General features: G+C 34.3%; 1 long non-coding RNA gene across 2 annotated transcripts; it reads left to right on the top strand.

Annotated features, from left to right (window-relative positions):
• Positions 1 to 36,088: 36,088 nt before the first annotated feature.
• On the top strand, positions 36,089 to 111,898 carry LOC149542978 (uncharacterized). Of its 2 annotated transcripts, XR_016355203.1 has the most exons (3): positions 36,089 to 36,148; positions 36,429 to 36,522; positions 111,496 to 111,898. It is a non-coding gene; the product is annotated as an uncharacterized LOC149542978 (long non-coding RNA). The 2 variants fall into 2 exon arrangements; XR_016355202.1 differs by lacking the exon at positions 36,089 to 36,148 and having other exon boundaries at positions 36,166 to 36,522.
• The last annotated feature ends 32,281 nt before the right edge of the window (positions 111,899 to 144,179 follow it).

Here is a 144,179-nt window from a genome sequence, read left to right as displayed (position 1 = left end):
ACCTAGTAATTTTCCTTGATTCTCCTATAAATCTTTTCCTCAAGAACAAAGGCAGGCTCCTCTTTTTCTCTGAAAAATTTATAGTTCCTTTCCTTCCATATTCCCCAGCAAAAATGAGGCAAAATCCAAATACCAAATTCCTGCAAAAAAAAAATTTTGAATAAACTTTTCCACTCACTAAAGAAATCCAAAAGATTTTTTGGCATGCATTAGCAAATCCCTAATTCCTTAGTTAAGAAATCCCAAACCTCCCTTGAAAAAGGACAGTGGATGAACAGGTGATTACCTATTTCCATCTGGATTTTACATAAAATACATCTATTGCACATAATATGGCCTCTCTTTTTTAAGTTATCCTAGGTTAGAATTCTATTTTGAAGAGCCAACTAATAAAAGATATTAATCTTTGGAATAAGACCAAGAATCTAGGTAGTCACCCATGGGGGTTTCTCCTTTAAACTCTAAAGAGAATTATAGCCCAAAGCAATAGAATAACAGCCATTAGGATTATCCCCCCAAATAACCTCATATTTTTTGTTGCTTAAAACCATAGAATTTAACATTGTCATAATTAGTTTAAGATCCTTAGAAATGAGAGAAAGATCTCTCCATTCCTAACCAATTCTATAATTAATAACTTTTAACCCAAATTGCCTTATACAAACATTTGCCTAGTTTTCAAAAATAGGATTATTAATAAAGGGACCTTGGATTAGCAAGTTATCAGACCAGAATTGGATATCCTCCTCATTGCCCAATTTCTAGATAACACTGGCCTTAGCCAAATCCCTAGCCTTATGAATACCATTCCATATGACTGATCCCTTTAGAATATCCTCATTATTAAGTAAAAATTGAGAAAAGGTCTTTTGATGTATTTATTAACCAAGATATCTCTCCATTCTCTAGTACTATTAAAAATGTGTCAGATCTGCTTTGCCAGGAGGGCCTTATTAAGATGGGTTAATTTCCTGATGCCCAAGCCACCATAACACTTTGGAAGACAAACATTATCCCAAGCCACTAGAGGATACCTTTTTCTCCCTTCAATACAAGTCCATAAAAAGTCCCTCTAAATTTTTTCCATTTTCTCAACAAATTTAATTGGTATCCCAAAAAGACTCAAAGCATACATAGGCAAATTTTGAAGAGTGGATTTAACCAGTTGGCATTTTCTAGCTTGGCTAAGCAAAGCTCCTTTCCATCCCACTAGCTTTTTGTTGAATCTATCAATGATCCCATTTTAGAAAGAGTTAGGAGGCTTAGTGCCCAAAGGGAGCCCAAGATAAGTGGAAGGAAGCTTTCCCACTCCATAACCAAGGATCCTCACATTTTTTCTCTATCTGACTATAGGAGTATTAACAAAGAAGATCAAGCTCTTATCCTAGTTTTAATAAGCTGTCTTGAACCTCTAGTATACAAATCAAGGATCTCCTTCATTACCTTTGCCTCTTTAATAGAGACCTCCCCTCTCATAATTGTATCATCCATGAATTGTTTATGGGAAAAGGGAGCACACCAGGAGGAAGGTTTTAACCCTTTTAGCCTTCCTTCATGCTTATTTTTATCAATTAACCTTCCAATACATTTGACCATAATAATGAAAAGAATTGGCGAGAGGGGATCTCCCTGTCTAAGGCCTCTCGAGGGTTTAAAAAATTTGAAGGAGCACCATTGACCAAAATAGCAAGAGAAGAAGTAGAAACAAGCTGGGGAATAATCTTACAAACTTTCTGATCAAAACCAAAAGCTTGGAGCACCAAATCAAGAAAAGACCAGTCAACCTAATCATAAGCTTTTGAGAGATCTAGTTTTAGTAGCATACCTTCTCTTTTACCAACTTCAATTGAATGTATTACTTCATGCACCATCATGATCGAGTCTAATATTTTTCTACCATGAACAAAGCCAATTTACTACTAAGAGATAATCAATGGGAGAATTTTAGCATCCTAGAAGTAAGCACCTTTGAAATAATATTATAAAAGGAATTGCATAGACTAATAGGTTTGATTTTATCCAAAGAATTAGCCCTAGGAGATTTAGGAATGAGGACCAAAAAAGTGGAATTTATCTCCTTCAAAATACTCCTAGCTCCAAAGAATTCCTGAATAGCCTTCACCACATCATCCATTACCACTTGCCAATAAAATTGGAAAAAGAAGATAGGAAACCCATCTGGGCCTAGGGATTTATCAGCAAGTAACGACAACAGAGCCTCCCTAACTTCTTGAGCATTAGGGATAGCCTGAAGCATTTTTTTGTGATGGGGTTAGATAATCTTAGGAATACAAGACATACTATCATTCTGATCCATCTTAGATAACAAGGGATCCCAAGACAAAAGAGAGGAGAAAAAGGAAACTGCCTCAACAATGATATCTTTCTCTTGAGTCAGCAATTCATGCCCTTTCTTAATCCCTAAAATTTTGTTATTTGCTCTATGTTTGAGAGTGGATAAGTGGAAAAATTTTGTATTCTAATCCCCTTCCATTAGCTAATTAATTCTTGATCTTTGCCTCCAGAATTTCTCTTCCTTACTAATGATATTGTGCAAATCAGATAATATAGATAGCTCAGACTCCCTATTTAAATCATTATAAGCTTCCTACTGAATATTATCTTGAATAGAGGAAAGTTTAACAGAAAGATCCTCATTCTCATGAAAAATATGACCAAAATCTATTTTATTCTATACTTTTATCATTCTCTTCATATTACTCAACTTTCTAGCAAGTCTAAACATAGCAGTACCTTCCACATCTATCCCCCACAAGAATTTCACTTTGTCTAATAAGTTAGTGTGAGGGGTCCACATCTTTTCAAACCTAAAAGGAAAATTCCTTCTTGGTTCAATAGGAGCAACCAAAAGGGAAATAGGTGAGTGATCAGATCCAACTCTTAGGAGAAGAGATAACTTACAAGAGAAGGATTGCAACCAGTCAGGGGAGATTAAATCTCTATCCAATCTAACTTGAATAAATTCCTAGCCTATTCTTTTATTTGACCAAGTAAAAGTTCCTCCTGAAAGATCTAGATCCAAAAAAGCCAAACTATTTATAAAACTAGAGAGATCTTGTTTACTTTCCCAATCAAGCACCAACCCACCCATCTTCTCCTCATCCACTAATAGAGTATTAAAGTCCCCCATGATAATACCTTTCTTTAAGTTACTATTCTACACCAACTCCCTAACTTTAAACCAGTAATTCTTCCTTTCTCTCTTATTGTTGGGAGCATATACATTCAACAAAAACCAACTTTCATTTGAATACATATGAAACACCCTACAGAAAATGATATTACCATCATTATATATAGTATTGAGTTTAAACTATTTGATGTTGTACAAGGTTAACAAACCTACAGATGCACCCTTTAAATTTGAGGCTTCCCCACTCATGGTATTACTAAATTTGATTTTCCCCAAAATCTCTTTCTTCATCTTAGTTTCTTGAACCAACATAATATCATGTCTCTAATCTCTAATCATGTTCCTAATAATTTCTTGCTTATTCCATTTTTCCAAAGTCCATTCTATTCCATTTTTTAATCTTCAATTTGATGAATCTAAGTTTCTTGGCTACCTTATACATGGAAATTCCTTCAAACTCTATCCCCCACCACTCCTTAATTTTGTCAAACAAGCTAGGGTGCACAAACCACATCTTCTCAAATCTAAAGGGGAAAACCTTCTTTCTATTTACAATATCTAGTGTAAGAGAGATTGGGGAATGATCTGATCTAAGATGGACCATAGATGAGAGCTTACATTGAAGATAATTCATCCAATCCAAAGTTATGAGGGTCCTATCCAATCTCACTTGGATGCATTCTATGCCAATTCTCTTGTTGGACCAAGTAAATTTACCTCCCTTGAGATCAACATCCAAAAGGGCTAGGTCTCTTATCATGTCAGCCAAATGTTTCCTACTACCCAAATCAAGAAGGAGCCCTCTTAACTTCTCTAAGGCCAAAAGAGGGGTATTGAAATCACCCATAACAATGCCCTTTGGTTCACCCATCTGGGCCACCAAATCATAATTTTTTTTCCAAAAAAACATTCTATTATTCTTAGTATTAGGGGCATAGATGTTCATCAGAAAGTAGCTAACCTAAGCCTTAGGATTAAATATGTGCATGAGAAAAATATTACCTTCATCAAAGAAGATGTTAGCTTCAAAGGTATCCTTCTAGATTATTAACATACCACTAGAAGCCCCATCAGAGTTTGTAGTTGTGCTCTTCATTCCTTTACTGAAAAAAATCTTTTCAACTTTCTCCTTCTTCATTTTTGTTTCTTGTATAAAAAATAAATCTGGCCTATGATCCCTAATCATATTCCTAAGAATTTCCTATTTGTGGATTCCATTGAGTTCATGAATGTTCTAGGAGATAATCTTCATGCTTTATATTGGCTACATCTTTCTTAGATGGTTCTTTGGGTCCCATCCATAATATTCATCCTTGTTTTTTCCTTTCTAATTTGGTTCATGTTCTTCATGCCTGGAGTACTATATTTTCTTCTAGTATTATCTTTTACTCTATTCCTCATTGTTGCAGGTGAGACCGGTGAGGGGTCCTTGCTATTTTTCTTTTTCTTATTCTTTATTGATGTCCATGGTCCTTCATTAGCTTCCATGTAACTATCAAAGAGAGCCTCCATCTGGGAAAGGTGGCCAGGAGTAGTGGTCGAAACCCTCTCGAGGAATCAATTGACCAATGAAGGGGAAACCCCTTTGCTTGTGCTAGAGTTGGATTCCTATGAAAAGGGTTGTCTTAGCACCTCCACAAGAGGCCCATCTTGAAATTTAGGAACACTTGATGGTTCATTAGTTTCCCCCATTGTGGTCTCTTCATTGGTATGCTTCCCTATGATCATTACACCCTCTACATTACCAACCACTTTATCCGCTCCTCCCACCTAAGTGATGAATTTGGGACTAGTCTCAACATCTATCAAGAGCCTATTGTGATTTGAAACCTTAAGCTATGACTCATCCTCATATTCTTTGTTTCCTTGTGAAGTGTTAAGTTCTAGTGGGGACTCTGTCATGTCTCTTTCTCCAAGAACTCCCCCTTGGTATCTTTCCCTCTATTGCTTTCTCCTTCCACACCTTTCTAAGAGTTTATGCTTGGTTTAGGGATTTGTGTTGGTTATCCTTTCTCTTTGCTTTTTTATTTTGAGATTTTTAGACCTTTTCCTTCTCTTTGAAAATAAGGCTAGCCTTTGCTTTATGTCTTGCCATTTTTCAATGGAAACATGAAAAAGGAACATTCTCATAATCAATCTTCTACACACACTTCCTAGATGTGATTGGAACTCAATCACTTGATGCATATCCTGGCCCTCAACCATACCAATGTATATTCTAGCATACGTGAGTCTTTTCTTGGTTGTAGTGATAGGATCAATAGAGAGAAGTTCCCTAAAAGAGTTGGCGATGTCATTGAAAATATCTTCATGCCAATATCCTGAGGGAAGCTTTGATAGTCTAATCTTGACTAGGGCTTGTGTTAGGAAATCATTGTTGAGGTCAAGGTTAGATGTCCACTTTTGTAGTATTAGAGTAGACTTCCCCATCAACTAATTACCCATACAAAGTATCCTAGAGTAGTCTTCAGGGAAAGAGAACTCAAAAGACATAAATCCTTTTGCCATAGTTGTTACTTCAACCTAACCTTTCAACTCCCACTTGTTTCTTGCAAAGATTCACACCATATCAATATTTGGTCAAGGATTGATGAACTTACCCACCCGAGTAGTAGCCATACCTAGAATATTATGATCTATAATCTTTGTGGGAACTTCTAACATGAAAATCCCCTTTTCCTTATCATATTTATCAATGATATTAGGGAAGGAGGATTTACCTGATGGATTGACTCCAAACAGATTGGTCCATTGCCCCCAAGCTCCTTGGGCCCTCCTCTTGGTGTCCTTGGTTTACGAGTAGAGATAATATTTTCTCCTAGGTGTGGTTTTAGGGCACATGGGTCCCCATAATTTTTTTCATCCCCCTTACCCTCATCCTTGTCTTTCTTGAGGCATGTAGACTAGTTGCCCTGCCCCAACTTTGCAACATTCTCGCTCAAAAACCCATTCAAAAAATTCCCTCCCCACTCTACTCCATCTGCTCCATCCAACAACTCACAAATATCAATGATCTTAACTAATAACCATGAAAAGTATGTTGAAGTGGTTCCCAACCTTCAAACACTCTTATTAGCAATGGCAAAGCAAATGCAGATGCAATACATGACAAATTCTAGGGTGATTAGATGTTATATCCAAGGTGATCATGAAAAATCCTAATATCTTAATATCTTAAATGCAATAAATTAGAGGGTAATAATCTTGTGAGTAGTTTTTTTTCTTTAAAGATACTGTGCACACAAACTTTTAAAGGAGAAACCAGATAAAGAATGTACATAAAAACTAGCAAAATGTTTCAAATGAACAAATCTGACCATATGTCTCTTTGACTATAGAAAAACTTCATGAGCTAGCTAAGGGAAGGTAGGGAATATTGAAATAAAATAATATGGAAAAATTAAACTATAGACTTGAGACCAAGCTTACACATGTATTTTTCTTTTGTCATGCATGTGTCTTTACAGTCCTATTTTCTCAAAAAAATTGTAGATGATAGGACATTGTGGCAACTTATGTAGCTATGTGCATTGATATTTTTGTAATATTTTAAAATGGTGGATAGATGAGATGCTCCTCTAACTTATCTTTATTAACCTATTGAACTAAAGCCATAGCTATTACATAATAAAATACAAATACCAATATTTATGCCATTCAGATGAGAAAGCTACAGAAAAATCATGGTTAGAATTTATATAAAATGAAAAAAGTCTTACAAGGTGCTAATGGAATATCATCACAAACATAGATTGTCCCTACATGATCAAGCCCAAGCCAAATCTAGGAAAGAGCATTATTTGACTACAAATAATTAGACAATGAATATAAGCTCAAAAATTTATAGAGAGTATGTTGACAATTAGTATGAATGAAAGTAGTGGTCAACAATAGAAAAACTAAAATAGTTGAGTTACTATAGCCTCCAATTTATTACATTTAAGATATTAGGATATTCTAGTTTAAGAAAATGCAAATGCTATTGCCAAGGTGACCATGGTCCATAACAAGAAAGAATGTAATTCCTGCTATAGATTGGTTGAACAAAGATGAAGTTTTGACACCATAATGAGTCATGTTTAAAACCATTCACTCACTCATGGATAAACCAATAGATGGCTAAGTTGAAGGAAAAAAGAATTCCATTTAAATATGAATTAATGAGGAATCATGTGAACAAATCCCTGAATGTTCAATAAAACAAGAAATCCAAAACAAGAAGAAGAATGGAGGCAGTGAGAAGGAATTACAAATAAGAGGAATGAAGAGGAAGGGGATAGAGGACAAGGGGCCACCTCAAAAGAAGAAAAGTTCATCCTTATGTCCAAGTAAGAAAGAGATGGATACCCCCTCTAATGAAAGTAAAGAAAAACATATAGAGAGACATATTGTTGTCGATATTGAGGCCCTTTCAAATGATGATCAAATAGGGCCCTAAGGTGCAAATGTTTTGGACATTAATTTGAGCACCCGTGATCATGATTAAGGACTCAAAAGTCATTAGGATGAACTAGGTGATATCACCTCCCTAACATGGCTATCAAAGTGAATGTGATGGGGAAAAATAATATTAGCCTAGTCCATTAGGAGTTAGCAAGGTAGATCTAATATTTAATTTTGGATTTGGTTTTCTTTATGCAATATTGACCACAACACTTTCCTAGATTCTATCCAGGCTCCTATAATATCCTTATGTTGTGTATCTATTATTTGTGTCATGTAATCTCTTTTTGAAGTTGCACCTTCTCCTTCTAGTATATTGCCACATAATCTCTCTTGTGCCTTAAATTTTGATCAAAATTCTAAATATCTGCCTCTACCATATCTAAAATTAACTTCACATTGTCTTGTAACTCTGGCATAGGTGTTTGATCCTTCATAGATTTCATTTCAACATTCAAGTTTTCAAGATCGATCAATACCCTAATTTGTAGACCTCTTATGTCAAGAACTTTATATACTATTTCAACGCCATGTTCTTTCTTCTAAGCTAATAGTTCTTCAGGTGCATTTTCTTGTAAAAAAAAAAATTGTTGAACAATTGTAAACTCTTAGAAAATGTATTCTTGTTTTCTATTACCATTGATGGGATTCCCTTGAACAAAATCAAAACAAAGAGGCATAAATACACCAAATATTTCTTTCAAAGCCATATGTGAATGTTGGAATTCTTTAGAATAATTGAGAGAGATTGGGGTTTGCATGGCATGGAATTATTTATCCAAGGTCTAGATGTACAAATAAAACTTTTCAATGCTTAGTAGACTCATATCCATAAAACCTTATTGTGCATGCATCCATTAGATCATACAATACTTAAACTTTGTAGGTTAGTGTCCTAGGTCAAAACAACTTTACACAAATGTAAACATGAAACATAACAAATTCAATAACACATTTGATAGAGGATTTTATGTGGAAATACAATTTGGGAAAAACCACTAGTAACATGCTACTAATTCTCACTCTTCTAAACTGATGCCCTATGAAAGGAAAACCCTAATAAAGGTTACAATACATTGTTAATTGTGACTTCGTTAAAAGGTTTCAATCACCCTATTAGGAGTGAGCCTTGTTAGAGGACTTTAGACCATTCTATTAGAATGTCACCTAGTTAACGGACTTACAAATGACTATTAGGTTAGCCTTAATCCAAAGGATTTACCCTTGATACAATGATCAGAAAGTAATAGTAAGGTTTGATTTGATAACAAATTACAACTCACTTGCAAATTATAGATCTCTTTTCCAATCCTCCATTCTACTTGGCTTTCACACACTTCAGCTTTGATAGCTTGTTCACCCTTTAAGCATTCATTCTCTAATGCCTTCATGCTTTGCATACCAATTGCAATCTCTTTTGTTCATTTACTGAATGAAGCAATACCCTAGACTCCTTGTCTTCCTTAGGTTCTCACACATGACAACCTTTTCTTCTAATCAATTCTCTCTATAAATAGAGAATTAAGATCTTTTTCCACTTAACCATAATCATCCATTTTAGGGTTAGGTAGGATTAGGTAGGATACAATGTTTAGCTACCCACTTTTCCATTCAGTTCCTCTAGAAACTTCTTCTATAATATTCCTTGACTATGCCTCAAAATGGTTTACCTTGAATTTTGTGCCACTAGCTTATCATAGTTATCTTCCACACACTTCACACAATTCAAGAAAAAAATAGTCGGCTCAAATTTATCAAATCTTTGATTTAACATTAATACTAGCACTTGGCATCAATATGCTATTACTTTGCTTCTACACCATTCTTCCACTCGGCCAATGCTAGTTTACTTGGTGAACACTAAAGTTTACTAATTCTTGACATCAACTAAACTTCACTCAACATATATTGACAATCACTTAGTTGTACTATTTTTCTTCTTTTCTCTTTTGCATTCACATATTCCATCCTTAGTGGAAATCCTTAGCTAATGTTTTTGTGAAGATAATAGTTATCTTCTCTTTTGTATTCACATATTCCATCCTCACTTCTTTTTCTTGTACTAACTCTCTTAAGTAATGATACTTGATTGCAATGTGATTAGTCTTTGTGTGCATCACATAATTCTTTGACATATTTATAACACTTATACTATCACAATAAAGGACCATAGGTTCAGTGATTTCCTCTTTCATACCTTTTAGTAGTTGTTTGATCCATACAATGTTTGTATGATTTACTGCAACAACCACATATTCAAATTTAGCAATAGATTGAGATATTCAATTTTGTTTCTTGTTCATCAAAGTGACCACTCTCTTCCCTAAGAAAAATGCTCCACCACTTGTGCTCTTTCTATCATCAATGTTTCCAGCCCAATCAACATCAGTGTAGGCTCTCAACTCAAATTTTTCATTTTTCTTATAGTATAGACCATAGTATTTTGTTCCTTTCAGATATCTCATAATTCTCTTAGAAGCCATCAAATGATTCTCCTTAGGATTAGTAGAGAATCTTGCAACAATCCCAATAGATAATGCAATGTTAGGTTTTGTCATGCCCAAAACTTGAAGGCAAAAACACACACACACAATTTTTTTATTTATTAATAATTAAACATGCCCTAGGTTTGAAATGATTGATAATAGTTTTAGTACAGGTTCTTTACTTTACGTCTTAAGGTTATAAACATGAGGGCGATTACATCATTAAGATTTTGAAACTTTTGTTATTAGATTGATATCGATCTTAAGTTATGTTATTTAAGAATTAAACATATCAAAAGATATTAACAATGTAAGTTACACTTAACTTTTGGCTAAATGATAAAGGAAACAAACCAACATTTTCTATTTTCTTAACATATGCTAACGTAATGGAACAAGATAATAGTTTCATAATGAGTTTGCTAAAACCTTAAATGTTTTAAAAAAATTATACTAAATATATTAAAACAGATAACCTAAAACCAACTCACAATTAAACAACATAGTTATCAACTAACTTAATAATTAAAAGATTTTAAATTAATTTCAACATAATACTAACTTAAAACTTTATTAAATTAAACTAAGTACACTTTAACAAATTAGAATATCATTATAAAACTAACAATTTAAAATTATTAATAAATAACAATATATAAAAAGAAACTATCTAAACTAACATGCTAAAATAAAATAACTTAAAAATTTAAACTAATTAACTAATTATATTCTAAAAATTATCAACTAAAAAAAACAATTTTAATAGACTTAAATTAATATAAAATCTAATTAACATTTATTAAATAACTAAAATTAACTAAATACTAAACTAGCTAATCTAATACCTACTAACTAAAACAAACTTATAAATTAATACCATTTACAAAACAAAACAACCTAACTACACCTACACTAACTCTACTTCCCCCTAAGCCCTATTACTAACATCCTATGCTAACCTAAGCTAGCCTAAGCTAGCTCCTACTCCCCTAACTCCCCACTAACCTAGCCCCCCCCACGGACCCCCATGCATCCTCAACACTACCCAAGGCAGTTCGCGGGGAATGAGGGCCTGCGAATTCGCAGCCCTAGGATGACCTGGCCCAAGTACGTGGGTTAGCAGGCCAGCCAATAGAGACCTCCCCTCCATTGTGATTGGAGAAAAAGACATGAGGGAGGCAACAACCAAATTTATAAATTGAGGCAAGGTTAAATGCTGCCATCCCATCCCACTTGGGACGTACGCACCCATGCAGAAGGAAATGGTGGTGGGTGACATCACCCCACAACAAGGCATTGACCCATCAATTTTTTTTTGTTTTTTTAAATAAAACCCATCAAGTCCCTGCCTTGAAGTCTGACGCCCAACAAGAGGAGGATGATAAGGCATTAATGGGATAAATTTTTATGGGTGAAATAAAAGATATTAGGTTATATTTAAGAACCATACTAAGTTAATTTAGTTAGTCCTAATTTCTTTATTGATTATTCATTAAATTAGAATGAGAGAATCAGGATGGTATATTCTCTGTTTAACAAGAGAATAAGGTATTCCTCCATACATTTTCCAGCATCCTGTAGGTGGATGTTTTGAAATTTTTATTTTTATTTTTATCTCTTTTAAGGATGGTGTGAGAAGTAGATTTAATCTTTTTTTTTTTATCAGAATTTGAAAGGTTAACATATTGCTAACGCTATCCCAAGTATTAATTCTTAATGTTTCTTATGGCTTGCAAAATTAATAGTGCTTCTTTAAATCTATTCGATGATAAGATAGGATTCAATGCAATTTCTATCACTTCTAAAATGGATTGATTCAAGGGTTAAATATGTTATTAATTTCCTTTATAGACAAATCTATAATGACTTGGTACATCTAGAATCTATCAAGAGTTGAATTATTCATTCCATTCAATAATGCAATGCTTTATCATGAGGATCTAACAATCATAAAAGAAAAATGAAACTGGATGCATGATCATAGTCTTCGTTCCATCATATATGAAAGCTTGGAAAATTTGCCAAATTTAACATCATTGGTTTCTTCCTATTTGGTTTCCTACTCCAGTAGTCTAAGTTCCTCATGATAAGATATTACAATTGATAATGTGAGTTATTCATTGGACTAAGTTAAGTTTAGGGTGATAATTCATATAACAATCAACATAAAACTTAATGCAGCTGAAAACAATCCATAGCAAGGTTATAGAGAACTAACAGATTTATGCTTTAACATTTAAGGAGATACATAATCTCTTAGTCCAATTGATTCGTTCAAAAGGAAATTTAACAAGGAAGAGATAATTTGAATTCTCCATGTAGGAATCCTGATACATCTAATACTTATACATCAACTTGGAATCCATTCAATCAAATTGTTCTTCTATAACAATTTAAAAACTTGAAATATCATAATTCATAACATTATCCGTTGTTCTTAATTATTTATTTTAAATGTGCAACCATATTAAATTTAATACACAATTTAAATCACATGATAACCAAATATGCTCAACACCAATTTTATTGGTAAACCTGATTCAAAGGCTCAACCGGGAAAGAATCAGGAAAAAAACCCAGCTTCGTTGCCATTTACAATAAGATTTAAAAATACAATTTTCCATAGGATCTCAATCCCAATTACAACAATTTTATCCAATTTTCTTCATGATCATAAACAAGAATTTTGTAATGTTTTCTGAACCTCATTTCAAGAGCCATGGAGGAAACCAATAACTGATCGGGTGACAACCAAGCAGAACCAAAGGAACATCAAGCATGCATAATCATACATGGTTTACACAATAGGATTCACAATGAATCAAGACTAGGGAGAGGTGGATTCTTCCAACTGGAGAAGTCAAGCACAACACCAAATTCAAATGCCCAATCGGGGCCAATAACCAAGAACTTCCATTCTTCCATTGAACTTTCCATACTCATACCAGGTTTGTGCTGACGGGTAGGGGCCCATAACACCCTACCCTTTATCCCTCTTCTCATCTTGAGAAGAGACTCTACACAGGTTGGAGTCCAACTAAACAGACCTCTCCCAAAATTGGTCACTTCTGCCCTCTTCTAGGGTGAGTAATACCAAAACACCCATGCAACAAAAACTCAAAATTTCAAACATAAAAAGAAAGGAAAAAAACCAAAATAACATGGTTTACAAATCTTCCCAACATACCCACAACCATAAAAAAGTGAAACAACAACAAAGTAACAAGGACATGAAACAAAACATAAAAACTGAATAAGGGAGATGGGAGTTTCCTACCTTCACAAAAAGGTAATGGCAATGAACCAGTTTGAGTAGAGTATCCCTCCTTCCTTCAAGCTTCAAGAAATCTTCTCTAATTGTAGAGATTGGGCAACCCCCCCAACTAGTCCAAGGAAGGCCTCTAAATAAGCCTCCAACTCAACCACCCAAAAGGAGCAATAACTATTTTCACCCACTAGCCACCCTAGAACTCCCAACTCAACCTACACTATGGTTAAACCCTAAAAGGAGGTGGGGTAAGACAACACATGACAACCACTTGCAATTTTCGCACAAAGGCAAAAAGGGACTTTTTGAGTGCCCTCAAAAGTCAAAGCTAGGGGCTTAGGGGTTGGAAAAGACCCCTAACCCATACCCATACCCTTTGGTTAGAATAAAAACATGTTAAAAGCCTTAGGAAAGAGGTTTAGAGATAAAATAAAATCTAGGAATAAAATAGGTCCATCTAACAACTCTAACTAGCAAATTAAGCACATAAACATTTTACGAGTGTCAAGCGACACTGAAAGAACATAATTACGAACAATAGGGTTTCCAAATTTTAGCATATGGATATCAGTTTTGTTCCTCCGTAGGGTTTCTCGGCTAAATATCTGCACACTCATTGCACCCATCAGTAGTCCCATAAAATCACATGTATATAAACATATATGTATCAGAAATTTTCATAATTTAAAAAATACATCAATAAATTTTCTTCTCCCTTCATAATTCTTAACCATTTGAAATATCTTAAATCAAATCTCAATCCTACATCTAATGATTTCGTCAACATACATATACATGATCATTAAATGATAATCATCAAATATATCTGGAAATAACATCACACAACATGTAATAATAAAATATGTTCTAAGCATCAGATAATGTCTCGACATCTCGAGTCGCGGATAACAAAAATAAGAGTAATGTATCACTATGCTACGAAGGGTCGAGGCGAGGCCTCACAGGTTTGCTATGCACTACATATTACAACTTGCCAATCATAGACCTCTACAATGTTTGATTCATATCAGTTGAATCATCATTCTTTGACAACTTGTGTCCTATCACCATAGGTGTGCTAATTGGTTTGGAATCTTCTAATTCACAAGTTTTGAATATTTCCTTCACATACATAGACTGAGTGATGTTTATACCATATTTCATCTGATATACTTGCAAATCAACAAATAACTCGATCTCTCCAAACATAGACATCTTTAATTCTTTCTTCATTACATTTGTAAATGCCTTACATAATCCATCTTGACCTCCAAATGTGATATCATCAAAAAAAATTCAGCCAGTAAAATACCTTTACCTCCTTCTATCTTCAAGTATAGATTGCTATTATCACCAGTCCTCTTAAATCTAATCTTCACAAGATAATTTTGAAACCTTTCATACCATGCTCTTGGGGCTTACTTTAAACCATATAAAGCTTTGTGTAGTCTACATACCATGTTCTTGTTGTTACCATCAAAAAATCCTTCTGGTTGTTCTATGTAAACCTCTACTTCTAATATGTCATTCAAAAATTTTGACTTCACAATCATTTGATAAACTTTGAAACCTTTGTATGTAGAGCAAGAAAGAAGAGTTCTTACTCCTTCCAATCTTGCAATAGGGGAAAATGTTTCTCCATACTCTATTCCTTCTTCTCCTGCATACCTGTTCTAGAATAATTTTTTGTTATTCATTGTGACTTCACCATTTTCATCTAACTCATTTCTATATACCCACTTGGTTCCAATTACATTCTTGTCCTTTGTTCTGGGAATTAGAGTCAATTAGGAAATATGAGAGGAGTAATTTAGAGGAGAGGGGTGAATTAGTTACCACTAAAATAAATCCTAGATCCCTTAAATGTCAGTACATAACATAAACTGCACTAAAAATATTGATGCTTGGTAAATACACAGGCACTCAGTTTACACTAGTAAATGTTATAACTCTACAAATGTAAATATTAAGATATTATCAATGATTAACCTTATTTAACTTAGTTTCATACACATAAAAGAAATAGCATAAACACAAGTGACACCATGACTCAACATGGAAACCCAATTTGAGAAAAAACACCAATTCTAACTAGTTACTGATTTTCACTCTTCTGAAGTGAGCCCTATTAGGAGCCAACCCTAATAAAGGTTACAAAACACAATGTTAGGTGTGACCCTATTAGATAATTTAATCACCCTAGTAGGAGTGGCCTTGTTAAAGGTCTTTGGACACTTCAATCTAGAAATTCCACCTTGTTAGAGGATTTACAAATAGCTGTTATGCCAACTCTGTTAAGAGATTTAGATCACTATAATAATGGTTAAAGAGTAACAATGAGATGACTTGATTTTGGATGCAATTAAATTTTTTATTATAGATCTCAATTCTGGCTTGTATACTTGATCCTTTATGATCGAATGTATCTGTGCTTCCTCTAAGCATCTTCAAATCTTCTATTACTTACACACAGTTAATCCTCAACTTGACCTTATATTTATATCATACACATTGTCAAGTTGGATTGAATAAAACTTAGAATACTTAATATTCATCTCCTCATTTATTAGACATGGGAAATGATGAAAGTGGTTGCAAGAGATCAAAAAGATAGGATCTACCATCAAAGAGTTGCTTCCTCTATCATTAGTATGCCAAATCAGCCATGTCATTGGTCAACTAGAATCAAACCTTAGGCATTTCCACATGGAGAAATCATCTTTTATCATTCCACCACTCTATGAACTCTTTCTACTTTTACCATTTCTTACAATCATGACTTCACCACCTTTTCTCTAGACTAACACCAAATTCTTGCTACTGAGCAAACAAACTATTATCGTCGTTGTGTGGTTTGCCCTTGATATTTCTTGTTGATTGTTGTGACTTGAAAATAACCTAAAATTGGAATTTTACATCACCTCCACTTGATATCCAATCTAACATTAGATTTCCATGACCAAGAGAACAACCATTACCATTTCTTCATAGCCTACCCTAAACATTTCTCATTGACTGTTGCGACCCTGCAAAGACTAGGATCCTAAATTGCATTCACGTAGTCATCGCCTTAACCCAAGGTCCACCTCTTAGCCTTGTGACCAAGTGAAACAAAGTAAATTTCTAGATCACAACTCTAACTACAATTCTAGCCTAACTCCTTGCGATTGTGCACACATCGTAGATCCTAGGAGATTTAATAGTGTAGAAAGCATCTCTGAAGCACTTTAAGATTTTTCTTTTATTGCACTGATGCAATTTAAACCATGGTCTACCAATTTAACCTTATTACCACATGAAATAATGTAGTCGCCCTATCGAGACCTTGACCTTGGTTATAACAATTAACTTTGTGATGATGCAAACGTAGTGTAATTGCACCCTTGCCACTTGAACTCCGGTTAGCACTTGACCCACTACTACTATGTAACCAAGGGGTGATCACATGATTTCAACTTAAAATTTGAAGGCAAAAAAAATTGAAATAAGGGCCACGAGACCTAGGATAAAAGAATATAGAAAAACCTAAATTATTTCATGAAACCTTTTAATATTTGAAATTGAAAACCCTAGGTGATCGTTGAGTGGTCTATCATTTGAATTTGATTTTTTGGCATGAGAACATTTTTGGCTAACATTTTTGGTGACTCGGAAGGGATGAAAGATTTCTTGGAATATGACCAATGAACATTAAAAAATCCATTGGGCTATGGAGTCTCTAAACTATAAAAACCTATTCATTTCATCACTTTTGTTGCATTTTGAACCACAAAAAATGCCCTTCTACCTCTACAACCTCTGCAAAACTCCTCAAAATTTTCATTCTAGAGGAACAACACAATGTGCACCCTTCACTTCTTGGAAAATAGGAAAGAACTAAAACAAAACAACTCTAACTATATACATGAAAAAAATCTTTCAGAAGCAAGCCTTAAGATATATTTCATTGACTGGAATAGGCAAGATTTCACCATCAAGCCTGCTTAACTGGAAAGAATTGGCCTACTTACAACTGATAATCACATAGGGACCACTCTATAGTGCATCAAATTTTGAGTGCCTCCCTATTTTTTCTCTATCTTCATCCCATTTTAACATAATATCACCTTCTCTAATAATTTTGAACTTGGCCTTCTTATCAAAGCTCCTTTTCATCTGCTATTGATGTGTGTCTAGGGTATGCATAGCCTACTTTCTCTTCTCTTTCAACTCCATCAACTCTACTATTCTCATTATCATAGCATCATCTTCACTCAACTCCAACTAATGAGCCAATTCAAGAGTAGGAAACTCCAATAAAATAGGAAGCGTTACTTCCCTGCCATATACTAGCACAAATGGAGAATTTTCTATGGTTCTCTTAGGTGTTATCTTGTCAACCCATAGAGCTATTTTCAATTTATGATGCCAACACCTCTGATTGTCATCAATAGTTATTTTCATTATCCTAATCATATTCTTGTTGGATAATTCAACCAATCCATTACCCTGAGGATAGTAGTTGGAAGATGTGTTGAGGTAAATGTCATGATCTACAGCTAATGAACATATCTGAGCTCCTACAGATGACTTTGCATTATCTAAAATGATGGTGGATGGAGTGCCAAACCTAGTGATAATACCATCTAAGAACCAACAACCAAACTCTCAATAACATCTTTTAATGTAATTGTTTCAATCAACCTAGTAAAATAATATGTAGTAGCTAGAATCCATTTATGACCGGAGCTAGAAGGAGGATTAATAGGAACAATAAAATCTAAACCCAATTGGGAAAAAGATTGATCAAATTGAATAAGATGAAGGGGAAGAGCTAGAAGCCTTTTCTTACCTAAAAAGAAAGCACATTTTTCACATTTTTTGACATACCTATGGTAATCATTGAACAAGGATGGCCGATAATATCCTACCCTCATTATCTTCATGGTAGTGGTTCTTTCTAAAAAGTGGCCACCATCAGAACCATCATGAAACTCTTTAACCATCCTTTTATCTTGATTTGCATCTATACATCTTATAAATGCACCATTGAAGTCCCTTCTAAAGAGAATACCATCAACTATGACATATGGGATTGACTGCAATGTGAACTGTCTTCTTTTAGCCTTATCTAATCCTTAAAGCTATCCATTTCCTATGATGAAGGTCTTAATGTCATCTATCCATCTTTTTGGTTTTCATCCCTTGCTTCATGCTGCTCTACCAATACTAAGGCCATTTCTTCATTAGATTCATGAGATAAGACCATCTACTTGCACAATCATTTCCCTCTTACCAACTTAGTGATCTAGATGTCCACATCATACTCCATCAGCTTAGTGATCCAACTGGCTCTTTTCTCATTGATGTCTTTTTTGAAAAGGAATTCCTTGACACTTTCATGAGGTACCAATAAGTGGACCTTATTGTGAGACAAGAGATGTTTGAATTTCGTTAAATCTCTTATGACTACAAGGGCTTGCTTCTTCACATAGCTATATTTGTCTCCATACTCTTTAAATCCTTCACTAGAGAAGGCTATAAATTGTTCTTCATCCTTATCATTTAACTGAGTCAAAACAAAAAAAATACTTGACTCACCACCTAAGGTGTAAAGAATGAAGTCTTTCTCAAAGTTTGGATTAATGAGAGTTGGGGTTGAGGCTATGGCTTCCTTGATCTCTTCAAAACTTACTTTCCCTTCCTTGGTCCATGAAAAGACCATGTTCTTCTTGATCATAGCTATAAGAGGTTTCACCATGGTAGCTAACTTAGGAATGAATCTCCTCACAAAATTTATCCTACCAAGAAAACTTTGCAACCTTTTCTTATGGCTAGGAAGGGAGAGAGCAAGAATGTCCTTAGTTCTTTTAGGATCAATAGTCAAATCATCCTTAGATACAATGTTTTTAAACAATTTTCCTTGATTAGTAGCAAAGACACATTTTCTTGGGTTTAGGGATACTTCATACTCTCTACATCTTAGGATCACTTGTCTGAGATTGCCAAAGTGATCTATAATATTATTAGAATATACTATAATGTCATTAAGATAGACCAATACAAAATTTTCTATCATATTCTTAAAGGCCATCTCCATTGCCTTTTGAAATGTAGCACCTGCATTTGTTAGCCCAAAAGGCATCTTACTATAAGTATAGGTGCCCCACTTAATGGTGAAAGTAGTCTTACATCTATAAACCTCCTTGACTAACACTTGGTTATAACCTAAGAATCCATCCAAGAAAGAGAATCTCTCTTAATCACTATCCTTAGACAATATCTATTCCATGGAAGGGAGAGGGTGATGATCCTTAAGGGAGCTTGGTTAAGGTCCCTAAATTCTACATGTGATCTTATTTCTCCACTCTTCTTCCTAGCAGGGATGAGGTTTTCTACCCAAGGGGAATGCTTGATAAGGAAAATGATATTAGCCTCAATCAATTTGGATAGCTCCTTTCTCATTAATGGCTTAATCTTGGGATTCACTAGCCTTTTCTTTTGCCTAAAAAGTTTAAGATTATCAACTAAATCTATGGTATGTTGATACAAACTTGGGTCAAATCCCTTTAAATCATCATATGTCCAAGAAAATACATCATTAAATTCTTGACATATATGAACAAAAATTTCATGCTTAGTTTCAAAACATGCCTTCCACATGTTTAGAGTCCACCCATGAACAAATATAATTGGTATGTGATCATCTTTTTTCACAGAAAGGTTCATGCCTCTATCTCGTTCTCGATCATTAGGAGTGAAAGAAATTTTCTAAGGTAATCAAACCCTTAGACAACTTATTGGAACTAAGATTAGTGATCTGATCCCCATATTGGTCATACAACCTTGACTGGTTTCTTTTTGAAAACTTTGCTTCATTCTGCAAGAAACTCACAATTTATGCATAAGATTCAAACACTTGCCAATTAACATTGTTATCAGGGATATTAGGCCTAACCACCACTCTAACATGTTGCTTTTCTTCATCCTCAAGACTCTTTGGCACATTATAAGATGTACTCACTATTGCATTTTATCAACATGTCTATTCTCTTTCCTAGGGATGCTTTGAATATTAAATGCATTGAAACTTTTAAGAAAATCCCATACTCTATGTTTACAAGACTTGAGAACACCATTTTTAGTGACATTTTGACTTCTAACCTAATGAACAATCAACTCACTATCCCCATATACACTGAAAGATTTGATTCCTCTTTTTGAGCAAGAGACCTTGAATTAACACCTCATACTCTACTATATTATTAGTACAACTAAATTGAAGCCTAAATGAGAAGTAGTACCTTTCTAGTGTAGGAGAAACTGGCATCACACTAACCCCTAATCCATTCTTCTTCCTCAAATCATCAAAGTACATACTCCATATCCCATTTGTATCATCTTTTCTCTTCACAAGGTTAGGGACAAGAGCATCCTTCTCTAATATACAATAAGTACCAAGGCCTATCTCAAGGGTTTCTGATATCGGATCAAAATAGTATGCATTATCCCATTCATCTAAGAGGAAATTAGGTATCTCTACTAGGGAAGTGGTAGGTTCTTGTACTATATCATTTTCATCTATATCTAGGATAGCACAATTCATATTGATGAGATTAGGAGTGTAGGGCTCAATATGATTGAGGGTTAAGGGTTCTACTCTAATTAAAGTGTTGGTTCCATATCTTGTTCTAAAAAATGTTTAAGACCAATCAAAAGATATGTAACCACCTATTTGGGTAGTGAAATCTCTTGAGAGAAAAATGGTAAAGTGTGACTTGACTTTAACAATTAATATATCTTGGATTATAGTATGACTAGGGCATGCATGTAGGGCCATTTCAACATTCCTAAGGACTCCTATAGTCTTGATAGTACTACCATCCAACTACAATACATCCCTAACAATGGACTCATATTTTATTTCTAAAACATTAGCTACACACTTAGGCATCACTGAACTACTAGCCCCTAAATCAATCATGCAATTGTGGACTATCTTATCCCCTATGATTAGAGAAACATAAAATAGAGGAGGTATAACCTTTTTACTTGTGTCTACCTCCTTTAATAGTTGTACAAAACTTATGGCCCTCTCCATGCTAGGTGGTTGATCCTTTGGTTCAATGCTCTCTAATTCCTATTGCAACAACTTCTTTTGCATAGGTATAGTAGCAACAACATCCCACATAGAGATGTTCACATTTTTTTTCTTCGTTTGTTCTACCACATTGAATGATGCTTTAGGTTCTTTTGTGGGAACCTTGGGGTGGCATGTGTAGAAGGTTGAGATGGAATAACTTGGGAACCATTCATATCTCTCTTGCTATTATTTTTCCTTTATTACTAAGGAGCATTTGATTGATCATTTATTGCTTGTACACGAGGTATTGCATTTGATGTTGAAGCCTGATTTGCTAAAGGAGATGTAACATCTTCAATGACCCTTCTTTTGTTCCTAGTATTGTGAGCACATGAATCCTATTCTACATTACAATGCTCTTCCACTTGATGATTAATGAAAGAACTACCTCACTGAGAAGCATCAACAAGTTGATTGGCATTGTGTTGCTAGTCAACTACTTGTTCTTGTACAATTAATGCCAAGTAAGATTTTTCCTTCTAACACATGCAATATCCATAGGAGTAGTTACAAGAAGGGCATAAATCTTGATCTTGAGCAAGATTTTTTTGAGGGACTAAATCCCTATTTAGGTTGGTGTTTGTAGTTTGGGTTTGTCGATAGACCTATTCTGATTGTGGGGTGCATGACTCTAGTTTAGGGATCTATTATGTATGGGACCTTGACACTGAAGTTGGGGAGGCTTATTATTTTGAGCTTGTTACCTCTTAATAGTCACCAACTCATTGCTCATTTTTTGCATCACTACACTATTGTCCTCCATCTTCCTTTCTTGGTCCTACAACTTCTTATACATATTTTGCATCAGTGTCTGCATCATGACCTCAATCCTATAAACTCTATTAGAGAATGTGGAGGCTATTGGGACCACAGCAAGGGGGTAACTTGAAGAGGAAGTAGGAATAGGGGCTACAATAGGCTAATGGTTAAGCATATCAAGAAAGAAAAACATTGGAGGCCTTAGAGCTAACTTCCCTCCTTGTATCAAGGTATTTTTTGCTTTTATGGAAATCTTATAAGAATTTGGTAAAATGTCCCCTCCCATAGATTGGAGAGTGGTAGCAATATCAGTATTGAAGTCTCTAAGGTAATACAAGAATGTATTACCAGGGGAAGGCTTTACTGCAGTAGGTATTCTATCCTATGTCTTTTGAAACTTGTAGTTAAAATTAGTCATATATTCATTAGGTGCTCTCTTGATAGTTATCAACTACTCTAAAAGTGATAGGTAATCACTTTTATCCTCAAAATTCTTACAAAGCCTTGCTGCTAACCCATCCTAATCAGCAATATAGTTATAAGGCAAACCTCTACACCATTGCAATGATTTTCATTTCAAGGATGAAGCTAGAAGCCTACCAACAACATAATCCTCTATAATACCATGTATATTACAAACATTTGAAATCTCTTGTATATGTTCTATAGGGGAGATGGAAGTTTCACAAGTGAAGTTAGGTATAATTTTGAGGGCTAACACTAGAATATCGTGTCTTTGAACCAAAAGGAGCGGGCTCCCACTATTAAAGGTAGCAAATGCATGAGCTCTAGGTTGTTCCATATAAAAAAGTGGGCTATTAATATGACCAGATGGTATCCTAGGTTGAGATCTATCATTAGGAGGAGTACATATGGATTTTGTAGGTGTATGGACTTCTTTTGTACTCCTATTTAGTGATAGGGACAATCTAGTCTTCTTTCTTCTAGGATTTGAAAATGAGAACTCTAAATACTGAAAATTACCTCTAGAAGATTCCCTTGTGTGTGCTTTGGGCATGAATCACAAAAAAAATAGTCTAGAAACCATATGTGTTTGAAGCATGGAGTCACCAAGTACTTGAACAAATGAGCTTCTTGAAGGCTTGAATACTAAAGGCAATACTATCTCCTTAGCATGGACATGAAAACTTTCTTTGACACTAGTGAACTTAGAATGTTTAATATGAGAGTCACATTGGTCATGCCAAAAATTGTTGTCACAAAAGCTTGCATCTTGGTCCAAAGTTTTTACCTAAGGACAACCTTGTGAAACATGGAAACAACCTCCAAGTTGTGGGACTTGAACTATGAGGTTGAGTCTCCAGAGAAGGTTGACTTCCTTTGCTATTAGGAGGCACCTAAACTATACTTAGAGAGGAAAAGGGGAGAAAAAATGCATAAAACACTAACCTAATCTATCCTAAGGAGGTGATGCACCAAAATAGAGTGTTCAATCCTATCCCTACCCATACATGCACAATTAGCTATTATGACATAAAATATATATATAGATTCAGACTTGTTTAATCTAATAACCGCATGCAAATTAGACAACCAAATGAGTGACACAAGGAAGAAGAGATTCACTTTATATCATTCATAGGCCAAAAGAGATATAGTCATTCAAATCACATATATTCATAATACATTGAAGATATGCAAATAAAGCTTGCACAATACATCAATGGCTGAAAAATATAAGGTAGAATATCATGAATAGCTTAGAGGTAAAGAGAATTTATAATACGCATGCCAAAAGATGCCAAGGAAATAGAGAAGAATCAATCGTTCAAAAGATTACAAAATTTTCTTTTATAGCTTAAGCATAACTCAGATAGCTTCTTCCCTAAGGAAAAAACTCAACAACTACATTCAAGATTATAGAGGACAGATACTACAAATTTGGGAAAGATCTAATCAAGGTACACATCTAGATGCAAGAAAATCACTTCTTTACCAAAAAAATCCCTAGGAAGATAGGAATGATGACCATAGATTTTTTGACTGGTTAAATGGACCAACAAGCAGTGATGGAGTGTCTTTCTTCATTTATTAGACATGGGGAACAATGAAAGTGGTTGCAAGAGATTGAAAAGATCAGAGCTACCATCAAAGAGTTGCTTCCTCTATCATTAGTACACCAAAGTAGCCATGTCATTGGTCAACTAGAATCAAACCTCAGGCCTTGCCATGTGGACCAATCATCTTTTACCATTTTGCCAATCCGCAAAGTCTTCTTGCTTTGACCATTTCTTACAATCATGACATCACCACCTTTTCTCTATACTAACACCAAATACCTGCGACTAAGAAAATAAATTGTTATCATCATTGTGTGGCTTTTTCTTGATATTTCTTGCTAACTATTACGAACTAGTGATAATGTAAAATTGGCATTTCACATCGCCGCCACTTGATATCTAATCTAACATTAGATACCTGCAACTAAGTGAACAACCATTATTGTTTCTTCACATCATACCCTCAACATTTTCCACTAATCATTGCAACCTTGTAAAGACATGGATCCTTAACTGCATTCGCACAGTCACCACCTTAACCCAAGGTCCACTTCTTAACCTTGCGACCAAGAAAAATAAAGGAAATCACTAGATCGTAACTCTAAGTGTAGTTTTGGACTAACTCCTTGTGATGGTGCATATATCATAGATCTTGTGAGATCTAATGGTGCAGAATGCATCTTTGAAGCACTTGAAGATTTTTCTTTTATCGCATTGTTGTAACTTAAACCATGATTTACCAATTTGACTTTACGACTAAACAAAATAATCTAGTCACCCTATTGGGACCCTGATCTTAGTTATGCCAATTAACTCTATGATGATGCAAACATAGTGTAATCATGCCCTCACCACTTAAGCTTTGGTTAACACTTGACCTGTTGCGACTGTGCGACCAAGGGATGATCTCATGGTTGTAACTTAAACTTTGAAGGCAAAAAAATTGAAATAAGGGTCACAAGACCTAGGATAAAAGAATATAGCCAAAGCTAAATTATTTCATGAAACCTTTTAATATTTGAAACCCTAGAAGACCATTGAGAAGTTTATCATTTGAATTTGATTTTTTCATGGGAAGGAATTTTTGGCTAACATATACTCTCCTTCTTTAGAAAATTTCTATGAGATATGACAACAAAACTCTTCCTCTTTGACATCTCATGCCAAAGACAATATTTAGGGAATATGAATGTACCCAATGTACTGACTCATATGCAATCTTCCATTTTGAATATTGTATCAACTAACTAATCTTCAACATGGTTTGGTTGATGCATCGCTAAACTTCATTTTAGTGAGCTTCACATAGGGGAATAACCCCTAACTTACATCTTCGATACAAAAATGCATCCTTAGGTAATGACTTAGCGAATATGTCTATAATTTATTCTTTGGTATTCAGTTATTCCAATCTTACCTCTTTATCTTGTACCAATTCTCTTAGAATGTGATATTTTATAGCAATGTGCTTGGTTTTGGTATGCATCACGGGATTCTTTGATATATTAATTGTACTAGTGTTATCATAGAATATAACCACTAGATCCTTGATTTCTATCTTCATACCTACCAATAGTTGCTTGAACCAAACAACATTGGAACAATTAACTACTATTGCCACATATTCTACCTCTATTGTAGACTAAAAAATATAATTCTACTTATTACTTTTCCAAGGCACTAGTCTTTTACCAAGAAAGAACGCTTCACCACTGGTGCTCTTCCTGTCATCAACACTTCCTACTCAATCAACATCTGTGAATGCTTTCAAATATAAATTGCCTCCCTTTTTGTACCATAATCCATAGTCTTCAGTACCCCTCAGATACCTCATGATTCTCTTGGTTGCCATCATGTGATTTTCTTTGGGATTTACTAACAATCTTGCCACCATACCATATGTTAATGCAATATCAGGCCTCATTTGCACTACATATTGTAATTTTCTAATCATTGATCTGTATGTAGTCTAATCTACCTCTTTGGAATCATCATTTTTGGAAAGTTTATGTCCAGTAGACACATGTATTCCAATTGGTCTTGAATCTTCCATTCTAAGCTTCTTTAGTATCTCATTGAAATATTTGGATTTAGTAATATAGATACCATCTTTATTTTGTTAGATCTACAATCCAACAAAGAATTTTATCTCTCCAAACATGGACATCTCAAATTATTTACTCATCTCTTCTAAAAATTCCTTGCATAAATCATCATTTCTTATAAATAAATTGTCATCCACAAAGATTTCTACCAACACAATCTTCTTGTCTGGTCCTTCTTTGATATACAAGTTGTTGTTATCATTTGTTCTTTGAAAACAAATCTTTGTCAAGTAGTTATGAAGTCTTTCATACCAAACTCTAGGAGCTTGCTTGAGACCATACAATGCTTTGTGTAATTTACAAACCATATTCCTTTTGCTAGGATCCACAAGACCTTTAGTTTGTTCTATGTAAACTTCCTCTTCAAGAATGCAGATTTCACATCCATTTGATAAACTTTAAATCCTTTATGTGTAGCATAAGAAAGTAAAGTTCTAATACCTTCTAATCTAGCAATAGGAGAAAAAGTTTCACCATAATCAATACCTTCTTCTTGAGAATAACCTTTGCATACTGACGTTGCTTTATTTCTAAAAACTTCTCCATCTTCATTCAACTTATTTCTGAAAACCCACTTAGTGCCAATTATGTTTTTATCCTCGGGTTTAGAAAAAAGAGTCCAAGTCTTATTCCCCTCTATCTTTATATTTCTTCATTCATAGCTTCAATCAAACTTTCATTATTCAAAGTATCTTTTACTGATCTAGGTTCAAATTCAGGAAGAAAACATGTAACTTTCAATTTGTTTCTTATCATTCTTCCATCTTAGTAATCTCCAATGATCTGATTAGGTGCATGGTACCTTCTAATCTATATTGATAATATAGATACTTTGGATTTAGAATTTGTTCCACTAACCTCACCATGATCTTTTATATCAAGCTCAAGTCCCACAATCTATGACTCAAGTCCATTAGACTTAGTTTGCTCTTGCAATAGCTTGGTAGCTTTTGACTATGACTAGAGTCATTCAAACTATGACTTAGGTTGCACTGGTTGCAACTTGATAGTTTATGGAGATTTTGGGGACTTGGGAGGTAAAGTATGTTGACTTCCAATTTGATTTGGTAATGTATCAGGTGCATAGTAGACAAACTTTCTGTAATCCTCAAGTTCTTTGCTGCTCTCTTCTTCACTCTTTTTTGTACACTCATCAATTCTTACATGTACACTTTCTATGATCTTATAAGTTGATAAATTCAAACATTTATATACTTTGCTTCTGCAGGAGTATCCTAGGAATATGCCTTCATCACCTTTGACATCAAATTTACCTTTCATAGATTCCTTCAAGATATAACATTTGCACCAAATACTTTCAAGTAACTTACATTAGGTTTGTAGCCATACCATAGTTCATAAGGAGTTTGATTTGAGTCTTTCTTCAATTGTACTCTATTCAAGGTATACACTACAGTATTAATTGCTACCTTCTAGTATTTGATTACAACACTCTTCTATCATTAAATTTCTTGTACAATCTATGATAGATTTGTTCCTTCTTTCAACTATACCATCTTGCTATGGTGTACTAGGAGTTGATACCTGTCTCTTAATTCCTCTTTCAATGCAAGATTTATTGAACTTATTGGAAATGAATTCACAATCTCTACCTATTCTCAAACACGTTAGCTTCTTTCCAGTTTCTTTCTCTACTCTTGTCAGATACCACTTAAATTTTGAAATCCTTCAAACTTTTCTTTTAGATGCATTACAGTCATCATTCTAGAATAATCATCAGTGAAAATAATACAATACTTATCTCCACTATAGCTCTCTATTCCAAGAGATCCACATAATTCTGTATGAACTAGCTCTAAGACTTCTTCAGAATGATAGTCCTTGCTTTTGAAACTTATCTTTCCCATCTTACCAATTTGAAAATTTTTGCATAGGCCCATATCAGGTTCCCTCATACTAGGAATACCTCTTACTCTTTTCTTCTTGCTTATCTTGATTAGATTATCAAATTACATAACCTTTTATGCCATAACTGGCTTTCTTCTACTTGAGCAATAAAACATGAACTTTCACTAAGATCTAGGTAGAATAGGTTACCTTTTGTTTGTTTGCCAAACTGAACCAGATTTTCTTTTCCATCCAGTAGCTTGGCCTTCCCATTCATAAATTCTACCTTGAATTCAATTTTATTCAACTTTTCCACACTTAGTAGATTATGCTTTATTCCTTCAACCCAATAAGCATTATCACATCTAAGTTCATTGGTTAGTGAGATACAACCTTTTCCCTTTATGCAACATGGTTCATTATTTTCAAATCTCACACTTCCACCATCATAGTGCTCCATATGTTCAAACTTTGTTTTCTCACCTGTCATATGATGTGAGTAGCCACTATCAATAATCCATGTATCATTTTTGCTAACATGAGAGATAAGTGCCATTTTATCTCCTTCATCATCAGATTCACCTTTTACAACAATATAAACCATTTCATCATCTTCACTACTATCTAAATCCTTAGCCATAAAACAAAATTTCTTACCTTTGTCCATGTAGTCCTTGAAGTTCTTAAAATCCTTCTTGCCTGTGTACTTGATGTGCTTATTTTCATCTTTGTCTTCTCTATTTAGGCATCTTGCAGCAATGTGTCCAACTTCTTCACAAGAGAAATAAATTAAAGGGATTTTACCTGTATACTTTCCTTTGCCTTTTGAATACCTTCTTCCAAGCAATGCTTCAATGGATTCAAGATCACTATTAGAACTGTCTTTCTCTTCACTTTCAAATTTTTTTCTTTTAGACTTTTTAGCTTTCTTCTTGAGTGATACCTTGGCTTAAAATGTAGACTCAAGATTGCTAGAACTAGGAGTATAATTATCATTGTTATCTAGTTCAAATGCAGTGAATCTTCCAACTAGAGCATCCAAAGTTATCTTGTTATTTGGATCACATCCCATCTCTTGAATAGCAGACACTCTAATTGCATAGATAGGAAGAAGGGTTTTGAGTACCTTTCTTACCACTGTTACATCTTCAATTGTTCCTCCAGAGGCTTTGATAGCACTGACACTAGCTTTGATTCTCTCAACATATTTTGCAATGTTTTCATCCTCTCTCATTTTTATCTAATCAAATTGACCTCTTAAACTTCCTACCTTGGCTCTTTTTATGTTATCATCACCTCCATAGATATCCTTTAGTTTGGTCCACATGTCATGAGCAATAGCACATCCTTTTACCTCATCAAACTGAACATAGTTGAGAGTTGATGGAATGTCAATCATCATGATGTTATGATTTTTCTTTTTAGCAATCTCTTCTATAGTCAATGTTTTAGTAGGAGCCTTGTTAGCATTTTCCAAGTATTTTAAACCTTAATCATTGATGGTTGCCAAGTGCAACTTCACAAGTTCCTGCCATGCTTGGAAGTTATCTTTGTTTAACTTGGGAATCTCTCTCCTATAAGACACCTTGATCTTTAGCTTAGGTCCTTGAAACCTTTCTCTACAAGCAACAAGAAGCTCTTATACCAATTGTTGGAAATATGAGAGGAGTAACTAAAAGGGGAGGGGTGAATTAGTTACCACTAAAAAAATCCCAGATCACTTAGATGTTAGTACATAACATAAACTTCACTGAAAATATTGATGCTTGGTAAATACACAAGCACTTAGTTTATACTAGTATATGTTGTAACTTGACAAACACTAAAATATAAATAGTAACTTGGCAAATGAAAATCTTAAGATATTATTAGTGATTAACCTTATTTATCTTAGTTGCATACACATAAATGAAATAGCATGAACACAAGTGACACCAAGATTTAACCTAGAAACCAATTTGGGAAAAACCACCAATTATAACTAGTTACTAATTTTCACTCTTCTGAAGTGAGCCCTATTAGGAGCCAACCATGTTAAAGGTTACATAACACACTATTAGGTGTGGCCCAGTTAGAGTATTTAATCACCCTATTAAGAGCAACCTTGTTAAAGGTCTTTAGACACTTCAATCTAGAAATGCCACCTTGTTAGAAAATTTACAAATAGTTGTTAAGCCAACTCTGTTAAGAGATTTAGATCACCACTACAATAGTTAGAGAGTAACAATGAGATGACCTAATTTTTGATGCAACTAAATTGCTAATTATAGATCTCAATTTTGGCTTATATACTTGATCTTTTCTAATTGAATGTGTCTTTACAACTCAACAAGGATTTTTCTTATCCTTCTAATTTTCTTCCTCTAAGCATCTTCAAATCTTCTATTACTTACATACATTCAATCCTCAACTTGACCTTATATTTATATCATACACATTATCAAGTTAGCTTGAATACAACTTAGAATACTTAATATTTATTTCCTCAATCAGCTAGAACCATTAAACAAAATTATTGAATTCAATATTTCAAAACAAGAAAATCCTTTGTTAGCTAACCTTATTCGGTAGACACTAACTCAGAAATGATTTTCCCATGTTAACCAAGTGAACTTGATTAACACTGCATTTCCAAAAAGTTCCTTTGGTAACTGGATGATCTTAGTTAACATTGGTTCCACCCAACTTTTCCTTTATTGATCAAGTGAGCTCAGTTAAGACTCAACTTTTGTGATCTTCTCTTTGTCACCTGAATGAACTCTATAGACATTGTCTTTTGAACTAGGAAAACTTTGGAATGCTCGACAGACACATGAATCTATCTTCATTTCCTAAGTGAGCTTGGCATACATTGATTGGAAATGATATGAAATTTTGTGTAACATCAAAGAAAATGCATAATTAACCAATTTTTTTAACAAGTCCATGTCGTGTTCTTCTCAATCTATTTAATATCTTCTTTCATTGATTTACTCTAGTCCTCATTTTCTAAGGAGTCTTTCATTGTCTTAGGCTCATGCATGCTCAAAAAATATTTATCACTTCTTAGCATGTTTCTTTTCATCGGTCTAGCATCTTTATCACCAATAATTTTTTCAACAGGGTGATGTCTTTTGACATACTTTGACAATCTTGGTTCTACTCTCCTTTACTCATTATATTTGTCAAATTTTTAATCACTATGAACTTCTCTATCAAGTAATTCAACATCTCTTTCATGTACACTTCTCTCATAATCAGAATGAGTCCCAACTTTTGTCTACAACTCAGCTCTTGACTGTAACTCGATTCTTGAATGCAACTTGACATTCATTGTATGTGACTCGGCAGCCACTGAAACTTGATGTTGATTTGCAACTTGGTTTACACCATCTTCATCTAGAGGCATACCCTCATAAAAGTATACAAAATATTTGTACTCCTCACACTAGTAGAATTTTAGCAAATAAATGGCTACATGACTAAAACTTTTAGTCACAAGATGAAAGTTTTTAGTCACATGACTAAAAGTGATCAAATTCTAGTAATATTTCTTAATTTATAACTAAAAGTGGCTAAACAAATGACTAATTTGGTCATCATGTAAAATCACAAGGTTAGACAAAAATAAGCGACTAAATAAATGATTAAATAAATAACTTAAAAAATGGTCACTAATAATTAGTCACCCAATCAAATGACTAAATGATTGATTGATGAATCTGTTTATCATATTAATTCATTCTTTAACTATTGTTTAGAGCTTTTCTTACTAGCTAATGGAATTTTGGTCCTATCAATACATCATTATCAACTAACTTCCTTGAATATCCTCTCAATTGATATTGAACTAGAAATGAACTCAAAATCACCCTAAGGTTAAGTGATATGGTTTGATTAGGGTTAAGGTTAATTTAGGGTGTCTGTTTTTTATTTGATCATTTTTAATGTAAAAATGTTCTTTAACTACAATATACCATATGTTTGTGACCATATTCCTCAAAATAATAGAAAGCAAAACTATTTAATGTCATCTATTCAATCAATGTTCTCTTGCAAACTATACTCTCAAATACAAAAAAAATCCATACAAAATGATAATGGAAAAGAAGGGAGCTTGATTACAACAATCATTTCTCAATGAGTTGAAGGTGCAAAAATTCAAGTCCCTACAACCTCCCATTGTCGTGAATTTCTTGTCTACACAAATCAACTCCTTCCCATGAGAGAATCAAGTAGATTGAGTCAATTTCATGAATCCAACATGCATATTGATCACCAAAAATGCCTATAATTTATTGCACAATATGAAGAAATCATTTTGCTATTATTTTTTAAATGTTCAAGATAGAAAACACCAACAAATTTATTACACATGACCAAATTATCAAACTAATTTTTTATATGGCTCAACAAAATTTCTTGTAATAGACTCAAAAGACATTGTCTTGAAGAAAACAAAATACAACAAATATTTTAACATGACCAATTTATTGGATTAATGATTAATGTTTCATAATATTTTAAGTACTTTTATTGTAGTCATTTTATTTGGTTTCAATTTCCATCTATTTGTAAAAGGGTAACCTCCAAAATAAAATGTCTCCATATCATTTCAACAATATATAAGAATACAATCATTATTAACAACCAAATTATGACGTGGTTCTTAACTTGTTTGGTGGTATCTTATAAACTAGAACTTGATAATTAAACACTTAGTTTGAAAAAATTCAAATATTTAATAATTCTTTATCATTTATTACAAATATTTTCCTAAACCTTTAGAGGTATAAATTGTGAAATGCAATGTAGTTAACAATAACAATATGACAATGGAAAATATCTATATTCCACAATTCAAAACTCATTTTTATTTTCTCTCTATACCTTTACTATCTAGGATCCTCCATACCTAAACAGTCTAAAGTCCTACGTGTCGAGTTGTACTTCATGTTTCTATTCGATATTAATATATCATGAGTATTAGTTGTGGAGCCTCTTTGAAAGAAACAACATCAAAAAAATTAGTTCCTCACTTTAGAGGGCATTTAGAGTTTAAGGAAGATTAGATATATTTATGATTGATTTGAATCGCCCAAGTGACTTAGGTTTATCTCTATTGAAAAATTTGGAGATTATAGGGACACTATGGAACAAGGTTAGTGGTATATATAAATTAACCATGGTAAAATCTTATTAGTCCCTGTCTTATCTATAAGGCAAGGAACTAATGTTTTCAGTGATGGTACATAATTATTATTTTTCAATCAAAGTGGATAGTACTAATGTTCTAAAATTATTTATTTTTAAATTAATTTTCAAACACTAATTTCTTATTTTTGATTGGCTAACCCCAATTTTCTTAGGGGTAAAATTGATAAAGTGTGACAAAAAATTATCAAAAATTAAATTCTAGAAACTTTGGTCATCTGTAAGAGGAAGTAGAATGAACCCATTAGCAAAGGCATCCTCACCGTTCTTTAAAATCCCAGAATTGATTATCACTTGTAAACGCCACAACTTTAGTAATTGTCTACCACAATCATGTTTGGAAAAGGAAATCATTTCCACTGACGCACTAGAAAATTCTTAGCCAAGGACGAGAGCAGTGAGTGTGTAAGACTTAAAGCTTCATGACATTTGAGCAAGGAAGATTTGGATTCTAGCTTTAATTTATGAGCCTCCTCATGTACTTTTTCTGATGTTGCAAATCCTAGAAATGTTGGGAAAATTGAATCTCAAGATTGCATGCTTCTTTTTACTATGGCTGATGCTAATAGATTTATGTGCATGATATGTTTAGGATTAATATAAATCCGACTATTTTCATCATTGTAGGTTATAAACTATGTTTCATAAATGGAGTTTTTAATCTTCTAAATTGTATTAATAATTATAGAAATTCAATCTAAAAAATATATTTAATTTGATTGGTAGTATATTCTATTACGTTTACAATCTAAAAAATAGTTCAGACTTAATGCTTTGAAATTAATTTTATTTTTGACTAATAAAATAAAATAAATATTTTACTTATTATTTTAAAAAATATATTGTTGCATATAACATATAATAACTAGTTCTTATTTTGTAATTTAAAAAATATATATATATATATATATATATTGTTGCATGTAATATATAACAACTAGTTCTTATGTTGTAATTTTTAAAAAATATTAATTAATACATGGAAAAGTTCAAATTTATTAAAAATACATAATCTTGTTTAGAAGTATATTTTATTTAGGGAGATGAACCTTGGAAAGTTTTGATTCGTAATAATATTGAGAGGGGATATCCTAAAAATGCTAAATTTTGGAAAAATCTTCCTCTCACTGATCTCATTTGTAGTGAATTTCCTATTATAGTTCAAGGCTCGACAGTTTTTAAATCCATCTGGAAAGCCTGAAACCATGTTAGGAAATTCATCACTAACAAAGACTTCTATGATAATAAAACCCTCCATGGTGAAAGATCCATTTGGTGGAACCTTAAGCTTGGTAATAAACCCCTTGCTCTTACCCAAGGGTGCTCGACCAAGTATTTGGCTAACCTTGGAATCAAGCAATTTATTGATATCTTTGAAATGGATAGACTTATCCTTTGGGATGAATTAAAGAATAAATTTAAACTTCTTGATTCCCATAAAAAGACTTATAGTATGATTGTTAAAACTAGTAAAGACATTCCTACCTTGTGTCATGTGGACTCTAATAGTTTTTTGAAGATAAAATGGCCTGATGGTATCATCATCTCCAAACTTAAAGCTAAGAATATTTATTCTGTTTTAAATTATAATGTTGACATCATCAATCATATTAACAATATTTGGAATACTGATTTGGATATTTCTTCTTGGAAGAAGGTTTTTGATTATCTTTGGAAAAGTTCTATTGATCCTAAAATTAAATGTTTTAAATTGTTACTTATTCTCAATAAGCTACCTATTAGGAACTCTTTCTCTGATATTAACTATTGCAGCATTTGCAGAACCCCGAAAATGGGAAAGCATATTTTCTTTTACTACAGTTTTGCTAAAGAGGTTTGGTTAATGTTTGGTATTTCTATCCCTTCTAATTTCAATATTTTTGAAGTTATTACTGGTTTTATCTCTAATGCTAGAAATGATGTTAATATGTTTTGGGATATTACCTCATCTAACATTTTATGGCAAATTTGGAAGTGTAGAAATGAAGAAAGGTTTCAAAATATCTCCAAAATGCTTACTGAGTTTTTTCGAAGTCTCACATATTTTAATTTTTTTTCGCAAATTCAGATGACTATGAAAATCAACAAGGCTAAATTCAAAAGGCTACTCAAGGATGGCCATGCTACCTTTTTTGCAAATGAGGTTAAAAATGGATATTTCTAGAGGCTACACTTGGATAATAAACATGTTTTTAATCAAACCTTTAGCAGAATTAGCAAGGAGATTAAAAGAAGACCTCACAATGCTACTAGTGAGATGGTTTACACACTGAAACAAATTCAAGATCAGAAAAGCATGGTGTGGATGGATGGCTCCATGGGCTGGATGGCTTGGGTGGACAGCTGGGATGATGTGCTTTACTAGATGTCTTGCTTCATGATTTTGTTTTGTTGTTTCGTTGTATATACTTCTTTTTTGATGGTGTGAGGCTTGGCCTTTGAACTTTGATACTCTGTGATCTCTTGTATTTTTTATCTCCTTATTTCTAATATAAAATATCAAATTAATATATGAATATTTATAGCAAAAATTGTAGAATCATATATATAGAAAAATATACTAAATGATAATGAATTTTTAATTACTAATAATAAATGTCAAATTATTACAAAAAATATTATCGATCAAAGATCTTTCAAATTGAGCTTACGATTTTCCTATTTGATTATATCCATATTCTTACGTCAAAAGGCAGCCAAAAGGCAGGGACTCCAGTTCAACTAGAGCTCTTGTTCATCACGACTATGGGTAGGAGTAGTCGCTGGTCATAATAACACTAAATTAACATTGTCGTCCGTCTACATCTTCATTCATGGAGACTTTATACTATTTGGAAACATAAGAGAAACTAGAAATAGAACATATGCATATATGTCTATGACTTCCCCACCACATTTGATGAATTCATTCTCTAGCACTCGGCTGTGAAACTACAATATGAAGGCACAATGTATATGTAATCTGTATGTGGTGTGACTAGTGTGCTAGTCTAAGGAAATGACCATGCTGATTGCATTTGCATTTGCAGGAAACTCTGAGCAGTGTGACTACTATTGCGTCTTCATCATTATCAATTTCTTCCAGGAAACCAATACAGTTCTTTGATTTTGACAGCAAATAAGGTAAGGTTTAATTTTTTCTGCTTACTGCAACAAATGCTTATGTATTTCCTTTCCTATAAGAAAAGAAATTGTTACATTAATTTTGTTCATTATTACTATTTATGTGCCATTGACTACCTAAATCCTCAACATGATATCATAGAAACTAGAAACTCGTGAAACTTGCAAACTGTTTGTTATAATGAAAACTTGTCATTTATTTGACAAAAAACCTAAATACTGAAACAATTGTGTTTTGGTTTTTCCTTGCTTTTGCATCCTTAATTAGTTAATTATATGCTTCTTATATTAGTTGGCAACATTAAAAATCAACTGCTATCAAATATAAGAACTAAGAAATTCAATACAAACTTTGCATACAAACTATTTGACGAAATGTCAAAGTTTCAAAATTGAATATTTTGGGTTAAAAACTACTAAGGGATCTTACAAAGGAGAAAGAAAATAAGAAAGTGTGACCAAGCTTAACAAAGAGGACCAATCACAGTCAATTAGAACAGGAGATGGATATTCAAAGGTGAGCAATATAAGATGATTGTCTGAATTTTGCATGAGGCTGAAAGCACCTATTAAACTTATAGAAGACAAAGTGTAAAATATGTTAGAACTTAGAATTACACATGCAGAACATTCATAACATTCATTTGATTCTACTCTTGTTGCTGGAGATAGAAAATAATACATTTACATGTAAAATGTTGGAAACGATTGTTGGCTGATTTTTTAGCCATTCGTGTAGGGGTAATCTAATACTAAATATGTATTCTAAGGCATCAAAAGATGCAATTTCTATTTGCTAGGAGATGAAACTGTCTTGTTTGAGTAATAGAAATTTTAATTCAGCGAGATGACTACATGATTAACATCTCCAAGATCAGTATGCATGTTTAAATAAAATTTCAATAGCTATGCTATGAAGTATTCTTAATCACATCTATTGGTTTGATTGCATTCAGTTTGTAGGACAATAGTAAGACTATAAAAAGTTGAAAATATTTTGTGACTTTCTTTTTCTCATTGCAAATAGAATATATTTGATTGGTAGAGGATCTTTCAGGTAATCATGTGGGATCCGTGATCTCAGATCAACATGCATATGTAGGTTTTGGTCTACTTTTTGTTCACATTAATGTTGTCAAATGCACTTGCATGTATTGACATGTTGCACAGTACAATATGCACTGGTCTTGATGGTGATATTATAGAAAAAAACCAACATTCAAGCATATTTTACCTATCATGTCCATTCCATGAACTCAAGGAACAACTTGCTTGTCCTAGCAAAGCCTAAAGTAAAAAGAAGAAGCTTAATTATCTTATGTGATGACCCATGTTGCACTTTGTCTGATCATATTTTCTGCCTTATTTTTAAGTTGACCTTCCATAAACTTGCATTAGGTGTCACCAGGGTTTTTAGAGCATGAAATTCTAAGAGCTAACACATTGAGATTTAGAGACATTTTATTACCAGGGTTCATTGTTGTATTTTCTCTGTTGTCTTCTTGCTACAAAATTCTTACTAAAACTAAATCTAGCTCTACGTTTTTCATACAATCCAATTGTAGAAAGTGTGAAAGAAATCCCTGGAAGGAGGTAAAATGGTCTCAATATGAGCATGCTATGCTTGGTAGAGATCATTACAAACATGAAAGGAACATGGCTCAAGCATGAGCTTGATATGCTTAGCACAAGTCAAATAGATGCTTATCACTATTGTCTACCAAGGAAAGCATTTTAATAAGCATCAGTGCTCATAAGATCAGATCACCATTTAATATATCAGCAATCAGGATCAGCTCATAAACTATTATTTATGGAAAACAAGAGTATTCTTGTTCTTCTATGGTATGCACAAATATAGGTTTGATATGCACGCTTGATTTATGCAACAACAAAATTTAAATTGAAACATAACTGCAAACTCTACATAAAATCAATACAAACTAGCAAACTAGTCAACATTAGCACTGCACCAAATGAAACTAATATGACTGTCAACTTTTTATAATCATATTTTTCTAATTTTTTTGCAACAAATAGGACTGTCCTGACAATCATTGCAGTATCTGCAACATCTTGTACATAAATAAAAAAACAACCACCATACTATTTTAAGAATTATTGAGAATCTCTTTCTAATTTTACCCGAACCACTACCAAACTATACGCACTTGAAATATGAAAGCTATAGCTTGAAGGAATGGTTAAAACTTTTGAGTATTGATATGCCAGAAAAATAAAAACCACATAACGGGAAAAACACCTAAAAAAAATTGAAAGACAAGACTGCAAAATACACCTATGCAATATCACATCGAAACTAGCTGATCTACAGATTACAGTACTCCAATAAGTGAAAAATTTGAAGAAGAATCTTGTTGAGCCTATTCAAGAAAAGTGATATGAACTCCAAGGTTTTAATTTCTATACAATGGGCTCGAGGATTGAGGAGATCCTATTCTTTGCTGCTGGAAGATATCTTCTGATAAATTCTAAAACATTGTGTTAGCTGAGCTTATGTCCTCCATCTCCATGCAGAAAGTTGATCTTATGTCCTACATCTCCGTGCATTTCTGCTACAAATATTTCAAGATATAATCTATTAGTTACAATAACCATCCAGGGCATGGATCAATGTCAACATACTGTTGAGATTAGAAACTGACAATAATCATTGCCTTGAAACAACACTAACTAATAATGAAATTGTCATGAATCAGTTTGTACAGTGTTTATGGGGCATTCCTCTACATGAGACATTCCTTTTTGGTATATATATAGATCTACCAAGCACTTAAAACACATAGAGCTATCACAGTGTTACCACTAGTTCCAGTGATTTCCAACTTACACATTTTCATTCTATATTCAAAGAAAGCATATATATATATATATATATATAAAGAAAATAAAAATAGATCTCTATCAATGATCTAATCCTTATTCCTTAATAGTTTTTATTTTCATAATTAACAAATTTATATTTTTGAAACCAACAATTAATGGATCACTATCAACACATTGTTGAGATCAGAAAGTAATGAAACTTATGACCAGTCCCGAATTACTATCTATCTATGGGGGGTATTGGGATACCTTGGAGAAATAGGGGATGCTCTAGAGACCCCACTTAGGGGAAATTCTTCCCCAGGAGCAAGGGACCATGCATCCTTGAGATGTCCCCAAACTCTGCAATAGACAGGGGATGGGGAGGCAATTTTCCATCCATCCCCACATCTCAAAACGTCTCAGGTGCTCAGAATAATGGAAAAGCCCCAAGGAACCTTGGAGCAACAAGCTCCATAACTTTTGAACAGATAAAATATTCTTTTTTGTGCAATGAAATGGCATGGTGGCATAGGCAGAGAATGCTGATCTGATAGAAATTATGATTTTATATACTATTTTGCAATAGATATGTTCATATGTCTATGGTTGTGAAATTTAAAATCTTTGTCATTGTAAGTTACTAGGATGACAACATAGTAAAATAATGCAAGTACACTAACATACAATGGATATTGATTTAGTATGTTGTGGTGAATATAGCTTGGATCTTCAATAATATTTTCATGCATTCTTGGCAATGCTTTTATTTTAATATAAATAAAAGATCCAATCTCACATTTATATATGGTGTACAAATTTGAAGTTATAATGATCACCCAATTTTATGTACAGTTTTAATTGTTCCTTGTTAAAATTCTTTTTCTTTAGATTTTGAGATATGTTTGTAGTTTTTGGATGTGTAACTTAATCGACTGTGACATTTCTTATATTTTTGATATCAAGATGGATTTAGAGATGATTCAATGAGAATTATTAAGGACATTTAGAAATATCAAGGTGATCTTTAGGAATGGAAATTTTTTGTCTCCTTTTAGATAAGTACTAGTTATCTTCTTCTACTGGTAAAGTTGTGAGCTTGCTACCTGGTTTTCTCCAATGCCATCAAGTGACACCTAGAAGTGAATCTAATACTTTTTGCTTTATTTTGAATTTTATCTTTGCTGTGATATATGACCATGAATAATTTTGTGTTGTGCTAAATTGCTCTTCTATTTTTAATTTCTTAGAGGAATTTTAGTAATATTTATTTAAAATACTTGCTTTTCTTGAAATCAATTCTGCATAGGTGGATTTTGAAATACATAGTATAGAGACTGCAAGAAGATGGTGATCTTGTCATTTATTTAGAAGAGAAGTAAGAGAGTTCTTATCAATAGTATAATGTGTTTTACATTTTTCTCCATTTACACAATGAAGAACACATAGTCCATTTCTTAACTATTAATACTTACCATAATAGACTTCAGTATCATTAACTGAATACTCAGATTAGAATACACCATCTCTCTCTATCGTTCTCACTCTCTCTACATGTATAGGGAAACCATCATTAGAATATAATTCTATCAAAATATATTTTTGTATAAATTAAAGAGAATTAACCTTAGAGTTGCAAGTTCTTAGAGGAAGAACTGTCTGGACTCATGCATATAGTTTACATTATTTCCAAAAGGATATCTCCTTCATGTGTAAGTAGGTATCCTCTTTATCTTCCTTCTCATGTCTATTTGACATGGAAATGATAATGAGGTGGACATATTTACACCCTCCTTGTGCATATTATTTTCTTACATGAGGCAAAAAATATGGATATTGAGCATGGTTTAGACTAATTTAGCCCTAGATGCTAGGAATTTTTTCTAAGTCCGGTCAAATCTATGCATTGTTACTTCATCCTTATTTTCCACACACAAACACATATGCTAAATCTCATAATGGGTAACATAGATAAAATTGATAGATCTCATTCATGGGTAACATATCTAGATACATACATATATGCTAAATCTTATATTTGGGCTACCAATACCAATTTACTAAAGTCGCATATATTGGTAACACATTTAAATGCAAACCAACAAATCACAACAATAAAAAAGAATTCTAAAATGGTTAGAGCTCTGTTAGGCAAGAAACTAGAAGGAGGAAACTTAGCGGTAGGGATTGATCTTGGAGGGATAGGGAATTAGAAGGTGGGGGTTTCAATAGGTTTTGCAGGGTCTAATGGAATATTGGGAGAAAAAGACAAACTTATGGGTTCTTGCTCCATAAGCTATGGGGATGATAATGCTTTTTCTATTCCTTAGCCTACTTATCATGTGCTCAGAAGGGACCTAATGTAGGAAAATAATTTTTTAGAGAATATGGATGAGAATGTAAATGTTGGTAGGACAGAGGACTAGACAAAAAAGAAGTTACCAGATGATCAAAGGAAGTGATCTTCTTTGTTTGGCAGAAAACCTAGAGGAAAATCATCTTTCCCTCTAATCACATCAAAATCCTACTAGGAGAAAGGTGCGTTTCAAATCTTTATTCTGAATTCAATTATTGATTTCTCTGTCTCAACTATGGATTGTACTCTAGTTGAGAAATTTTTGGGGGCTAGGCCTGATATTGATGCTTTGAGAAACATGATCAAGAGAAAATGGGTCATCCATGGTCAAGTTGATATAGCACCTATGATGAATGGTTTCTTTTCCTTTGTTTTTAATTGTAAGAAAGATTTGAACTTGGTGCTTTGTGGTGTACCTTGGTCATTTGGTAATAGACTCTTAAAATCAAAAAATGGGAGCCAAATATGGACCTATCTGATGCCTTCTTCCTTACTACTCTAGTATGGGTAAGACTTCCTGGTTTACCATTGGAGTTTTGGGATGAAGATATTTTCAAAGGTATAACTAGCTCTTTTGGTGAACTTGTTGCTATTGACAATGTCATAGCTTCAAAATTAAAACTTCTTTGTGCTAGAATATATGTGAAATTTTCTCACTTGAAGAACCTTCTTGAGAAGGTGGAATTGATTTCAAAACTTGGTAAAAGGATGCAAGAGATAATCTTTGAAGATCTTCCAAATGCTTGTTTTGTTTGTAAAAAATAGGGTTGTTGGGTGAAAAATTGCCCTTAAAAAAGCAAGAATCAATCTAAGTTAGCCAATGTGAAGAAAAAAGAAGAAGTAAATATCCAGAAAAAGGTATAGAAACCTAAAGCAATACCTAAGAAGATGAACGAGGATAGAGATATCCTTGACAATTAGGATTCAAGTAAGAAAATAGATCTAGAAAAGATCTCTCTTGAGGAGAGTAAAGAGAATATTGTATATCCTATGAATCAGTTGGTTATCTATTAGAAAAATAAACTAGAATGGGAAGATTTAGAAGAATTAGAAGAGATGGCAGAAGGTGAAATTCTTGAGGAAAGTAGTAGATCTTTGGCATTAGAGGAAACATAGATTGCTGAACTGTAGTTTCAAGAGTTCCCCCTGTGTAAAGAGATTATCTCCTTTAAGAATGGCTTTGAATCCAAAGAAATGGATGGAAAAACTGAAAAGAAGGAACCTAAACAGAAACAGACTCAAAGAAAGAAAATAGAAAAGAAAGGTAATACCATTTCTAAAAGAGTGGAGACTCGAAGTAGTAAATTGGAGTTGTTTCCAAAATTGAAGTTGAATGTTGGTGCTCTAGAGAAACCTAGAAGGAAAACATAGAAAGTGAAAGTTTGCAAAATATTGCTGATGGGAAATAGGCAACTATTTTGGATTTTACCGCTAAAAAATTATGATGGATATTATCACCTGGAATATTAGGGGCTTGAATAATATTCATAAATTAGATATTATTCAAATTTTTGTCAAAGAGCATAAATTGGATATTTTAATGCTCCAAGAAACAAAAATGGATAAAGAGAAGGCTGAAAAGTTTAAATCTTTTAATAATTACTGCATCATGGCTAGTAGCTCAGAAGGAGGATCTAGGGGAAAAATGATTTTGTGGAAGTGATCTTTGTTCTTAGGTACCTTGTTGAATGCTAATAAACATTTTATGATGATCAAAATTGAGAATATTGCCCAAAATAATGATTGGTATATTGTCAATGTGTATGCATCTAACATCAAGAGTGCAAAAAAAAAGATGTGGGATACTCTTTCTAACATAAAGAGTAATGATTACTATGGTAGATAGATTTTTTTGGGGGATTTTAATGTTCCACTTTATGAGCATGAAAAAAAGTGGGGAAATGCCAGTTAGCTGGATGGTAGGCTAGGTTTTATGGATTTTATTAACAAGGAAGGCTTAATGGATTTACCTGTAAGAAAATGATAGGTAATGAATGTATCCAAGATTGCTTGGATAGAGTTCTTATTTCTCTAGATTGGACAAAAGATTTTGTGTGCAATCTTAAGGCAATTCAAAATATTGGTTCAGACCACTTTCCTCTGATTTTTACTGTTGAGACTATCCATAACAAAAATAATTTTCCTTTTAGATTTGAGAAAATGTAGTTGTAGCATCCATAGTTTGAAGACCAGTTGGTTGAATGGTGCAACATTGATATTGAAGGAACTGCTCTTTTTTAGGTGGCTTCCAAACTCAGAAATGTCAAAAAGAAAGTCAAATTTTGGAATAAAATATGTTTTGGTAACATTTTTGATAACAAATCGATAATCAGAGAGGATTTGCAATTAATCCAAGATAGGATTCAGAGGGAAGGGTACTCTTTGGATTTAGTGATGGAAGAAAATGAGAAGATGGTGGAGTACCATGATATTGCTACTAAACAAGAAATTTACTAGAGGCAGAGATCTAGATCCGTTTGGCTGGATGAAGGTGACAGGAACACTAAATTTTTTCACTTATCTACTTTGAAACATAGAGCTAAATTTTTTATTTCAAGTCTTAATAAAGGTAGCACAAAGTTAACTAAGGAAAAAGAAATCTTAGAGGAAATGGTCTCCTTTTTCTCTTCTTTGATGACTTCAAATCCTAATATTGACTTGACTTATCAGGTAGAGTTGTTAGATGTTATTTCTTCTTTGGTTATTGAAGAGAAAAATAGAATGTTGAGTTCTATCCCTAAGGAAGAGGAAATTTATAGGGTTGTTTCCTCTTTAGGTGGGGATAAATCCCTAGGGCCAAATGGTTTTCCTGTGTTTTTTTTTTAGAAGGAATAGAATCTGGTTGGGAAAGATGTGTGTAATGTTGTTAAAGAATTTTTTGGGGCTAAAAGGATGTTGAAGGAAATTAATTCTACTTTCCTATGACTTATTCCAAAAAAAAATGGTGATGACTCTTTTGACCTATTCATGCTTATCAGTCTGTGCAATTCTTTTTATAAAATTATTTCAAAAGTCTTGACTTTGAGGTTCTTGCTTCTATTACCTTCTCTTATTTTTGAGCAATAGAATGGGTTTGTTCTTGGTAGACAAATCCTTAATTCTATTATATCTATGTATGAGAATATCCATTCTTTATCTCTTTCTAATTATCAGAGCTTTATTATGAAATTTGATATTGCCAAAGCTTATGATAGAGTTGAATGGTCCTTTCTTCATACGATCTTATTATCTTTTGGTTTTCGTATCAATGTGGTGAAGCTAATTTTTCAAATGATCTCTACTACTATGATAGTTGTCCTAGTTAATGGATGTTCTTCAAAGTTCTTTAAACCTACTAGGGGTTTGAGACAGGGAGATCCTTTATCTCCTATCATCTTCATTATTATGGCTGATTTCTTGGGAAGATATATTTGAAAGTTGGTTTATCTAGGGGAAATCAAAGGATTGTAGCCCTCTTCTCATCCTCTTATTTGTTCCCATGATCAATTTGTGGATGATACAATTTTTTTGGAAAAAATTAAGGTTAGGGAAGCAAGGAATCTCAAAAAGGGCTTTGATCTCTATTCTTCTGCATCAGGTTAATTGATTAACTGGAATAAGATTTCCTTGCATTTTATCAATACTCTAGTCTCTAGATAGAGTAAAATTGCTAAAATTATTGGTTTCTCCATAGGATCTTTTCCTTGTATTTATCTAGGCCTCCCTCTAGGGCCTAATCCCTTGGATTATTTTTGGGATGATCTTGTTAAAAAATTCAACAAGAAATTGGCAGGATGGAAAGGTAATCTTTTGATTCCAGCTAGTAAAATTATTCTTCTCAAGGCTTGTCTCCAAAGTATTCCTATGTATGCTTTGAGTCTCTTTAGGATTCCAACTAAATATCTAGATTCTATTGACAAAATCCAAAGGAAATTCCTTTGGTCTAGTTTTGATGATAGGAAGAGAATGGCTTTAATTGCTTGGGATCAAATTTGTAAGCCTAAAATAGATGGTGGTTAGGGAATCAGATCAATTAGAAGTATGAATAAAGCACTTCTTTCTAAGCAGGGTTGGAGAGTTTATCATGACAATAAGGAATGGAGTACTATTTGGGAACATAAATACCTCTTTAATGCTCCTTTATTTTATTTTCTTTCTTATCCTAATGTTTTATCTCCTTTTGTTGTATGGGGAGTTGTGTAGGGAGCTAAAATCATTTTAATCAAAGGTTGTTTTTAGAAAGTGGGTAATGAGAAAAAGATCAAGTTCTAGGATGATGTATGGATTCTGGATTATCATCTAATTGAGGATTGTGAGGGTATAACTCTTATTGATAGATGTAAATAGACTTTTCGTAATCTTGTAGAGAATTATTGGATTAATAATAAATGGGTTAACCTTGTTGAAAGTAATAAGGCTTTTTATAGTATTTAGTTAATCTTGAATACCTTTAGCCTTTATCCTCATATTGAAGATAAAATGGTTTGGGGTTTTGAATAAAGTGGTTGTTTTAATGTCTCTATTTTTACAACTGAGGAAAAAGGTTGTAGACGTTTATGACTAAAGCTTTGATTAAAGAGCTTATTCCTAAAATAAGCATTTTTTTCTAGATCTTGCTTCAAAACAAAATTCTTACTTTGGACAATTTGCAAAAAAGAGGGGTTAATGTGGTTAACAAATGCAGCCTATGTAAAGAGGACTATGAAGACAGAAATCATCTTTTCTTAAATTACAATTATAGTCATAAAGTATGGAGTTACATCCTTAACTACTAGAATTTAGATTGGGTACAATAGAATAATATTGATCAATGCTTCCAAAGTTGGACATGTCTGTCTAAGGAGGTTAACAATAGTTTTTTGTGGAAAGTTACTCTTCCCCATCTCTGGTGGGGAATTTGGAAAGAAAGAAATAATAGAATTTTTAGAGACAAAGAAATTCCTGAGTGGGTTCTTGGTCATAATATAATTAAAGCAATCAAGGAAAACTTCAATTCTCACAAAAAATTTAGTGATGACTTCCAAATCAATAACCCTATGCAAACTAAAGGCTATAAAATCAAAATTGATGATCAAAGGCAGAATGTTAAATAGAAATCTCCTTCTATGGGTTGGACTAAAGGTAACTTTGATGGTGCTGCTAAAAGCAATCCTAGCAAAGCTAGTTGTGGAGGGTTTTTTAGGGACCATGCTAGTAGAATGTTGATGCTATTGCTATCCCTATTGGGATTTCTACTAGCCAAAAAGCTGAAGCAACGGAAACACTATATACTATGAGGCTGGCTGTGGAAAATGGTTATCAAAATCTATGGATGGAAGGAGATTTTCTCAACATTATTAATATGTTCAATAACAAGAATCCCATTACTTGGACTATTGAAGCAAGTATTAAGGAAATCAAAAACCTTATTAACAAATTTGATAATGTTATATTTTCCCATTTTTTTTAGAAGGTAATTTTGTTGTTGATTGGATTACCAACCAAGCTGTCTATTGGGAAAGCAAGTTGAGGTGACATGCTAACCTATGCAAGGACGTAGAGCTAATGGAAATTGTTAATAATGATAGGACATGTGTTAGAGAAGGAAAGATTTCCTAAGATTGAAAAATTTATGAAGAAGCATGGTGGGTTTACGAAGGACAGTTTAAGATTCCCTAGGAAGTACCTTTGCACTATTATGACTTACATTTGGCATGTAAGTAAAGTTATTAGTTCCTTGGTAATCTTCAATGCTTTATTACCTTTTCTAGTTTTCGCTACTCAAGTGTTTTACAAATATTATTAGTTTTTTGAGATGGACAGGGAACCAAGAAAGAAAGAGCTGAGAAACTGTAGGGCATGGAAGGCTAAGGCCTTTGTGTGGGAAATTTTTCAAAAAGGTAATGTGATGACCTACATTGAGAGACTCTGTGGGCATAAACCTCACATTATAGAAGCTTTATTCAAAAATTGGTTTGAAGATAGCATAACTTTGCATGGGGTCATGGTGAAATTGACTGGAGATTTTATTGTTGAGGTTATGGGGCTTCCTATGGAAGGGATCAAATTCAGTAAGGAGACTAGCATCTCCAATGTAGCTTTCAAGAAATTTCCAAACATAAAAGCTGAAGAGAAGAACTTGGAGAAGAATGGGGATTTCTACAAACTAAAACAAATTAAAGTTATTTGGAGGGATTTGTTGTCTTGTATCCATGAGTATTTTATGCTTGATAGTAGGACTAAGAGAGTCCATAAATTTCACTTTGTTTGCCTAAATCATTTTGGGCACAAAGATAGGATTTCCTTCCCATTTTTTTATAAAATACTCTTTGCTTCTTAGTGTTTACGCATATAGAAAGAAAGAGTCCCATCCTATGCTTCATGAAGGTGTAATTTTACTTATTGAAAAATACTATAAAAGTAAGGCTCTAAAGCCCTCTCCAATTCTTGTGAAAAGGAAAGGGACTAGAAGCAAGACCCACTCTAAGAAAATTATGGTGGAAGAAGGGGTCGGTGCTAGTAAGAAGGTTTTCAAATAGGAAAGGACTAAGAAACATGTTGAGGAAATTATTGAATCTGAGAATTCAAAAAATGATGAGAAAATGAAAATGGGGGATCTTAGTTCTAACTTGGATAGTTAGTCTAGGAGTAAAGGGGTGTTACTAGTAAAGATAATGTGGAGGGAAGTCAGGATAGAAATACAAACTCAAATGTGGGGTCAGAAACCCTTGGGGAGGATGATGATAAATTGAGTGGACGAGGAGAAAATGGAGGAGGAAATCGGTAAGGAGAATGAAGATAAATACCTTATGAGTAAGGATAATAGCCAGAGCAAAGGTGAAAATGAGGAAAGGATGGAGAATATGGACATTAATACTAATACCCAGATCAAGAATATGACCACTTCTGAGCCTAGGAATGTGGTCAATGGGAGGGATGATTCTTGTGATGCTAAACTCTCCTTCCTTTAATTGCTAAGCTTAAAGTGGAGACTTCTCTTTAGAGTCATTCTTGGCTATATAATGAATTAATGGTTCTCAAGAAGAAAATGGGGGTTATGCAGAAAGAATTGGATGTTGAACAAGCAAAGATAACCTAGATGGAAGTGCAAATTAGTAACATCCCTGATAAGCTTAAAGAGTATGAACAAGAGCTTCATCACCTTATAAAGGAAAGTGGTCAAAAAATGGAATAGGTCACTTCTAGTCTATGTGCTATAGTGACCAATCTGGGTAAGAAGAGTAATGAGGAGATAATGTCTCCTGGTAGTGCTAGGATGGGGAGTCTAGGTGGGCCTAGTAAGAGAACTAGGTAGAGCACAAGGAAAAGGGTTGTTGAGGCTCTTAAGGCTCATGTTCCCACTCTAGCTGACATTATCTAGAATACTACAAAAGTAGGTAAAGAGGTGGCAAACATTATCAAAGAGCTATTGTAGGTGATGGTTGTGGAGTGGGTGTGTTGCTTGCTAGTCTGGGTGGTTTTTCTAGTTTTTTTTTTTTTTGCTTTCCAACTTGTTTGAAACTCTAAGTTCCAAGTCCTTGTAAAACTAGGTTATTATTTATGGTTTTGACCTTTCCTAAATTCCTTCAAGATATAACATTTGCTACCAAATACTTTCAAGTAACTTACTTTAGGTTTGAAGCCATACCATAGTTCATAAGGAGTTTGATTTGAGTCTTTCTTCAATTGTACTCTATTTAAGGTATGCAATATAGTACCGATTGCTTCCTTCTAGTATTTGATTGCAACATTCTTTTCTATCATCAAAGTTCTTGCACAATCCATGATGGATTTGTTCCTTCTTTTAGCTATACCATTCTTTTGTGGTGTACCAGGAGCTGATACTTGTCTCTTAATTCCTCTTTCAATGCAAAATTCATTGAACTCATTGGAAATAAATTCACTACCTCTATCTAATCTCAAACACTTTATCTTCTTTCTAGTTTCTTTCTCTACTCTTGCCAGATACCACTTAAGTTTTTGAAATGCTTTAGACTTTTTTTTTAGATACATTACTATCATCATTCTAGAATAGTGATCAACAATTTTTTGTTTTTTTAACTTATCTCCATTGTAGCTCTCTATTCCAATAGTTCCACAAAGGTTTGTATGAACCAACTCCAAGACTTCTTTTGAATGATAGTTCTTTTTTTTGAAACTTGTCTTTCCCATTTTTCAAATTTGACAATTATTACATAGACCCATACAGGTTTCCTCAAACTAGGAATACCTCTTACTCTTTTCTTCTTGCTTATCTTTATTAGATTATCAAAATTCACATGACATAACCTTTTATGCCACAACCAATTGTCTTCTACTTGAGCAATAAAGCATGATCCTTCACTGAGATCTAGGTAGAAGGTTACCTTTTGTTTGTTTTCCAGACCCAACCAGATTTTCTTTTCCATCTAGTAGTTTGGCTTTCCCATTCATGAATTCTACCTTGAATCAAATATTGTACCACACTCAATAGACTATGCTTTAGTCCTTCAACCTAATAAGCATTATCACATCTAGGTTCATTGGTTAGTGAGATAATTTATGCAACAAGGTTCATTGTTTCCAAATCTCACACAAGCACCATCATAATATTTCATGTATTAAAACTTTATTTTGTCACCATTCATATGATGTGAGAAACCACTATCAATAATCCATCATTCTTGCTAACATGAGAGATAACTATCATTAAATCTCCTTCTTCATCAAAGTCATCTTTTATAGCAATATATACCATTTCATCATCTTCACTACTCTCTGAATCTTTAGCCATAATACAAGATTTCTTACCTTTGTCCTTGTAGTCCTTGAAGTTCTTGAAATCTTTCTTTCCTTTGTACTTTATGTGCTTCTTTTCATCTTTATCTTCTCTATTTGGGTACCATGCAACAATGTGTCCTTCTTCACAAGAGAAACAAATTAAAGAGATTTCACCTTTATACTTTCCTTTGCCTTTGGGATACCTTCTTGCAAGTAATGGGATCATTATCAGAATAGTCTCCCTCTTCACTTTCAATTTTTTTTTCTTTTAGATCTTTTAGCTTTCTTCTTGAGTGATACCTTAGCTTCAAATGCAAATCCAAGATTGCTAGAATTAGGAGTATTATTATTATAGTTATCTAGTTCAAATGTTGTCAATGTTCCTACTAGAGCAACTAGATTTATCTTATTATTTGGATCACATCTCATTTCTTGAATAGTAGACACTCTAATTGCATACATATGAAGAAGGGTTATGAGTACCTTGCTTACAACTATTTTGTCATCAATTTCTCCTCCAGATGCTTTGATTGCACTCACACTTGCTTTAATTTGCTCAACATATTTTTTAATGTTTTCATCCTCTCTCATCTTCATTTGATCAAATTGGCCTCTCAACCTTTCTTCCTTGGCTCTTTTTTACATTGTCATCAACTGAATAGATGTTTTTCAGTTTGATCCACATTTCATGAGTAGTAGTGCAACTTTTGACCTCATCAAATTCAGCATAATTAAGAGTTGATGTTATGTCAATCATCATGATATTATGATTTTTATTTTTAGCAATTTCTTCCACAGTCATTGTACTAGTAGGAGCTTTGTAAGCAATGTTTAAATCTTTCAAACTTGAATCATTGATGGTTTCTAGATGTAACTTCATAAGTTCTTTCCATGCTACAAAATTGTCTCTATTCAACTTGGGAATCTCTCTTCTACAAGACTTTTTGATCTTTAGCTTAGGTCCTTGAAACCTTGTTTGCAAGCACCAAAAGCTCTGATACCAATTGTTGGAAAAATAAGAGGAGTAACTAAGAGGGGAGGGGTGAATTAGTTACTACAAAAATTATTTCTTAGATCCCTTAGATGTTAGAATAAACTTTGTTTAAATTGTATTTTGGTGTTACTTAGCAAACACATAGGCACTCGATTAACACTAGCAAATACTACAACTCAACAACTACCTAACATGAAAATCTTAAGATATTATCTGTGATTAATCTTACTTAACTTAGTTACATACACATAAAAGAAATAGCATGAACACAAGTGATACCAAGATTTAACATGGAAACCTAATTTGGAAGAAACCACCAATTACAATTAGTTACTAATTTTTACTCTTCTGAAGTGAACCCTATTAAGAGCTAACCTTGTTAAAGATTACAAAACACACTATTACGGATGACCCTATTAGAGGATTTGATCACCCTATTAGGAGTGGCCTTGTTAGAGGTCTTTAGACACTTCAATCTAGAATTTCCACCTTGTTTTGATTAAGTCAAAACAAGTTTTAAAGGACCTGAAACCTTTTACAAAGTAACTAAAAGTCTAGAGAAAAAAGCATAAAATCTAACATCGAAGTCTAAAAGAATAGTTCACTAAATAATAGGCCTTTAGAAAGGGCAAAAAAAAAAAGGAAAATAGGAGGCCTACTAGAAACAAAGCTGGAAAGATAGCAAATGAACAACAAAAAACCAGCACCCAAACAACTACATAGTCTTCAGCAGGTCAGTAGCTTGGTCTACCAAGATGTCAGAGGATTTACAAATAGCTATTAAGAGATTTAGATCATTGGTATAATGGCTAGAGATTAATAATGAAATGACCTAATTTCTAATGCAACTAAGTTGTTGATTACAAATCTAAATTCTAGCTTGTATACTTGATACTTTTTTATTGAATCTATCTTTGCAGCTTAGCAAGGATGTTTTTCTTATCCTTCTAATTCACTTCCTCTAAGAATCTTCAAATCTTTTTTTATGTTCCACACATTCAATTCTCAACTTGACCTTATATTTATATCTTACACATTTTAAATTTGGCTTGAATACAACTTAGAATACTTAATATTTATCTCCACAATTGGCTAGAACCAACAAACAAATCAACTAAATTCAATATGCCAAAACAAGAAAATCTTTCATTAGCCAACCCTACTCAATAGACACTGGAAACTATGTTCATCACTCGAGTGAGCTTGGCATACACTGGCTGGTAATGATATGACATTTTGTGTAACATCAAAGATGATACATAATTAACTAGTTATTTTCAACAATTAGTTTGGGAGATGTTTCTTTAGCTAAGATTTTCTCTCACTAGTTAATTTGGGTTTATTTAGTACTAACCTTTTATCATGTTTTTTTCCTTTTTTGTCTTTTCCATTTTTTTTTCACCCTCATGAATGTATGTGGATTTAGGACCCTTAGTCTTGGGGCCTTTTTCTCTTTCACTATGTGATGTCATATATCATTGAGATCTTCTAGATTCTTCTTTTCTTCTCTCTACTTTACTGTGAGTGTGGGTTAACCCATACTTTTTCTAAAGTGGTGGCTTAATGTACCCTCTTAAATTGGAATAAATATAATTTAATTAGGTTTAGCACCTATTTAATAAGAGATCATCAATCTCACCCTCTCTCTTATTTCCTTTCCATTTTCTATCCTTTCTCCTAGGTGTAATTAGGGTAAAACCTAATAGATCCTCTTTAAAGCTCCTATTTTATAGTGATAAGCTTGAGGTACATTTTATTTCTCCTAGGTCCTCCCTTTTCATCCATATTTTCACTTGGAATTTACTTTTTGAATTTAAGTAGGGTTTTCTTAGAATATAAACTTGAATTTTGGATTTTGAGACCTCTTTTGGGGTCCCTATATTGTCCCTGGGATTTGTGCACCTAGAAATTAGGGGCACATTGCACCTATGATGCATTAGGGGCATATTGCACCCCTAATGGGCTAATCATGGATGCACTATGCCCTTGATGATGCCCTATTTCAGATTTTTTTTCTATGGCTCCCATGTTTGGGCTAATTGGGTGTTAAGTTCTATGATAGATGACCTATGAGAATTAGTTAATTCTAATCTCTATAAAAATCCTTCCATTTGCTCTATTTTTCATATGAAAACATCTTGGTCTGAAATATCCAAGCATCCACAAGAAATTGAATTCATAAGTTTAAGTGTTTAAGCATTCAAGTTATCAAGTTATCTTCAAGCATCCAAGGCATTCAAGGTTCCATCCATCCAAGATCAAGGATTTATGCATTCAAGTCATTAAAGGATTTTATGCTAGATCTTCCATTGTATTTTCAACATCCAAGATCTCTCTTCATATAATCAAGGTCTTTTCTTTCATCTTCTTTCATGATCTACATAGATGGATTCAAAGCACATACATTCAAGAAGGTTTTGGTTTTTCTTTGATTTATTTTCTAGGGTTTTTGAAGTTGGGTCAAAAATATTGCATCTACATCTTTGGTTAAGTTCCAAATTCAAAAGCATATTCATATATTTACTTTACTTCATGTTAGATGTTTCACTACTACTTTCTATCATTCAATTTAAATAAATTCAATTCAAGTTTAATTCCTAAATTATGGTTTGACTAAGGAAAACCCACCCTCCCCTCAAGCAAAAAATAAACAATTACTTTATTTTATAGGTTTCAAATCTCGAATTGATGAACATGTTGCAAATTTGGATACCCTTTTTGGCTTTATTTATAAAAATAAAATCATAATCATTCATGCTTAGAGTCAATAAGGGTCTCACCACACCCCTGATGCACTAGTTCACCCCTATCAGATCATTAGAAGATTTCTTAGTTTTGTCCACCTCGTAGATTTAAAACTAGATCTTAGATTATGATAATTTCCTACATCATTTGATAATAGTGAATAGGAAGGAAATATGAATAGGATAAAAAATTATGATGTGCGTGAATGATAGAGGGAAGTATGTGAGTTTGATATAAGAGGTTGAATATAGGACCTATCCTTAACCCAAATTCCCAAAAGGAAATATCCAAATGGATTGATCATGAAGAAGTGTCAATGCACCAACAAATCAAACAATGGAGAATATGAAGAAAGGAGGAATTCCTATAGTCTACTATAGAAAGTATGTACTTGAAATCCTAAATGAATAGAAGACAAATACTAACCTAAAAGTAGGGAAAATCTAGAAAATGATGATTTTTGATGTTTGTGCATAGTTTTAAAAAAAAATCAACCTACTCTAGACTGGAAATGCTGAGACAAAGAGAACTTAGAAAACTTTTGTCGTTCTAAGGGTAGGCCAACCTTGACCTATACTATTCCGACAAAAATTTTGTCCATAGATCCCAGAAGTTTTTCAAAAAGGGTATCCAAATATGAAATTTAGTTCACTATCTTGTACATGTACCTACAAGAAAAATGGATTTTTTTGTTTGGATGGGGGGTTTTCCTTGGTCAAAACCTAGTTTTGAATCAACCTTGAAATGGAATTGAAATTGCAATATGTATAGAGAAAGTAAATGGAACTATTCACCTTACTTATGTTGAAATCCTTCTAAATGATTCAAATCCTTGAATCCACATGTATAAATGCTCCAAATGAATGTAGAATTGTATGTAGGATGTCTCAAACCAATAGCATTAGATCTTCAACACCAATCTTGAATAGATCTTAGCATAGGAAGAGGTGTGGATGAATGTGGATAGAGAAATCTTCAACAAGAGGGCTCCAAAGAGATTGAATCCTTCAATGGCTAAGAATTGATCTCCTTGATGATTTGGCTCTTGAATGCTTGAATTCTCAATCATAGAAATTTATCTCTAGATCATCTCTTCATAAAAAAGTAGATAATAGATAAATGTCCAAATGAGAGAAGAAGGCTTCCTTATATAATGATCTAGGGCAAAAACTTCTAGAGAGGCCAAAATTGGAGAATTAAATTGCATTTAACCTTAACCCCTAGAAATGGATCTAGATTAAATGCAATTTAAGAGTTTACCATTCTAAAACCTGAAATAGTTGACCTAGAAGTGGGAAAATAAAACTTTCTGAAGACCGATATCTAGAAACCTTCAAAATTTGAAATTTGGACCTAGGGTCAAGGTCAAGGTCAACTCTATCCTAGGTCAAGGTTGAGGTCATCTGTGACCTAGGTTAGGGTTGAGGTCAGCCTTGACCCTTCAAGTCATCATTGACCTAGAAAGTCAAAGTCTTTAGTTTCTCAGAGAAAGTTGTCAAAAAGAAGCTAGAAACAGAGGGAGAAAAGTAGAATAGGGGGAAACAACCAAATCCATGTAAAGACCTATTCAAAGCACTTGAAATGGCCCTAGACCACTTACTTAGAGGGCTAAATTCCTTATCATGGAAGTACTTCAATTTTAAGATGATAAAAATAGATTTTTATGTTTGTGTTCTACAAGGTACTAGCTTTTCCCTTCTATTTCTATACTTTCCATTTTAGCATTCTTTTATCTGCATATCGTTTCCAAAATCAACTTAAGGTGGGGGCGAGAGGGAACTAAAACCAAGTAATTCATTCCCTTATCCTTAGTGTGGACTGTGTTTTGAAATCATGTGCCTAAGAACTTCTTGTAGCCTTTTTATCATCAGTCTTGTAACCATTATGGGGAATTACTACATTAACTCTAAAATGTGAAAGAAATATGTGGATGGGATGTTGAATCAGATGTAAGGTTTTATGTTGAACTAACTCAAGATTACATGGTTGTTAGAATGTGTAAGTACTAGAGTTGAGGGAATGATAGAGATGCTACTTAAAGACTATTGAAAAACTATTGAAAACCCATGTCAAAGAGGGACTCATTGACAATAAACAAGGAAGTAGTTGATGGTAGATCCATCATTTGTTGAAACATATTTAAAAAGGGTCAAATGAGAAATTTATTGTCCACCACAAATCTGGCTGTTGGTGTAAATAATTATTTACTATTTACACTTACTTAAGTTTACTTAGGTTAATGCATTATTTTAATATTTATTTATTAAGCACCTAGGAGTATGTGTACTCTTGTGAGTTGTCATGTTGACAACACATGAGTTCACACCTCATTTATGCACATGGTGTCTACAACATCTCCACTTGAGATACACCTTGTCATTCTTATCCTCTCATCTAGAATGATGGATAAGATGTGTGCTTAGTTGTCATGCTTATCTTATCTCCTAGTTCTTTCTGGAGACATTCTAGGTGCTTCCTAAGAGGCCTTTATATACAAGCACTCCTAATGTGTACATTCATCTGAATACAATACAGAGCAATGTATGAGGACATACTTTGATATATTGATCATACTCCTTTTTGGTCTACAGTTGTGCTTGTGTTCGAGTTCTACGATCTTGGGTGAATCTTTCCCTAAGGAAAATTCTTACATGGCATTAGAGCTATACCAAATTCTTACACTAGCAATAGTGTTTTTTTATGATCAAATAATAGAGGGCAATGGTTTCTAATGTTCCTGACTCTTTTGGCTCTTTCCTTGTTCTCATTTAAATCCTTCTTCATTGTAATAAGGGATAATATTATAATAAATGTTTCCCTATTTCAATGAAGTGATTAGTTAGTAATTTAAAACTTTGTAATAAAAGGATGATAGGTTGACGTAATAGAAAATTAGTTGTGAGAATACTAATGTACTTATTGAATTGTTATGAATAAATTTATGAAGCTTTCCATTTAGATCTATTATGTTAATATGGACAGTACCTAAGGGGACCCACGTAGGGATTTGTCCTCTTTCATTTGCAGTTACATAGGTTAGTTACCAATTTTTTTGTTAAGTTTTAGTTATACTTTCTATTTTTTTTTTCAATAGTAGCTTAGCATGACCATTCCTCCACCAAAAGAGACACAGAGTTGTCAAGTGTTCCCACTAGGAACATAATTGCATTTACTTGTAGTAGGAGTAGAATAAGCTTTTACATTCTAGTAGGATCAACCAAAGTAGAATCTATGTGCAAAAAGGAAATTTTTGCATATATCATGATGATTCATTTCAAGTTTAACATCCCTTGGTTGATGATTAAATGATGTCTTAGGTCCTAATTTGGCTATTAGTTGTAATATCCAATCCCTAGGTGAAGGAATATGTGTTCCTAACCCATAAACCATATCTAGGACACTACACGTCTTTCATCCTCATTTCATCATATTTACCTTTCAAACTTTCTAATTTGGCTATCAATACATTGTGATGTCCACCATGTACAAGTATTAGCTTCTCCCACATTTCTTTAGTAGTAGCACAATCTTTGACATCATCAAATTTAGCATCATTCAATGCAGAGGAAATATCAATCATCACATTTTTTCTTTATTCTTCTTCATCTCATAAACTAAGATAGGAATTTTTGGTTGTTTGTACTAGTTCTCTAAATAATGCGGTGCATAGTCTCCAATTCCTAATAGATGTAACTTCATCCTACTCTGTCATGATGGAATTTCTCCTTTTTTAACTTTGGTACCTGTCTCTTATATATCTTCAGATCTTTACCTCAACTCCCTTTAAATGTTTCCTTCAAGAACTTAGCTTTGATACTAATTGTCAAATAAATGGGGGGTGGGTGAATTAGTTATCACCTATTATCCTATAAGCATTTGAATAACTTTGGTACTATCTCAAACATTTTTATACTTTTCAGATTATTAGCACAATATATATCAAACATTATAATTCAAACTAAATTAACCAATACTCCAAAGTACTTTCTCATTATTCCTAGTATATACTAAATATTAAAGGTATTTTCCAATATATACCAAATTATAGAATTTAACTTTTAGTCTATATTGAGTTGTATCAATAAAAATATAACATGAGAAAAATATACAACACAATAAACATTCACATGTTTTGACACAATTATTTAACATGGAAACCCTATACTTGGGAACTAAAAAACCTAAAATTTCACTCTTTTGAAATGAGCTCTATTAAGATCCAACCTTGTAAAAGGTTATGTATACATTATTATGTGTGACCTTTTTAGAGGATTTTCATCAAAGATCATCTAGACCTTACACTCGCTGACATTTTGAAAGAGTTTCCTACTCTAAAGGACTTTAAAACATTACTATTAAATGTTACCATGTATGATTTCACTAGACTATTAGGTCTACTCATTTAAGATATTCTAATGCTACAAAGGTGATGGAGAGTTTCTTCACTTAGAGCTTTTTTGTTGTATCAAGGCTACTTCTAAGCATACTTAGGGTCACTACTCCAACCCCAATCTAGAGGACTCCCTTACAATCCCCTCTCTCCAAGAAACTCACCAATCAACTTAGGTTTTACTCCTTCTCACTCCACACCCCTAACTATGCATATTTTGGCCTAATAAGCCTAAACTCCACCAAATGCCATCAGAGGGTCAAAATCAAGTTTGTACCTTCTCCCTATGGTTCTTGACACTTTTCACATCATTTTGCATCCTTTAGATAGATCAAACATACCCACAACTCCAAAATGCTATGTTTTCCCTTATAGCCCTAGGAGCCCCTAATAGCCCTCTTGGAAACAAGGAACCTGCAATAACTTGAAAAAATCCTTAACAAGGCCTATTGATGTTTACTAGACATTATTCCATATCAACTAGGGCTTGAATATTTTCTTGGTTTCAAGCCTCCGTGGTGTTCGTACAAAATGGTTCCAGAAAACCTCATAGTCCCTAGTGAGCCTACTATGAAATGCATGTTTATGCATTCCCAATGCCTATTAGGAATGGGTAGATGTTGGTGAATTCCTACATTGGATGAAGTTCCCTTTGCCTTTTGACATATACCTCACTATTCCACATACCTTCTTACACACATTTGCATCTTGGGCCAATAGTAAAACCTTTCCACTAGGTCTGGAGTCTTGTTAAGGCCAAAATACCCACTCATGCTTCCATTGTGCTTCTCTTGTATGAGATTTTCCCTCATAGAACCCCTTGGGATGCACAACTTCTAACCCTTGAACAATAACTCATTTTTCAAGGTATATTCATAAAAAGTCACTATGGAAATTATTTTCAAAATTACTACATACCTTGTAGGCTTGTGAGAAATCAGTATCCTCCTCATGCATGTCCTTGAATCCTTCTAGTCCTATACTATGCAACTTGACCTCTTGTATTGTCAACAACCTCCTCAAAGCATCTACCATCTTGTTATTGGTGTCCTTCTTGTGTTTGATAGTAAAAGTGTAGGATTGCAAGAACTCCATCCATTTGATGTGCTTCAAACTAAGTTTCTCCTAGGAATTGATGAAACTTAGTGCTTGGTTGTTAGTAAAGACAAAATACTCCTTAGGAAATAGGTAGTGCCTCCACTTCTTAAGATCTTCAACAAGTGCATAGAGTTCTAGATCATATGTTGAATACGTTGTCTTAGCTTCATTCAGTATCTCACTGAAAAATGCCATAGGCCTGCCCTCGTGGCTCACTACTACCCCAACTTCTATGTTTATAGCATCACATTCTACCCCAAACGACATCTCAAAACTAGGCAAGACCAATATTGTTGGGTTGCCACTTCCTTCTTCAACTTTTTAAAACTTTCATCTATAGCCTTGGTCCATATAACTTGGTCTTGATGTCCCCTTTAATGGTATCATTCATTGGTGCAAAAATCTCACTAACTTCCTATATAACCATGCTAGGCCATGAAAACTTTTGACCTTAGTACCATATTTAGGAGTAGGCCAACATAAGATTGCCTCTACCTTACCCTTGTCCATTTTCAGATTTCCTTCAGACATAGCAAAACCCAAATATATTGGTTCTTCTTTCATGAACTCATTCTTCTCAAGGTTTATTGTTAACTTTTCATCTTGTAGCTTCCTCAACACCATTTCTAGGTGCTTCATGTGGTCCTCTTTTGTCTTACTGAAGATGAGGATGTCATTTGGATACACAACAACAAAAACCCCTATATAGTCCTTCAAGACTTCATTCATGACTCTCATGAAGGTACTTGGTGAATTGGTAAGGCCAAATGGCATTACCAACCACTCATAGAGACCCTCAGTAGTCTCAAATGTAGATTTCCATTCATTGCCCTCCTTCGTCCTAATCTAATAATAGCCACTCTTGAGATCAATTTTAGAAAAGTATCTAGCTCCACCAAGATAATCCATTAGGTCCTCTATTCTAGGAATTTGGAATCTATACCTAATTGTGATTCTATTTATTTCTCTATAATCATTACACATTCTCCACTTACATCCCTTTTTAGGTGTTAGGAGCACTAGTACTATACATGGACTAATGCTCTTCCTAATCAGCCCCTGATCAAGCAACTCTTGGACTTGTCTTATTATCTCCTTGTTTTGTTCCAGTTTCATCTTGTAGACAGCTTTGTTAGGAAATGATGCACCTAGTATGAAGTCAATTTGATGAATTGTGGATCTTTTTGGGGGTAGTGTTGGTGGTGCTCCATCACATATGATTTCCTTTAACTAATCCAATAGGTCTTGCACTTCTACAATTATAGGTGGTACTAATGACTTCTCCTCCTTTGGCTTTACCATGATGGCGTACCCTACTCCTTCACCTTCCTTCAATTCCTTGAGGAACTCTTTTGCACTCATTAATAATGCCTTATTAGTAGCCTTCTCTACCTTATCTTCTTCCACCAATGACTAGATTTTATAGGTGACTCCATCCTTCTTGAAAGAGTATTTGTTTTCCTTCCCATGATGCATTGCCTCTCTGTCATACTGCCAAGGTCTTCCTAACAATAGATGGAAAGCATCCATAGGTAGTACGTCACATAGAATATTATCTTGGTACTTTCCAATAGTGATGTCTTCCCATATTTTTTCATTTACTAATATATTTTGCCCCTTCTTCAACCAAGTCACCCTATAAGGACACACATGGGGAATCTTTGTTAGGCCAAGCTTTTGTACTACCTCCTCTGACATCACATTATCAGTAGACCCTAAATCTATTATCAACTTGCATACTTTTCCAAGTAACTTGCATGTGGTTCTAAAAGTGCTCTCCTCTATTCAAGTTCCTCCTTCACTTGCTCTTTAAACAAGACTCTCCTCAGCATGAGGTTCTCCCCCTTATCTACTTCAAGGTCCACTTCCCTTATTTTCTAACTATCCTCCTCTTGGACATAAGTTATCTTCTTCTCTCCATAAGATGTCGATGCCTTCTTTGTACATCTATAGGCGAGATGCCCCAACCTTCCATAGTGGTAACATTACATGTTACTGAAGTGTGAGCCTTTGCTACTACTCCCATATCTACCTCTACCACCATTATTGGAACCTCTTCCTCTACTAGAGCCTCCCCTTTGACTAGTCTCATTAGATTGTTTAGTCCACTTGGAGTCTCCATAGCCTCTTTGATCATTGGTTCTACCAATAGAACCTACTCTTAAGTTACCTCTTAAATATTTTCCTCTACCTATGTCTTTGGATCTTGAGTTACCCTTCTTCCTCAACTTTTCTTCCACCTTCCTAGCCATCTAAAAACAACTTTGCAATGTGGTGAGACTGAACAAGCTCATTTCATCTTGGATAGACCACTTAAGGCCATTTAAGTACCTTTCCACCTTGACTCTCTCTATCTCTTGTACCCTTGACCTTGGAGCAAGCTTTTGGAATTCTTCAATGTAGGTAGCTACATCAAGATCCTTCTCCTTGAGATTTTTCCTCTGCTCATGAATTTGAATCTCATAATCTTTTGGCAAATAGGTTTCCTTTATCTTTTCTACCATAGCCTTCCAATTGGCTATTGGTTTCTTCCCTTCACTTTCTCTTTCCTCTTGCACAAAATTCCACCAAGTCAATGTCTATCCTTTCAACCTTAACTTTTCAAACCTTACCTTCTAAGCCTTTGTTTTCCCTTCACATTCCAAGTAATTCATAGTAATCTCAATCCACTCTAGGATCACCTTTGCATCCATCTTCCCATTTAACAATGAAACTTTCTCAAGACTCTTTCCTCTAAATACCTTGAGGGCTTTGAGGAATGTTTCTTGGTCACCAAGTGGAGGATTAGGTTCAAGTATTTTATCCTCCAAGTCCACCTTCTCTTTTCCTTTACTGGTGTCTTCATCTTCCCTTGTTAGGGATGCATCTTCCATTTTTTTCAACTTATCTTTCATCTCTTCTATGGCCTCATCAAGAAGCCTAGTTTTCTCCTCCATGAGATTCTTTTTCTCATCTACCTCCTTAGCCAACTCTACATTGGTAACCATATATGAAGATCCACTTGATTCAATAGAATATATCATACCACCACAAGCCACAATCTTATGGCTTTGATACCACTTTGATGAGGAGTTTCTTCACTTAGAGATTTTCTTCTCTATCAAGGCTACTTCTAAACCTACTTAGGGTCACTACTCCAACCTCCCAACCTAGAGGACTCCCTTCCAATCCCATCTCTCCAAGAAACTTGACAATTAACTTAGGTTTTACTCCTCACTCCACACCTCTAACTATGCATCTTTTGGCCCAATAAGCTAAAACGCCACCAAATGCCATTAGAGGGTCAAAATCAAGGTTGTATCTTCTCCCTGTGGATATTGACACTTTTCACATTATTTTGCATGCTTTTTATAGGTCTAACATACCCACAACTCCAAAATTCTTTGCTTTCCCTTGGAGCCCTAGGAGCCCCTCTTAGCCCTCCTAGAAACAAGGAACTTGAAATAACTTTAAAAAATCCTCAACAAGGCCTATTGATGTTTATTATTGTTGGTTAAATATTTATTCACTATTTACACTTAGTTAAGTTTACTTAGGTTAATGCATTATTTTATTATTTTATTTTGTGAGACACTTAGGAGTTTGCACACCTTTTTGAGTTGTCATGTTGACAACATAGAAGTACACAACTCTATTTTAGCACATGGTGTCTACAACACTGATTTGCATGTCACACCCTTGTAGGCATATCCTCTCATCATTGCACTTACTTTCATGCTTAATGGAGGATAACCCATATCTGGTGGACATGTGCCTAGTTGTATGACATATCATGTAGTTGATTATGAGGCATTCTAGATGTATCTCAGAGGCCTTTATATACAAGCACTCCTAGTGTACTTTGATAATGCATATTGAATGAATATATCATCATTCTGATCATACTCTCTCTTTTTGGTCTATAGTTGTGCTTATTTTTGAGTTCTTAGTTCCTGGGTGAATTTTATCCTAAGGCAAAATCTTACATGATATCAAAGCTTGGAGATTTTCTCATCACATAACCATTTGAGACCATTGTTGCTTCAACACATCAACCCAAATCTGAAGTACTACACAAATTGAGAGCATCTAGAGCCAAATCTAACCTCGCCATTACATCCAAAATATTGAATCAGTGAAGATCAACTATAAACTTGGCTACCTTAGCCCAAAGTCAACCATGAGGCAAAAAAAAATTTGCAAATCAAAACCCAGAGGCCCCAATTTGTAGTTCGGGTATGGTCATTTTTTGTAGATTTAATTAATTTATTTGGGTCTGCAATTTTATTTCTTAGCAATTATTTTTCATCACTATTCTCAAAAAAAAAAAAATTCCCCTCGAGCACCTAGCAAAGAAATTCTTTTTAGCTAAACTGGGTAGTGACACCCTAGCTCTACCATTTGGACATATATTTTATTAATCGTAGGTCTACAATTTTTTAATTTAGTGGGGAGGTCGTACCAAATCTGAGTTTGCATAAAAAAAATTTGGCAAACCTTCTACCACTGAGTGGTCAATACGCACCACTGACCCATAAAGTCCAGCCACATAACAGGCCCAGCGACTCATTTCTTTTACAACTAGGTATTGTTTTTTTTAAACAACCTTGGTATTACCCACATAGCACATGTGGGATATATATCCCACACCGGCGGTGACTTGAGATATTTTTCAACAACGCATTTTTAGTTTTTGATAACAATTTATTTATCCTAGCCCAAAAAATTGACAACTACAATAGCATTTTTTAGAAAAAGGTGGAAAAACAACCTTTCTAGTGATTGTGGTAGAAAGTGTTTACCAGCCTACATAACAATTTCTTCAATGATGTTATGCAAAAATTTGGTGTGAAGTATTTTCGGGCAACAACAATATCTTTAAACTTCGGCATGCCTATTGTTTCTTATCTCTAGCGAGTATCTCACGCACATGTGACGTCCACACAGACCAATCCACAGGTGGAAATGTGGCCTCATCATCCTTGCCTACACACGTGGACCCATCCACATGGATTTCTCACACCATGTCAGCTATGACACACGGCCCCTTAATACGCTACCACTTGTTTGCATTCAAACTGCAACCATTGCCACATGGGAAGACATTGACTCAGTCAGGTACTACCACATGTACTCTTAGACATGTCAACAGGAGTCCATGTTGACATAGTTTGTACTAGACATGTAAGTAGCTATACGACACATGTACCTATCCATACAGTACAGATGCCCAGTCAGCCTGACACGTAAGTAGGGGGCCTAAATTTTTTGCTAACATCAGCATTTCACTGGGTTAAATTTGATGGCCATCTGACCATCATTCCAAGCTTTTTTCAACCATTGCGATGTTTGTTTGACTGTCAAATTTAAGCATGTAATTTTTCTTCGAGACCCCTCTCCTAATTGCTTTTTGAATTGGCAACCTAATTTTGTGAGCCCATAACTTGGACATCCAAACTCTGATTTAACTGCAATTTTTTTTGAAATTTCATAGAATTTCCTAAATTTTTTAGTGGTGGTGTTTTTTTTGGTTTTGGTTGAAGGATTTTATAGAAATTTCATTTATTGGTGACTATACCTACATAATCTTACATTTTGCAACTTCAAATGCTCTGTACGAGCACATCTAGTCATGTTTTTAGGTTCTATTTTTTTTTAATTGCATATTTTTTCATCTACTTTCTAGATCTATAGTTAGATTCTTGGGTTGTGTGGACCAAAATCTCACTTTCATAATTAGGGATTTTTCTACATTGTAAAGCTTTGATTACTTTTCAAAATTGTTGTACATCTGAGCTACAGTGCTTAGTGAGAGATTTGGGCCTCAAAAGGTAGTTGTAAAAACAAAATCAAAAAGTCCACTTTGTTCATTTTGACAAGTGGCCCATTGTACATGCACTACTTATTGTACACTCGAAAGTGTCCCACTCTAAACCCTTCTATGCAAACGATTCCATGAGTTTGAAATGTTCGAATGCCGGCTTAGAGCTCCCTATCCACGGAGTGCAAGAGAGTATATTTTAAGAATAAGAAAGCTCTCAGATGAGCCTTAGAGATACTCTTCTTGCTAGTAAACCATGCAATGGAAGGTTCCAAAGACAAGATGCAAGAATGCAAATGTCCCAAGGAGTTCCTCAAGAATGCAATGCAAATGAAGATTAAGCTAGAAAGAGATGCAAAGTGGAGCTATGCTAAAACATGTATGAGAATGTTACAATAACATTATTAAGCTATGTGAGATTAAGCTACATGTAAAAATGAAAGCTAAGCTAAGCTAGAATGCCATGATGCCATGGATGAGAGAATGTAGACAAGGAAGAGAAGTTCTCCACAAAGCTCCAAAGAAACCTGTTAGAAAATCTGCAGCATAACAATATTCAAAATGAGGATTGATTGAGGGGGAAAGCTCTCTCCCTTTTAAAGTTGTATGGACGGTAGAGATCAAGATGAAGATGGTGGATGATCAACGGTGGAATTTGCAAAGAGGAGTGATCCATGTGCACACACAAATCAACCAATAGAATATAAGTTCACTTGTCATATAAGACAAAAGTCACAAAGCCTTTTCTTTTAATTGCAAAATAGAAAAAGGACTTTATGTGTGCACTTTAAGTGGGTTAGAAGAATGGGGTCTTTTATTTAATTAAAAGGGGACATGTTCTTTTAATCAAATAATGAACTTAGGATAACATAGTCAAATTATAGGTTATAATCAAATAAATTGATTATTAGCAATTTGGTCTAGGTAAATGATTGAATTAATTTAGCCAAAATGTTGAAAAGGGGGCTAATAGTCTAAATGACCATTTTTAGGTGATTAGATTTGCCCCTCTTTGACTAATGCGTGATCGATCTGGGAACACATTATGTCAAAGAAAATAGAAAGCCAAGTAGGCGGTGATAGATATAGACATCTGATTCCAAAGAATGAAATGCAGAAATAGATAGCAAGTCCTAAATGCACAGCCTGATAGTGGTAGTACTGAACATTAGGAAGATGATGTTAGGATCCAAAAAGAATTTTAACACCTAGCAAAGCGAATAGATCGAGAGCAAGTGATAAGGTCAAACAAATGCTCCTAAGAAATAGATAGCTGTAATAATCAGCAATAGAGTATTTCTGCCCCCTCAGGATCGAAATTGAAATGAGGTAAGGGGATGCAAAAACTGGCTAGACATGAGAAAATTAGAATAGAGCAATGTCCAAGATGACAAATAGATGATTAGAACCGAAGAATGACTATAAGAAACTGATAAAATGCCCCAGTTTGACTAGAGTTGACCTTGAAGGATATAGCATAAAAATTAGGTCAAAACGAGCAGAAAGGTGATTTTAGACATGAAATAGTGAATTTAAGTAGATATGAAGTATGGAAATGATGAAGACATGAAGAAATGAAGATGCCCCAGTGATGATTCAGAGATTAGACCTCAAAAGGTCAACTAACTGCTCAGAAGAAAATTAGAATATAGCAATGTCCAAGATGACAGATAGATGATTAGAACCCAAGAATGACTATAAGAAACTGATAAAATGCCCCAGTTTGACCAAAGTTGACTGCAAAAGATAAATCATAAAAATTAGGTCCAATCGAGTAGAAAGAGGATTTAGATGTGAAAAGGTGAATAGAAGTAGATATGAAGCATAGAAATGATGAAGTCATGAAGAAATGAAGATGCCCCAGTGATGATTCAGAGATTAGACCTCAAAAGCTCAGCTAACTACTCAGAAGAAAGTAGAATTTTAAAAGACAATTTTGACCATCAAGATGAACTCGAATTTGGATTTCGATCCCGAAAATGAATCTAGGACATTGAAATTATTTAAGAGGTCAAAACTTTATATAATGTGATGATAAGATAGAAAAGAGATGAAGCGAAAGATTAAGAAGGTGAAAAGACATGAACAAGAAGAAAGTAAAGAAATATATGAAAGGAGTTAGCTGATATGTCTACAAAAAGATGAAGAAAGAGAGCTCTCCCCATATGCAAGAATGCAAGACTAAGCTAGAAAATGAACCTAAAATGCAAGCTAATATGCAAAGTGGTTTACCAGCAAGAAGCGCATAACATTTAGACTCTTAATTTCATCATTGAGCATTTATTAGGGACATCATGAGATCATACAACCATCACTAGTATAACTATGAGGATATGAATATGATCGATATTAGATAGGTATGTGAAAATCCAATCTAAGCATCAGAGACATGTAAGTCAAGATAACTACACGATTAGATTCCCTAAGTTTAATTTAGCAAGATTACACTTGTATCAAGGCATAAGCGCCAGGATAAACCCTAAGTGCGGTCTTGCAAAACAGTCAAGGATGATACATTTGTAAGTCAGCATGTTGAATAGGACCAGCATAAATGCTTACAACACTATAGACAAAAAAAGTATACCCACAAGCAGAAATCAAGAAGACATGCCCCATGCCCCCAGTCTTCTAGTCAATGACATCCTCGAAAGACTATTAGGGAGTGAACACATGGCAAAGAAATCATCATAGACAGCACACAAAGTAGATAAATGTCAGCATAGCTCAGTCATTTAAGTGTTAAAGTGTGTGTGTGTAAGTCACTTGGCCATTTCTTCCAGACTTGATTCTCATAGTGAGAAATATCACGACATCGGAGACCATAGGTAAACTATCTGTAAAGTGTTGAAAAACACTTGATGTCAAGGTGGGGGAAGTGTTGAGAAACATTATGTTGTGAGTTGTCAAAGAAACCCTAATGCACAAGAATACCTCAATAGGCTAAGTAGCTATGCCCCCAAGATGAGGACAAGAAACAATTCCAAGCTAGGAAATGTGTAGCGAAGTGGATGATTGAGATTGATAGACATAGGTGCAAGGGTTTCAAGTAGCGCCTGTTTCAAAGTTTTCACCACTTTGACAGATTTTTTTTTTTTTGGTGATACATCAAAGTAAGGTTTTCACTAAGATGATCATTTTTTAGGACATTTTCTGATTTTTAGAATTTTTTCAGCATCATATATGATTTTTTGAATTTTTTAGAATAATTTAGAGATCAATAGTTCTCAAGAAAGATCACATCATTTTCTCCCAATGTCTAGCAAGGTATAGGACATGATGGAGTAGAAAGTTGGTGGATAGACAAAGATGGATAAGAAAGGAGCATGAAGCAAGTGAAAAGTAATCCTCAAGGACTTACTCCTCAGGAGTACCCAAGCTAGGGAAAGAGGTGAAATAGTCATATGAAGCATATTTTGGATAAGCAATGGAAGAAATGAGTAAGATAGCATGTAGGATAAGCAATGAAGCCAACAAGTGAGATAGCATGAAGTGTGTAGTTCAAAAGAGTAGCCATGTCAAGAGACCTATGAGAACCATGTTCATTTATTATGAACAAGACCAAGGGGTCAACTAGATAGTATAGCAATGGGATAGAGCACTAAGAATAAAGCTCAAGATAGAGGCTATGAGTGAATGGGAGAGCACAATAGAAAATATGGTGGATAAGATAGCCAATATGCAAAGATAGCTCAACATTGTCAAGATCAAAGAGAGAAGAGGGGATAGGTGGATGATAGAAGAATTACGCATGATGCCTATTTACTAGGTTTTTATCATGGTACTTATCTAAGGTGCCACAAGAAGTAGTTTTCACCATAGGATAAATTTATTTCTCTTTACTTTTGCTACCAAGGTGCCACAAGAAGTGGTTTTCACCAAGGCACATTTTCAATTTTTTTCATTTTTTTTTTTAAATTTTTTTTTATTTTTTGAATTTTTAGAAAGAGCTCAAGCTTTTTGAATTTAGATAGTGCTCCTATAGGAAAGATAAGCCATGATAAGCCAAGACCATAGAAAGGCATGCTCAAAGATGTTGATAGGGTGATGAAAGAGAAATGGTAGTAGGAAGAGTATATGGAGGATAATAGTTCATGTATAGAAAGTAAGTGTAAGCTTTAGAGGATTTCATGTGGGTAGCTAAAATATTGGACAAGATCAATCATTGATACACACCTTGAAGGGTATTGGAATGATGGAGGAATCATGGATGAAGTAGCTTGAGGTTTAGATGTATGAGGTGGTAGAAGAGATTTGGAAAAAAATGGAGTGGAAGGCTTTGGAATATTTTTAGGAAGATTTTTGGAAGAAGGTGGAATGGAAGCCTTTGGAAGCTTGAATGTCAACTTTGAAGTATTTTCAATATTCAAGTCTTTTAAAAGAGACTTGGGAATCCACATAGCTTTAGATTTTCCTTGTTCTTTGGGTGCTTGAGAGTGCATTTCTTCAATGATGGATTTAGGAACCCACATTTGCTTTGATTTAGCTCTCTTAATAGTGGACCTTTGTAGTCTCTTTTGTGCATTTTCCTTCTTAGCATTCACATGTCGATTAGATGGGACATAGTGATCTTCATTTTTCAATGGATTCTTATGTTTATTCTCACTTCCAAAGGACTTGGGACTTGTGGATGAATAAGGATGATATGACTGGTTTAGATGTATAGATGCGTGAAAAGTCGTCAAGGATGAGTGTCTTTGTTGATCTTGAGGTATGATGGGAGAGCTAGGGAATGAGCTAGGAGTGAATGTAGGAGATGGACAAACATAAGGCCCCAAAATGGATGGAAGGTTTGAATGCTTTAGCTTAGATGGATAAGGACCAAGGATAGATTTAGAAGATGCAAAGGGATAGTGGGAAGGGATATCAACATCTTTAGAATGAGCAACATGGTCAAAGCCATCAATAGACTCATGAGTACCTTTGATAGGAACAACATTTTTAATAGAAGCACTTGAAGCTTGAGCACAATTTTGAAGTGGATATGGAGAAGTAGAACATGAGGGGATGCTTTGATCTTGACAAGTAGCTTTGGATAGCATATGAAGAGAACTTTTCTCATAATTTTCAGTAAGCTCAAGGGAGATAATGGAAGTGGTATCTTCATCATACTTAGGAGGTGGAAAAGATATAGGATATGGAGGGGAAAAATCTTGAAAGAGATGAAAGGGTGCTTGATCTTGACCTTTCTTGACATTTATAGCTTTTTCGTTTTGAGAGTCCTCTTGACATGGAGCCACTTCTAAGGAAAAGGGAGAATGAAGAGTGAATGGAGTAGTGCTTGGATTAGGTATAGTAGTGCATGAAGGTTGAGGATGTTTAGGATTAGTAGCATGGAAAAGGTTTGTAGCCAAGTGAAGGTTAGCTAGAGTTTCTTTTAGAGGTAGCCCTTGAGGATACACATAGTCAATGTGGAAAGCATTAGGTTCTTTATTTAATGGAGGCATGTTGGAAAGCTTTGAAGTGTTGGGAGATGCACAAGTGTTGGAAGAAGTGGAAGATGTAATAGAGCTGCTACTAGACATAGGTTCATTAATGTAATCTTGCACAAGAAAAGTATCCTCATCGCATGAATCATTAGAGGTATCAATAATTCCATTATCAATAAGATCTTGGATTTTATGTTTTAGCTCAATGTAATCTGAAGTACTATGATCATTATGTTGATGATAAGCACAATAGATATCCAAGAATGGGTTTCCATATGAGCTAGACTTTGGTAACATTATGATCTTATTGCTAAGAAGTTTTTGCAAAGTGCCATCATAAGAATCTTCCAAGGGAGCAAAAGTTCTATTAGAAGTATGTCTAGGATCTTCTTGTTGTTTCTGAAGTGAATAGAATGCATTCATGTCTTCATCATTATCTTGGTCAAAGATAGGTCCATCATGAAATTTTGGCATAGGCTCAAAGAAGGTATCACTTGCTTGTTCTCTAAAGAGGTCTTTAGATCTAGAAGATGAAGACATTTGATGTCTTGAAGTAGAGCATGTAGAACTAGAAGAAGATGATGACCTCAAAGAAGGTGACTCACATGTATGTAAAGACCTTAAGGAAGATTCATGTAATGATGCAATCTTCTCCTCTAACCTTTTCTCAAGTTTAGACTTCATTTCCATCATGCGCATAGAGAGATGAAGGTAAGAAAGATCATTTGTCTCTTCTAGTTCTTTGTATTGCGCATATAGATCTTGAAACTCTTTAGTGATATGGAGGATATTATGATCATCTAGATTTGGTTGAAGTTTGGTAGCACAAGGTTTAGATCCCATAGTTTTAGATGCAAAGCCAAGCATAAAAGAGCCTAGAAGATAACTTGATGTTGAAACTATAGGAGGTAGAGTGTTCACTTGCCAAGATAGTAGAGAGAGATTAAAGTGACTTGTCAAACAATATGTCCAAGAAACTTAGACATGAATGACTCAAGTCAATAGCTAGGCAAGATGCCCAAATAGCCAAATAGATAGAGCAAGCGGGGTGACAAGTGAACAAACTTTCCCAACCCAAGAGTGTTGTCAAGAAATCAAGGTAACCATTTTAGTAAAAGGATAATTAGCAAGCATGCATAGACCATGAAGACAAAAAGACCAAGAGCACTAAGACCAAAGAGCCACTTTGAGCATGTTTAAGCACTAGAGACATAACAAATCATAGCCAAATGATGAAACCCCCCTTAGTAAGTAACACAAGAAAATATTTGCACTTGACATTTTGACTTGGTTGACAAAGTTTGACAATAATTGATAGCATAGAAAGTTTGATGTTCAAAAGCAATTTTTTTCCAAGCAAGATAGTGACACATGGAGTAGTCTTCAAACAATCAAGCAAGGGACAAAGCAACCTTGCATGATACAAGCATATCTGAGGTCTGAAAAGAAATCCCTAGAACTATCATCATGTGTATGTTCAAAAGATTTTCACAGGTATACCACATTCGAGAACACATCAAGCAATATCTACCTAGAAGTCATGGTTCATTACTCAACAACTTGGCCCACACTTGATGCTCCTTTGCCTCACACCAAGTGGTTTCCCACAAAAGATATTGGCTTTTTCATGGAAGTGCCATAAGCACAACCAAGGGAACACATATGGTGAGTGTAAAATCTTGGGGTGATCCGGGTAGTCCACTAGGATCGATCCTTGCACCAAGAAGTTGAGCGGCTAAAAAAGGGTAGTTACTAACTTAGAGTGTTTAGATAGGGCTTACGTTCATAGTGTTCCTCTTGCTCCCAATTACGGGACACCTCACCTTGCGATGAGTAACCGATCTCGCGATCACAAGAGTACCTTAAGCATTCTTGCCTAGTGATCTCCCTATGGTCGAAATCCCATAAGCGATTACACTATGCGAAGAAAAACACTATGTCTACCAAAGTTTTGTGTCCTTGATAGCCTTGAGTTTATAGTGGGTTGGAAGAGCCGGGTAATTTGCTTGTCCCCACTTGGGTCGTTCCTCTCAGGTTGTCCGAGAGCAGGCCCTCTAAAGGATTCTAAACTACACAAAGAGTGGATCAAATTTTGGAAGTCAAGATTTCTGATTCACCACGAGGGTGAAGAGCATACTCTCCTATTCCAATCATTTTCTCCCAAACACGCCAAAAAGATTCAGTTGCCTCTTACTCTTGAAATCAAATCGTAACACAAGGGTGAAGAGCATACTCTCCTATCACCAAAAGATCCCAATTGTAAGTTTTAATGTGCCTAAAAATAAACAACTAGTATATGCCGCACATGTAAAAGTAAAGAACAAGAAAAATTGGGTTTTTATGCATTGGGCAGCCCTGCAAACAATCATTAGTAGCCCTTGTGCATTTGAAGCTTTGACATGCGTTCTTTTTATGCAATGTTTCAATTTTTTTTTCACAAGGATGGCAACCTGCAATCACAACTTGTTAGCACCACAAGTTAGTGTGAAATAACATAAAATAATGCAATAAAAAGTGGTTAGTTGCCTCAAATATCCAAGTTATCTTCCAATCAAGTGTATGCAAAGAAAGGGCAAACTAATCACAAATGCTTTCATTTTTACTCTTTGCTTTTGATCTAGTCAACAAGATTGGACTTGTTTACTATGATTTTGTATCCAAAAATGAAAATGAAAAGAAGAGACCCCTGTTAAAAATCAGAGAGCTTTCCAAAAATGCAAGAAATTTTTAAAAATCTCTTCATTTGTGCTCTAGAGATCAATTTTGTCAAAATAGGCCAAATTTATCAAATCGAGTTTTTGATCTTTAATACGACTTCAAAATCCAAAACACAAAGAAAGAACCCCCATTAGAATTAAAAACCTTTCTGAAAATGTAAGTTTTTCCAAAAAATGCGTTGATTTGCGATCAGAAACGACTTTTTATGAAAAACAAAGAAAAACTCATAACTCCCGAAAATCAAGTCAAAATGCTTTGAAAATTGGATTGAGACATTTTGAGCACATAACCAACTTGCAAAAAAAATTTCAGAACCAAACTCCAAGCGATTTAAAAGATATGATCAAATCTTTAAACCAACTAAGTTTTTGACCTTCAAACCAATCTACTTATGGGTTGGCCTTTAAACCAAAATAATAATTCTACAAAAGCATTTGATTAGATCCAATATGCTGCTGTAAAAAATCAGAGATGAAAAATAAAAGCAAATGGAGCTAAAAACTTGATTCAAGCCCCACGGTGGGCGCCAAAAATGTACACTCGAAAGTGTCCCACTCTAAACCCTTCTATCCAAACGATTCCATGAGTTTGAAATGTTTGAATGCCGGCTTAGAGCTCCCTATCCACGGAGTGCAAGAGAGTATATTTTAAGAATAAGAAAGCTCTCAGATGAGCCTTAGAGATACTCTTCTTGCTAGTAAACCATGCAATGGGAGGTTCCAAAGACAAGATGCAAGAATGCAAATGTCCCAAGGAGTTCCTCAAGAATGCAATGCAAATGAAGATTAAGCTAGAAAGAGATGCAAAGTGGAGCTATGCTAAAACATGTATGAGAATGTTACAATACCATTATTAAGCTATGTGAGATTAAGCTACATGTAAAAATGAAAGCTAAGCTAAGCTAGAATGCCATGATGCCATGGATGAGAGAATGTAGACGAGGAAGAGAAGTTCTCCACAAAGCTCCAAAGAAACCTATTAGAAAATCTGCAACATAACAATATTCAAAATAAGGATTGATTGAGGGGGAAAGCTCTCTCCCTTTTAAAGTTGTACGGACGGTAGAGATCAAGATGATGATGGTGGATGATCAACAGTGGAATTTGCAAAGAGGAGTGATCCATGTGCACACACAAATCAACCAATAGAATATAAGTTCACTTGTCATATAAGACAAAAGTCACAAAGCCTTTTCTTTTAATTGTAAAATAGAAAAAGGACTTTATGTGTGCACTTTAAGTGGGTTAGAAGAATGGGTTCTTTTATTTAATTAAAAGGGGACATGTTCTTTTAATCAAATAATGAACTTAGGATAATATAGTCAAATTATAGGTTATAATCAAATAAATTGATTATTAGCAATTTGGTCTAGGTAAATGATTGAATTAATTTAGCCAAAATGTTGAAAAGGGGGCTAATAGTCTAGATGACCATTTTTAGGTGATTACACTTATAAAGTACCAAAAGCATCTTTTTCGGGAGGGTCTTTTGATTGAGTGAAAAGGGGGGGTGTAAATAGTGTTCTTGTGTCTCTCTTTTGTGCTCTTTTCATTTTCTACATCATGGGTTTTAAATGTCCATCTCTAACTTCATGCAATTATTCTACATGGAAAGATATTGCATGGAGTAGATTAATGGAAAAAGGATATAGTCTTTATGTTGATGTTACAATTACCAAACCTACTGATGCTAAAGAACTCATTGAATAGAAAAAACAAGACCAATAGGCTTTAGGTGTTATCAAGAGTTGTGTAAATAGAGATCTCTTCTTTCACATTGCTAGTTGTACAGAATCCAAAATAGCTTGGGATAAACTTGAATCATTGTATGGTAAGGTGGATGAGGATTTTAGATTGAAGATGATCTACTTCTCTTGGATCCAAAGAACTTTGACACAATTCAAGATTACATCAAGAAACTCAATGAGTATAGGGTACTTCTTAAAGATTGTGGTAATCCCATGAAGGATGACAAGTTGATTCATCACATTCTAAAGAGGCTACCTTAAGAGTATGCATGCTTTGTTTGTTTCAAGTTTCAATACTCATAGGTTGACCATGGGAACTACTTACTAGAAGCCTACATTTGATGCATTTGTAGAGATGTTGATTGTTGAACAATCTCACTTGATGGATTTAGGACTTCTCAAGTCATCAAAGACCAAAGCCTTAGTGGCTAGTGATGAGCACCAATCAAGTCAAGGAGGGAAAAGCAACAACATGTGGAAGCAGAAAACACAATCTGAGACACAACAACCCTCCTCACAACAAGGAAATTCTTCTTCCAACAAGAAGGGAAGTAATGAAAAGAAGGACAAAAATTTTTGTGCATACTACAAAAACTCGAAATCATGATAAGCATCATTGCAAGACTAAAATAATCGATGAGTTGGAAAACCTACTCAGGAAGAACAAGATTCAAGTGCTAGGTACTTCGAAGGATTCAACTCCAACCTCTTCAAAGGGAAAAGGGCAAGCGCTTATGGAAAACACATGTTTTTCTTTGGAATGGATACTTGACTCAGGTGCCTCCTATCATATGGGTTCTTCAAAGGGAGACTTTTCTTCATTGAAGTAGTCAAAGGTACCACACATCTTCATGGGAGATGATACTAAAATGGAAGTTTAAGGGAAAGGACATGTGGAAATGGAAAATGAGGAATTTAGAGATTTCTCTACATTCCAAACCTTAGCTCCAATCTCCTATTAGTTTACCAAATCACTCACCTTGGAGATGGTCGCAAAGTTGAGTTCCTTCTAGATTCAGTGATGGTGCACAGTCTTAGAGATGATTCATTGGTTGCAATTGGGAAATTCAATAATGGCAAGAGGCTTTATTCCTTCTCCCACTTTGTGCCTAATTCTCCTTCTCAAGCCTTTTTGACTCACTCTACTTCACAAATTATATTATGGCATGAGTGGTTTGGTCATCTTGACTTTTGCTCTCTTTAGCAACTTTGCTCAAAATACATGGTCAAAGGTCTACCTAACATCAACTTTTCTAAGGGAGAGTGTTCATCATGTTTAGTGGATATGCATCTTAAGGAGAAGTATGATAAAGGGAAGTCTTCTCGAGCTGCAGTAGTTCTCCAATTGGTTGACATGGTTTTAGTAGGACCCTTTACAGTGACTTCAATCAGCCAAGGCCACTACATCCTCACATTTGTTGATGACTTTTCAAGATTCACTTGGGTATACTTCCTTCATCATAAGAGTGAAGTGGTTCATAAGCTTCAAGCCTTCAAGACTCATGTTGAACACAAATCAAGGAAAGCTATCAAGGTTCTATGAGTGGACAATGAGAATAGATATGTGGATAGAAGACTTAAGGACTTTTGCAAACTTGAGGGAATAGATCTTCAAAATCCATTAGCTTTCAGTCTGCACAAGACATATGTTGCAGTATTGAGGATTAGGACTTTCAGATCCATGGCAAGTTGCATGATAAAATCCAAGTCTCTTGATCCAAAACTTGAAGTTAAAGCCATTAGCAGTGCTACTCACATACTTAATAGGTCTCCTCATAATGCCTTAGACAGGAAGGCTCCTTTTGAGGCATGGTGCAGTAGAAAACTAGTTGTGAGTCACTTTAGAGTCTTCGGTTATCCAACATGAGAAAACCTATATTCTAGGGGATACAAGGCACTGGTACCTAGGCCTTGTACTTTCATCAAATATGAAGATAATGCATATAGACTTATGGATCCAGAGACTCACAAGATTTTTGTGGAGAAGGATGTTCCCTTTGAGGAAAGTTCACCTAGCTTATCCTCTACTCTACTCCACACATCATACACAATGGAAATTGATAGTGATAGCAATGATAGTGCTTCAACAAATTTAGACATGTGGGGTTTTATCGACACTTGTAGTGAGAGGTCATGTCATCAATATAGTCCACATGCATACATTGCCATAGTGAAAGGTCTAGCATAACATGGTACATCTCATCTTCCAGCTCCAACTTCAATTGATGACTACATGGCAGACATTGCAAGTTTGTTCGTGGAGTCACACATCGTAGACTTGGGAGATAGCTTTGTTAATTTACACCTTCTCATTGATGAAGGTGATCCTTCTACAGTTGTTGTGAGGGCTCAATTTGACCCTCATGTCCATTCTCTACATGATCAATCTTCACAAGTTGGCATGATTGTGGATCCTTATGTATAGTAGTTATCAAAGGTCTCTTTGTTAGTTGAGGGGACAACTGGTTCATTGGAACAGGTTCAACAGACATCCTTGCCATATCTGCATTCGTTCGTTTTAGCATAGTTGGAATGGGAAAACATCAGTATCAGCACAGGGATACTTGAGCAAGTTTTAGGGCCACCATACATCTTTAGGATTGTACCTTTGCCATTTTTTCTTCCAAAGGGGAGGAACATCATTCTACACTCTTGGACCAACTTCTTCCTTGGAGCAGCTTTCACTGACAGGCATTCTTCATTTGGGGGGGGGGACTACCTTGTCTCTCTTCCTCTTCTTTATTGTGGGGGGGGGTGGGGGAGACTTTTTCCTCTTATGAGGTTTAGTTCTTCTCCTTCTTTACTTTTGTATATATTGGATGTATATTGTAATGGGAGGTTCTTGATTACTCCATCCATCCATGCATCCCTTTTTATCTCTCTTTTTGGGGGAGGGTTTTTCCCATGAGGTTTTCCCTCTTTCTTCGCTTTATGAGATATTGCATTTCATTACGTACATGGGCACCTAACATGGCCTAGTACTCAAGACCCATTATACACTTCATCCTAGTTTTCATAAGCTTAAGGGCATTCCCCTAAGTTGCACTTTAGGGGGGGTGTTGGTGTAGATACGTATTCACTATTTACAATTACTTAAGTTTACTTAGGTTAATGCATTATTTTATTATTTTGAATTATTTTATTAATTTATTTTGTGAGACACTTAGGAGTTTGTGCACCTTTTTTATTTTTCATGTTGACAACATAGAAGTACGAACTCTATTTTATCACATGGTGTCTACAACATTGATTTGCATGTCACACCCTTGTAGGCTTATCCTCTCATGATCGCACTTACTTTCATGCTTAATGGAGGATAACCCATATCTGATGGACATGTGCCTAGTTGTATGACATATCATGTACTCGATTACAAGGCATTATAGATGTATCTTAGAGGCCTTTATATACAAGCACTCCTAGTGTACTTTGATAATGCATACTGAATGAATATATCGTCATTCTGATCATACTCTCTCTTTCTGGTCTACAATTGTGCTTGTGTTTGAGTTCTTAGGTCCTGGGTGAATTTTTCCCTAAGGAAAATTCTTACAATTATAAATTGTTCCATATCAAATAGGGCTTGAATATTTTATTTGTTTCAATCCTCCATGGTGTTCGTACAGTACAGTTCTAGAAAACCCTAGTTTTGAGGGATTTAAGGGCAATGATGAAAAAATAATCACCAAATGATCAAGACTTTGCATCAAACCTCCTCCTCTATTTTGTGGACACCAAATACCTTACTCCACCATTTCCCATTAATATTGGCATGTGCTAATCCTCTGTTCATCCTAAAACTCAACCACAAGCTTCATTGCACCTTGCCAAGCCCTTATATGCTTGCCTAGGGCTTGCTTGTAAAAATGGCTATCGAACTCCCACACACACCAAAATTGATATTTACAATGTTTATAGAATCTATCACTTGATTCCCAAGGGCCATAGTATTTTGACAATGGAAAATCAAGCTATAGCCATTTTATTGCTAATTGCACAAAACTAGACAACAGGTAAGAACTATCTAATTAATTTTGAAAACCTAACAAAATGCCTACTTATAATCAAATAAACCTAGTATAGACTCAAAACATGGATAAAAGAAACTATTCCATCAAGAACAAGCAACACCCCAATCCAAAAAATTAATCAATCCTCGAAAAGTCCATTTTTTGATAGCAATCCTTCTTATTTCAATAATTGTCCATACAAATTATTCAACCAACCATTAGAAATGAGTTGGAGGGTGTCTAAATATGTTCTCCCATATACCTTTTCCTTTGGTTTGAACTATAACTACCTAAATTTTTCCTTCCTGAAAAAGTACAAAAATTGCCAATTGCAATTTTACAAAAATTGCAAAGCTATCAATGAGCGATTTCAACAACGTTTGTAATTTTGCAATTTATGCCTCCTAGCTTGTCTAGTTTGGCTTCAACACTTATGAAATGAACTTAAAACACCTAAGGACCTCCATTACACACCTTTGTCCTTATTTTAATCATTCTTCCATGTTTTTCCTTATGGAGCAATTTTTTTCTTATTAGGGCCTAGTTGGCTAAAACTTATCTCAAACTTGAACCTTACCTAACCACACATCTAAAACCTAACTTGAGACTTTAATTTTATTCCTTATTCACTAAATTTTTGGTTATATCATTTAAAAACCAAAAATTGAGTTAGGTTTTTACCTTACCCCAAGGTGCTCCTACACCAAAAGGTTAAAATGAAATAGTGAAATTGATCTGTTAGGTTTAGCACTACCTTACTTATTTTCAGCTTTGTCTCTATCTACTTTCTTGTTTTGATCCTTTGATCCACTCAACTAATCATCGACTTAGTACTTCTCTTGCTCGATCTTCACAATTTAGCTTGCTTAGTTTTCCTTTGGCTATTAACTTCTTCTTCCACTTCTCTAACTAGGTCAACAATAAGGAACTTCGTATTCATTATTTTAATAGTAAATTATCTTCTTCATATGATCCATCCATTTTTCCACTTAAACACATTTGTTAGGTCTTTCTTTTTTTTAGGTTCATTGAATGTGGTTTCTCAATTAATAATATTCTACCTCAAAGTTTATTCTCACTCTGAAAGTAGGAAATATCCTTCATTAATTATCTGGTCTTGAATTTCTCTAGCCATTGATCTCATAACTAAATTTGTCCATATCCTTTAATCTTATTGAACATTCTTTATTTTTATCAAAAGTCATCATTGGATTCCATCTTTTCTTTCTTGTTCTTTTTTTCCATGTTCAGTTAATACCATATCATGCTCAAGAAAAACTACACTCTGTTGATATTAACTTTTCTCAATCAACACTATAGTGCCTTTATTTTATTCCTTGGGCTTGAGTAAAACTAAAAATTCTCGGTGACAACTATAGTAGCTCGGTTAGTGCTATAGTTCTTAATTTCACCGAGTTGATCAGTATAACTTGGCTAACTTGATAAAACTTGAAACTTCTTTATTTTAACACTTAATAAAATTAAATAAAAAAATCAAATCAATATTCTACTATCATAGCCAAACTCATTTAAGTTCCCATTGAATACCATACTCTTACCAAAAATTGCATCACCATACCTTCTTAAAATCCTCTTTATTAATTTCAATGATATGTCACTCTATTGAATTGACATAATGTCTCACCAAGGCTTTACATCAATGAAAACATAAGAAATTATATGAATTTTACATACATTAACAACATTATCAATTGGGAAAAATAAATAACACCTTTATCACTCTCATCCCTAAGAAAGGGAGACTAGGTTTTTTTTATGACTTTTGACATATAGCACTTTGTAATACTTTTTACAAATTTCTTACTAAATTTAAATATTCTTGCCTAACCTTATTAGTGAGGTTCAAAAAAAAATTGGTCAATTGATTTGTGATGGAATTATTATAGCACATAAGGAAATACATTCGGTCCAAATCAACAGATAACCAAGTATGTTGATCAAACTAGACATACAAAATGCATATGATAGAGTAAATTGGTGATTCCAATGTAAATTTCTCAAAGATTATGGTTTCTCCAAGAAATGTATAAACTTGATCTTTGAATGCATCTTAACTCAAAAATTATCTATCTTGATCAATAGCTCTCTAGAGGGTTTCTTCAGTATTTCAAGAGGTTTAAGGTAGGGGGTCTAATCTCCCCATTTTTTTTATCATTAATGTCAATTCTTTAAGCAGGTCACTATCTAATGCTTGGTCTTTGGGTCAAATTAAAGGAATTTTTATTACTAGTGATTTATAACAAACTATAAATTAGCATTTTCTAGATGATACCATGCTTTATGATCAAAGCACAATTGAGGAATTATTGCTCTAAATAGAATCTTAATGCAATACTCTTTGGCCTTTACTCAAGAGATCAACAAAGATAAACTAAACATATATTTTTCTAAGACATAGTAAAGTTTGGAATATCAAATTTGTAAACTTCAAAAAGAGATCCCTTCTTTGTAAATACTTATGGTTACCTCTAAAATCTAGTACTCAATTAGCTAAATCATGGGATCCTATTTTAGAGAAGATTCAAAAAAGAGTGGTTAAATAGAAATGAAAATGACTCTCATGTGTAGGAATAGTTACTTTATTTCAATCTATCTTATTAGCCCAACCTATCTATCAACTTTATTGTTTAGACCTACTACGTAGTAAACTCAATTATATTAATAGAAATCTTATAACTTTTTTCTAGTAGGGGTTGGATGAGAATAAAAAACTCCCTGCTTGTATCTTGGGATCAATTTTGTAAACCAAAAGAGTAAGGTGGGGTTGGTATTAAGAAAATCAAATTATTAGGGAAGGCCTTGGGAACAAAGATAACATGGAGGATGCTAAAGTTACCACACCTAAAATGGGTTAGGATCCATTTCCACAAATACCTTGCCTCATTGATTCCCTCTAATTTGTTTAGTGAATCCTATCCTCCTAAATGCTCAAGAATTTGGAATTTTGTGCTTAATTGTAGATGAATCATTTAGAATAAGTTAACTTTGAATTTAGGGAATGGAGAGGATGCACATTTTTGGCATGAGTCTTGGGGTAGTTACAAAGTCTTATACAAATTTCCTTTGGTTCTCCATTCAATGGTCCATTTAGAATCTAAATGGGATTCTAGAGTTAAGGTCTATTTGGTTTTTGAACAAGGACAAGGTGAAGGTAAGGATGCACAGCCTAAACTTCCTCTTGTGTTAATTTCATGTCAAACATCCAGATGAACCTAACTAGTTTGTGAATTAATTAAAATAGTAAGGGATTGAGGGTTATGAGAAAATTGTAAAATATGCAAATGTTACCCTTCTGGACTAAAAGGATGAGGTGGAAGAAATATAAATAGAAGATGGTCCAAACAAGTTAAAGGATAAAAAGAAGAACAAGGATGATGAGGCAAGCCTAAGCTCAAGAAAGGAGGACTTGAAAGGAAAAATTTTGGTGGCTACATAAGGGTTGGTATTAAGGTGTCCATAGTTTTTTATATTAGTTATTTAGTGCCTTGGGATAGTATAAGATGTAAGCCCTAACTTTTGTAAATGTGTAAGTTTTATCATTATTATTATATTAGAACAACATAGACTATAATACTACATAGTTGAAAATAGAAATTATCAAGTATACAATGAAAGTATAAGGAACTCAAAATTTTTGGGTTAGTATAATGAACTATTGAAAGTATTAAGAGAAGTTTATGAAATAAATTATAAACTTATATTTTAGTAAATCCTATGGTTAATATGGATTCATTTCTCATTTCTCATTGGTATCCCATCTTTGGGGAATTTCTCCTATGTAGTCTCCTTACTTTACTTATTTTAAATCTACTTCTTAGTAGATTGTCTTTTTGTTTATCTCATATTCTTGATTTTTTTGGCCTCGATCAATGTTGTATAAGATTAGAAATTGAAATCAAGAAAGAAAGTTCTCCCTGCCTAGGATACATCAAGTTGTTATTTATTTAAATTTTCTCTAAATGATTAAATTATTTAGATAATATTTTAGAAGATGAATGGTTTTTTACTCAACTAGAGATTAAACCTCAGGTGGCAATCTTTAGGAAGATGGATCATTTGCAAGACTCTATAAATTTGGTTTTTCCATGGCCCTCATTGGGCGTCATTATTGCAACACTAGTTAAGCATGCAACATGACAACAATTATTAAGCTCAAAGGAATTCCTTCCCAAGTCTCCTTTGACAAACACATTTTAGGAAGACATACCAAAGAAGTCCTTCTAAATACTCGCATTCTAATAGTACTTTTTGTATTTAGAACTCTAGACAAGGAGTTCATAATAAACACAAACTGGTATAGGGTTATAGCAATATCACATCCATGTTTGTGGCTATAGCCTATGTGGTAGAGGTCGATGAAATTTATATTAATATGTTATGTAAATGGCTATTCAAGCTCAATTTCCTTAGTAATATAAAGAATGTGTTAGCAAACATTAGATATAATTTACAAATTTATAGGCCTTGTCATTATGATATTCCTCAACATGGGAGGAATTGGTCCATTATATCCCATTATCTCCTCCTTTGACATGGCTCGTATAATAGAATGACTCCTAGTGATTTAAAGAAACATCAATTTTCTCGTATGCTTCATGCATGCTCACATATCTCATTTTAGGGACTAAATAGATAGAATAGGAGCATGGGAAAATGAAACTAAACTAAGCATAGAATGCTTGGATACATTAGTAGAAGAGGATGAAGGAATCTCAAAGGAGGAAGAACCTTCTTCCCCTTCTTTTAAGCCTATAGATTGACTATTCATCTCAATTGTGTACTTTGAATTCATTTTTTTATAAACAAAGGCTTCTTATGTGCATTTTTATTTTTTGTACCTCTTATTTGATTTGTTAATGTTAGTTTTTGGTTGTCTTATCTCCTTTTAAGATTTATGGCTTTAAAAATGTCAAATTCCATATTTTTGGTTTTATTATATTATGAACTAACATATTAACAAAGTAGACTCAAATTTTTTCAATAGTTTGGGTGTGTTATTTCAAGATTAAATTGAATGAGGGGTACTTGAATGGGAAATTGAATGGAGAAAAATAATTCTAAATCACATATTGTATCTCTCTTTTGTATCTTTCAAATGATAGGTAAAACTAAAGGACTTCTACCCAACTCTATCATTGTAGTGCCTCTTTAGTTGGGTTGTAATATTTTTATTATTTTAATCAATGGCCTCAACCTCTTGCTTATATATATATATATATATATATATATATATATATATATATATATATATATATATAATTCTTTTAAAAAACAAGTTTTAGATTCCATTATATAATAATAAATATAGTACATAAAGAATCTTTTTTTTTATTTTTTATTTTTTAATTAATATATTATAGTATATACTTTTTTATAATATATTGTTATTAAATTTAATAAATATTAGGCACATGAATAATATTATATTTTAATAGATGAATATAGTTAAATAAATATCAATAAATATTCAAATATAATATAATATATTCAACAATATATTTTTTATTTAATTCATTTATAAATATATATATTATATTTATGTAAAAAAAAAAAAAGTGCCAATAGTGGCATGTTGTGATGGTTAAGTTATTGAGTTCTTATCCTTACCATCAGGGTTCAAATCTAATGGGGATGAGGTCCCATGTTTGTGGCCTCACTAGTTCATAGCTCCAAGTCAAAGCGTTTACCCCTCTTTAAAAAAAACTATTTATGTAAAAAAAATGATATGAGATTACTTTAGTTTGTTTATTTATATTTCAAAGAGGGCCACTCAACAATGCCTTAATTTTTTAATGTGTACCTCTAATTTTTTAAAGGTAAAAACCCTATAAATATTTAGATTTAGAATATCCAAAATAAAATATTATTTAATTAAAAACACATTTTAAAAATACTCAATTTTAATTGAATAATTATTTAATCATATTGAGGATGAGAAGTGCAAGGGATCAAATGCACTAGGTGTGCATGAAGGAGTGGATGCAACAACCATATATGGATCAAAGGGAGAAATGTATTGGATCTAAACAATTTTATTTGTAGATAGTTTTTACAAAGATATTTAGGGGAAAGCCGATAGTTCAACCTGCACACTGCTGAGGGGAAAAAACTGCAAGGAAGGGTTTCCAAGTTTTTTCATATGCACAGAAAAATACATTATAATCTAGGTCAAGCATTGATAAGGGACTTCAAATATTCAGAAGGAAAGCAATTGTTTAACCAGTGAAGCCCTTTTTTGTTTGCCCTAGTTTTTTCTTCAAGGAAAAATCACAAATTAATGAAGATTATGAGGAAAATCAGATGGGTTTCACATATGAAGATTGTGGGGCAAAATAGACAGGTAACACATTTTTATTTAATCACCAAAGACATTTCCCAAGGGAAGATTGGACCTCTCTTCATCAGCAAGGGCATGTTTCCTATGTAGATGCAAGTCAAAACTCTTTGGTACATCATCAAGGGCATATTTCAAATGTAGAGTGGTTAGGGTTGAAAGGGTTCTCAACTTATGAGCATGATGAGTCATCCAAATAAGTGTTGTATAAAGCTAAAAAATAGCAGATGAGTTCACATCATGTAATAAAAACTAAGCCCAAGGAGAAGCATATTCAAGCTAAGGCTACACTGGGTAATCACTCTCTACTATAGAATATATGCCTCAACACACATAATAAAGGATGGTCTGAATAAGTAGTCTATGCAAAGCCAACAACCATTCAATATTTGTAAAGGGACTCCACCTAGATCCCCTCTTAATGATATGCAAAATTCAAACCAATAAGGGAAACCAGAACCAAGCACTCAAATTCCTACATATAAGTAGAGCAGAATGCCTTTCTTCCTAAGAAAGTTTACACAAGTGTGGCAGGAAAAATAACTTCCACTACAAAAGAAGTAGACATGTCACGATCCTAAAAGAGTAGTCAATATCACTATTCCTAAATAGATGTTGCAATTCCATATTGGTCTCCTTCGATAATTGGCACTAATATGTAAGTTTGCAATAGAAATTTTTTTATTTTCAGACATTAAGGAATGGGCATAGGCATCATTTGTTGGGTTAAAGTATGTCTTCTTATTAGAGACTAGTTCAAATCTCTTTGTTGCATTATTTAAGTCCCTTGAACAGAGAAATGAGATAAACAAGTGCAAAGATTGGTTTTGAAAAGTTTTAGGTCTTTTCACTTCGATTTGGACTCTAAATTTTAAACCATATAATAAGGTATGCCATTTTTTTCCCTTACTAGATCTCCCTACCACTATTGCCTCTAGAATATAGAGAACCGAACATTGTGGAAATTCTTGCTAACAAATTGGTTATTTTCATTAAATATTACTTAATCCCCTTTGAGTTTCAATACTGTGATATCAAGGTATGTGTTATTCTTGACAACTCAAAGGTCTTTCCAAAATAAATCAGCATTAAAACCAAATGGGGACTTTGGCATCAAAGTATTATCTTTTAGAATATGGAGTTAGCTTAGAACTTTCAGCATAGATTTGGGCATTTTAACACACAATGCAAGAACACAATACAATCAGAACTGAGAGTGTAAAGATCATTCTACAGATCTAGCTAAGTGTTCACACAATGAGTTAGTTCAAGGAAGGATAGTTTTGAATGAATTGGTCTCATTTACTTCACATAGATGTCCTTTTCCACAAGACACTATGACACGCTACTTTAAATGCTCAACAATTTTTCACTTTCCTAAGGCAGTTAATTATGCATTGGAAGTCTTAGGAAAACTTTTATCATGATTTATTAGCAACCTTAAGGACTATAGAATGGGATCAACCAGAGATCTTGTCTTCCAACATAGACAACATAGTTCAAAATTTTATGTTTCAAGATTTCCCAATATGCACAAAGTGTTTGATAAACATGTGGTAGGGGAATTAAAAGCAAGGAAATTATCTGATCAAATGATCATAGAGCTGGCTACCAAGATAATTAATGAGATAGTAGATAAAGATGGAGTTATGCTCATAGATGACCATGATTTTGGAAATAAGATGTGGTGTCAGAGTGCTGGTATTTTTCAGCATAGGAAGGAATGTGAATTTAATGAAGTTATGTGGGAAGAAGAAGAGGAAGTTATGTTCTTAGATGATCTTGATATTGGCAATGAAATGCAATGTCAGTGTAATGGTAATTTGTAGCATAGAAAGGATTGTGTTCTTAATGAAATTTTGAGGGTAGGTGTTGATATTGAGGACTCTCGGGATATGCAAGGTTATTGTAGGGATATCAATGGCTTAATTTAGGATTCTAAAAACATTGGATTGGTTGTTGGCTCCTTCATGGAGGTAAGAGAACAAGAAGATTACTTGGAAAAAAATAAGGAAAATTCTTCTAGTCAGGATTCACAAATGGATACAGATTTAGGATAGAATCTGAATTCATAGGATACAAATCAACATGCTACCACAAATATGCACTATGAAGAATAGATTATTAGTGTTGACATGAATTCAAAAATGGATTTGATTTAGAGGATCATGATCAATACTCAAGTAAGGATATGAAAAAGGAAGTTTAGTATTAGTGTAAAGGTGGATATGATCACAATTTAGTTCTATCTATTGAGAAGACTCATAGATAGAACATACAAGTCAAAATGACACCCAAGAAGAGGGGAAGAAAGCCTAAGGGATTTTAGACAAAAGAGGAAATTGAAGCAAAAAATTCAATCAATATTGGACGGTAAATTTACACCATCTAAAAGAGTGACAAGGAGAACCAAGAGTTCTTCTTGTCAGCAATGAAAAATGTATAATGCAATCTCAGGGGCTTGAATGCTCTTGACAAAAAAAGAAGATCAAGAAGGAACTTGATCTATGAATGCAGACACTATATTGCTATAGAAAACCAAGATGTCACAGGAAACTTTTGAGAAGATAGTAGTCAAATGGTCTAAATGGAATTTGGTACACAGAAAGGGGATAGGAGCTTCAGGTGGTATTGTTGTACTTTGGAACTCTGCTCTTGTGCAAGGTCTGTTGGAAATACAAATAGGAAATGTATATTTCTTGGGGGGGGGGGGGGGGGGGGGGGGGGGGGGGGCGGGGGTGAATTAGAAGTACTAAACCCTAACCAATAAAACTTTCAACTTTAAAAAAATGCATGCATAAACATATTGAAATAACATGTAAAGTAAATGCATCCACATAAACACTTGACACCAAATACCCATAAACCCTCCAATGAGAAGGTAAACCTGGGGTGGGGATGACACCCACAATTCTTCACTACTATAATAATAAAGTTCACCTGTTAAGGTTACATGATTTGACCATTCTCATGATCTGCCCTATGAGAGGCCTACCCTGTTAAAGGCTTACAAAAGATTGTTAGATCCTACCTTGTTAAGGGATTTTAACACCCTCTTAAAAGTGTACATAGCTAAAGGACTTTAGAAAACTCACTTGGAATGTCACCCTATTAAAGGATTTCACAATGACTATTAAGTCAACCTTAATACAAATGATTTTGTCATGCTCATATAGTTGTTAAAAAGTACAATAGAATGTTTGATATGATACACTTACAATCTCATATTTCTGATTTCATATCCCAATTCAGTTCATCTCGATCATCTTTGATCTGATATGAAATTTATATAACCTTGATTCTCTATTCTTCTAACTAATTCTGCAATTATGTCCTCCTTCTATGTCACCTTGAATGTATGTTGAACAATTCACCCCTTTTTTACTGCTATCATCACCTTCTCACATGCATTCTCTAATGCTTTCTCTCACATTCATATTGAATTATGGGGATTTGTCACCTTTAAAAAGACTTTGGTGGCTTAGGGTTAGATATGAATCTATGATTGAGATTCATCCAACTTTCTTGCTCAATTCCCTCCATTTTTCTGATTGGTTGCATGTTGACCACATAGGGAATACAAATAGATTTGATCTTATCTTTAAACCTTTGAGATCTATCCATATGTTAGCTCAAAAATGGTTTGCATAGTTGTTTGTGCCATCACAAACAACAAGGTCAATTTTGTGTTACTCGACACTTGTTTAATACTGATGCTCGGCACATACTATAATTTTGTCTAGCTCAACACTTGAAATTTCTTGACATCTATTGTTCACTCAACACTTGAAACTTGCTCGAGTCTGTCTATTTGCTTAGCACTTACTATTTACTTGGCACATGAGTAACTTGGCACTCATTGCAACTTGGCATCTATACATATTATACTCAGCATTTGTTACTAGCTCGGCGTGAACTTAGTAAATTTCTTAAGTGTGTTGACACTCAGTTATCAAAACCAATCTAAGATCAACAATCTCCCCTTTTGACACGAGTGCCAAAAACACTTAACTATACATGATGAATCCAATCTCCTCAAGTATAATATACATTCTATTCATCATATATACAAAACTTCAGAATTGTTCAAAATTTTGTAAAGAACTATATACCACAAAAAAGTTTTGACTCCCCCTAAGTCAATGTGCCTTTTCTATATCCAAAATCTCTTAGAGTAGGTTTTCCTCTACTGATACTTTTTGTCTTAATTCTGAATTTTGATACTCTTTATCTAATTTTTTTAAATATGATGCCCTATTTCTACTTTTTTGTGTGTTGCTCCCCCTTTCTTCACTGTTTGTCTATAACTCCCCCTTTCACGTGTCGCCCCCTTGCATAAATTTTCTCCTTTAATATTTCTCCCCCTTATTGACACTGATATCAAAGGGTTTATACACTAAGTGTGTATTTATCTAAGAAGTTCTTGTTTACTTCCATTACAATCTTGAGAGCAGCATCCCAGTTGTCTATTGCAACATCTAGTGATTTGATTTGGATGGTTGCCTCAGCTGCAAGGTGAAGTAAGCCATCAAGTGTTGAAAGATTAGGATCTTTCTTGAGTACTGTCTCAACATAGGCTAGTTCTTTCTATAGGATTTCCATGTGTGGGGTTAGGGAGGCTTGAATTTGAACTAACTTGGCTCTTATATTAGCCTCTTCTACTATTAGTACAACTAATTCCTTTTGTGTGTGAAGCATGGAATGAAAGTGCTTCTCACTTTCAGCTAGATTTTGTGGTAATTGTATACCAGATATTTTCAAGTTTCTCTCCAGACTCATAATCCTTTGGTTTATTTCTTGTGTGAAGAGTGTGTGGTCACACAATTTGGTGTACAGTGAGAATATATTCTCAAGTACCTTCTTCACTTTTTCTATTTTTGTAGCCAATTCCACTTGTGATAGTGCTATTCCACTAGATATTTTCTCATTTACCTTTCCTTGAAACTTCTTTTTAGACCATTCCATAAGTTTTACAATGGTTTCCTGGTATTCTTCATTTGTCACCTATTCAATAATTTCTAAAAATTGTTCCAATATTGGCTTGGTTTCATCAGGTGTTTGCAAGCTGAATGCATCTAGAAAGATGTCTTTAATATCATGAAGTGCTTGCCTTTTCTTATACTCATTTCAAAGTATCTCTTGGTTCTTTTTCCTTTCCAATGCCTCCTACATCTCATTAATCTATTCAATGTTCATGGTTGCATAATCATATTTTGGTATGATCATTTCTTCATCTAATGTTGGTTCTCCATAGTGAAGTACCCTTGCAACCTTTATGGAACTCGGGCTTGGTGCTGAAATTTGAAGTGGTATTGCTTCAGTGCTCAGCTTCTGAAGGACTTTTGTAGGAGTGTCAGTAGTTGGTAAATTAACCAATGTCTAGATGGCTTCCTGGCCCTTTTCCTTTGGAATGTCCTTCTCTTCTTGTGATCCTCCTTGATCAATCACAATTATTTGTGGTGCACCTTGTGTTTGTGTCATAGGTACATATACCTTTGTCTATCCTATTTGTTCCTTTGTTGGCTCCTCTATAGTTTTAGTCTATTGTTTAGTCATGACAACTTTCACTGTAGTATCAACCTTAGCTAATGTATATGTTGATCTTTGCTCTTGAGGTTGTCCACTAGTAGTTGTAAGGATGGCAAAAGGTGGTTCTTTTATTTTTCACCTTATCCCTAGTTAGGTCAGCTAGTGCTTTCTACAACTCATCCACACTACCCAATACTGGATTGTTACACAATTTTGACTATAATATTGATTGGTCAAGGATCTTCTTTAGATTCTCTGTATTGAGTGGGTTGATGTTCTGAACTAAGCTATCAGGAACATCTTTTACTTTGATTGTCTTTGCAGGTCTGTTGGTGTCATGTGGAGGGCTTAATGGTGCAATTTTGTGTCTTACACACTTTGATCTATTTGTTGTTCCTCAACAGTTTCCATTTCTTCTCCTTTTTATGGTGCCTCCTCCATTGTGGTGCCTTCCTTTTTTTTTCTCAACTTCTCCTTCCTTATCATTCTCTTCATCTTCTCCATTATTTCTTCCCTCAAATGGATCCTCCTCTCCTTCTTTAATAGAAGTTAGCCCATATATCAAGTTCCACATTTGAGTGGACTTCTTGACAACATCTTCAATCTTGTTTTGAAGTATGTTGAAGGCCCTGTACTTGGGTGCAAACTTGCTTCCATGTTTCTTGTTTACCTTTGTTATTTGGCCTTTTGACAATTCTAGCATCACTTGTGCCAATGTAGACTCCCTTATTTCCTTTTCCATGTTTAGACAATAATGCCATTTATTCTCAACAATTGAATATAATCCTTGGGCATGGTAACGTCAAATTCAAGTGGATTATTCTTGAATTTTTCCATCATGGCATATACTGATTCTTCAACCTTATTTTGTTCTTCTCTACTTAATTTATTGAATTCAATAGTTTTCAAACTAGTCAAGTTTGCATTATCCCTAATATTATCACAAATGTTATCAACATTAGACTTGGGTGCATGACTTACCACTCTAAATTGGCTTTTGTCCTCTGACTAGGTCCTCTCTTCATCATATTCTAGTTGTGCAACATGTTTCCTCCTTAATTTCTTTTGCACTGGACTAGGTTTCTCAGTAGCCTTCTTCTTCTCTTATATTTTCTCCTTAGCCTTCTGAATGGTGTCCCTTTTAGTTGCTCTTGTGGCTGGAGTAGTAGGCTTGGCAGGACTTAGTTTAGCAATCTTCTTTCCTTTAGGTTGAGCTTCAAGCTATGTCTTAGCCTTTCTCTTCTTTGGCTCTTGTATTGTTGGTGCTTCCTCAGTTTGTTCCTCCTTGGCACCTTCTTCTTCATCTTCACTTATACCTTGTGTTAGGGCAAGAGGTTCTTGTCCCTATTCTTGTTCTACTTCTTCTTCATCATCTTTATTATCACCTTCAACTCCCTCACCAAATTTGGCTTTCAGCTTTTTCACCAATTTATCTTTCTTCTTTAGAGTTGAGGCAGTTTTCAACTCCATTTCAACCTTGGATTTCACGACATCATAGTTGCCAAAGATCTTTGTTGACTTATCAATTTCCTCTGCAAGTAATGTAATGGTGGTTGTTGATGCTTCATCTATGTTAATCTCATACGCCCAAGGCCTTAACCATCTCACTCTGGGTACTATAACCTAGATAAATGTGTATCTACTAAAAAAAATATGTCATTGTAATACTTCTCCACCAAGGAAACTAGAATTCTCAATCTTTGTTTCATGGATTGCTTGAAATCCTCAAAATAACTAGTCATCATAGACCCACAATTGTCTCCCATTTGTTCAATGTACTCATTAATTTGTATAGCCACAGACCTATTGGTCTTCCACCCTACCTTACCAAAAGAGGGAAACTCATTTTTACCATAGAAAAATATATATATCAAAATTGAACCAAATTTTCATTGAGCACGTTTTGATCTCCTTATTGCTCCTAAATTCTCATTGATTTGTTGTAGTTGTAGTTCTGCTAGACCATAAGTATGATCTTTCTTCACAATTTTGTATCGTACATTAACTGAAATGAATGGTACACTATTTAGTCAGCTTGACTAATAGAATTTTTGAGATATGAACCTCACTACAAATTCAAGAAGTGGATCCTTGATGGTATCAATGGTCATTCATCTTTTGTTCCACTTTGCCCCTGTATTCTTCTCAATTGCTTCTTTTGAGTCGCTCCTTAGGCTTTTGGGTTGTTCTAGGGTTGGATATCCTATCACCCTATGCACAATCCTTTTTGAAAATTTGATAGCCCCTCCTTCTAGCCATAGGCATCCATCATGGATTCTTCTTAAGACAATTCATATCTATTTAGTCTTAAAGACAGTGGAGAAATCTAGGGCATGGGTTAAGCCCTTCCTTTCAATGATTTGAAATTCTTCCTTCAACACTCCATTCTCACATATTTTATCACATGCTTGACAAATTTCTATGTCTCCTATCCCTCCAACCTTGCAATTATAACATTTCCTTACATCCTAAACCATTAGGACCTTGGGTGGAATGATTGACAATGCTCCTGTCAGGTCATTTTTATATGAAACTTTAGGAATAGGCCTAAAATATGGTTGCTTAACCTCATTACTAACCAACTAAACTTCAAAAGGATCCTTATCCTTAGGATTTCTATAGCCAGAGGCCATTTTGCAAAACTAGGGTTTCAATAGATATTAAACTGCATAACTCAGCACATGAAGAATACCTTTAAATCGATGGAATGATGTTTGATCTTTGTTGGAATCTATGCAAAAGCTTCAATCTCTACTCATCAATCACTTCTTTTCTCTATTCACTCTTGCTCTATGTTCATAATACAAAAAATGGGCAAAAAATTGCCTTATACCCTTTCAAAACATCACATTTAATACATGGTGCATGTACAGCTGTAAACTTGGCTTTTATGTAATGTCTTCTTTAATCGGCATCCATTGATTCTCCATCACTCAACATCCATTAAAATTACCCTTACACAACTTCAATAGGAATTTTCCTTTTACTTAGCAACTACTACTTGTACACTCGATTTGTGTCACACTCTAAACCCTTCTATCCAAACGATTCCATGAGATTGGAATGTTCAGATGCCGGCTTAGAGCTCCCTATCCACAGAGTGCAAGAGAGTATATTTTAAGAATAAGAAGGCTCTCAGATGAGCCTTAGAGATACTCTTCTTGCTAGTAAACCATGCAATGGGAGGTTCCAAAGACAAGATGCAAGAATGCAAATGTCCCAAGGAGTTCCTCAAGAACGCAATGCAACTAAAGATTAAACTAGAATGAATATGAAAAATGCAGCTATTCTAAGCATGGATGAGAGTGTTAAAATACCATTAATAAGCTATGTGAGATAGATTATTGCAAAATAGAAGCTAAACTAACATGCAACATGAATCTAAGCTAAAATGCTATGGTATGAGAGAATGTAGACAAGAAATAGAAGTTCTCCACAAAGCTCCAAAGAAACCTGTTAGAAAACCTGCAGCATAACAATATTCAAAAGATGAGGATTGAGGGGGAAAGCTCTCTCCCTTTTAAAGATGTATGAACGGTGGAGATCAAGATGAAGATGGTGGATGATCAACGGTGGAATTCGAAAATAGGAGTGATCCATGTGCACACACAAATCAACCAATAGAATATAAGTTGACTTGTCATATAAGACAAAAGTCACAAAGCCTTTTCTTTTAATTGCAAAATAGAAAAAGGACTTTATGTGTGCACTTTAAGTGGGTTATAAGAATGGGGTCTTTTATTTAATTAAAAGGGGACATGTTCTTTTAATCAAATAATGAACTTAGGATAGCATAGTCAAACTATAGGTTATAATCAAATAAATTGATTATTAGCAATTTGGTCTAAATAAATGATTAAATTAATTTAGCCAAAATGCTAAGAAGGGGGCTAATAGTCTAGATGACCATTTTTAGGTGATTACATTTGCCCCTCTTTGACTAATGCGTGATCGATCTGGGAACACATTATGTCAAAGAAAATCGAAGCCAAGTAGGCGATGATAGATATAGATGTATGATTTCAAAAAATAAAATGCAGAAATAGATAGCAAGTCCTGAATGCACAGCCTGATAGCAGTAGTACTGAACACTAGGAAGAGATGATGTCAGAATTCAAGAAGAATACTAACACTTAGAAAAGCGGATAGAGTGAGAGCAAGTGAGAAGATCAAACAAATGCTCCTAAGAAGTGATAGAGTATTTCTGCCCCCTCGGGATCGAAATCGAAATGAGGCAAGGGGATGCAGAAATTGGCTAGACATGAGAAAATTAGAATATAGCAATGTCCAAGATGACAGATAGATGATTAGAACCCAAGAATGACTATAAAAAAAATTGATAAAATGCCCTAGTTTGACTAGAGTTGACCTTGAAGGATATAGCATAAAAATAAGGTCGAAATGAGTAGAAAGGTGATTTTAGACATGAAATAGTGAATTGAAGTAGATATGAAGTATGGAAATGATGAAGACATGAAGAAATGAAGATGCCCCAGTGATGATTCAAAGATTAGACCTCAAAAGGTCAGCTAACTGCTTAGAAGAAAGTAGAATTTTAAAAGACAATTTTGACCATCAAAATGAACTCGAATTTGAGTTTCGATCCCGAAAATGAATCTAGGACGTCAAAATTATTTAAGAGGTCAAAACTTTATATAATGTGATGATAAGATAGAAAAGAGATGAAGCGAAAGATTAAGAAGGTGAAAAGACATGAACAAGAAGAAAGCAAAGAAATATATGAAAGGAGTTAGCTAATATGTCCACAAAAAGATGAAGAAAGAGAGCTCTCCCCATATGCAAGAATGCAAGACTAAGCTAGAAAATGACCTCAAATGCAAGCTAATATGCAAAGTGGTTTACCAGCAAGAAGTGCATAACATTTAGACTCTTAATTTCATCATTGAGCATTTATTAGGGACATCATGAGATCATACAACCATCACTAGTATAACTATGAGGATATGAATATGATCAATATGAGATAGGTATGTGGAAATCCAATCTAAGCATCAGAGACATGTAAGTCAAGATAACTACACGATTAGATTCCCTAAGTTTAATTTAGCAAGATTACACCTGTATCAAGGCATAAGCGCCAAGATAAACCCTAAGTGCGGTCTTGCAAAACAATCAAGGATGATACATTTATAAGTCAAAGTGTTGAATAGGACAAGCATGAATGCTTACAACACTATAGACAAACAAAAGTATACCCACAAGCAGAAATCAAGAAAATATGTCCCATGCCCCCAGTCTTCTAGTCAATGACATCCTTGAAAGACTATTAGGGAGGGAATACATGGCAAAGAAATCATCATAGACAGCACACAAAGTAGATAAAGATCAGCATAGCTCAGTCGTTTAAGTGTTAAAGTGCGTGTGTGCAAGTCACTTGGCCATTTTTTTAAGACTTGATTCTGGTAGTGAGAAATATCACAACATCGAAGACCGTAGGTAAACTATCTAAAAAGTGTTGAAAAACACTTGATGTCAAGGTGGGGGAAGTGTTGAGAAACACTATTTTGTGAGTTGTCAAAGAAACCCTAATGCACAAGAATAACTCAATAGGCTAAGCAGTTGTGCCCCCAAGACGGGGACAAGAAACAATTCCAAGCTAGGAAATGTGTAGCAAAATAGGTGATTGAGATTGATAGACATAGGTGCAAGGGTCTCAAGTAGCACCTGTTTCCATGTTTTCACCACTTGACAGATTTTTTCAGGACTTTTTTCAGTTTTTTTTTATTTTTTTAATTTTTTAATTTTTTTGGTGATACATCAAAGTGCCTATTGCTAGGTTTTCACTAAGATGATCATTTTTTCAGGACATTTTCTGATTTTTAGGATTTTTTTCAGGATCATATATGATTTTTTTTGGAATTTTTAGAATAATTTAGAGATCACTAGTTCTCAAGAAAGATCACATCATTTTCTCCCAATGTCTAGCAAGGTATAGGACATGATGGAGAAACAAGCCGATAGATAAGCAAAGATGCATAAGAAAGGAATGTGAAGCAAGTGAAAGTGATCCTCAAGGACTGACTCCTCAAGAGTACCCAAGCTAGGGAAAGAGGTGAAATAGTCATATGAAGCATATTTTGGATAAGAAATGGAAGTAATGAGAAACATAGCATGTAGGATAAGCAATGAAGCCAACAAGTGAGATAGCATGAAGTGTATAGTCCAAAAGAGTAGCCATGTCAAGAGACCTATGAGAACCATGTTTCATTTATTATGATCAAGACCAAGGGGTCAACTAGATAGTATAGCAATGGGATAGAGCAATAAGAATAAAGCTCAAGATAGAGGCTATGAGTGAATGGGAGAGCACAATAGAAAATCTTGTGGATAAGATAGCCAATATGCAAAGATAGCTCAACATTGTCAAGATCAAAGAGAGAAGAGGGGATAGATGGATGATGGAAGAATTACGCATGATGCCTGTTTGCCAGGTTTTCATCATGGTACTTATCCAAGGTGCCACAAGAAGTAGTTTTCACCATAGGATGCATTTGTTTCTCTTTACTTTTGCTACCAAGGTGCCACAAGAAGTGGTTTTCACCAAGGCACATTTTCATTTTTTTTTTTTTTTTTTTGAATTTTTAGAAAGAGCTCAAGCTTTTTGAATGTAGATAGTGCTCCTATAAGAAAGATAAGTCATGATAAGCCAAGACCATAGAAAGGTATGCTCAAAGATGTTGATAGGGTGATGAAAGAGAAATGGTAGTAGGAAGAGTATATGGAGGATAATAGCTCATGTATAGAAAGGAGGTGTAAGCTTTAGAGGATTTCATGTGGGTAGCTAAAATATTGGACAAGATCAACATTGACACACACCTTGAAGGGTATTGGAACAATGGAGGAATCATGGATGAAATAGCTTGAGATTTAGATGCATGAGGTGGTAGAAGAGATTTGGAAAAAGTTGGAGTGGAAGGCTTTGGAATATTTTTAGGAAGATTTTTGGAAGAAGATGGAATAGAAGCCTTTGGAAGCTTGAATGTCAACTTTGAAGTATTTTCAATATTCAAGTATTTTAAAAGAGACTTGGGAATCCATATAGCTTTAGATTTTGCTTTGGATACTTCAAAACACATTTCTTCAATAATGGGTTTAGGAACCCATATTTGCTTTGATTTAGCTCTCTTAACAGTGGACCTTTGTAGTCTCCTTTGTGCATTTTCCTTCTTAGCATTCACATGTCGATTAGATGGGACATAGTGATCTTTCTTTTTCAATGGATTCTTATTTTTATTCTCACTTCCAAAGGACTTGGGATTTGTGGATGAATAAGGCTGATATGACTGGTTTAGATGGATAGATGAGTGATAATTCATCAAGGATGAGCGTCTTTGTTGATCTTGAGGTATGATGGGAGAGCTAGGACTAGAAAATGTAGGAGATGAAGGAACATAAGGTCCCAATATAGATGGAAGGTTTGAAGGCTTTAGCTTTGATGGATAAGGACCAAGGATAGACTTAGGAGATGCAAATGGATAGTGAAAAGAGATATCAACATCTTTAGAGTGAGCAATGTGGTCAAAGCCATCAATAGATTCATGAGTACCTTTGATAGGAACAACATTTCTAATAGAAGCACTTGAAGCTTGAGCATAGTTTTGAAGTGGATGTGGAGAAGTAGAACATGAGGGGATGCTTTGATCTTGACAAGTAGCCTTGGATAGCATATGAAGAGAACTTTTCTCATAATTTTCAGTAAGCTCAAGGGAGATAATGGAAGTGATATCTTCATCATACTTAGGAGGTGGACAAGATATAGGATATGGAGGAGTGACATTTTGAAGGAGATGAAAGGGTGCTTGATCTTGATCTTTCTTAACATTTATAGCATTTTCTTTTTGAGAGTCCTCTTGACATGGAGCCACTTCTAAGGACAAGGGAGAATGAAGAGTGAATGGAGTAGTACTTGGATTAGGCATAGTAGTGCATGAAGGTTGAGGATGTTTAGGATTAGTAGCATGGAAAAGGTTTGCAGCCAAATGAAGGTTAGCTTGAGTTTCTTTTAGAGGTAGCCCTTGAGGATACACGTAGTCAATGTGGAAAGCATTAGGTTCCTTTTTTGATAGAGGCATGTTGGAAAGCTTTGAAGTGTTGGGAGATGCATGAGTGTTGGAAGAAGTGGAGATATCAAGGAAACCATCACTAGACATAGGTTCATCAATGTAATCTTGCTCAAGAGAAGTATCCTTAGCACATGAGTCACTAGAGGTTCCAATAATTCCATTATCAATAAGATCTTGGATTTTATGTTTTAGCTCAATGCAATCTGAAGTACTATGCTCATTATGTTGATGATAAGCACAATAGATATCCAAGAATGGGTTTCCATATGAGCTAGACTTAGGTAACATGATGATCTTATTGCCAAGAATTTTTTGCAAAGTGTCATCATAAGAATCTTCTAAGGGAGCGAAAGTTCTATTAGAAGTACGTCTAGAGTCCTTTTGTTGTTTCTCAAGTGAATGGTATGCATCCATGTCTTCATCATTAGGTTGGTCAAAGATAGGTCCATCTTGAAATTTTAGCATAGGCTCAAAGGAGGTATCACTTGCTTGTTCTCTAAAGAGGTCTTTAGATCTAGAAGAAGAAGACATTTGATGTCTTGAAGTAGAGCACGTAGACCTAGAAGAAGAGGATGACCTCAAAGAAGGTGACTCACATGCATGTAAGGACCTTAAGGAAGATTCATGTAATGATGCAATCTTCTCCTCTAACCTTTTCTCAAGTTTAGACTTCATTTTTGTCATGCGCTTAGAGAAATGAAGGTAAGAAAGATCATTTGTCTCTTCTAGTTCTTTGTATTGCACATATAGATCTTGAAACTCTTTAGTGACATGGAGGATATCATGATCATCTAGATTTGGTTGAGGTTTTCTAGCACAAGGTTTAGATCCCATAGTTTTAGATGCAAAGCCAAGCATAAAAGAGCCTAGAAGATAACTTGATGTTGAAACTATAGGAGGTAGAGTGTTCACTTGCCAAGATAGTATAGAGAGATTAAAGTGACTTGTCAAACAATATGTCCAAGAAACTTACGACATGAATGACTCAAGTCAATAGCTAGGCAAGATGCCCAAATAGCCAAATAGATAGAGCAAGCGGGGTGACAAGTGAACAACTCTCCAACCCAAGAGTGTAGTCAAGAAATCAAGGCAACCATTTCAGCAAAAATATAACTAGCAAGTGGACATAGACCATGCAGACAAAAAGACCAAGAGCACTAAGACCAAAGAGCCACTTTAAGCATGTTCAAAAACTAGAGACATAGAAAATCAAAGTCAAATGATGAGACTCCCCTTAGCAAGCAACACAAGAAAAATGTTAAGACATGATGCTTTGACTTGGTTGACAAAGTTTGACAATAGTTGATAGCATAGCAAGTTTGATGTTCAAAAATAATTTCTTTCCAAGCAACATAGTGACACATGGAGTAGTCTTCAAACAATCAAGCAAGGGACAAAGCAACCTTGCATGATACAAGCATATGTGAGGTCTTAAAAGAAATCCCTAGAACTATCATCATGTGTATGTTCAAAAGATTTTCACAGGTATACCACATTCGAGAACACATCAAGCAATATCTACTTAGAAGTCATGGTTCATTACTCAACAACTTGGCCCACGCTTGATGCTCCTTTGCCTCACACCAAGTGGTTTCCCACAAGAGATATTGGCTTTGTCATGGAAATGCCATAAGCACAACCAAAGGAACACATATGGTGAGTGTAAATCTTGGGGTGATCCGGGTAGTCCACTAGGATCGATCCTTGTACCAAGAAGTTGAGCGGCTAAAAAAAGGTAGTTACTAACTTAGAGTTTTTAGATCAGGCTTCCGTTCATAGTGTTCCTCTTGCTCCCAATTACGGGACACCTCACCTTGCGATGAGTAACCGATCTTGCGATCACAAGAGTACCTTAAGCATTCTTGCCTAGTGATCTCCCTATGGTCGAAATCCCATAAGCGATCACACTAGACGAAGATAAACACTACGTCTACCAAAGTTTTGTGTCCTTGGTAGCCTTGAGTTTATAGTGGGTTGGAAGAGCCGGGTAATCTGCTTGTCCCCACTTGGGTCGTTCCTCTCAGGTTGTCCGAGAGCAGGCCCTCTAAAGGATTCTAACTACACAAAGTGGATCAAATTTTGGAAGTCAAGATTTCTGGTTCACCACAAGGGTGAAGAGCATACTCTTCTATTCCAATTGTTTTCTCCCAAACACGCCAAGAAGATTCAGTTACCCTTTGCTTTTGAAACCAAATGGCAAGTCAAGATTTCTGATTCACCACAAGGGTGAAGAGCATACTCTCCTATTACCAAAAGACTCCAATCACAAGTTTTATGTGCCTATGAAAAATGAACAATTATTCAATGCCACACATGAAAACAATAAAGCAAGAAATTTGGATTTTTATGCTTTGGGCAGCCCTGCAAACAATCGTTAGTAGCCCTTGTGCATTTGAAGCTTTGACATGCGTTCTTTTTATGCAATGTTTCAATTTTTTTCACAAGGATGGCAACCTGAAATCACAACTTGTTAGCAACAAAATTTAGTGTGAAATAACATAAAAATATGCAATAAAAAGTGGTGATTTGCTTCAAAAATCTAATTTATCCTCCAACCAAGTACATGCAAAGAAAGTGCAAGTTAATCACAAATGCTTTCATTTTTACTCTTTGGTTTTGACCTAGTCAACAAGATTGAACTTTTTTGCTATGATTTCGTATCCAAAAATGAAAATGAAAAAAAGAGACCCCTGTTAAAAATCAGAGAGCTTTCCAAAAATGCAAGAAATTTTAAAAAATCTCTTCATTTGCTCCCTAGAGATTGATTTTGTCAAAACAGGCCAAATTTATCAAATCGAATTTTTTATTCTTAATACGATCTCAAAATTAAAAACACAAAGAAAGAACCCCCATTAGAATTCGAAAAGCTTTCTGAAAATGTAAGTTTTTTCAAAAAATGCGCTGATTTGCGATCAGAAACGAATTTTTATGGAAAACAAAGAAAAACTCATAACTCCCGAAAATCATGTCAAAATGCTCTGCAAATCGGACTGAGACATTTTGAGCATATATCCAGCTTGCAAAAAAACTTTCAAAACCAAACTCCAAGCGGTTTAAAAGATATGATCAAATCTTTAAACCAACTAAGTTTTTGGCCTTCAAACCAATTTACTTATGGCTTGGCCTTAAAACCAAAGTGATAATTCTACAAAAGCATTTGATTAGACCCAATATGCTGCTGTAAAAAACCAAAAATAAGAAATGAAAGCAAATGGAGCTGAAATTTTGATTCAAGCCCCACGGTGGGCGCCAAAAATGTACACTCGATTTGTGTCACACTCTAAACCCTTCTATCCAAACGATTCCATGAGATTGGAATGTTCAGATGCCGGCTTAGAGCTCCCTATCCACAGAGTGCAAGAGAGTATATTTTAAGAATAAGAAGGCTCTCAGATGAGCCTTAGAGATACTCTTCTTGCTAGTAAACCATGCAATGGGAGGTTCCAAAGACAAGATGCAAGAATGCAAATGTCCCAAGGAGTTCCTCAAGAACGCAATGCAACTAAAGATTAAACTAGAATGAATATGAAAAATGCAGCTATTCTAAGCATGGATGAGAGTGTTAAAATACCATTAATAAGCTATGTGAGATAGATTATTGCAAAATAGAAGCTAAACTAACATGCAACATGAATCTAAGCTAAAATGCTATGGTATGAGAGAATGTAGACAAGAAATAGAAGTTCTCCACAAAGCTCCAAAGAAACCTGTTAGAAAACCTGCAGCATAACAATATTCAAAAGATGAGGATTGAGGGGGAAAGCTCTCTCCCTTTTAAAGATGTATGAACGGTGGAGATCAAGATGAAGATGGTGGATGATCAACGGTGGAATTCGAAAATAGGAGTGATCCATGTGCACACACAAATCAACCAATAGAATATAAGTTGACTTGTCATATAAGACAAAAGTCACAAAGCCTTTTCTTTTAATTGCAAAATAGAAAAAGGACTTTATGTGTGCACTTTAAGTGGGTTATAAGAATGGGGTCTTTTATTTAATTAAAAGGGGACATGTTCTTTTAATCAAATAATGAACTTAGGATAGCATAGTCAAACTATAGGTTATAATCAAATAAATTGATTATTAGCAATTTGGTCTAAATAAATGATTAAATTAATTTAGCCAAAATGCTGAGAAGGGGGCTAATAGTCTAGATGACCATTTTTAGGTGATTACACTACTAACTTTGGCTGGTAACTCGGTAATTGAAGAGAACTTTCTCTCTTGGCAGTAAGATAAAACTTAAAGTTTTGACCTTGGTTTTTCCTAGCATCTTTATTCATGCTAGTGTATCCCTTTTCAGCACTAACTTTATCTTGGAACTAATGTATGATGAGGCACTTAAAAATCAGTCCCACATACCTCTTTTTCTTAGTTTGATGAAATGTGATCACTTAACCTTTGAGGTGAAGTGATCCCTTCATTTGATGTGTTGCATCCATCTTTCTTCTTCCATGTTTTGTTCATCTCTCTTCTAATGTACTCAACATCTACCTTTCCTTTTCCCTTGTTGAACTCTAAGTTAGGTGCCTTTGTCCTTGCTGGGAAATGCTTGCTAATATAACCAGTTTTCAAACAACTAAAGCATGTGGTTTGACTCAACCATATGTTATAGCTTCCATTGAAATGTGTTCTTATTCAATTCTTAAGGATGTGTCCATACTCTTGACAATAATGATAGTTGTGCCTTGTATTGTAGTCCCAATTGTAGGAATTTTCATGAGTTCTTCCCTTATTTGATGACCATGTGGACTTGGATCTGCATTCAAAGGCTTTATGTCCAAACTTTTGACAATTGTAGCAGCATCCTTCAAATATTGGTGCACGCATGGTTCTGGTTCTGTATTCATGTCCCTGATGACCTTGTTTGTTGCACTTGTAACAATGTTTCATGTTCTTTGGCTTGGTGACTAGCATTCTTGCTCCTACAAACATTAACTGTGTGTCCTTTCTTTCCACAATGATGACAAGTAGGTTTAAAGTTTTTACCTTTATTGCTTCTTTCCTTAGTAGCTTTGGATGATTCTCCTTCTTCAGTGCTTTTGTATCCCAATCCTAATGTGTCTTTACTAGATCTAGGGAGTTTTAGTAATTGTTCAAAGTACTTGATGGCTTCATTTGACTTGTTGAAACTTTTAGCAAACTCCTTTTCTCTTTTCAAGTCATTCTATAGTTGGTCATTTTGCAACTTCAATGTAGTTATCTCAATGTCTTTGACATTCAGCTCATGATGGGCATTCATCATTTGACTTAGGGTGTCCAATTACATGTTTGAGACCTTGGATAGCTTTGCTGATTTTTCTTCCAATCTGTTTGACAAAATTCTCTTGTCTTCCTCAATCATGGCCTTGTCTTCTTTAGCTTTCTTCTTTTGTTCAGTCACCTCACATAGCAGTATTGCTTATGATTCTTGCTCCAACTTGAGATTTTTGATCTCATCATCTTGTGCTCTATTCTTGTCCATGAGATCTACAATTGTTGCATTAAATTCATAGGATTTGCCATCTACAAATAGATTTTTGGTGTTAATCTCTTTGTATTGAGTGTCATTTTCTGCTATGACAATCTCTTTCCTTCTCTTTAGCAAACTTCTCAAGGAATCTCTAGCTTTATCTAGTTGTTATAGTAAGAGATGTATCTCAATCTCTTGTTTTTCAATAGTCTTTCCCAACTTGTAAACCTCCATCTTAAGATCTTTTCTCCGAGTCGTAAGGCTTATCCTGATGAGAACTTAGCTTTGATACCAATTGTTGGAAATATAAATAGGAAACGTATACTTCTGAGGGGGGCGGGGGCTATGAATCAAAAGTACTAAGCTCTAACCAATAAAACTTTCAACTTTAAAACAATGCATGCATAAAATTATTGAAATAACATGTAAAGTAAATGCATTCACATAAACACTTGACACCAAATATGACTACCCAGAAACCCTCCAAAGAGTCACTACTATAGCAATAAAGTTCACCTATTAAGGTTACATGATTTGACCATTCTCATGATTCGCCCTGTGAGAGGACTACCCTGTTAAAGGCTTATAAAGAATTGTTAGATCCTACCTTATTAAAGGATCTTAACACCCTCTTAAAAGTGTGCCTAGCTAAAGGACTTTAGAACACTCACTTGGAATGTCACCTTGTTAAAGGATTTCACAATGATTGTTAAGTCAACCTTAATACAAAGAATTTCATCCTACTGATACAATTGTTAGAAAGTACAATAGAATATTTGATTTGATATGCTTACAATCTGATATTGCTGATTTTAGATCCCAATTTAGTTCATCTTGATCCTCTCTAATTTGATATGAAATTGATGTAACATTGATTCTTTGTTCTGCTAGCTAATTCTGCAATTCTATCATTCTTCTAGGTCACCTTGAATGTATGCTAAACAAATCATCCCTTTTTTACTGCTATCATCACCTTCTCGCATGCATTCTCTAATGCTTTCTCTCACATTCATAATAAATTATGGGGCTTCATCTCCTTTAAAAATACTTTGGTGGCTTATGATTAGGTATGAATTTTTTATTGAGATTCATTCAACTTTCTCGCTCAATTCCCTCCATTTTTTTGATTGGTTGCATGTTGATCGTATAGGGAATTCAAATGGATTCAATCTTATCTTTAAAGCTTTGAGATCTATCCATATGTCAACTCAAAGATGGTTTACATAGTTGTTTGTGCCATCACAAACAACTAGGTTAATTTTGTGTTACTCGGCACTTGTTTAATACTGATGCTCAGCACATACTATAATTCTATCTAGCTCGACACTTGAACTTTCTCGGCATCTATTGCTCACTTGACACTTGAAACTTTCTCAGCTCTATCTATTTTCTTGACACTTACTATTTACTCAGTACATGAGTGACTTGGCACTCATTACAGCTCGGCATCCATACATATTATACTTGGCATATGTTACTAGCTTAGCATGAACTTAGTAAATTTCTTAAGTGTGTTGACATTCAATTGTCAAAACCAATCTGAGATCAACAAGGTCAATTGTTAGACCAAAAAGACAAGTGGAAGCTTTTGAAAATGAATAAATTTAAGCTCTCCTTCATTTTGATAAATGTTTATGGTCCTGCTTCAACTCAAGATAAATAAAATTTGTGGATAAACTTGACTCAGATTATCCAGATACATACCGATCAGCATATAATTTTGGGTGGTGATTTGAATGCTATCCTCAAGATGATAGAAAAGAATCAGGGTATTTGTCCACCATTAAAAACTATTCAAGATTTTTTGGGCTTTGTAGAGGATAATAACTTGTTGGATGTTGAGCCTAATAATGGTACCTTCACATGGACTAATCAAAGAGAAATTTTTTCCCAAATTGTGGTCAGATTGGATAGGTTTCTCATTTCACAAGAACGAAAGTTAAGTAACAACACCTTCCAATCAAATATTCTACCATTACCAGGTTCATACCACTTCCCTATATCATTACTCATAGGCCCCTCTTTGGCACAACAAGATTTCAAGCATCAACCATCTTTTAAATTTGAACAGATGTGGCTTCGTCATCCATAGTTCCTTTAGCTTATTAAGCAATGGTGGATAAGTGCCCCACAAGGTGAAGGATAAAAAATGCATTGATTTGCTGCCAAAGTGAAGTATACCAAGAAACAAATTTAAAAATGGAATGAAGTGGTTTCTAAAAACATCTTCAAAGAGAAAGGGAAAGTCAAACAACAATTGGCTGAAGCTTTCAACATAATTATTAAACAAGGTATAGATGATGACACTTATCATAAACATAAAGCTTTACAAATAGAATGGGAAAAATTATGCAATAAAGAAGAGAAATACTGGCAACAAAAATCTAGAGAACTATGGTTAAGAGATGGGGACAAAAAACCTTCTTTTTTCATTCATCGGCAAAACAAAAAATGGCAGCAAGTTGTGTTCTTTCCATTAACAATGTTGATACTTGTATACAAATCTCTAATAAGATTTGTATCCAAGAAGAAGGGGTGAGATTTTTTAAGAGCCTACTTGTACCACCTACTATTCCTGCATCTAGTGGACCTTCAAAGCATGAACTTCTGAATAATATTCCATCTATTGTGTCAGATGCTAACAATATTTGTCTTATGGCTCCTTTCACCATACAAGAGCTTTGAAAAGTTTTTTTTTTCTCTTCCTTTGAATAAAGCCCTGGGTCTTGATGACTATACAACTCTATTTTTTAAGCTTGCTGAAATTTCATAGGGTGGGGACTTTTGAATGTCATTGAAGAGTCAAAAAAAAGTAAAGCTATGTTAAAATATTTTAACACTACCCAATATAGTTATCATCCCAAAGATCAAAAGTCCCAAAACTTTTGCAGATTTTTGACCAATATCATTATGTAATACAATATACAAGATCATTACAAAGGCAATTTAGTTGAGAATGCAATATCTCATTCTAAAACTAGTTTCTCAAGAACAAGGTGGATTTGTTCTGAGCAGGGAGATAATGAAAGGAACACTTTCAGCTCATGAGATACTCCATTCAATTAACAGTAATAAAAATTCAATCTTCATGGTCAAGCTTCACATGATGAAATCATACAAAGTTAGATGGGACTTTCTCTTTGAAGTGTTGCAAAAATTTAATTTTCAAAGGGTTGATGTAAATGGATTAAAGTCTACATAACAGGTGCTTGGTTTGCACTTTTAATAAATAGAGTCCCAGCAAGTTTCTTTTCATCCACACAAGGGGTCCAGCAAGGAGATCCTTTGTCTCTAGTTTTATTCATTCTCATGGAAAAATCCTTTAGTAGAACTATTTACAAACAACATACACTTGGCAATTGGAAAGGTGCTAAAATTGGGGGTACGAAAACTTCAATAACACACTCTTTTTTTGTGGATGGCACTTTACTTTATGGGGAGTCTAATGTTAATGAAGCCATGTAGATTAAGAAAACCTTGGATCTCTATACTTCAGATTTAGGAAAAAAGGTTAATGCATGTAAATCAAAAACATATTTGTTCACTACCAATTAGTCCATTTCAAATAGAATCATCAATATTTTGGGCTTCTCAATTGACACCCTGCCATCAGTATATCTTGGTATACATCTTTTCACAGGGACTAATATAATTAGTTACTGAAAACCCATCATTGAAAGAATTAAATCTAGAGTTGTGTCCTAGAAGGGTTAATGGCTTTCTCTTGTAGTCAAAATTCTCCTTATAAAATCAATATTGCCAACTATTCTAAATTATTACTTAGCAGTACTCAAAGCACCTGCAATAGTGATTCAAACAATTTAGAAGTTGTTGAGGGATTTCTTATGGACTAGGAATGTGAATGACACAAAGAATGTCCCACTTGTTTCTTTGAAAGGCCTGGCACAGGTAAATTCATTGGGTGGAGTAGGGGTTCATGACTTGGTAAATCGTAACAAGTCTTTTGTGGGGAAGCTACTATGGCACATGTATTCTAAGCCATATACTAAATGGTGCTAGATTATGCAATGAGAATATCTTAGCAACAATTACCCATCAAGAGTGCTATATATTTTGAATCTAGTCAAAGGTTCAGCCATTTGGGATTTTGTGATGTCTTCAAGAGATGTTGTGGTTAAATATATTACATGGGAAGTGAACAATGATGTCAAGGCTAAGTTCTGGAGAGATTCATGGAATGGAGCTCCTTCACTTATTAAGACTGATTTAAGCCAAGATTTGGTTACACGTTCAAAAAGAGCGTGGGGATGTCGCCTTGTGGATTTTGTCTCATTTGTATGTCTATTTTGTATGAAAGTGATATGGAAAGATCTGCATGAACTACCAGTAACAGATCAAGGTAAGATAAGATTTTTAGAAATACTTTTAGGAAAAATAGTCTACTTGTTAGACAAAGAAGACAGGTTACTATGAGTCCCGAGTAAAAATGGTAACTATTCAATTAAGGAGGCCTATAGATTTTTATAGCAGAAGGAGGTTAGAAAGGTTCCTTGTTGCGCATACTCTTTTTGTTGGAATTTGATCACTCTCCCTAAGGCAGGATGCTTTGCTTGGATAGATTTAAATAAAAGGGCATTAAAAAGTGACAAGTTAAACAAGCTTCATAGCTCCTAGCCTTTTAATTGATGGTTGTGGAACCAAGAAATTGAAGATGTGGACCACTTGTTTTCGAATTGTCCATTTGCACAAAAATGTTGATTTTTTGTTCTCAGAAAATTGTAGTACTTCACCCCACTACCCAACAAATTATGGAACCTCTTTCAGTCATGGCCAAAGTTATACTCATCTTCCCTCTTCTCTAGTTTAAGTAAATTTATTCCAACACTTGTGGTATGGGCAATTTGGTGGGAACACAACAAGAGGATATTTAAACACAATCCTTCAGATATTGACATGCTTCTTCAAAATCTAGAAAGATCTATTTCTGAGGTAGTTAATGCTAGTCATTTGAGGATCCAATGTAATCCAATAGTATCTAATTAGGACAACATAGTCATTCATGAATGGAAAGGCATACATATTCCTAGCCATTGGTATCATAGCTCTTCAGTTCAAGGTGTACAAGACAGAGCTACAGCGCATTGGTATCCACCTAGCCAAGGTTTTGTAAAATTAAATTTTGATGGTTGCTGACATGGTAATCCTAGTATATGTGGAATTGGGGTATGTATTAGAGACAATTAGGGTGATCTATTAGCAGTTAAATCTTTTCCATTGCAACAGGAATTAATAATATGGCTGAAGTGCAAGCATTATTTGCAGGATTAGTTCTTGCTAGAAAAGGCAAATTTTAGCACATATAAGGGGAAGGTGACTCGATGGTTATTATCAATGCATGTATTAAGTGGGAATCACATAATTGGAGATTAGCATATAATTACAAAAAAATTGGCTACTATTAGATACCTTTGAAGAAATATGCATGTCACATACCCTTCACGAAGGGAACATTGTGGCAGATTACATGGCCAACCGGGGGTGTGATGGTCTAGACCAGGAAACAGATAAATCAATGGGTTTTTTTTCAGCATGACAATGATTTGCAAAAACTAATCACAATCGACAAACAATATACTCAACATATGTAAAGGGTTTTGTATCTGCATATGTAATGTTTAGTGTAGTTTAGGTTGTCTTTGGGATTTTTGTGTGTGTTTCAAGATGGCAACTGCACTAACCTTTTGACTTCAATTACTCACATATATCATTTTGTATAAAATAGCGATGTCATATTTTCTTTATGGTTCTCTCCCAATTGAGTTTTTGAACCATTTTATTTTATAATAATATATGTAGTGGCACGTCCACTTTTTTATTTTTAAAAAAAATTAAAAATAATATAATTAATAATTCATATTATTTAGAATTTTGAATGAATTTATGTTTTAATATAAAAATTATAATATTTAACTAAAAATTATTAATAAAATGTTAATTTTGTCTATATGTAAAAAAATGTCCAAATAAAACACTTAATGAATTGTGTCATCTTTACAACCTCTTTTTTATTCCTATTTCACCTCTCCTCTTCTTATGTTAAATTACATAAATTAAATAATTGTATATTATTTCTCAAAAAAATTATGTGTTCTCTGTGTTATATAAAATACAAGTGCCACATAGCAACTAAGTACTTGTCATATTATAATAGAATAATAAATATAAAACATATACATAATTTTTAATTAATTTAAATCTCTATTAATGTAAAATGTAAGTTACATAGTTTATTTTAATATTATAAAATAGAAAATAATTTTTAAAATGCACAGAGATATGTTAACAAAGAAGAGAAAATTTTAGAAAAATAAATAAATATAATGTAATAAATATTAATAATTATAATGATGCGCAAGTACTAACAAGACAAGGAAATCATTAATTTAATAAACAATGTATGATTATGTATAAATAAATAAATTTTTAGAATGCTTAAGCCTGGCCGATAGGTAGACGAGACAATAAATGATGAACAATTTTACGAGATTGATTAAATTAATAAATTCTTAGCCTTTGTAATGATCTCTTCACAAAAGAGAAAGGCCAAGGCAATGAAATTGTTGAGAGTAGTGTTGATGATAACAATGGTAGTGGTAGTGGTAGTGGGCATGATGGAAGGTATCTTATGTTCAGTACAAATTGATTACTTCATAGACTCTGACGATTTGTACTACAATTTGAATTAATTGATTATTGTGGCAGGTATGGCAAAAGCTCTAGTGCTATGTGAAGACAAGTATCCATGCAGATACACGCTGGACTGTTATCAGGCTGGTTTTCAGGGCTATGAATGTTGCGACAAGGGTGTGTGGGAGAAATTTGCTACCTTGCAAGTGAGGACTGATTTGCAATGAACTTGTCAAATAAATTTCCTTTTATGTAGCTTTGCACTTGTCCTTATTATTATTATTTATCATAGTTTAATTACATTTTATATGGTGAGAGCTATTTTGCTCTGCACATATGCAAAGATTAGCATTATAATTTACTTATGTTTTACATGGTGAGAGCTATTAGATTGTAGAGAATATGGTTTGTTTAGTTGCAATGATGTTATAGAAGTGGTGTAATAAACTAAATATATATATGTGGTTAAACTATAGAATATTTGTGTACTATAAGTTACTTGTCAAATTGTCTATTATTGTACAAGTTATTAAGTTAGAAAGAAATCCAATTTTGAGATTTATGAATATATGACATCTTATATTTATATTTTAATTAGAAGTGTGTATGGCATTCTGTTTTTCTTATGAGTTTCCCACAATAATTAGAGACCATAAGATCATATTTTTAGAGTCATTCACAAAGGGGATATCGTCTTACTATACAAGGGCACCAGAAAAGCATATATTGAATTTTATCATTATGGTGTTGGGATGATGTGTAAATGGATTCCAAAAAGGAAGTCAAATTAAGAAAGGATTTTAGTTCAAATAGCTCATGTAAAGGATGCAAACCCAGACCTACAAGGGACTTGGCATGTATGTAATTATAGGTTGCATATAAGGTTGGAAACTTATATAATGCAACCGTTATATCTAAATTAAAGTTCTAAGTTTGACTCCAATAACTTTCATAGCCTCCAAGTGAAGATTCATTGTACAATATCACCTCAAGAAAAATGTACATATAATCATTAGACTCGGGATCATATGGGACTAAAAGACCACTTCCTTTTATTATGGGATTTCCAAACACAACCTTTTTGAAATCTTTACATATGCCCAACTAAGAATCCACTTTGTCCCTCTTTTTTCCATGACCAATTGCAAAGGATATCTCACTTAAATTCCTCGACGAGGTTTTTCCAAATATATTAGTAACCATACAAATTTTAGTTGTCCATCACTTTCACATTGGCAACAAATTATACTTAATTCAATTCCAAGCATGCACCCTTTGTGTCGCCAACCAGTTTTCCATATTGAATACGTGTTTGTCATTATTTGTAAGACCTTTATTTATCATCATTTCAAGTAGATGCATTTAATGCTCATGCTAGAAGATCAAACAAAAACAACTAGAATGACTTGTTATGCCTCCTTGAGGTCTTCCCTATTTATTGAATGATGCAAAATTCTAGTTTCTTAAATGTCATTGTACTTGATAAATTTCAAGTTTATTAAAAATGTCATATTTTAATTTTAATTTCAAGTTTACACATTATATACATGCATGCATACTACATACATTGATCTTCACATGGTAGATCAATAGCCTCATATCCCCCTGAAGTTGCAGCCTCTTATCTCACCCGAGCAATAGCCTCCAATCCCCCCCGAGTAGCAACAACCTCCTATCCCCCCTAAGAAGTAGCGGCCTCCTATCCCCCAGAGTAGCAGCAGCCTCCTATCCCCCTCCCCCCAAGCAACAGTCTATCCCCTACCCCCAATAGCGCGCTATTCCCACAAATCAGTAGCCTATCCCACCTGGCATGCTCTATGATTGCACTAACCAAGAGATTCATAGACTTCATGAATCCTTGGCTAGTGGAACATGCTCTAGTGTGTATAGTAGTACATGTCAGAGCATCTTACAGAGCCTCACATACATTAGAAATGAGATTCATGGTGTTGCTCCATATTCTGCATGTACTATATAGATTGTCCTTAATAATAAGAGATGAGAGGTCTCTTCAAGGCTCTCACTGCAGTAGGTATAGGGCTTAGTGCCCAAAGAGACACTGAAGAGGGAATGTTTCCCTCATTATCTTCCACTAAAGTATGTGAAGGGGAATTCTCCCCTTAAGTGTACAGATCCATAGATGGCTGCACTTATATACCCACACTTCCTTCCTGCTCATGGGCATTACCCAATTAATGACCAAATTCCTCTCTATTTTGCATGACAACTTTATGCTGAGGTTTGCTTAGGTAGGGTGGTGAACTACACTAAATTACCATCACATTTAGGATAGGGGCATGGTAGACTAGTTGATAGGAAGTTGGATCATCCACCACTAACTCATAGGTCAACTTTTGGAGAGAGGGCACTTGTTATTTCCCTTATATTAGGTCTGCCAGCTAACAAGGCCATGTGTAGCATGCAGTTATGAGGGGTGATTCAAGGAGTTGGAGAGATTGCTGCAACTATCAGATCAATTTTGAGTGACGAGGTTGGCTAGTATTTGATGTTATGTCAGCATTCCAAATCATCGCCCAGTGCTTCATCTTCAAGAGACTTGTATAGTGCAATAGCCATCCCTTCACTTACTAGCTTAGAGTGTCTCACTAGAGTGTTGGCATGAGATACTATGAGTAGTCTTGCTGAGGATCTATTATATTCATATAGATTCATATCAGAGCATCTTGGCATACCCATATCAGATGTTCGACATCATGTCCATGGTGGTATTGGAACACATCCTCAACCACATTCCTCTCATCGATTAGGTAGTGGTCATGGTGGTAGTACACAAGTGGTCATGGTGGTAGTACACATCATGATCCTCCTACTAACCACTCTTTTGTTGCAAAGGGACATATACATACTAGTATAGACTCTTTAGCTAGTGCAAGGCATGGTTAGAGTTCAGATGTGAGCCTTGATGATTTTAACTTCAACTTGTTGACCATAGGATGGATGGACTTGTCGACATGTGATGATTCTACTTCTATGCCATCTCATCTAGTCAGTCCACTTGGCTCATCATTATTAGGACATGTGCCAGCCACCAATCATACTAGCATAGATGCAGAGATGGAGTTAGATGAGGCCCAACAAAATCTAGATATAATGGTGGACATGATCGATGCTAAATAGTATGAGTATTATTAGATGCCAACATCTACACAGGTAAATCAAAAATCTATAGCTTTTTTACATTATGTTAAAATTTCAATTAAACATTTGTTCAACTAATATTTTTTGCATGTATACATATATATGCCTTTGTAATTAAATACATGTTTTAAATTTGATTTGTTGCACACATGTATGTATGTATGGTAGGGGGACATTACTCTTTTTACTCCATCTTTGATGCCAGATCGTGTACATCGTCGAGACTCATTCAATGATGTCAGTAGTGGTTAGGTGAGTTTTAATTTTTTGAATTAGACACATGTGAGTTTTAAATGTAATATATAAATTGCATGCAATTTTTAAATTTAAAAGAGATGTAATTAAATATGAAATTATGTACATTGATTTCACTTTCTCTTGAATATATATAGGGGTCAACACATCCTAGTGAGCATCCTAATAGTCAGTCTCCAAACTCCATTATGAGGAGACATCATGATGATAGTCCTTTGCCTAACGATCTATAGTTTTCTTATATTATAGATTATTTGATCTATAATTTCATCCATATTATACATGTTTTTTTTATTTATTATTTGATCTAGACTTTCATCCAGATTATATATGTTCTTATATGTTAGATTATCTTAGATTATATTAAATTATGTTCTTTTACATGTTAGATTATGTTGGGTAATGTTCTATTATGTTGGATATTATGTTAGGTTAAATGTTAGACTATGTTCTTTTAAATGTGTTAGATTATGTTGGATAATGTTCTATTATGCTGGAAATTATGTTAGATTATGTTGGATTATGTTAGATTACATGTTCTTTTACATGTTAGATTATTTTGGTTTATGGAATAGATGTACATATATATGAAATTGGTTGGGGTTAGGGTTAGGTAAGTAACTTTACATAATTCCTAATTCCTAATAATGCAAGTGATATTTAGATATGATTAAAGTCTAGTCCTAATTTCATCCCCTTAAGGAAAGTCCTAATTACATCCCCTTAAGACAAGTCCAAATTTCTTCCCCTTAAGACAAGTGTTCAAATTTCTTCCCCTCAAGGCACATGTCCTAATTAGTCGCATACAAGTTCCTAATTTCTATAATTATTTACAAATAACAATTTAAACTTCACAAGTTAAATGAAAGAGTAAAAGTAATATATAATTAATTCAACCAAATTTCAAATTGAAAAAGATCAAGTTCAACCGAATTTTAGATTTCAAATAGTTCAACCAAATTTCAAATTGTTCAAGTCATTTCAAATTACAAGTTGTTTCTATCTTGTATCAAGTGGGTCAGCTTGATGTTGGATAACATTTAATATATTCTCATGATCATCAATATCGAGCCTCCACTTATGTATTACAGGTCCTTTGACTGGATGAAGAGTTAGACCAGTGGCAATAACATGGTTACTATACTAATATACCTTATTGTTAGGTTGATAATCAATGAAATGAATCCCATTCTTAAGTACCCTATTTTTCTTCAAATATGTTCCTTGTACAACAAACAAAACCTGCATACAAGTCAATCAAATAAGTCAATAAATTTGAATTCATAAAAAATATAGATGTACATACACACGTACATGATTCAACTATATACTAACATGTGGGAAACATAATTTCATCGCTTATTTTAGTCTTTGTTAGCTTCTCTCTTTGTATGGTGCAACGTAATAAATAATAGCTAACACATTCTACATTTTCAAATTCTGCCATGACTGCAAAAACATTGCCCACACAAATTATATGTATATAAATTCAATGTGTCATGTACATGAGTATTTATATATAAAATAAATTAATGAAAAATACATGAGTATATTATGAAATACATACCAACTCTAATCAATCCTGAAATATGGTCATAATCACTAGAAATTAATGGAATATCATCATAGTTTTCATCCTCAAACTCATTCTTATTGACAACATCTAGTGGCACCAAAGTCCATTCACCCACATATCTACATTCTTGATTAATGCAACAATCATAGTTTACATCAATGCAATCAGGACAAAAACATGAATATTCTCTTGTGTACAATGACCACACATTACTATTTGTACTATTGATCTTATATCGACACCTGAATGTTGAATCACTACTCATGAAACATGGGTCAATGAGTTTGACTCAAATTCACACAGTTAAATCCTAATAGCAATATCACAATTTGACTTGTTGTGGCAATTATCTCCTACTTATCACCTGAATGTAAAGTCCACACACACACACACACACATTTATATAATGAGTTTTAAAACATGTGGTATCGTAATAAATAGTAATCACATAACGTATTAAATATAAAATTGATTTAATTATAATATTAAAATCAATTAATACCTGATACCTCCCAAAACACTCTGAATGGTATGACTCGATCTACTTGTGATGACATTTTATCTGTATTTGTTGGCATTGTAAAATGTGTTTTGCACCACTCAACTGCATCATGAGCATTATTAATACGATGTACTTTATAGTTCATTTGATACTTTCTTAAAGAAAGTTTGATACAAGCTCCTACACCATCATGCTCACGCTTTCATGTCCACTCTAAAAAAACTCCAAATGTGTGGTATATTAAGGTATTGATGATGTATACATAATGCATAAAATGATCTAGTTGATTTAAACTATATTGCACATCCATCTAACCATACAAAATGTTTTTCCATTTTTATGGCTTTTTTTTAGATAGTCAAAAAAAGTCTTAAAATAATGTTCCACAAAATGTGTGTCATGTTCTTTCTCATCACTAATGTAAAAGTGATACTCTTTTTTAATGACTTGTCCTTAATCTATACTTTCCACACCTTCCAAATCAATTAGTGCATGTCAATAAGACACTTGAACCATAATAGTAACCTAATCTGTATAGTAGTATTCCACTTGAAGTTGTTTGTGAGAAATGGAGTAATTCTCTACAAAGTCAACAACAAATAAAATTGTCCTGAGTGGGAAAGTTTCTCTTAGTGTTTGAAATTTTTCTACTTGTCACTTAGTAAAAAATTCATGATGTATATATGGTTAAATCAATTTACAAAAATTTGATATAAATTCTCTATTAGGTATGTCATCCTCTACATATTCCAACCTTGTTGATTCTTTTCCAACTTTTATTTATGACTTTATGTACTTATATATCTTACATTTTACCATCCTCGTATATTAGTATCTTCATCTCTCAAAGGAAATTTGGTCAGGTTACCACATGTTTCACAAGTTCCTTTTATGCTATATATTTCACCTATTGCATGGTCATTTGGTTTGTCACATAAGATTGATGTTATGAATTGGCTCAGTCATTTATGAAAAGAATTTTGAGAACAACCACTTTCTTCTATCATCTTTCTGAACCCTTGATAGTATAAATAAAATTCGACATGATATTGACAACAAGATGTTTCAAAAGATTTATTTATCTTAAAAATAGGGTTTCAATCTTTCAAAAATTGTTTGTCCAATCTTTGTGTCAGGATTTAAATTACAAAATGAGAGATACAATTCATGTTGTGTGAGATCCAACCAATGTTTTGCATGTTAAAGATACTCCTTAGGCCCAATCCTCTACTTGATGGTATCTCTTCTATTTGGTGAAGGATGAGTATTATCAATCCAAAATTGAATGACTAAGTTCTTGACTATTTCCACAATCCTATCAAATCAAGGAACTCTACACATTAGTGCCCAATTTCCTTCTAATGTACTATGATCCAAATTGTTTCTCCTTTTCAGATAATGTAATATCATCTTTCAACTATACCCAATATGAGATGATAGTGAAGAGATCTTTTTTTTTACCATAATTTCTTATTTAAAATAGATGTCAGTATCCCTCTTCGTGTAATAGACTTCTCTACAAATCTAGATTTTTTCCCAATGGAATGTAAACCTTCCTAAACACTTTCAACAATATCCTTTTGTAGTTTAGAAGTCTTCCACTTTTTTACACTTGTATCTATACCCAATAGTTTAAATGGCTCTTTTAATTCATCTTTAAGAAGTGAAATTGATAATAGTTGAGTGTTCTCCACTATATCAAGATTCTCAAATTGTGCAATTATTTCTTTAGACTTTTTATTCAATTTCCTCTTCATAGTATGTGTAGGTTGACTAGGATATTCTCTCAATTTTTCCACATCTATTTCAATTAAGTGATATATGTTAGAGTAAATAATTATTTATTTATTTATTATTTATTCTATTTACTTAAGCTTACTTAAGTTCATGCATTTATTTAATATTTAGTAGTTAATAGTTGTAGTGATGAGTTGTTGACAACATGGGAGTTTTTTCCCTTCTAGCATGTTCCACTTTTTTATGGAAGAGTGCTTAGTTGTCAATCTTATCTTCTACCTCCTTCTAGCTTATTCTACAACCTTCCTTGAAGCCTTTATAAGCGGTCTCTCTCTCATTGCAAAATCATCAATTCACATAGCAATTTCATTTTCCTATTGTGAAATATTTTCTCTTGTATTGTTTGCTTCAAGCTCTTGCTCCTTAAGTTTCTCTTTAACAAGCTATTTGCATGTAGGTGATCTTGGTGACTATGGAGTTGAATTTCATCAACTCCTACATGGTATCAGAGCCATCTTGTTGCTTCTTGTTCGAAATATTTTTTTGATGCCACGATTCAAAGACACAAACCCTAGTTTGTTTGTGATTTTTTCTTTAATCAGGACAAAGAGCATTTTTTTTAGTATTTGGAGAAAAAAGAGAAAGAGGATTTGACATAAAAGATCTAATATTTTTTGGGCTTTTTTCTTTATTTTTTGGAGGTGCAACGGTGATGATTCAAAAAAAAATAACTGCAACGGTGATTTTCAAATAGCAATATCTCCCTCATACGAACTCATTTTTTTGAGAAATTTTTTTTGTTTTGGGGTAGGATTTCGTGATCTACACATTGGTGTAGGTGGTTTGAGATCTCTATTCCTAAATTTTTTTGCAACTCACAAATTCCAATTTTTGCCACTTTAAATGGTTTGTACAGGCTCATCTAGACACATAATCAGGTTCCATTTTTTTTGAAAGTGCATTTTTTTTGTCTACTTTCCAGATCTGGAATTAGATTATAGGTTCTATGAACATAAATATTACTTTCATAAATAGGCCCTAAATTAGCTATTGTAATTTCACTAAGTAAAGAGTTCCCAATTTATACATTGTGGGGGGGGGGGGGGGGGGGGGGGGGTGGAGCATTTTCTTTTCTGTAATTTACTTTAGAATAAGACCCTTCTACTTCTATCTTCTTCTTTTTCTCAATGGTGGATCCATCTATGACCCGTCTCACACCACACAACTATCACACCTGGAAGGCACAAATGACACAACTTCTCATGTCAAGGGGCTTATGGTCATGTCTGGATGAGAATCAACCTATTCTCACACACCCTTTTGAGGTTCTTCCACATAGGAATAAAATGGATGAGGCCATGGGATTGATTGCACTAAACATTTTAGACAATCTACTATTTCACTTAGATGGTTTGACTACTCCACAAGCTTATTGGCTCAAATTTTAGAATTTGTTTGGCCAAGTGAATGAGTTCTGGGCACTTCAGCTAGATGCAGAGTTGAATTCCTTGAAATCTGACAACTTTCCCACCATTGAGGACTTCTTGATGAAGTTCAAATCTCTACGTAAACTTTTGCAAGGATGTGCGAAAACCAAGATAGATGATGAGTGTATCTTTTTGATACTCTCAAAGTTGAGGGGATAGTATCAAATCTTCTCTTCTACTTTCTACTCCACTATGAATGCATTGGGTGATAGACATAGGATGCCTTCATTTGAGATATTTTGTGATCAATTAACTCATGAACAGTCCAAGATCAATCAAATGGATTCACTTTCAAGTTCGCAATCATAGGCATTGCTTGTCAAGGATACCCAAGAGCAGAAGTTGAATTAGATATCAGATCCCTCTTCTACTGGTTCATCATCTTCTAAAAAGAAGGAAAAAAAGAAGATCGAGACTCCTACCTGTTCCTATTGTCAGAAAGGATCTCATGATGAGGCACATTATTTTTAGAAGAGATTTGATGGCTATGAGAAACAAACTGTAGATTTGCAAGGTCTTCTTCAAAAGAACATTGTTTCTTCTCCATCCTCTTCTACCTCGTAGGGATCTACCTTTCAATCTTCTTCCACATCTTTTCCATCTACATCAGATCTTGGAAAGGGTCATGCATTACAGGCTACCATTACATCTCCTTCATATGTTCCTTGGATACTAGATTCAGGTGCTTCTCACCATATGACATCTTCTCAAGGTGTCTTCTCTACTCTTGAGGCTCCTCCTATTCCTCATATTCTCATGGGGAATAACACTACACTACCAGTCTGCAGGAAAGGTTCAGTTCACATACAGGATGGTATATTCAATGATGTATTGTATGTTCCATCTTTGTCTGCCAACCTTCTCTCAATCTCTCAGATTACACGTAGTGGATCAGGGAAGACAGTTGAGTTCACTGCTGATTCAGTCTTCATTCAAGATCGTGTAATAGGAGATCTTATTGCTACAGGGGCCATTGATCCTTCCACTCATCTCTAAACCTTCTTGCACTTTGGTCCACCATCTCCATTGTTGGAGCACACATCTTCTCTTTTGCAAGAGCATCATGTGGTGCAGTCAGGATACTTGAACCTTTATATTGTTCCTAAGATCCCTATTTTGACTACCACACCACATCTAGTTGATGGGCTTTTCTCCTCTATAGGATTGTTCTTTTGCTCTACCTAATCCTCTAGCTCCATTCATTGAGACTACAAGTACACTTTTTGCGGATACTACAGTGGACATTCATGGCAGTGTCATCATACCTACCTTGGGGATTCCATTTCTAGATCCTCATACTTTTTCCTTTGGGCATCAACTAGGCTTTCCAGTTTCCCCTCTCATTCAGGCGTTCCCTTATTATGTGTCTTTGTTCCTTCCGCATTGGAGTTTTATTGGTTCAATCATTTCTACATGAGCTCCATCATTTTGGGGCGGCTTTGGTGCCTTTTCTATCTCTCATTGGGGGGGCTAGTTGTACTTATGGTTTTGAGCAAGTCTCTTGACTCTTTTCAGGCGAAAGTTTTCCTTGGGGGGATTGGTTGAGGCCTTCCTTCCTTCACTTCATCTTCATGTTTTTTTCTCTTTGCATTGTACATGGGTAGCTAACATGGCCTCATTACAGGGACCCATTCTACATTTTCATCTTAGTTTTGTCAGCTTAAAGCATTCCCCTAAGTTGCACTTAAGGGGGGGTGTTAGAGTAAATAATTAATTTATTATTTATTATTTATTCTATTTACTTAAGCTTACTTAGGTTTATGCATTTATTTAATATTTAGTAGTTAATAGTTGTAGTGATGAGTTGTTGACAACACAGGAGTTTTTTCCCTTCTAGCATGTTCCACTTTTTTGCGGAAGAGTGCTTAGTTGTCAATCTTATCTTCTACCTCCTTCTAGCTTGTTCTACAAGCTTCCTTGAGGCCTTTATAAGCAGTCTCTCTCTCATTGCAAAATCATCAATTCACATAGAAATTTCATTTTCCTATTGTGAAATATTTTCTCTTGCATTGTTTGCTTCAAGCTCTTGCTTCTTCGGTTTCTCTTCAACACGCTATTTGCATGTAAGTGATCTTGGTGACTACGGAGTTGGATTTCATCAACTCCTACAATATATGTTTCTATGATTAATTTTTCTCTTCAAATTTTGAGCTAGATTAACATTCTCATTAGTTGCTTGATCTTGGGCTACAAGAAAAATTAAAATAGAGACTTAAGATACAACTTCTCTTTAGGGTCCACATATGTGTATATACATATCAAATGAATTATTAAATACAATTTTATTTAACCTTTAGATGGTCCTTCTTTGATATCCATTGCTTCATCTTCAATTTCATCATGTCCAACATTTTCACCATCTACTACTGCACGTGCACGATATAAAAAATAAAATCAAGCAAGTTTGTAAGGGGATTTCTCTCTAAAAGTAAAAATCAAAGATATAAAGTTTGCCTCTAGATAGGTAGAAATCTAGAGAGAGATTGTACTTGCAAGAGATGTGTGCATACATACATGTTTGAACTTGGGATGAACCTTCTCCAATGTCAGTAGGTTGTCCTATTTCACTACGTCCTAAATAAATTCATAATTTAAAACATCATAATTAAAATGTACCCTAATTCTAAATATTCATAATTTAAAAACCATATATGTAATTGTTGGTGTAAATAAGTATTCACTATTTACACTTTACTTAAGTTTACTTAGGTCAATGCATTATTTAATTATTTCTTAGGTTGACACTTAGGATTTTGCATACTTTTATGAGTTGTTATGTTGACAACACAAAAGTAAGCAACTCTAATTCAGCATATGGTGTCTACAACACTGGAGTTTGCATAATTAATTGAGTTGTCATGTAGACAACACGGATATTTGCACTCTTATTTTAGCACATGGTGTTACAACATTATTTTTTGTGCTACACCTTTGTAGGCTTATCCTCTCATCATCACACTTACTCTTATGCCTAATAGACGATAATCCACTCTTGGTGGACATGTGCTTGGTTGTAAGACTTATCAGTGTGCTAACTCTTAGACATTCTAGAAGCATTCCAGAGGCCTTTATAAATAAGCATTCCTAATGTACTTGTACATCAATTGAATACTATATTGTTATTCTGATCATACTCTGGTCTATTCTGTGCTTGAGTTCCTTGATCTTGGATGATTTTTTCATAAGAAAAATTCTTACATGGTATCAGAGCTGAGGGAGATTCTCTTCACATAGTCATTGGAGACCTTGTTGCTTCATCTCTTGAAGGGAGCCAATTTAGATCCAAAGCATATGTAGTCATTAGGAGTGTCTAGAGCAAAAGAAAACCTTGACATTGCATTCAGAGCATCGATTCGATGAAAATTGACTATAAATATGCCTATATTAGGTCATAGTCAATTTTGAGGCCTTTTTTTTTGGCAAATCAGCACCGGAAGGCCTAATTTGCAAATCTGTTATTGTCATTTATTAGATCTGTTAATTTATTTTCCAAATCTATATTTTCCTCTACATTTTTGAAGGTATTTTCGAAGAAAAAAATTAGGCCAATTCGACCTGTAAAGAAAAAAAAATTGCAGGAACTAGGCAGTGAAACCTCGACCCCCACAGAGAATATTCACAAAATATTCCTTCATCACATATCTTCCAGTGAATATTCTTCCACAAATTCTAGTAGTTACTATCACGGTAGGCACATCAACCAAATTTGGTGACTATTTTCATAATCCAGGCGGCCTCACATTTGTTTCAAGCTCTGCGACAGTTGGTCTTTAAACAACAAAGAGTCTCAAACATGCATGAATGTGGTATTTTTGATTATTAATCATTGGTGATGTTTTATTAATACTTGGCACTAGATTTTATCACCACCAGCACCAGATCGCAGACTCCTCTGATGTCGGCATGATCAAACTTGCTCCCTAGTGGCACCCCTTCAAAACCCTCCAGTGTCTAGCAAGACAAAGCGACCTCCATGCGGTAGGCACAGAGAGTGCCATGTGGCCAATAACCCTACTAGCTCAAACACATTCATAGTCTGAGTCATAGACGAAGACCACATCTGGTCAGTAGGTTACCTGCCACATGGACCAACCCCTTTAATAGTGAGGCTGACACATTTGCACAATCAATAGTGATTTGTCCTCCACATCAGCAACATGTCAGTGACACCTCAATGACCACATCACCAAAGCCATACTCCTAATTAGTAGGACACATCACTTTTTTTGTACGAACTATACAGTGCCACGTCAGGCTAATGTCATCAGCCATACACTGACATCACCCTAGGAACCCATTTTTCACTAAAGTCAGTTTATCACGAACCTAAATTTGATGGTTGTCTAACCATCATTCTTAGGCCCAATAAAATTGTTGTGATGGTTGTTTGACTATCAAATTTAACATCATGTTTTCCTCTTCAGACCCCTCTCCAGATTCAATTTTGATTTGACAGTCTAACTTTGGGAGGCCATAACTCAGTCATTCGGACTCCAAATTAGGTACAATTTTTTTTATTTTGGGTAGAATTTCCTAAAATATTTAGTGGTACAATTATTTTTTGGTTTTGGTGCATGGATTTTTTAGAAATAGCATTTTTCTGTGACTATACTTGTCCAATCTTACATTTTGCAACTTCAAATGCTCCATACGGGTTCATCTAGACTCAAAATTAGGTTCTATTTTTTTGAAAGTGTATTTTTTTTGTCTACTTTCGAGATCTACCATCAAATTATAGGCTTCTATGGACAAAAATACCACTTTTAGAAATAGTTCCTAATTTGCATTGTACTACTTCAAATTTATTCTATTTTTGAGCTACATTTTAAAGTTCCAAATTTGAACTCCAAAAGGAGCTTGTAAATAACAAAATCAAAAGCCCAATTTGTTCATTTTGACAAGTGGCCTATTGTAAATGCACTACATATAAAGTGCCAAAATCTTTCATTTCGGGGGGGGGGGTTGATTGAGTGAAAGGGGGAGTGTGTATTGTGTTTTATGTCTCCTTGATATTGTGCTCTTGTATTATAGGTTTTTTTCAAAGTTAACTCCATATAATTATGCTAGTTGGAAAGAAAACATAAAAGAACCATTGGTTGAAAAAGGTTTGTTGCATTATGTAACTAGTGCAGCAAAGAAACCTATAACTGATGTTGATGAAGCTCAAAAAGAAGACTAGGAATCCAAACAAGAAATGGCCCTAGGAACCTTGCTCATGAATATCTCAGATCTTGTCAAATATCATGTTAGGAAACTTACCGATCCAATAGAGGTATGGGCTAAACTTGAAGCATTGTATGGGACAGTAAATGAAGACATGGCCTACACCATTGAGGACAAACTTCTCAAGTTAGATCTTAGGAATTTTGACACCATCAAAGATTATCTTACCCAAGTAGACATGTATAGGGCACAACTTAAGGATTTTGGCGAGCCCATCAAGGATCGATAGATGATCAAACATATAATGACTCATCTTCTACCTGAATATGCTCCTGTTGTTTCCAGTTATAATATTCACAAATTAATAATGGGTAGTGCCTACACTAAGCCTTCATTTGAGAAATTTTCAAAAATTCTGGTCTTAGAACATGACAATTTAGTGAGTATGGAAATTATCAAGTCCTCCAAGACCAAAGCCTTGGTAGCTAATGAAGGGAATTCAAGTGGTAAAAATTCCAACAAGAAAAAGTAGTGGAAGGCTAAGCCAGAAGATGACATGCAACATTTTTTCTCTAAAAAAGAATCTTCCTCGCATCAATATTCTTCCACTCAACAATCTTATTCACAACAAGGTAAGTATTTTTCCAAAAACAATCAGAAGGGGAACAACTCCAAAAAAAGGGAGAAGAAAACTTGTACCTATTGTAAGAAGAATGGTCATGATGAACATGAGTATAATGATAAGTAGATTGATGAATTGGTAAACTTAATGAGGAAACACAAAATTGATGTACCAAATGCCTATAAGGAAAAGGGATCTTCAACCACTTCAAAGCATAAGGGACAAGCCTTGGTAGCAAGTACAAACAATGCTAAGGAATGGGTTCTTGATTCAAGAACTACACATCATATGGGTGCTTCAAGGGAGCATTTTTCCTCTTTGAAACCATCAAATGTATCTTACATCTATGTGGGCAATGACACTCAAGTGGAAGTTGAAGGGAAAGGGAATGTTGAGTTGGACAATGGTGTCTTCAAGGATGTTCTCCATGTTCCTAATTGTCATGCCCAAAAGTTAGGGCAAAAACATAACCACAATTTTTTTTTCCCTTTTCAATCTTAAGGAGTCACAAATTTATATATGCATGTTGTAACTAGGTTGTTGAATAGTTAGGTATATATGGTGCATCTTAGGATATTCGACTAATGGTTATGTTGATTAGCATATGTTATGCAATGATACCTGCTAGTTTCACTTATAGAAGAGGATCTTTGTAATTGATGATTTAGTATATTGTAATACACTTATGGGTAACATGTTGCATTAATAATTCCCATTGGGTCTCAGGCATCACGTCTGACCTTTTGGACATAGCTTCACAATTGAATTGTATTTAGGAGGTTATAGATACATAAGTTCATATTTGTGTTTGTAATCAAACACTGCATAATAATTTTTATTTTTTTATTTATTTATTATTATTTTTATTTAATTTTATACTATATACTCTATTCACAACATTCAATGTTTAATTTAGGTTACAATATAAGTTATTCTAGCTATGAGGTGCTCAGAGGAATAATTCATACATGGTTGTATCTTTCTTGTTTTATATGTTGTATTTGTATTTGAGCGATATATGTTTTTAATCATATTATATCCAACTTTATTTCTAACAAATAATGTCCTACCTATATCATTATTTAAAAGTAACATATAGTGTGTTCCCAAGATCTGTAAGGTTATATAAAACATTGTGACTGATCATTAGGCCTATAATTTCGTTGACCTATATCATATCATTTGATTCCAACACTAATGGCAATCAAATATGATATATATGTAGTTTACCCTAACCTTTGATAAATCTATAGAGGAATTAGTTATATATTTAATAACCAAAATAGATATTTTCTTTATTTAAAAAAATCACAACAAAATTTCAATGCATTTGATACTAAACATATTTCCAAAAATTATAGGGAAAATAAAAATTGTATAATGTAATTAGATCTATAAATATAATTATATAGGATTAATAAACCAATAAGTTTATTGTTATTGCTAAAGCTAATATCACCATTTCATGTATGTCCTAACTCTAACATTCTTACCCATATAATAAGACACCTAGCTACTTCTAACTAGCTAATTTAAAAACTCATTACACACTAAATGTCCTTGGAAACTTGGACCCACCTTTTTAAAAGAGATAAACTAAGTCTAATATTTCCTCATAACACAAAGTGTCCTTTCCACTCCAGGCACAAATTTGAAGACCTTTTTCAACTACTTTTTTTTTTGTTTGATGCAATTCACCCCAATTCCATTCAGCCCAAGTTGAGAGTGGTATGCTTAGAAGATTATGGCCATGGCCATCTACGTGATGTGTTATTATTATTTTTCAAACCTTGTCTTTTCACCCACATAGGTCTACATTCCTATGAGGAATATCTACTAGGTTTTAAGGGTAACAAATAAAAAAAAATTAGTGTAGTATCACATGAATGTTAAGGGCTTTATAAGAAGATATATATATATATATATATATATATATATATATATATATATATATATATATATTGACTACACCCTTGCTTATTGGTTGACTTAGTATTAGGAGTTGCTTGTTTGATCTTTTTTTATTATTATCTATTTTCTTTTAAATGAGATTTTTATAGGGAGAGGTCCAAGAAATCTCCTAGGAATAAATATTGGCATTTATTAGGAAAAGATTTATTTGATTCCCCATACAAAATCTAGAGAGCCAAATAGCTATGTATAGGCTTATTTTTTCTTGGTGATTTATGAATGTGGTTGGGTTAATTTTTCTCCCCCTACTTAACTATGAGGTTTTGACTATCAATTTAATTGAAATTTGATTTTACTCCCATTAGTTAATGTAATTTCTTAGTTAAATGGATCCTTTAGAAATCCCTTGAACCATTTCTCAATTGCAAGGAAAGAATAAAGACATGAACAAGTATGGAGCCAATAAAATTACTCTTTTCTAAGAACAATGAAATTGAATTCCATTTAATGCTAATCTAATTCTTAATGGAATTTAATCTATATTGGACCTTTTTGAATAATAAAAAAATCTCTTGTATTGCCTCATGGTTTAATTGAACATGAGTAGCAAAAGATCAATGAACTATCCTATTATGTGAGTTGATTGTACATCCCATCTAAGACTATTTAATGCATTAATCCATTCATTCCACAATGTGATTGAACTTACAATAAAATCAACTATAATCTTCCTTAAAATTATTCTCTCTTGCATGACTACTAAATTTCTTTCTTCTTATACAAAATGAAGATACTATATCCACAATACTAACTACATGCATATCATAGTCCATATGCTACATCTCCACATTTCCTTTACATTTCAAAAATAGTATAAGGAGGATTGGACCTTCATACACATAACAAGATAACATAACAAAAGATGAACTCATCGCAACCCTTGGTTCTTTGATAATGTCAAGAGAAGACCCCAACTTCTCCAAGATGTTCATTTCCACAACTTGCACATAATACACAAACTAGGAACTATGGAGGCTCACCTCCCATCCTAGGCTTCTATGAAGCCACCCACCGAGCAAGGGAAACAAGATCCAAATGGGTTACACACGTGTATCTCTTGCCATTGCATGAGCACAACACATAACACAAAACAAATCCCTTCGATGGCTTGCAAATTGATTCACCATTGGAATCATTTCACATTGGGTGAAGCTGGGCTCTTCAAAGAGGAGATGCCATAACCAACATAATCATCATATTTCAATTGCATTTGTGTCTCAAGGCCATCATAAAAATATCCTCCTTCATACACACAAAAACCCCTTGTATCTCCCAATACACAATAAAGGTATATGGCTTCAATGGAGCCCATACTCCATGAAAGAACAAAAAACTCCTCATCATGAGGTAAATCTTCTCAACTACAATGTTGAGCCGAACTAATCCCTTCACCCAAGGCTTCTCTTCGCTCCTAAGGGTGAGTGAAGCCTTCACCCCCATAATCACATTCAACATTCACATCCAACAAGAAAATCAAGAAGGTAAAACCAAGAAATCTTCAAGGACACATTGCAAATTCACAATACCAAAGTCCACAATGCAAGTTTCATAATACAATGCATGCTCCATTGAAAAAACCTTCATACTTGTAGGTTTATTTTGCCATACTAAAAGAAATAAAATGAAACATGGTTTGAGACACCAAACTTGGTCCAAGCTAAAGGTAATGATAGTTGTAGTAGAGCTCCCTTAATCTCTCTCCAAAACCTAACTGTCTCTAAACTTAGAGAGTGGGTGAACACCCCACTAGTTTGTCTAAGACTCTCTAATAAGGCCTTCTTACTAACTATTTTAGCAAAGACACTAAGAGACTCCCTCTTACAACCTTGTCTCTTCTAATCTTGCTATATTTGACTTAGTGGGAACATGGAAGAGAACACATGTGACAAGTCCATTTTCGAATTGGTGAAAGAATGCATGGATAAAGGGGCCCTCTAGGCTATCTAGTCACTATCATGGTCAAAGTTAGGTCCCTAACATGTTATACTATCACATGGGAAGCTCATTTTCACATAAAAGCCACTTTGGGACCACCTAATGACCCCTCAAAACCCTAACCAAGTCCAAATTCGAATTTCCTTTGATTGTGACCCATCTTACCCCTTGTCAAGTGAGTTTACTTACTCATTAACAAGGTAATAAATTTTAGGGTAAGATGCCACCTTGACCAAAACCCTAAATGACATGTCATTGCACATAAAATTCACTAGTGTTAGGTGACACATAAAAATGCATTTCACATCAACATGACATGTCCCTAGTGCATCTTTATGATTAACATTTCCACATGCAAGAAAACTCACATTTATGAAGAAAAATACTTTCACAACGAGGCTTTTGAATCTTCCAAAGATTCACCTTGGTTGAACTGTGTTCACAAAGGTTTGGAACTAGTTTCCCCCAAAAATTTTCATGGTTCCTCTTCCTACACATTAAAATTGAGCATTAGTAGTTCAAGGAGGTCATATAAAATATATATCATAAATGCACAAAATTTCAAATTTTACAAAATCCATATCAACATATTTTAAATTAAATTTCCTTTTCTAATCATTTCAAATAAAATATTAAAATATCAATATCTACACATCACATATAATCATAAACCATATAATCAATTCATACTTAATTGTCATAATCAACTTTTATTTCTCAATCATTTCCATATAAAGTTTTTGAAATGTTAAAATGTCAAAATATGCATATCAACATTAATTTTCTAATCAAATGATCCAACTAACATTCTAAACCACATTCTAATCCATTTCCCATCAAATGATGAAGTGTTGGATCTATATTGTTAAATTAGCCAATCATGAAAATTAGTTCTGATTGCATACCTTAGGTTAATACCACAAAATGAAATCATCACAACTAGTCTTCCTTGATTCAATTAATATAGTTTGATTACTAACACTATCTCATTATCATTATGAGATGTACATTATAAGAGCAGGTGTTAATTCATCTTTTCACAAAAGTCTCCTAAAACAACTATCCTGATAGATCATAACATACTATGAACCCATCAACATAATTTTCTAAGTTACAACATCTTGAGTCTTTATTCCATAGGGCCCTAGCTTATCGACCTAACAAATTTTTTAATATGATATTTATGACAAATGACTACAATGTACATCAGTCTTAATAAGATCTCAAGTCCAATATCAATAAGGAAGATGCCAGTCATGTCATACCTAACTCCCAAAACCTACTCATCATCCTTCTATTATATGGTGTATGATGGTAGTCTATAATTCACATACCATGCATGAGAGACAAGGACATGACACCTCAAGGATATAGTTGTGGTGAAAAATCTCAAGGATGATTCAATGATGGAAGCTGGAAAGGCTAATCATGAGACAAGACTTTACTCTTTTTCTAATTTTGTGCCTAAGTCCACTTCCCTTACCTTGTTGACTCATTCCAATACACAAAGTAAACTATGGCATGAGAGATTTGGACTTCTCAATTATCACTACCTTCAACAACTTAGCAACAAGGATATGGTCATTGGTCTACCTCAAGTCAAGTATTCAAAGGGTGTATGTCTAGGTTGTGAAATAGGCAAGCATCCTAAAGAGAAATATGACAAGGGGAAGTCTTGGAAGGCTACTGTTGTTCTTGAATTGGTTTGTAGTGATGTAGCTGGCCCATTTCTAGTACCATCATTTGGAAAGGCTTGCTATGTTCTCACCTTTATTGATGACTTTTCACATTACACTTGGGTCTTCTTTCTTGCTCATAAGAGTAAAGTATTTGATAAGTTTATCACCTTCAAATCTCAATTTGAGAAAAAATTAGGGAAAGCCATCAAGACTCTATGAACAGATAAGGGTAGGGAATATGTCAACTCTAGGCTTATAGACTTTTGCACTCATGAGGGTATTGATCTTCAACATTCAGCTGGATACAGGCCACAACATAACAGTGTTTCTAAAACGAAGAATAGAACCCTTAAGGAAATGAAAAACTTATATGCTTCAACATAAGTCTCTAGATCAAGTGCTTTGGGCAGAAGCCATGTGTTGTGCCAATTACATCCAAAAAAAAAAGTCCCCATAAGGCCTTTGATGAAATTACACCTTTTGGGGCTTGGTGTGGCAAAAAGCCAAGTGTAAAGCACTTTAAATTTTTTGGTTGTCCATCATGGACAAGGATACCTCCACAAAAATGAAAGGCATTAGAACCTCAAAGAAAACCTTGTATATTTTTTGGATATCCTAACCATCTTAAGGCATACAACTTATGGATCTAGAGACACATGAAATCTTTTTCAAGAGGAGTGTTAACTTTGAGGAAACTTGTCCAAGTTTGGCGTCTTCAACTCCTTCTTCTTCCTCCTTCATGGAAAGTGATAATAGTGATGATAGTGACTCGAAAGAGGACATTCCTTCAACATTGACTCATAGGACACCACCTTCACATGTTCCACAAATAGTTGAGGACATTCCTTCTTCTTCCACTAAACCTCATTGGGCATGGAAAACCCTTGATTCAGTAGGTTCATTGGTGGGGAATCCTTCAGACTGTCAGAGGATAAGGTCATAGCACAGATCATTTCCACATGCTTATATTGCCATTACTTTAGATCCATAGTCATTTAAGGAAGCATCAGGGATTCTTGAATGGGACAAGGCTATGGAGGAAGAATATAACTCTTTGATGAAAAACAACACTTGGGACTTAGTTCTCCTCCCTAAGGGAAGAAATTTGGTTTGATGTAAGTGGATCTATCAAACCAAATTTGTAGCAGATAGAAGTGTGGATAAGCATAAGGCTAAACTAGTTGCCAAAGGTTTCTCACAAGTTCTTCGTATTGACTATACTGAAATATTTGCACCAGTCACTAAAATAGACTCCATTCGCTTGACACTAGCTATTGTTGTAGCTCATGGTTGGGTTGTACATCAGATGGATGTAAAGAGTGCCTTTTTGAATGGTGATCTTCATGAGAAAATTTATATGGAGCAACCACAGGGGTTCATACAGGATTCTACTATGGTTTGCAAATTGAAGAAGTCTATCTATGGTCCAAAGTAGGCTCCTTGAGCTTGGTATGCCATGATGGATTCCTTCTTACTCTTAGCAGGATTCACCAGGTGTCATTTTGATTTGAATCTCTACATTATTTAGAGGGATGATTCACACTGGGTACTTGTGCTTTATGTAGATGACTTGATTCTTACAGAAAGTAATTCATCCATCATTGCTAGTGTCTAGACCTCTTTGTAGGATAGATTTGCTATGATAGACTTGGGTGCACTACATTATTTTTGTGGTATTAAGATCACATAGTTTTTAGCAGGCATCACACTTTCTAAACCCAAGTATGCTCTTGACTTGCTTTCTTGATTTCACATGAGTGACTGCAAGCCTACTCCTACTCCCTTTCTTTCAGGTGTCAAGCTAGAGGCCAAGTGTACCACTCCACTTGTTAATGCTACATTATACAGACAATTAGTTGGGTGTCTCATCTACTTGACACATACACACTTCATATAGCTTTTGCAGTTGGCATGGTTCCTCGCTTCATGCAAGAGCCACATGAGCTTCATTGGAAGGCCACCAAGCACATCTTACACTACATATAGGGTACACATACACATGGGATACACTATGCAGTAGGTACAAGACTTTAGCTGGTTGGATATACAAACTCAGACTATGTAGGGGACCTTGATTCTCACAAGTCTAATTCAGGTTACATGTTTCACCTTGGTTTTGGCCGTATTTGTTGGTAGAGTAAGAAGAAAAATAATGTTTCTCTTTCTTCAGCTAAGGCTAAGTATCGAGGATCTGTCAAATCAAGTTGAGAGCCTCTTTGGTTACAATAAATCCTAGAGGGGTTTGGCTTTGATCTATGTAAACCTACAGTCATACCTTGTGACAATCAGAGTGTTATTGAGATCTCTAAACATCTAATTTAGCATCAATGGACTAAACACATTGAGGTGTTGGAAATATAGATGAAGTGACTGAGAGGGGAGGGGTGAATCAATTACCACAAAAATAATTTCAAAAATCCCTTAGATGTCTATAATATTTACTTACTACTGATACTCGATAAATAGTGTAGGAATACTGTAACTCAATAGGTTAACTAATTACTGATCATCTAGCATTCATAGTTATAATTATGCTTGCAAAGGTTAAAATAAATGAACACAAGGGACACCAGATTTAACGTGGAAACCCAATATGGGAAAAACCACCAAGTAACTAGTCACCAATTTTCATTCTTCTGAAGTGAGCCCTGTTAGGAGCCAACCCTGTTAAGGGTTACAATGGGCACTATTAGGTGTGACCTTGTTAGAGGATTTAATCACCCTGTTAGGAGTGACCTAGTTAGAGGTCTTTAGAACAATTCAATTGAACTATCACCTTGTTAGAGGATTTACAAAATGGTTGTTAAACCAACTCTGTTAAGAGATTCTAGATTCACTGTTACAATGATTAGAAAGCAACAATGAGGTGACTTGAAAGATATGCAACTTATCTTTCGTTGATTACAGATCTCTATTCTAATTTATTGGATCCTTACTGATCAAATACAACTTTGCAGCTCCTCTAGGATGTCTAATATTTCATAAAAATTTGCTCAATATTTTCTTATTCCATCCTCATCCATATACTCACACACACACTTTAATTCACAACTTGAACATCTAAATATATACCTTTCAGATTATCAAGTCGGCTCAAATATAAGTTACAACAACAAAAAAAAACATTACATCAGTCGGCTACATGAAACAATTGAACTTAATATCAAAACAATAAAATCTTTCGTTGGCCGACCCAGTTCAGTGATCACTGCTCCAAAATGGTTTTCTAGTGTTAACCAAGTGAGGCTCGGTAAACACTGCAAACCCTGCAAAAACCCTTTGGAGATCGAGTGAACTCGATTAGCACTGACCTTCCTTTGCTGACCTTGTGAGCTCGGTAGAAGCTAACTCTCTACCACATTTCCTTTGATAACTGAGTGATCTCGGTAGACATTAACTTTTCTTTGTTAACCTTGGGAGCTCGGTTGACACTAACTTTTTGCTACAAAATCCTTTGATGCCCAAGTGAGCTCGGTAAAGCTACAAGATCCTTTGATGCCCAAGTGAGCTCGATAAACATTAACTTTTCTTTGTTAACATTGGGAGCTCGGTTAACACTAACTTTTTTGCTACAAAATTCTTTGATGCCCAAGTGAGCTTAGTAAACATTAACTTTTCTTCGTTAACCTTGGAAGCTCGGTTAACACTAACTTTCTGCTACAAAATCCTTTGATGCCTGAGTGAGCTCGATAAACATTGTAAATTGCTTTGTTGATCATCTAAGCTTGGTAGACTCTATCTGATGACTAGTATGACATTTGTGTAACATCAAAGACAATAGACAATTAACAATTGTATCCAACATGAGGTTCATATGCACTACATCAGAGAGCTAATCCATGAGTAGATCATTGCATTACAGTATTGTCCTATAGTAGAGCAGGTTGCAGATATCTTCACCAAACCCTTCACTAAGGTCAAGTATATTCATTTACAAGATCTCTTAGGAGTGAGGGATGTTGCAAAAAGGGGAGTCGCTTGACTTCTCCCTTCTTTCTTCTAGGAGGGATCTTTTCCTCATTTAAGGTCTTCATCTCTCTCATCTTCTTTATTGTACTTATCTCTCTTTTTGGAGGAGAGTTTTTCCCATGAGGTTTTCCCTCTTTCTCCACTTTATGAGAGATTGCATTGCATCACATTGTATGTAGAGCATTTATTTTGTACATGGGTACCTAACATGGCCTCGTAGCTAGGACCCATCATGCATTTGTGAGCTTAAGTGTATTCTCCTAAGTTGCACTTAAGGGGGAGTGTCGGTGTAAATAAGTATTCACTATTTACACTTTACTTAAGTTTACTTAGGTCAATGCATTATTTAATTATTTATTAGGTTGACACTTAGGAGTTTGTGTACTTTTATGAGTTGTCATGTTGACAACACATAAGTAAGCAACTCTAATTCAGCACATGGTGTCTCCAACACTAGAGTTTGCATAATTAACTAAGTTGTAATGTAGACAACATATTTATTTGCACTCTTATTTTAGCACATGGTGCCTACAACATTATTTTTTGTGCTGGAGCTTTGTAAGCTTATCCTCTCATCATTGCACTTAATCTTGTGCTTAATGGAGGATAATCCACTCCTTGTGGACATGTGCTTGGTAATTAAACTTATCAGTGTGCTGACTATTAGAAATTCTAGAAGCATTCCAAAGGCCTTTATAAATAGGCACTCCTAGTATACTTGTATATCAATTAAATACTATATTTTTATTCTGATCATACTCTAGTCTATTTTGTGCTTGTGCTTGGGTTCCTTGATCTTGGGTGATTTTGCCCTAAGGAAAATTCTTACAGTAATAAAACATAATTCTAAATATTCATAATTTAAAAACTATAATTTAATAAACCCTAATCCTAAATATTCAAAATTTAATAAAATATAATCCTAAATATTCATAATTCAATAAACCCTTAATATTAAGTTAATAGTAACCCTAAGTTTATATTTACCATATTCATGATTGTGTAAACCCTAATCCTTACTATATACATAGAAAAAGTTTACAATATGATTACATGCACTATATGAACTAAATATATATTGGAAGAAATATTGCACATGTACATACCTTGCCTCCTATAGTATCCTACTCAAGATTTTTGACAATTTTCATCTTCTTGTTCATCAGTTCTTCTTCATGAATATTTACTTGCTCTTTTACCTTTATTATCCATGTCACAATTTTTTTTCCCAAAATTTGAAAACAAACAAGTTGCAAAAGATTTCCTCCCTCCCAATTGAAGTGTGAACTATCTAATTGGATTTTAATGTTACAATTGAAAAAAAATGAAATTTATTTATATGACAATTTTTATTTAGAAAGAAACCCTAAAGGCCGACTTTACTTTCGATCAAAACTACTTAATGTAGTTTTGATTGAAAGTTAATTCCACCCATTCGTAGTTTTGATAGATTCTAGACACTTTTGTTTCTATCAAAACTAATGTTTTTAGTTTCGATAGAAACTTAGTTTCTGTCAAAACTAGGTAATTATAGGTTTTTCCCAAGTGTAAGAAGATTTATTGTGTTTTCATGGCTTACAAGCTCAATTAACAGGTTTAGATAGAGTACTAAATTCATGCCATTTTGCATTATAGAAGTACTCTGAATGAGCTTTCTAATGACTATAAATTTTCTACATTTTCAATTTTTTAGGTATACTTTTTTGCACATGAATTAAACAGAGGTTTGTTATAAAAAATAAACCTATATATTGGATGCTCATGGAAAAATAGTAACTAAGAGAACAAAACTTTTGAAAAATAACTACGATCTCTATATTCGAGTCCTTTTTCAATCAAAAAAAGAAAATTTGAAATGAAGTAAATATATAATAAGTTACATGTGTCAAAAGCCATGTATGTCCAAATTTGTATTAGGTCAACTTTAAACTCTGATAAAATATGAAATACTAAGGGTAAAGACATCATATCACCTCCATGGTTTTGGTATGGATGTTAGCAAACTAAATTCAAAAGAATCGCATTGATATCTATTGTAGAAAAATTGTTATGTGTGTCAAAAAAAATGTCACATTTCAAAAATTAGGTTTTTGATAATATACCAATTTTCATGCGAGAAAAAACAATTCAATCAAATCAATTCAAAAAAAATTAAAAATATTCTTGGATTCTACACAAAAAATTGTAAAAGAGTCTAATTTACTTCATCTTCAAATTCCTAATTGTTAAATGAGAATTTGCATCCGAATGTGAAATTTTTTTTGAAAATTCACAGTTCAGTGTCAGTTTAGCCAAAAAAGTTTAGCCCACTATTGTGGGTTCACGTAATATTTATGATAATAAGAACACTAGTAGAGGATCCTTCTTGATAGGGGGGATATTGGATTCTTGAGTAAGTAAGAAGTAGAATGTATGTCTTAGTCTACTCCTGAATTAGAGTATGTTACACCTACAAATAATTATACTCAGTTGATCTAGATGAAGTAGATGTTGAAGGATATTGGTGTAAGTATTAATGAACCTATTGTTATTTATTGTGATAGTACAAGAACTATTAATATGTCTAATAATATATTATTGCATTCTAAGACTAAACACATATCTATGAAGCATCATTTCTTGAGTGAGAGAGTGATAGAGAATGAAGTGAGATTAGAATATATAAGAAGGAACATATTGCAGATATCTTTACCAAGCATAAAAATCTAATCCACACTAGTATACACATACTAGGTAAAATCTTTAGATATATCATAGCATTAAAAAATAACCCTCAGTTCCCTTCAAATATCTAAAAATTATTTTGTATATATGCTAACTGTGTTTCCTTAGGTTCTTCTTGAAATTTCGTAACAATTCGAATTGTATTAGATATGTTTGGTCTAGTATGTGTTAGATATTTTAATCCTCCTATCATGGATGTTTACCTAGTCTACAATATATCAAGTGCATCATCAATAAAATTTGATTTAGAACCTATCACCATAGGAGTCCGAATTGGTTTACAATTTTCAATTTTATACTTAATCAACAAGTCCTTAAGACACTTAGTTTGTGATATGAAAATTCCATCCTCATTCTGAGTTATTTGTGAAGCAATAAATTATTTCATATCTCTTATCATAGACATCTCAAATTCACTTTTCATCTCCTTAGAAAACATATTTCTCATTTCATCATTTCCATCAAAGATAAAGTCGTCAACAAAACTTCAAAAATTAAAACACATTCATGATTAATTCTTAAATACAAACTATTTTTTGTACTCCCTTTCCTAAAATCAAAATGTAATTATCACATAGGCTTTCCTTTTAGATTTTCCTCAGTAAATAATCTGACTCATGCCTTAAAATAATTACCTAAAAATTCTTTCCATTTGTGAGAGTGGAGTTGAAAATTGTAATGCCTATGCTAGAATTGTTGATGGAGATGGTCCATCTACACCTGCATAGAATCCTCATCCACATAAATTTTGTTCTTGTCCTTGTTTTCTAGGGTGTCAATCTACAATTTGTGGACAATGATGTTGGAGACTCCTTGGAGGATGATATGGGCATCACCAATGGTGATAGTAATTCCTTTACTATCAATGGTAGTGGAGATCAAAATCCACATTTTATCTTTGAGGAGGATGTTCTTGCTCTTTCTTTCTTGAGTCTTGATTCAAATACTATAGGTATTTCATAAGGTGGATCTTGATGCATGATAATTTGCACATTAAAGTTTCGTAAGAGGGAAAAAAACACTTACTTAATTGCATCTACCAAAGAAGATCAAGTCATCACCAATCGTGGGGATCAAGCAACCAATTGTCTCCCAAATATTATTTGGAAGGGGAATCCAACAAGGAAGAGGATTTCATTGTTATGAATTTTTTCTAGCTAAAGAAAGAGCAGGAAACTATTCATAGATAACTTGAAGAAATGAAGAGGTGCTTTGTCTTTACAAAGGAAAAACCTTAGCAGATGATGTTGTTCATTCAAACAGTCACTTAAAATCCAAACTTTATTGTTTAGAAGCTTCAAAAGAGGCATCTTAATATTGGTAAAAAGAGGAGATTATTGCCACTCCCACATATAGAGGAGAAGAAAAAAAGGGTTGAATTGGGTTTGGATTTTTCAAGAATGATTTCTACTTGTTCTCTTATAGATCAAAGCTTAGAAAAATGTATTGACAAGATTGATTTTGAGGTTGGTGTGGACTTAGAAAATAAATTTATGGGTTTTGAGTAATATGGATCACATTTTTTTTCCTATAATTAGGTACTCATTGAGGAAATCCAATTTGTAAACTCCAAAGTCATTTCCCAAATGTCAAACACCTAGATTAGTAAATCACTAAATTCCAAAAGAAGTAGCTAGGATGGATTTCCTTTTAGAATATTCAATGTTATCGGTATTTTTTGTTGTCTTTTTTGTTCAATTGAATAACAAAGGTGTTTCCTCATCTACTTGGAAATTAGTTAATATTTATTTAGGGTAGATCTAGTACCATATTATTATAGAAACATGGCTTACATCGAGTTTTGGGTATTTTTTTCCATTCAAATATTAATAGCTTACAAAAAAAATTATGTTTAATGTCAGGGGATTATTATGCTCCCATAGAGTATAACATGAATGACTACTTTAGTTGCCACTTGTAGGTGAGTTGTTTTATGCCTTGAAGTTTACTTCCTTGATGTCATAGGTTTGACTCCCCTTTGTAGTGGAGAAGGGTTGTATGTCACTTTCCCTTACAAGACTTTCGTGCCAAGTAGCTACTCTACTGGCATGGGGTATAGAACTGGACTTTTCCTCAAAAAATTTAGCCACCACTTGTAGGATAGTTGGTTTGTTCCTTGAGGTTTACTTCCTTGAGGTCACAAGTTCAACTCCCCTTCATAGTGGAGAAGGGCTATAGGCTAGTTTCCCTTATGGGACTTTCATGCCAAGTACCTGCTCCGTTGGCCTGGGGTATAGGACTAGACTTTTCCCCCAAATTTTAAAGTTACAATCTATGCCTCATTGAAATAGAGCATGGAGACAGAGCAAGTGTTGGAGTAGGAATGGGGGAAATTGGAAATTTGAATTCAGCATCAAGGGGATCTATATAGGATGGAGTAGAGAAGGTTTCTGCGGACAACCTAGAGAAGGAAGGCAAGGGGAATATTGTTCACCCAAGAAATGAGGGCCCTTGGGAATCATGGAAGGTCCTAAGAAAGGCAGTCTTAGATTCAGGAAGGACTTCTTTGGGCCCGCAGAATGCGATGAGTGTCCTTGACTCAGTCCAACTAGGAAAATGGTCTTCTCTCTTTGGGATAAAACCAACAGGTAAGTCCTCTTTCCCAGAGATCAAAGACATCTCACACAAAGAAAAGGGAAGGTTCACTATTGAAATCCCTAATGAACTAGTAGACCATAACATAGCAACAATGGAATCCTCATTGGTTGGGAAGTTCATTGGCCCAGGGCTAAATATTGATATTGTGAGGACCTATGCAAGAAATAAATAGGATTTGAAAGGGCGTGTGGAGATTACAACTATGGCCAAGGGTTTCCTCTCTTTTGAGTTCTCCTATATGGAGGATCTCATGAGGATTCTATGTGTTATATCCTAGTCCTTTGGATGTTTGACACTAGCCTTGCAGAAATAGACTTCAAAATTAGATCTTAATGATTCTTTCTTTGTTCAAGCTCTAGTCTGGGTTCTACTATCAAAACTTCCAATGGAATTTTGGTACAAGGATTTTTTTAATGGCATAGCTAAGTCATTTGGGGAGCTCTTATCCATCGACCCTATCATGGTGGCAAGGAGCAGGTTAACTTATGCAAGAATAGGTATTAGAGTAAGTGAGGGCAAAGACATGCTAGGAGTGGTGTACCTACATTCAAAGCTGGGCATTCATATTCAAAAGTTGGATTTTGAAAGTGTCCCTTTTGCCTATTTTCACCGTAAAAATGTAGGTCATGTGGCTAAGAATTGCCCAAGGTTCTTGAAGGAAAAAACCAAAAAATAGAACCAAGGTAAGATCAAGGAAAAGGGAATCACAAAGGATAGAATTGAAAGTTCAAAAGAGGGAGAGAAAGTGTGGAAACAAAAAGGAACTTCTAACAAAGAAACAAGTCTAAAGCACTGCCAGAGGAATCGATGGTTGCTCCTACTATGGTGGAAGAGGAAGTCTGAGGGACTAAACCAACATGTACCAAAAATGGTGGTAAGGAATCATAAAGGCCAAAATATGAGCAGCAGAGGAGGGTGGCTAGGCTAGAGGACCTAGAAAATTTGAAGGATTCATCCCCTAAGGGAGAAGTATTACAAAAATTTTAGCCTAGAAAGGTGAGTCCAGAACTAGCAAGAGGAAAGGAAATATCTCATACTCCCAAGGATAGGGTGGAAAAGGAGGAGGAAGCTATATCAATTGAGTCTTTACTCAATGAAGGTGATAATCCCAGTAAGGGGATTGCCTCTCTAGGGAAGATTTCTAAAGTGGTGGAGATGGTTAGATCCTCATCTCTAGGGCAACTCACTCAAATGGAAGCCCTATTTTTGATATGTATTGATGAAAGCCAAGGGAAATGGATAGAGGAAACTAAGAAAAATAAAATCCAGGACCTTTCTCCTATGTCCCCAGCTGCAACAAGAAGTAGAGCAAAGGCTAATGTAGGAGCAAGACCTAAGACTCCTGGAAGGAATAGTAATAGTTAGAACAAGAAATAAGAGACTAAAAGGAACCTAATAGATGGGAGCCGAAGGACCATCCCAGATTTCTGCTTTGCAAAGAAGAAATGAAGGTCCTATCCTAGAACATAAGGGGACTCAATGGAGTCCACAAACAAGAGGTTATAAGAAATATGATTAGGGATCATAGGCCTAATTGTTTCCTGATTTAGGAAACAAAAATGAGAATGGAGGTAGTGGAAAGAATCTCTTTTAGTAGTAGTATGGAAGGCTTTGTAACAAATTTGGAAGGAGCTTCAAGAGGTCTATTTAGCCTTTGTAGCTCTTATCTCTTTAAGGCTCGAGTTTTTTGCAGTGAAGGTAATATTCTCCTCATTCTTGTTGAAAATAATAAAAACAAAAAATTTTGGTTTTTGCTGAATGTATATGCTCCTAATACTAAGAATGGTAGGAAGAATTACTGGGGTAAAATTAAGAATGTTTTATCTAGAGTCAAAGTGGGAAGGTGTATTATAATGGGGGACTTCAACACCACTTTAAGGGAGGAAGAAAAGAAGGGTGGTTTTCCCTTGGACCTAGATAGTTAGATGGACCTCTCAAATTTTATCAATGACTTGGCATATCTTGATGTCAATCTCCAAGGAGGTCTCTTCACTTGGTGTAATAGGAGAGTGAGAAGAGATTGTATTCAAGTCCACCTAGATAGGGTTATTATAACCTTAGATTGGTTGATGTCTTATAATTGCAATCTCTCATTAATGGTTAGGGTTGGTTTGAATCACTCTCCCATCTCTCTCACTTTAGATCATATTGATTTAAAGTGTAACTTCCCTTTTATATTCAAGAAAATATGGACTTCTCACCTAGATGTCTTGATGCATATCTTGGAGTGGTGGAATATCCATGTTGAGGGATCTGCTATGTTCAAGATGGCTAAGAAATTGAGAAATGTGAAGTTGAATGTTAGAAAGTGGAACAAGTCTAATTTTGGAAATATCTTTCACTTTAAAGCTCAAATCTCGGAGGACTTAGGATTTATCTAGGAAGCTATTCAGAAGGAGAGAAATAATGATTAAAGGATGGAGGTGGAGAAATTTATCCTATCTAAGCTTCACAATGTTATTAGTCAAGAGGAGACCTATTGGAAGTCAAGAGCTATCTAGTTGAAAGAGGGGGACAAGAACACTAGGTTCTTCCACATCTCTTCTTCGAAACATAGATTCCATAATAGAATTAGCAACATCAAGAAGGGGGAAGAGATTTTTGAAGAAGAAGATGAAATAGTAGGAAAGGATATTTCCTTCTTTTCTAATCTTCTTGAGAAAGACAATAACTTGGTAGAACAAGATCAGATGGAAATTTTACCTAATATCCTATCTTTGATTCAACTTGAGGAGAATAAGATGATTAGGGCTATTCCTTCTCCTCTGGAAGTGGAACAGGCTATTTTATCCCTTGTTGTGAAAAAATCCCCAAGTCTGGATGGATTTTTGTCCTTCTTCTTCTAGATGTTTTCAAATGTGGTTTAATGGGATGTAACTAAAGTAGCGCAAGAATTCTTCTAAGCTAGAAGTCTTCTCAAGGAGATAAATGCTACTTTCTTGGTGCTCATCCCAAGGTGGAAGGGGTAGACTCTATGGATCAATTTAGACCTATCAACCTATGTAACTCTTTCTATAAGATTATTTCCAAAGTGTTGGCTTCAAGGATCATCAAGGTTCTCCCCTCTATAATTGCTCCCCAACAATTTGGTTTTGTCCCTGGAAGAAAAATATTGGACTCTATTATGATATTCATGAGGTGATCCACTCTTTGGAGGAGGGTAAGAGAGAAGGGTTTCTTCTTAAGTTTGAGTTGTCTAAGGCTTATGATCGTGTGGATTGGACCTTTCTCTTCAATGTTCTCAGGGCCTTTAGGTTTAACTCTAGGGTTATCAAACTTATAGGCCAGTTGGTTACTACTACCTCCTTTGTTGTGCTATTTAATGGTTCCTCTTTAGCTTTTTTCAAGCCTTCCAGAGGTCTTAGACAAGGAGATCCATTAT

Source organism: Cupressus sempervirens, chromosome 8, assembly GCF_028749045.1.
Source record: "Cupressus sempervirens isolate cs-2001-9-10 chromosome 8, ASM2874904v1, whole genome shotgun sequence".
NCBI classification, from domain to species: Eukaryota; Viridiplantae; Streptophyta; class Pinopsida; order Cupressales; family Cupressaceae; genus Cupressus; species Cupressus sempervirens.
This window is presented reverse-complemented; position numbering and strand designations above follow the sequence as displayed.